Here is a 144,179-nt window from a genome sequence, read left to right as displayed (position 1 = left end):
ATTATACAGAGTGAAAGTCAGAAAGAGAAAGATAAATATTATATTCTAACACACATATATATGGAATCTAGAAAAATGGTACTGAAGAATCTATTTAAAGGGCAGCAATGGAGAAACAGACATAAAGAATAGATTTATGGATATGGGGAGAGGGGAGGAGAGGGTGAGGTGGAATGAAAGAGTAATGTGGAAATTTACATTACCGTATGTAAAATAGATAAACGGGAATTTGCTGTATGGCTCAGAAAACTCCAGCAGGGACTCTGTATCAACCTAGAGGGGTGGCATGGGGAGGGAGATGGGAGGGAGTTTCAAAAGGGAGGGGATGTATGTATACCTATGGCTAACTCATGTTGAAGTCTGACAGAAAACAACAAAATTCTGTAAATCCGTTATTCTTCAATAAAAAAATTAATTAAAAAACCTTTTTCTGGTATTACTTTAAATCAGGATATTATAGAGACTAATCCAAAGTTCGGAGAAGGCAATGGCACCCCACTCCAGTATTCTTGCCTGGAAAATCCCATGGGCCGAGGAGCCTGGTAGGCTGCAGTCCATGGGGTCCCAAAGAGTCGGACACGACTGAGCGACTTGACTTTCACTTTTCACTTTCATGCATTGGAGAAGGAAATGGCAACCCACTCCAGTGTTCTTGCCTGGAGAATCCCAGGGACGGGGGAGCCTGGTGGGCTGCCGTCTATGGGGTCACACAGAGGCGGACACGACTGAAGCGACTTAGCAGCAGCAGCAGCAATCCAAAGTTAAAACACTTAGAAAAACTATTTGTTAATATGGATCACAGGATTAAGGTGATAGATGTTTGGCAGTATAATTAATATCATTTTTCCTTATTATTATATGAAAATTAAATTTAATATAATTTGACTCTGGATTTATTACATGCTATGACAGTTTCTAGTGTGAACGCATGGTTTTGATTATTGCTGCCTCAAAAATAAGAGAAGCCCTCATATTAGATGGGAATCATTTATATCTACTTTTCCATTGAAGACTAAGAACCCTGAAATGTAAAATGTACAATGAAAATCTAAATGGAGATGCTGTTTGTCATTAAAGTAAAACATTCTTCTGTGTCACCATAGGTAAGTGTTCAGGGACAGTCTTGTTCTTGAAGTAAGGCAGGGGGCCATTCTAAATTTTAAACAGCTGTGCTAGTCTTTTAAAATGATAAAAAGATTGTAGTTCATTAAAAATGTCAAGTATTTAATAATAGCAATAGCCAGAAGTCATGAATATTACTCAATATGACTGAAATTAAGACATCTTCATGGATATCCAAGAAAAGTACAGGCAACTTTTCACTAAAGCTTATAAAATTAATTTACATTCTTGTTTACTAAATGATTACATGAATTTTGTAAACTATGGAGATCCCAATTCTCAGCTCCTTATATCAGAAGAACAAGAGTGTTTTTGAAAGTTCATAATCTTTTGATATAGAATCATACTGTGGATTTTGAAAGGCTTGATTTAGAGTATGTGTGTTCTTAATATATGTTAATTAATAAAACTGAGCAGTTTTTAATGTCTTCAGCTTGTGTAATTAGTCAAGCGTTACCGTGCAACCAATATTAACCTGTCCCACCTTATTTAAAGTCGTAGGTAAAAGACAGCCACCTTAAAGCATTTGGGGACATACAGAAATGACATCTCTAGTAATCCCTTTTCTAACTAGCTTTAAATCTCAAATAATTTGAGATCGTGTTCACCATCATTTGTATATTGTGTCATTTTCTCCTTTTTGTAACCACTGGGACATTGTGGTGGTCCTAATAAGGATTATATATAGTATAGTTGAGAGTTTATTTAAACTATTCCATGATATGGCCACACTGGCATCAGTTATGTGGAGCCAGGCAGCCTCCAGGTATTTTGAACGATACCAACTGTTCCTGTATGCACATGCACTTGATAACAGCTTGCAAAATAGCAAGAAAATAGAAATTCCTGACGCTCTTCCCCTGCAGTACTTGTGGTCAGCTGTCCTTCTGCACCCCAGGTTGTTATTCTCAAGCACCCTTTCAACGAGACCTCATAGAGTTCACCCAGATCTCACTCATTTTTGTTCGAATTGAACAATTCACATTTCGTCCAGATCACCCGCAGCACTTCACCTGTGTTTGCTAATAAAGGCGTGTGCCCCAAGTACCACCACTCTCTCTGCCTGCCTCTGGCCTTGCCCTCCACGAGGGGGTCTTCAATGATGAAGATGATCTGAATGTCTTTGAACTTGTTAAAAGTAATTTCTAATGTAATTGGCCCCGAAAACTTTAAAAATTGACATTTGCTGTCTTTTTAGTTTATGCTCCGAAGAAGGGGTATTGTTTCAATAGAACAGAATCATAAAACCCCGCCAGTTAAGTTTTTCTGGGCAGGCTTATGGAAGCCAATGTGGAGGTATTTCAGAGGCAAGGAAATAAGACCCCCAGGGACTTCTGTGCTGGCGCAGTGGCTGAGTCCGCACTCAGAATGCAGGATACCCGAGTTCAATCCCTGGTCAGGCAACTAGGTCCTACATGCTACAGCTAAAGATCTCATGTGCTGCAACTAAGACTCAAAAATATTTCTAAAAATAGAAATATTTTTCTAAATGATAGTGTAAACAAAGGAAAAGAAAAGGTTAGGGCCTAATTTCTACTCTCAAATCTCTGCCATTCCTGAGGCTGCGTCAGGTCTAAGCTCACCTGTGCGCCATACCTCACTGAACAGATGAGAAAATATCGGAGTTTACAGTCCTTTATTGGAATTGCCTTACACCTTCCACAGAACAGAAGCTAAAACAATCAGTTATACAACGAATCACAAACACGGTCCTCGAGTTTTTGCCCATACTCATGGGCATACTCTAAAGCATGTCTTCTTTGCGGGCTCTGCCACCATTGTGTTTGGCTGAATTCACAAACCTGTTGTAATCTGTAGCTTCCCTGTCACTGCTCTGAATCTCCTTTCCTGCTAAGCTTTGTCTCCTGACAGTAATTAAAACCTCCTGCCACTGCTATAGCTACTGCAGCTGCTGGAACTCCCATAACTACCTTGGCTTTGTGGTTTGGCAAAGTATTGGCCTCCACCACCATAAGGGCCTCCAAGATTTCCTCTGTCCATGGGTCTGAAATTTGAAGATCGATTGTTGTCATTACCAAAATCACTGTAGCTTCCGCCGCCTCCAGAATTGCTCCCATCATTACCAAATCCATCATCAGAGCCACCTCCACCGCCACCGCACCCACCACCACCACAGCTGCCACCAAAGCCTCCTCGACCGCCAAAGTTTCTCCACAACCAAAGTTGTCATTCCCACCAAAGCCACCTCCATGGCCACCACCGAAGTTCCCAGAACCACTTCAACCTCTTTGGCCAGATGACATACTAGCCCACTCTTGCTTAAGTAGGGCTCTCCTTAGCGCACAGTTGTGGCCATTCACAATGTGGTATTTCTGAACCTTGTCTACGGAGTCTTATCTTGTCTATGGAGTCATGGTCATCAAAGGCTATGAAAGCAAAGCCTCTTATTTTGCCACTGCCTCAGTCAGTCATGATTTCAATCACTTCAGCTTTCCCATACTGTTCAAAATCATCTCTTAGGTGATGTCCTCAGTGTCTTCTTTAATGTCACCAGCAAAAATCTTTTTCACAGTTAAGTGGGCAGACATCACTTTCCTGACAAAGGTCCATCTAGTCAAAGCTATGATTTTTCCAGTATTCATGTTGAGAGTTGAAGTGTAAAGAAGCCTGAGCACTGAAGAATTGATGCTTTCAAACTGTGGTGCTGGAGAAGACTCTTGAGAGTCACTTGGACTGCAAGGAGATCAAACCAGTCAATCCTAAAGGAAATCAACCCTGAATATTTATTGGAAGAGCTGACTCTTTGGAAAAGATCCTGATGCTGGAAGACTGAAGGCGGGAGGAGAAGGGACGACAGAGGATGACAAGGTTGGATGGCATCACATCATGGACGTGAGTTTGAGCAAAATCCTGGAGATAGTGAAGGACAGGGAAGCCTGGAATGTTGCAGTCCATGGAGTTGCAAAGAGATATGACTGAGAGTCTGAACAACAACAAAAACCCCTCTCTGTAATGCAAAAAGAAAGAACTAGCAGGAGTGTTCTACAAAGAGAATGCCTGAAAGGAGAGCATCAAATACAGGATGTGATTAGCATATCCGGTTAGTCTTGATTATCAACTACAGGTCAGGAACAGAAAAAGTAAAAAAGAGCCCAGAAAAGGGTGAGAGAAACAAGGAAACTTTTCCTTTTTTTTTTTTTTTTTTTTACTGCATCAGCTGCAGGTTGCAGAACTGAGTTTCTGCCTTTGAAGTTATTTTCTCAACATATGGATGGGGAGTTTGCAACATAAAACTGATGCCTAATGGGGCCCTGTAAGACTCCTGGGCCTGGAGGCATTTTTGTTCCCAGTTTCTTATAGGCAAGACTCCAGCCCCCAAAACCTTCTCTCAGTTTGAAAGAGTTGCTAATCAGAGGAGGTAATGAAACCACCTGAGGCAAGATCAAAGGAGCTGAGGCTTGTCAAGATTTGAAGACCAGATCACCCTTCACACACCCTAATCTAGTCAGCAACCCCACCCTTTTGAAACTTTGCCAAGAATGAATACAAGACTGTTACTGCCTTGATCCTCATCACCTACTCCTGCCTGACTATATGACTCTCCTACTCACCAGGGAGGGGGGTTCAGTTCTTAAACCACAAGCCTACTGTGTTCCCCCTTTGCCTGGCAAAGTAACACAGCCACTATATTTCTCCTCCATAACTCTGTCTCTGTATTTCTGTTTGGCATTGGTGCACAGAGAGCCAAGATTTTGGCCAAAACATCCCCAGAGAAGAGGCAGAGCAGGAGGAAGAAGACGAAATGGCAGCTTCACAGGTAAATGTCCCGTTCCTGGGTCTGGGGCTGTGTCTGCTTTTCCTCCAGCAATGCCTGGACTGAGAACCTGCAAACCTTTACTCTCTGCTTCTAATTTTTCTGCTTGGGCAGTTTGTTATCACCTTCTTCTTTTTTCCTTTTCTTACAATAGTGAAGACGGGCTGTTCAGGCTGCTGCTCCCTTAGGGACCAGAGCTTGCTCCCCATTGTTTGTATTTTGGCTTTCTATAGAGCATGATGAATTCTCAACATGAATTAGTGATGTTCAGTGTTGAATATATATTCCCTTTGTGAGAGATCAACTCAGGGAGGCACTGGTATCCGAGATTCCCACCTGGATGTGATTTGGTGTTGGGATCCTAGGGAAGTAGGGAAAATGCTGTGATGAGTTTACATGTGGATGCAGTTCAGCTCTTTAGAACAGGAGTAAGAAAATACCCTTGGAACTCGATGGGCCAGAATTTTTCAGAAAATTTTCAGAAATAAAAACAGTAGGACAGACCATCCTGTATATTGACAAGAAAGACATACTAATTAAATGTACTATTAGGCTACAGATCAGGGGAGGTATATATGAAGTGAAATTTGCTTAAAACTGACATTTTTTCATAATAGATTCAGATCATGGTTTCCATAATTTTGTCAAAATACCAGGCAATTATAATGCATTCTTCATGTACTTCTTACCCCGTGACCTCAGAGGTTCACTGGTTCAGGTTCTGCTATGAGATTCCCATGCTATGAAGTTCATATCTTTTCCTGTCTTGTCCACCAAAAAGACACACAATGTGAGAGTTGCGAGTTAAGTTTTATTTGGGACAAAATGAGGAATGCCGATATCGCTCAGAAATAGCTCTGAGAGACCACTCCAAAGAGGCAGTGGGGGGACGTCAATATAGAAAATTGTGCTGAAGGAGTTCAGTTCAATCAAGCACCCACTTTACATAAGATTTTCTGCTAGGCACCAGGAGCTGCTGTCTGCATGAAGGGATTTAATGTTTTTACTGTTTTTCTAGATAAGAGGAGAAGCAAGGATTGGCATCATGAGATCAGTTCCTGAAAGTATCTAACTCTCTAAAGACTTTTTGCACTAGTTTCCTGGAGCACAGAGTGTCGGGACTGTCAGCTGCAGTAGCACAAAAAGAAAGTAAAAGTGAAGTTGCTCAGTTGTGTCAACTCTTTGAGGTCCTATGGAGTGTAGCCTCCCAGGCTCCTCCTCTGTCCATGGGATTTTCCAGGCAAGAGTACTGGAGTGGGGTGCCATTGCCTTCTCCGTGTTGTTGTTCAGTTGCTGGTAAATGCTCTTGATAAGTGCCAATTTGTACTTGCCAGGCTTTAACCAAGGGCCTTAGAACAAAGAAGTGAGGAATGTGCCATGGAGAAAATCCATATGCTCTGAGTTTCTCTTGGCTTTGAAAAATGAGCACTCTTGTGTTTAGCAGAGATGCAGTGTTTTGGGAACGGGGGTTTTTGTCACTCAAATCCAGGTCTGATCGTTTCCAGTACACTCCACGTTCACATCGCAAACATGGTCTCATCACATTTTTGTACTTTCCAAAATGTTTACAGGAATCATATTAGTGCTAATCTATGTTCAACTGTGTTAAATTTTTAAATAAAACTGTGCAAATGATACAGATTTTCAGTAAATTAAAAAATTCAGAACCAGAGCTCTGTTTTATTTTATATCATTGTGTATATCTGTACTCTCGTGTATTTACAAAAAGAATATCATCCCCATAGATAGGTATATTGTTAACCACTTAAAAATTATCCTGATTTTATTGAAATGAAAAGTTTTCTCTCTTACTCTTAATAAATATATAGTCACATTTTAGAGCATGTCTGTAGGCATGAACATGTTAACATGATTTGATCAATTATTTTTCCTGTTTTTTACATTCTTCACAATTAGAGAAACTTCTATAAATTTTTTATTAGAGTTGTCCTTGTGTTTTTGTCTGTGTTTTATTAGTTAAAGTCTAGAGTACATACACTGAAGTAGATTTAAGCTCTGCCATTTAACAGATGTCTGTTAGATATTGCAGAAAGGTGGAGCAGCAATATTATTGATTTTAAATGACTTTTATTGTACCTTCAAGACTCTATAAAAGATGTTAGAAAGATATATGGTATATAGTAAATTGTTGCTGCTCAGGCTATTAGACCTGTAAAATCTGTAAAACACTTAAAGTTCAAAGTTAAATATGGATTCTTCCCTTACTATTCTACTTCATTGCTGTTCAAAATGGTCATTCGTGGAGCAAAACTTTCAACATAACTGGTGAAAATAAGCTTGTTAAAATCTGGCACATTGCCCCCCAGGCCCCCCTCCAGAATTCTTGGATCAGAATCTGCTTTTTAAAAATATTTCTTGTTTCTTTGATAAACAGTTTATCCTGGGTCACATGAGTACAACACTCAAAAATAAATCTTCCAGTGTTGATCTAATTGTTTTATGATTTCTCTTCCAGATCAGAATAGTTCTGAATGTTTTGTAGATCATATCTCATTCTCTTTTCTTGGGGTTGGAAATACGGTAGAAAATATTACTGTGTAAAAATTACATTATTGTGTTATACCAGCCACTCTCCTCGATCAAAACCAGTGCTCCAAACTTGGTGTTTTCATCTTGGGTCACATTAGGAAGTCTTCCCACAGCCACATGGCATCTGTACTTTGTATTTCAGGGATGGCTGACGTTCCAGGATGTGGCCATAGACTTCACCCAAGAGGAGTGGGAATGCCTGGACCTCGGTCAGCGCGAATTGTACAGGGACGTGATGTTACAGAACTACAGGAACCTGGCCTCCTTGGGTGAGGATAACTGCCTTCCAAAATCCCTTATCTGGGTTTTGGTTCCATCATTTCTAAAATGTCTTCTGAAATCTTCTCCTTCCCACAATAATTTCAGATCCCTGCTTTCTAGGGGAAAATGGGAATTTATGAGTTTAGAAAAAAGGCTTTATGATTCAATATGATTGTAACCTTTTGCTTCCTTGATGTAGTCTGCCTCCTTCAGTCTAGCTTAGTGGTAATTGTATACGTTTCATAGTATTAAATAGCGGTACCCTCCTCTTCAAATCACATGTCCACTACTTACTTTTGCCTTAGTGGTACTTGACCAGAATCTCAGGATCTGTTCTTTATGTATTTGTTAGTATTATAAAGCTGCTTTCAGTAAAGTATTTGGGGAAATCATTCTCTAGGCTGTATTAAGCACACTTTCTCTTCTCACCAATATGTATTATATTGGAAACTGAAGAATCTTCTAGCAAAAAATAATATTTCTTTTTCTGATAAGCAGGTTTTGTGGTCTCTAAGCCAGACCTGGTCACCTTTCTGGAGCAAATGAAGTATCCCAGGAATATAAGGAGAGTTGAGACAACAGCCATATACACAGGTACATGTGAATACACGGGGCCGATGACTCAGGTGAGAGGTCCAAGGATCAGTGAGGAAATCATGCTTTGTCATGTGGTTTGGGAAGATCTGCTTCAGTCGAAATGATCTGGAGAATTCTGGATTTATTTCTGTTGCTGTGATAGACAGATACTGCCTGCCCCATTCTGTCTGTTGAATCATTTCTGAATTCACCTCCAGTGATTAGTTTTCTCATTCACAGTGAGAACTGAACTTCTCTTCTTGGTCTGTGACAAGCTGCATGAATTGACAGCTGTTTGATTTCTTAGGGGTCAGAGGAAAACACATTTCTGAATAACTCTGTGACACTCCTTTGAAAGTTTGCTTCTACTCTTTGAGACAAAAGCGTGTGAGTGGAGTTGCAGACACACTGCCAAAATTCGAGGAATAGTGGGGACACATTTGTTTCTGACTTATAATTTCTAAAACACTGAAAGCTACAAATACGACCTTATAAAATTTAAACTCAAATACTTTCACTGCATGAAGGAAAACCTCCCTAAAATGAAAGAATGCAAATCTCAGGCTTACTTCAAAGTCTCTCTTTTCTTTATATGAACTCATGTTAAATATGTTAAGTGTATTTGCCACAATTCCTCAATGCTAAAATAATTTAATATATTCAATTAGTTGAAAGAATTTTCAAATAAATTGGCATAAGAACTTACACATTTTCCACCATATTTTTAATGGTTGTTGCAAAGAATTATGATTTGTAGATTATATAAAGAAAATTTTGTAAAACGGTCTTATTGGGGTATAGCTGTTCTACAATGTTGTGCTGCTATACAGCAAAGACGCTCTACTCTTTTTTAGATGTCTTTCCCAGTTAGATCTCCACAGACCACTGAATAGAGTTCCAACCATATTTTTAAAGATTCATTTCTTATTTAATTACTATTAAGTTTACCCTGTTTCTTATCAGTGTCTCCAAACTTTGTCTTATATGCCCTCACTTTTTTTTTTCTTCAACTAAGGCAGCAAAGAGATTATTTACTGTACATGTATTACATTTGGTGACAACTGAGAACAGAATTAGTCCAGAATGTCAGAAACCCAGGACAAAGAACCAGAAGTGAAAGTGTTAGTCACTCAGTTCAGTTCAGTCCCTCAGTCACGTCCAACTCTTTGTGACCCCATGAATCGCAGCACGCCAGGCCTCCCTGTCCATCACCAACTCCCAGAGTTCACTCAGACTCACGTACATCGAGTTGGTAATGCCATCCAGCCATCTCATCCTCTGTCCTCCCCTTCTCCTCCTGCCCCCAATCCCTCCCACCATCAGAGTCTTTTCCAATGAGTCAGCTCTTCGCGTGAGGTGGCCAGAGTACTGGAGTTTCAGCTTTAGCATCAGTCCTTCCAAAGAACACCCAGGGCTGATCTCCTTTAGAATGGACTGGTTGGATCTCCTTGCTGTCCAAGGGACTCTCAAGAGTCTTCTCCAACACCACAGTTCAAAAGCATCAATTCTTCAGCGCTCAGCTTTCTTCACAGTCCAACTCTCACATCCATACATGACCACTGGGAAAGACGGACCTTTGTTGGCATGTCTCTGCTTTTGAATATGCTATCTATGTTGGTCATAACTTTCCTTCCAAGGAGTAAGCGTCTTTTAATTTCATGGCTGCAGTCACCATCTGCAGTGATTTTGGAGCCCCAAAAGATAAAGTCTGACACTGTTTCCACTGTTTCCCCATCTATTTTCCATGAAGTGATGGGACCAGATGCCGTGATCTTCATTTTCTGAGTGTTGAGCCTTAAGCTAACTTTTTCACTCTCCTCTTTCACTTTCATCAAGAGGTTTTTTAGTTCCTCTTCACTTTCTGCCGTAAGTGTGGTGTCATCTGCATATCTGAGGTTATTGATACTTCTCCCAGCAATCTTGATTCCAGCTTGTGCTTCTTCCAGCCCAGCGTTTCTCATGATGTACTCTGCATAGAAGTTGAATAAGCAGGGTGACAGTATACAGCCTTGAAGTACTCCTTTTCCTATTTGGAACCAGTCTGTTGTTCCATGTCCAGTTCTAACTATTGCTTCCTGACCTGCATATAGGTTTCTCAAGAGGCAGATCAGGTGTTCTGGTATTCCCATCTCTTTCAGAATTTTCCACAGTTTATTGTGATCCACACAGTCAAAGGCTTTGGCATAGTCAATAAAGCAGAAATAGATTTTTTTATGGAGCTCTCTTGCTTTTTCGATGATCTAGTAGATGTTGGCAATTTGATCTCTGGTTCCTCTGCCTTTCCTAAAACCAGGTTGAACATCTGGAAGTTCACGGTTCACGTATTGCTGAAGCCTGGCTTGGAGAATTTTGAGATTACTTTACTAGCGTGTGAGATGAGTGCAACTGTGTGGTAGTTTGAGCATTCTTTGGCATTGCCTTTCTTTGGGATTGGAATGAAAACTGACCTTTTCCAGTCCTGTGGCCACTGCTGAGTTTTCCAAATGTGCTGGCATATTGAGTGCAGCACTTTCACAGCATCATCTTTCAGGATTTGAAAGAGCTCCACTGGAATTCCATCACCTCCACTAGCTTTGTTCGTAGTGATGCTTTCTAAGGCCCACTTGACTTCACATTCCAGGATGTCTGGCTCTAGGTCAGTGATCACACCATCGTGATTATCTGGGTCGTGAAGATCTTTTTTGTACAGTTCTTCTGTGTATTCTTGGCACCTCTTCTTAATATCTTCTGCTTCTGTTAGGTCCATACTATTTCTATCCTGTATCGAGCCCATCTTTGCATGAAATGTTCCCTTAGTATCTCTAATTTTCTTGAAGAGATCTCTAGTCTTTCCCATTCTGTTGTTTTTCTCTATTTCTTTGCATTGATTGCTGAGGAAGGCTTTCTTATCTCTCCTTGCTATTCTTTGGAACTCAGCATTCAGATGCTTATATCTTTCCTTTTCTCCTTTGCTTTTCGCTTCTCTTCTTTTCACAGCTATTTGTAAGGTCTCCTCAGACAGCTGTTTTGCTCTTTTGCATTTCTTTTCCATGGGGATGGTCTTGATCTCTGTTTCCTGTACAATGTCACGAACCTCCGTCCATACTTCATCAGGCATTCTATCTATCAGATCTAGTCCCTTAAATCTATTTCTCACTTCCACTGTATAATCATAAGGGATTTGATTTAGGTCATACCTGAATGGTGTAGTGGTTTTCCCTACTTTCTTCAATTTCAGTCTGAATTTGGCAATAAGGAGTTCATGATCTGAGCCACAGTCAGCTCCTGGTCTTGTTTTTGCTGACTGTATAGAGCTTCTCCATCTTTGGCTGTAAAGAATATAATCAATCTGATTTCGATGTTGACCATCTGGTGATGTCCATGTGTAGAGTCTTCTCTTGTGTTGTTGGAAGAGGGTGTTTGCTGTGAAGCCTTTGCCCTGCTTCATTCCATATTCCAAGGCCAAATTTGCCTGTTACTCCAGGTGTTTTTTGACTTCCCACTTTTGCATTCTAGTCCCCTATAATGAAAAGAACATCTTTTTGGGGTGTTAGTTCTAAAAAGTCTTGTAGGTCTTCATAGAACCATTTAACTTCAGCTTCTTCAGTGTTACTGGTTGGGGCATAGACTTGGATTACTGTGATATTGAATGGCTTGCCTTTGAAACAAACAGATCATTCTGTCGTTTTTGAGATTACATCCAAGTACTGCATTTTGGACTCTTTTGTTGACCATCATGGCTTCTCCATTTCTTCTGAGGGATTCCTGCCCACCATAGTAGATAAAATGGTCATCTGAGTTAAATTCACCCATTCCAGTCCATTTCAGTTCGCTGATTCCTAAAATGTTGACATTCACTCTTGCCATCTCTTGTTTGACCACTTCCAGTTTGCCTTGATTCATGGACCTAACATTCCAGGTTCCTATGCAATATTGCTGTTTACAGCATCAGACCTTGCTTCTATCACCAGTCACATCCACAGCTGGGTATTGTTTTTGCTTTGGCTCCATCCCTTCATTCTTTCTGGAGTTATTTCTCCACTGATCTCCAGTAGCATATTGGGTGCCTACTGACCTGGGGAGTTCCTCTTTCAGTATCCTATCATTTTGCCTTTTCATACTGTTCATGGGGTTCTCAAGGCAAGAATACTGAAGTGGTTTGCCATTCCTTTCTCCAGTGGACCACTTTCTGTTCAGACCTCTCCACCATGACCCACCCGTCTTGGGTGGCCTCACCTAGCATAGCTTAGTTTCATTGAGTTAGACAAGGCTATGGTCCTAGTGTGATTAGATTGACTAGTTTTCTGTGAGTATGGTTTCAGTGTGTGCCCTCTGATGCCCTCTTGCAACACCTACCTTCTTACTTGGGTTTCTCTTACCTTGGACGTGGGCTATCTCTTCACGGCTGCTCCAGCAAAGCGCAGCCACTGCTCCTTACCTTGGATGAGGGGTATCTCCTCACCGCCGCCCCTCTTGACCTTGAACGTGGAGTAGCTCCTCTCCGCCCTTCTGCACCCATGCAGCCACCGCTCCTTGGACCTCAGTCATGTGCAAGTCTTTGCAACCCCATGGAGTGTAGGTCAAGAGTCTCCTCTGTCCTTGGGATTCTCCAGGCAAGAATACTGGAATAGGTTGCCATTTCCTTCATGTCATCACTTTCTGATTAAATCTGCATCAATATCATTTATTTTTAGATTGAAACATCTAATAAAACATGCTCAAATAAAAACACATGTGGTAAGAAGTGGCCTAAAGAATTAAAGGATTCTAGTATGTCTGAAAATGTTCTGTGTTTCCATTTAATACGACTTAAAGCAAAACTAATCATTAGATTGCCTGTCTCCTCTTCATTTAGTGGTTCTTGTAGCTTTTAATCTTGCTCCTTCCTCTAAACCATACTTCTTTGTCCTCTCTTTTTGTCATATTTTCTGTGCTTGTGGTTTCTCTTCTGCAGGCTGAAGGATCTTAGTTGCTCTTGCTCTGGTGTGTGTCCCCTGGGGGTGAGGTTGGTCCAGAGACTTGTGCCCTTATCCCCTTGAAGGGGATTTTGTTTGATGTTATTGTGACCCAAGCCTGCACTGGATATCGAGGGGAGCTTCCCCTTTGCTCTGTGGCCGTTACTGCCCTGTCTGTGGTGGGGTCTGCTCCCTGGTTGGTGAAACAGAGCCCGCAGATCTGTTTCTGTGATTGTGATCTGTGGTCGAGGCAGGTGGGATTGGAGCACACTCACTGGGAGAGAAGCCACTGAGGATTGCTCCTCTGGGGATGTTCACCTCGGGGTGTGCCCTGTGTGTCATCTTCATGCCTTGTGCGAGCTCTCATGTGACCCTGGTTGGCACTGCCCTTGGCCCCACCTTAACCATGGGCATGATGGGACATGGCCCTGGTGTCTCTCCGATGTTGTTTTCACCAGGTCACCAGCATAGATCCCCTGAACTCAGGTCCCAGAATTGCATTCATCATGGAGCTGGACCCGCTGTGGTGCAGTAGAGGCAGCTCAGACTCCGGCCTGGCCCTGCCCTCTTGTGTATCTGTACAAAGGCTACAGCTGCTAAAGCTACACCTGCCATGACTGGGGGAGCCCTGGTTGTCCATTCAGATGCTCTGTAGGGGTGAAGTTACAAAGCCAGTTGTGGGTATAAAAGCATGGTTTGTGTAGCTGATACAAGAGATTTCAGCTTTTTTCCCTTATTCGGGTTCAGCTGTGCTTTCCCTCCACCTGTACAATTGGCCCACCCACACGTGGCTGTTCCTAAGGCTGTCCCAGAGCACGGGAGTCTATGATATGTGGAGGAAATACATGGTAGAAGATAGTGGATGGAGGCTTAGTAGAGTCCACCTCAGTAGGAGCCCTTCCTAGTGCCTGGTGAGCAGGGGCCAGCACAGAGGGAGAGAGACTGCAATGGGCTTCTTCTTTGGCATCACTCACCAATGGCGCTCTGCGCTATGGTGGTTCAGGCTTCCTCCACATGCATTCCCATGTGTAGAGCTAATCCCTCCCTCCCATCTCCTCAGGATGTCTCCTCACAGCCCACAGCAGTCCTCTGCCTGGGTCTGCTCTTCAAACCCCACATTCCAGCACCCAGCCCTTGTCTGCAGCAGTGGACACCCTCTCAGGCTGGGTGGGCAGGGCTGGGGTCAGTACCCTGTGTAGAGGTCTCACTCTGTCCTGCTATCTCTGACTCTTGCCGTGTTCTTTTCCCATAGAAAATGAGGCTTCCCTTCTGTCCCAGCTGGGCTCTCCCCCTCAGTGAGGAGCTTCCCCAGGTGTGGAGACCTCTCCTCTCTTCTGATCCCCCGAGAGTTGGAGGTCCCATCCCACTTCTTTCCTGTTCCTTTCCCTTGTTTTCTCTTGTCCTACCTGGCAAAGCAGAAATTGTTCTTGTTCCCATTCTTGTTCTTTTAGATTTCCAAGGGCCTCTGCTAGTGTTCAGCTGCGATCTGTGCATTTTGTTCCATTTCTGATGTATTTTTGATGTGATTGTGGAGCCATGTCTGCCTAGTCTTCTGGCACCTTTATCCTTCCATCTCTATTTTATTTTTATTCTATCCTATGTTGTTGGTGGTGTTCTATCTTATTTATTTTTTTATTTTTTTAATTTCTAAACAAGTGAAGGGTTCACCAATTTTCTCTAAATCTTTAAGGATGTTCACTGAGAATAGTAGGTAAAATTACTTATTACTTGGTATCTTTCAGCTATGTCTCCACAAGATACCCAGAATTTGATGCCAAAAAATCCAGGGTTAGAAGATTTATCCTCAAAAGCAAACCTACAAATATATGAAAGATTTCACCTCAGAAACTTAAATTTAATGAAAAACTGGGAATATATGAGGCCATATGAAGGACAGAGAGGATGTTTATATGCACATAAAGAAATTGAGACAGTTACACATAATTCGAACATTACTGCAAAAACATATGAGCAACATGAATCAAACTGGGAAAAACACCAATTTCAGTCTTCAACATCTGCCAAGAAGTATAAGATTTTAAGAAAAGATTTACGTCATTTTTTGAAACATACATGTTCTCTGAAGGGAAACGTGGAAAATTTGGAAGATAATCTAGTCTCTACTGCAAATACTTGTTCAAAAAATTCTCAATATAGGCTTAGATTAAACAAACATTCAAGTGTGTCTGAACACCAGAAATTTAACAATGAGGGGGAAAACCCACAATATAATCAATTTGAGGGATCCGTGAGCAGGGGGTCATTATTCTTCCCCCAAAAGACATTTTTTCTCCATTCCAAGATGTATAATGTTGATAATAATGGAAGAGATATAACCCAACCATCATTGTTCAATACATATCATGATATAGTTAATACGGAACAACTTTCCATGTGTAATAAAATGAGTCAGGCCTTAAGTGAGTGCTCCAGCCCCAATAATTACCAGAGTATTTATGATGGAGTGAGAGGGTATTCAGGCAATGAAACTGGGTGTAAAGTTGAACGAGACTCAAACCTTATGAAACATCAGGGAACTGAATCTTCACAGAAGGATTCTAAAAGTAATAAATGTAGAAATACCTTTTATCAGATATCAGGTCTTCCTCTATGTAAGAGTACTCATACTGGAATGAAGACTTATAACTGTAGTGAATATGGTAAAAATTCTAATCTGTCTTCAGAACTTATTCAAAAGCAGACTATTCAGAACCCACAGAAAGAAAACAAGTGTAGGATATGTGGGAAAGTCTTTAGTAAGTCATCCAATCTAAGTAAACATTGGAAAATCCATACAGGAAGGAAACCTTTCAAATGTACAGATTGTAGCAAAGCGTTTAACTGTCGTTCACGTCTTACTCAACATCAGCGAATTCACACTGGAGAGAAACCTTATAAATGTATAGAATGTGGCAAAGCCTTTATTTACAATTCAAGTCTTATTCAACATCAGCGAATTCATACTGGAGAGAAACCTTATAAATGTACAGAATGTAGCAAAGCGTTTATCCGTCACTCATTTCTTACTCAGCATCAGCGAATGCATACTGCAGAGAAACCTTATAAATGTATGGAATGTGGCAAAGCCTTTAATCGCAACTCAACACTTTCTCAGCATCAGCGAATTCATACTGGAGAAAAACCTTATAAATGTAAAGATTGTGGCAAAGCTTTTATCCGATGTTCATATCTTACTGAACATCAGCGAATTCATAGTGGAGAAAAACCTTATAAATGTAAAGACTGTGACAAAGCCTTTATCCGTTGCTCACGTCTTACTGAACATCAGCGAATTCACACTAGGGAGAGACCTAATCATTTTACAGAATGTGGCCAAACCTTTATTCGGAGTTCAACTTTAACTGAACATCATCGAATCCATGCTGGGGAGAAACGATACAAATGTAAAGAATGTGGCAAAACCTTTATTACAAGTTCATATCTTACTAAACATCAGCAAATCCATACTGGGGAGAGACCGTATAAATGTACAGAATGTGGCAAAGCCTTTAATCGGAACTCAAATCTTACTCAACATCAGCGAATTCATACTGGAGAGAAACCTTATAAATGTACAGAATGTGGCAAAGCCTTTAATCAGAACTCAAGTCTTACTCAACATCAGCGAATGCATACTGGAGAGAAACCTTATAAATGTAAAGAATGTGGCAAAGCCTTTAATCACAACTCAATTCTTACTCAACATCAGCGAATTCATACTGGGGAGAGACCTTATCATTGTACAGAATGTGGCCAAACCTTTATTCGAAGTTCAACTTTAACTGCACATCATCGAATCCATACTGGGGAGAAACCATACAAATGTACAGAATGTGGCAAAGCCTTTTATACGAATTCAGATCTTTCTAAACATCACCGAATTCATATGAAGGACAAACCTTATAAATGTACAGAATGTGACAAGGCCTTTATTAACAGTTCTAGTCTTACTAAACATCAGCAAATCCATCCTGGGGAGAGACCATATAAATGTACAGAATGTGGCAAAGCCTTTAATCAGAACTCAATTCTTACTACACATTTGTAAGTTCATACTGGAGAGAAACCTTATAAATGTACACAATGTGGCAAAGCCTTTAGTCACAATGGTCATCTCACTAAACATCTGAAAACACACACTGGAGAGAAACCCTAGTAATGGAACAAGTGATGCCCCCTAAACATGCATCAGAAAACACAAGAGTTTATACAAGAAACCTATGGAAATGATGTCACAAATATGTAGAAAGGTATTTAATAAAAAATCAAAATTAAATAAATATCAGAGACTACATACTAGAAAGTTTTTCATCAATCCTCTTTTCTGAAGTTTCTATGAAGAAGAATTACGGTAGAGAGCAATCCATAGTTAAAACACATAGAAAATGGATATATTAGCGTGTATCATGAGATGAAGGTTGATGATTCAAAAGTTACAATTATTAGCAATGTATCCTTGTTTATAATCACATGATTTGGATTATTTGAAAACCAAAATGAATGTAATTCAATGCTCAAATAATGCGTAATGTTTTTCATTTCTAGTGTGAATGAAAACATAGGTTTTTGATGGTTTATGCTTCAAAAATTAGCCTTTTTATATTGTGTTGAAACCATTTCTATCTATTCTCCATTAGAAGATGAAGGATACTGTAAAGTAAAATGGACAATGACCATCTAAATGGGGGTGTTTGTCATTGATGTGAAATATCCCTGGAGTTGCCATGATGTAAGTGATCATGGAATCTTTCCATGTATTAAAGTAAGACAGAAGGTGGTTCTAAATTTTCAATAGTTATATCACTTGATTTGTAAGCAGAACACAATGACAGTTCACTGCAATATTGATATATGTTTATAATATCAACACAAGTCATGAATATTACCTGACAATGTTAGGACAGCTTCTGTGATAACCTAGAAATGTATTAGAAACCCTTCCTGGAAAAGGCATGTAACTAGTGTATATCATGTTTACTAAGTGTTTCCTAGGCTTTGTTTTGTAAGCAGTAAAAATCACAATCTTTATATCATTATATGAGAAAATGAATATCTTTCTTTGTACTTCTCATCTGTATGTAATTTGTAAAAGGTTTTATTTCAACTATGTGTGAAATTAATACATGGTTATTAATAAAAGTGAATGGTTTTTAGGGTTTCAGTTGATTGTAATGAATGAAGTGTTTAATCTACCACCACCATTAACCTCTCCCACCTTATTTAAGGTTGTAGTGAAGAGACCATAAAGTATTTGGTAGCACAGAGAGATGGCATATGTGGAAATTAGTTTACTTGCTGGCTTTAAACCTTTCATACCTTCATATAGTTTCCATCATTTCTATGTTGTATCTCCTCTCCCATTTTGTAGCTACTCAGACACTGTGATGATTCTAAAAGGATTATACAGAGTATTGTTGTATACACTACAGAGCTTTGTTGACAGTTTCCCTGAGCTGCTCCTTGATTTTGCTGCCTCAGCATCTGACTGGGGAGCAGGCAGCCTGCAGGTCCTTGAACTCACCCCAGCCAGTCCTGTGAGCACCTGCACTAGAAGGCCACCTTCCTCAAGATCAGCAGTTTTACTAAACCTCAGGTTCTACTTCACAGGCCCCCTTCAGTGACACCCTGACAAAGCTCACCAGAATCCTGCTTGTCTTGGTTTGAAGGGAGAAATCCACACTCAGCCTGGGGAACCCAGAGCACTTCACCCAGGGTCATGTATAAAGGCTGAACCCCAAGTACTTTCTCTGCCTGATTCTAGCTTTGACCTCTCTCAGAAATTCCCCCTTAAATCCTCCCCTACAGAGAGGTCTCCGGTGTGGTGAGTGTGAGGACTTGACCTCAGGGCTCCTGAATGTGGGTTTGGGGGAAGAAACAGAAAAAACAGGGAACTTGCTAAAGACTCATTTCATGGCCCCACTGTAGACCTGCAGAGTCATATCCTCTTAGATTGGGGACCTGAACTCCAGGGATTTCTATTCACTGAAATGGTTCAGAAAGAATCTTTAGCCAAGTGGTGTCCATCAGGATCCTGTGGCCAATGGTAAGCCACCAGTGCCCTCCCCACAGAGTTCTCTCTTGGTCCTGTGGAGCATCAGTGTGCTTTGCAGGAAGTGCTCCAGGGGATTCTAAGGGGAGGCCCGGGTTCAGGGTGTGGCTTCTGGTCAATTTGTGAGAGCTGAGGCCTGGCTTCAGTCCAAGGAGAGGCCGCAGGGTTGATCTAGCTGGATTTGGACCAGGGAAGTCAGTCAGCTCATGTCATCTGTGTGAGCAGAGGTTTAGGAGCTCTCTGATAAAAGAACAATCAAGAAATAAGTTCACAGGCTGGTCTCCAAGTAGGATGTGATTGCTCCTGAATCTCTCCTGAGACAGAGGACAGGAGAGGTCGGTCTTCTCAGCTTTTCAAGGTCCTTCTGTCTGTAGGTGCAATGGTTGCAGGTTAAAGAGCTGTGTTGATGCTCTCAACGGTATTTTCTCAAAACTCAGATGTGCATTTGCAGCATAACATCCCCAGAGATGATGCAGAGCAGGAGGAAGAAGAGGAGGAAATGGCAGCTTCTCAGGTAAATATCCTGTCCCGGGTCTGGGGCTGTGTCTGCTTTTCCTCCTGAAATGCCCAAATGAGAATCTGCAAGCCTTTAGCTCTCTGCTCCTAATTTTTCTGCCTGGGGTGTTTGTTATCATCTTATTTTCTTCCTTTTCTTCTTATAATAGTGAAGACCTGCCCTTTAGACTACTTCTTGTGTCCCAGAGCCTTTGCTCCATTGTCTGTATCCTGACTTTCTGTGGAGCATGATGAATTCTTAACATGAATTAGTGACTTTCAACTGTTGAAAATACTCTGTGACAGCCAACAAGGGGAGTCATTCCTATCCTAACTCCTAATTGGTATATAGTTTTGTGTTGGGATTTTAGGGAAGTTGGGAAATGCAGTGATGACTTAACATTTGGATGCAATTCGAATCCTTAGAACAGAGTTCAGTTCAGTCGCTCAGTCGTGTCTGACTCTTTGCAACCCCATGGACTGCAGCACACCAGGCCTCCCTGTCCATCACCAACTCCCAGAGTTTACTCACGCTCATGTCCATTGAGTGGGTGATGCCATCCAACCATCTCATCCTCTGTTGTCCCCTTCTCCTGCCTTCAATCTTTCCCAGCATCAGGATCTTTTCTGATGAGTTAGTTCTTCGCATCAGGTGGCCAAAATATTGAAGCTTCAGCTTCAGCATCATTACTTCCAATGTATATTCAGGACTGATTTCCTTTAGGATGGACCGGTTGAATCTCCTTGCTGTCCAAGGGACTCTCAAGAGTCTTCTCCAACACCACAGTTCAAAAGCATCAGTTCTTCAGCACTCAGCTTTCTTTATAGTCCAACTCTCACATCCATACATGAGTACTGGAAAACCATAGCTTTGACTAGATGGACTTTTGTTGGCAAAGTAGTGTCTGTGCTTTTTAACAAGCTGTCTAGGTTGGTCATAACTTTTCTTCCAAGGAGCAAGCCTCTTTTAATTTCATGGCTGCAGTCACCATCTGCTGTGATTTCGGAGCCCCCCAAAATTAAGTCTGTCACTGTTTCTGCACCAAGCCCCACAGTGGGCCCTGAGTCCATCTTTAAGGTCCTCTTGGCACAGCAAGAGTCCCTTGGACAGCAAGCCTTACTCCTCTGTCCACTAGGTATACCAAGGAAGAAGATCAAAGGGCTCTCAACGAGGGAGGAATAAGAGAAAAGGAGGGCTGGTGGAAACTCACAGACCAACGACTCTTTGTCTCCAGCAATATAGAAATCCAGCTGGCACAACAACATCAGGAGAAAACTTGTTTAGGAAAAACTGCTGGAGAGCTTACTGAGCTGCTACTATTTTGTTTCTAAGCTCCCAGCCCTGTGTGTTCAGATCAGTCCTAGCTGTGTGACTTGTGCTCAGAACAACGCCAGCCAAGGACCAAGACCCAACCCAGAGGTACTGACAGTTGGGACACTACCCTTTGAAGATCTAGAAGTGGACTTTACTGAAGTCAAGCCCTACAGGGGCTATAAGTATATCCTTGTGGTAGTGTACACCTACTCGGGATGGGCTGAAGCCTACCCCATGTGCACTGAACAGGTACGAGAACTGGCCAAGGCCCTGTGAAGAGACATTATCCAGAGATATGGGCTGCCTCTCTGCATAAGGTCTGACAATGGGTCAGCTTTGTGTCTCAAATAATCCAAACTTTATCCTGGACACTGGGACTAAAATGGAAGCTTCACACTGCTTACAGGCCTCAGAGCTCAGGGAAAGTTGAATGTATGAATTGTACCCTTAGGACTACATTAGCTAAACTCTGTCAGGAGACCAGTTATCTTGGGTCGACATGTTACCCCCAAGGCTTACTCCAAGCCCGATGCACCCTGAGTCCTCAGGCTATTCTCCCTTTTAGATCTTATATGGGAGAAAACCCCCAGTGATAGGAAAACTCAAGGGAAACCCCCAACAATTAGCTGAACTGGAGATGTCCCGACACCTCCAGATCCAGGGAAAAGTCTTCCATCATATCACCTGAGAAACCTTAGAAAGGACATCCATTCCTTTGGGTAATTGGGTTCATCCCAATCAGCCAGCAGATGAGGTATGGGTTAAAGATTGGGGAAAAGAACCATGTTAGCCAGTTGGGACAGGCCCTCACACGGTTGTCCTGGCAACCCCTACTGCTCTTAAAGTTACAGGCGTCATCCCTTGGATTCACCACACTAGAGTCAAGAAGGCAGTGGCTTCCTGTAATGAGGACACCTGAAAAACAGTTAGCGACCCCAGAAATCCCATCAAGGTCTGGTTCCATAAACAATGGCCCTCACCCACAAAAGATGCTGAGCTCTGCTCTAGTCACTCCAGAAACTTGAGGATTCTTCAGCCTTGCTCCAGCCACACTCTGGCAGCTGGCTGGTCAAAGCACGGTGGAAGCTTGATGATCTGGCTATCAAGATATCAATGGATTTTTATTGTCAACCCTGGCCTCTATCCCTGATTGGTATTATTGCTGTGCTCTTCACTACAAGACTAGCATCAGTCGCACCCCAGGACTGGGATTTGGGTCAGAAGCTGCGGTTAGCTGTCTGGTATCTCACTATACTGGGAAGCCTCATTCTAATTAGATGTTTCTTATGATCAATTCTCCCTACTCTCTAAATCGCTCACAGTATACCTGACACCTCCCCACTTCATGAATCTAGGAAGATGGTATGAAAGAATTTATTTGCAGGGCAGCAATGGAGAAACAGACATAGAGAATACACTTATGGACATGGGGAAAGGGGAGGAGAGGGTGAGATGTATACAGAGAGTAACATGGAAACTTACATTACCACATGTAAAATAGGTAGCCAGTGAGAATTTGCTGAATGTCTCAGGAAACTCAAATAGGGGCTCTGTACCAACTTACAGGGATGCAGTGGGGGAGGGAGATGGGAGGAATGTTCAAGAGGGAGGGGATATATGTATACCTATGGCTGATTCATGTTGAGGTTTGACAGAATAAAATTCTGTAACTCAATTACCCTTCAATTAAAAAATAAAAATTTAAAATATTAAAAAAGTTTTTTGACAAATTTTGTTTTTCAAATGCATTCTAAGCTTTTTACTTGCTTGGTGACAGAAATACTAATTGGTTTTTTGACAGGAATTGAATAAACATCTACCAGTCACGGAAGACTATAACCTAAACTATGATACTTAGAAAGAACAATGTGTGGTAAACTGACGTGACATAAAAATAAACACGGCTAATTCCAAATCCTAAACTGATCTGTTAGTTAATGTGACATTAAAAGTATTAAGTGGAAGGCAAGGTTTCTGAAACATTAATATATCACATTTAAAGAAAATGACATATTGAAAAAGTGATTTTTACTTTGTAAAATAGTTATACAACTATAAATTTTGAGAATATTTTCAAATCAGAGAATAGGACACACTATGCTTTTATGCCTGATAGCCTCCATCTGAAACCCATTTCTGAAGTTTCTTTTGGAAAATGGTCTGACCCAAATCAGATGTTTTCAATAGGAAACAATGTCTCTGTTAAGCACTTTATAAATTCCACAGTTAGAGAAGGTATTTCTACCACTTCCTGGTAGCTCAGATGGTAGAGAACCTGCCTACAATACAGGAGACCAGGCTTTGATCCCTTGGTCGGAAAGATCCTCTGGAGAAGGAAATGGCTACCCACTCTACTATTCTTGCCTGGAGACTTTCATGGATAGATGAGCCTGGCTGGCTACAGTCCATGGCGTTGCAAAGAGTCAGACACGACTGATGCACTAAGCACACAATTGTCAACTGTATACACTGTTTCTATAAAAGATCATTCCTATAGATTTATTTTTATTAATCATGGAGGTGCTCTTGGCACACATATAGTAACCCTAGAAATGTATGATTTCTGTAAGGTACTCTATGATTTCACATATATCTCTGCAATTCCTGTCATTAGTTACGCTAAACACCAGGTTTCATATCGCTTGGATTCTACAATAACAACCACTGTCACAAAAGTTATACTGTGATTCCTTGGTGGTCCAGCGACTAAGACAGCTCACTCTCAATGCTAGCTGCAGTGAGGGCGAGGGTGCGGGGGGGGGGGGGGGGCATTGTTGGGATTGGGGGAGGTGCCTAGGTTTGATCCCTGATCAGGGAACTAGATCCCATATGCCACAAGTAAGATCCAGTACAGCCAAATAAATAAATATTTTTCAAAAAGAATTACACTAAGATACACTAGGAAGCATTGGCAGCTGACATCTGGTAGCATCTAATCTCTCTTTAATAGCTCCATTTAATTTTTGAATTATTCCTCCTTCCAGTGCTGCTTTGGCACTAGATTATTTTGACCCAAAAGACTTCCTTTTTCCTGTATGGTCATCAACCCAGACTCCCTGAAGCACCTGTTTTTTGCAGATTCTCGCCCTCAGGCTGGAACAGAAAATACTCACTTGATGTCCTCGCATTGCCCAGACACTAGATTCAGGGTGCTGGTCATGGCAAGCTGCTCCTGTGACAAGGAGGGAGGCAGCCAGACCCCTAGATATGGGTTTGTGATTGTGTACCTCACGTCCCCTCAGAACTGCAATTATCTTTACACCTGTAGCTGCGACGTGAGACAGGCTTGGGGAACTGAGATTGTTTGTGAAAACCTTTATTGCTCAGTTGCTAATGAAAAAACAACAATTAAAAGTTTGTACCCATCATCTCCAAAGGGACTCTTGAAATGCTTGAGGAAGATTCTAGTCCCTTTGGTCCCTAGAGACAGACAGGGACTCACATGGAAGCAGTAGTAAATACTGAGGTCTGACAAAGGAAGGGAATTCATGTGTCTGCTTGTATAGTTTGTATCCATGAGACGTGTTTCTACCAAAAATGAGTTATTTTCATGAGTAGAGAAATGGAGCCAAAGCACCTGCGAGGGATTTTCAAGACTTTCTCCATCTGTCATTTTACAAAGGTGAAATTTTCATACCTCATTGTCTGAAATGTCTTAGGACTTCTCAAAAAGTATCTTGATGCAAATAACCTGTTTATAGTTAGGGTTCAATGATAGATAGAAATTCCCGCATAATTTCCACTGTAGTCTGCAATAGCAGGTACACCTTAGTGCCAACTCCCTAGAGAATATTCTCCTAGTTCTTAGTGACCAAAGTCATATTCAGAACCAGAGGTTCCAGCAGAGAACTGTGAGACTTGACCTACTGATACTTTTATCATGAAAATCAGTATATCCTCTACTTAGACTTTGTCCCCACTCACAGATACTTAAGAAACATATTTTCTTTTCATTTTTGTTCACACCCCAAAGCATGTGGGGCCTTAGTTCCACGGCTAGGGAAGGAACCGCAATTCTGCATCGGAAGGTGGGGTCTTAACCATTGGAATGCCAGGGAAGCTCCTAAACACATTTTCTTTAATAAGTAACTTATTAACTCGAAATATATTTTCCTTTATATTGTAACGATTAATGCTTTCTGTGTACGAAATGATTAAATTGTCAACTCTGAGATCATAGCTCCCCCACCAGGGATTGAACCCACGTAACCTACAGTGGAAGCACAGCGTCTTAACCACTGGACTACCAGGGAAGTTGCTAATACCACATTTAAAGACAAACCTGTACTCTCTTGGGATACAATTGTCTGTGGGCCTCTCACTGTTTTTCCTGTCTTGTGTTAGTTCTTCTCCAGATTATCCTTTCAAGGACTGGGCGAAGAGGAGGAGGTTAGGAAAGAAAGCCAATAGTGGGGGAGGGTGTTTGGGAAGCTAAGTGCAGAGCAGTCGATGTGATCCACGCGTCCCATTTGCCTAGTTTCGTGCCCAGTTTTAGCACAAAAAGTCCTGCTTTTTGGAAACCTGTTCAGTCCTGGAAGAAGCAGGGCAATTGGTTGCTTCAGCAGCAGCAACAACAACAATTAACAGAGACAATCTGTGTATCAACAGATTCTGTTAGGAGTAACGGTATGTCATTTCTGTGGTTACGTTATAAACGACAATGTTGGATTCCGGTCTTCCTCTTCCTTTCCCGAATCAGTTCCTAAGAGAAAAGCCAGCTGCCCTGTTGTAAGCAGGTCTCTGGTTACAATTACTGATGCTTCCTCCCAATGGATCATCTGAGTGATTACATTCTACTTTTCGTCACTGAGGAGACACCCATCTTCACACACTTACACAAAGGGCTTTTTAATTTTCCTCGTTTTTCAACTTGCTGAAAACATCTCGGCTTCCCATAGAGGCAGCTCTCAAAATTCTTCTCTTTTGCCTTAAGTTGTGTGAAACACTAACTTAGAATAGGCAGGAAGCAGCTCTGCTCCAGAGAAAATCGAAGAGATTTAAAGGCATCAAAAGGCAGAGAAAGGAAGCACAGCCGAACGGATGGACCAACAGACCCAAAACTCACAGGGGCGGGGGTGAGGGGAGGCAAGGCTCCGTCCCCACTGGCCCCGCCCCTACGTACCTGCGCTTCCGGCCTCGTCCCAACGTCGCCTCTCGTTGGCCGCGGCGTAGCGCACTCACCTTACTCTGTACTGGATGTTCCGCCCGCGCGTGCGCAGTATCCTGCAGACCCGGAATTGAGTTTAAATGAGCGACAGAGAGGTCTGGTGAGTTTGTTTGTTTAAAATCCGGATTTCCTAGTCCCACAGCCTGCTGTCCTTCACACGTGGGTTTCCGGGGTTTCTGTGGACGTTCAAACTACCGTCCCCATTTTCCCATCTCTCCAGTGTGTCCTCGCATAGCCGTGAGAAGTTCTGAAATCCGTTAGCTTAGCTGCCGGGTCCCTGGGGCTCACGTCCGCTTCCTGTTAATACCGTTCTAGAGTCCATGTCGGTGAAGGCAATGGCACCCCACTCCAGTACTCTTGCCTGGAAAATCCCATGGATGGAGGAGCCTGGTGGGCTGCAGTCCATGGGGTCCCTAAGAGTCAGACATGACTGAGCGACTTTACTTTTACTTTTCACTTTCCTGCATTGGAGAAGGAAATGGCAACCCACTCCAGTGTTCTTGCCTGGAGAATCCCAGGGTCGGGAGAGCCTGGTGGGCTGCCGTCTATGGGGTCACACAGAGTCGGACATGACTGAAGTGACTTAGCAGCAGAGTCCATGTCCTTCTCTGGCAATTCTGCCTTCTAACTTGTAGAGACCGCTGCTTAAAGTCCTGCATTGCCCAACCCCTAGGTCCCTGATCCACTCCATCTCTGTATGGAGTTTGGTCAGGGTCTCGCTTAAGGTTTGAAGGGGAGGGTCAGCCTAGAACGTGTGGTTTTCACAGGAAGGGCCGCGAGTTCTGAAGAAAAGAATAAAACTAAAAACACCTCGTTTGATTCTGTGTTCCAGAATCCCTGCTGTGTCCGTGGCCGTAGAGGATTGTGTTTTGTGCCTGTTGAGATCCTCCCTCTGTGTGGGGCTGTGTTACAGGGAGCTCGGTGCGTTTTTCTAAGTATTGAACAGCCTATTTTCAACATTCAGGGGTTCCCAAGACTGATGTTACCTGAGAAGGAATCCCAGAGGAAGAGGAAAGCAAGGAGTCAGAAATGACTCGTTCCAAGGTAAGAGGCACAGTCCGTGTTTGTTCTGTCTCTCTTTTCTGAAATGCTGCTTCTTTGGACTTGATAAGCTTCTAAGACTTGATAAGCTTCTTAACTTCTGAACGGGTTTGTTTGAACTTACCCATAATGATCATCCCAAGGGACCCATTGCCCTCCTGGCATATCAGTGTGACAGAAAACAGTATTGCCAGCCAAAGAAGCTCACTCAAGCTTTGAAGTCCTGAGTTTTTATTGGGACAAGACAACTTCCGTCCACCATGTCAGGCACATAGTGGTTGAAGCAAAACAGAGACCATTGTCCCTGGACCACCGCCTCCCGTATATATTGTAACGCAGATTCCTCAGCTTTCTTCCTGTCACTTTCATTTCTTTCCCTTTTGATCTGGACTGATTTACAGGAGCCTGGGTGTTGCCTCTGAGCCATCCCAAGAGTGCCTTCCAGGTTTCAGGGAATCACCAAATGGTGAGTCACCTGCTTGCTGCAGGGAATCTCTATCTCTGCCGGTGTCACGTGATGACTTAGCTTCAGGGTTCTCAGCGGTCCCCTCTCACTGTGGGACACGACTGTTGGGTCACTCGGCCATTCTGTGCCATCAGTCGCTCGGAGAGACCACTGGGGAAAAAGGGACGCCTTTCTGTCAGCCAGTGACTCTCAGTACTCCCATTCTGTGGTAGGTAGGCTAAGAGTGGTTTCTGTTATATCCCAGAAGGCTCTCTCACACTCAACCCTTGGCTACATTGTCAGAAACTGGAAAATTTTGACCCTCCAAAAGGCCTGGCTCCAATACAAATGGGGGACCCCCAGAAATGGCCTCTGAGTGGCACACTAGGTTTTGCCAAAAGACGGGAAAGACTCCAAATTTCCTTCCGTTCTATTGACTCCCTGTCTCCTGTCCCTCTCTGTGTCTCTCCATCAGATTTCCTAGATGACCCCTACTCGGCCTTTCATATCCACAGGATCTCTAGGAAAGCATTCTGAGGTTCCCTTTGGTCCAGCTCTTTCTTCTATATTCAAAAGCCTGAAGGATCAAAAACTGCCCTAACATTCTGAAGAATCCCCTTCTAAGGAAGCTGATCTCTCAGTGGAGAGGGAACCAAGCTTCCCCCAGTCCTGAACATCCTAAAAAATTCCCTTCTGACTACTCCTGTTTCTCAGGCCTGGGAAGGACCAAGCTTCTCCCACTCTTGCAAATTCCCTTAACCCTTCAGATTCTTCTGATGGGACAAAGACATCACTTCCCACCAGAGGGGCAGTCCAAAATTTTTATCAGCTGAAAGATCAGAGTCAATTTGAGCATTAGTTGGTCTATATTTTAGCTATAAAACTAGGACTACAGAAAGGAAAGATGACTTTTTGACATAGGATGGCCCTGATATTCTTTAGACTCTGGAGAAAAGTGGTTAAAATGAAATTTTCTTTCCCTTGGAAACTGCAAAACTGGTTCTTTTTGTATATGCATTTAAAAACAACTAGCTTGTTAAAAGGCCTGCCTAGGGCAAAGCTTGAAGTTAGGCCTTTCCGTGTCCTTGAAATACACTGCCCACTTTGCCTTAGACCTGACTCAGCCTTGGACAAATCAGAACTTCAAGCCAAACAAAGAAACAAACAAAAAAAAAGGGTCAAAGATGTTTTAAATCTCAGGCAGGAGACTATGAAATCTCTGTCTATTGTCTGGATTTATGTATGTCTCAGTGTGCGCTCTTTTTTTTCTTTTTTTTTTAATGCTGAAGTGATAAATGAGTTCTAATTTAAAGGAAAATAAACACTTGCAAATCAGACAATTCTAACTACAAGAGAAATTAAACTAAATGAATTTCAGATTCACGTGAACTGGGAAATATTCAATATTAAATATCCAGTATTAATGTTTGTTTGCTAATCTAATGTAGATATGTCTAAGAGTCATTAGGCAGAGTATTTTCATTGTGCCTAGGTTTATTATAAGTTAAATATTTTTATATTTTTGTATCTGTTACAAGTTTGTCAACCAGCAAGGTACCTCTCGGAGAAGGCAATGGCACCCCACTCCAGTATACTTGCCTGGAAAATCCCATGGATGGAGGAACCTGGTAGGCTGCAGTCCATGGGGTCGCTAAGAGTCGGACATGACTGAGCGACTTCACTTTCACTTTTCACTTTCCTGCATTGGAGAAGGAAATGGCAACCCACTCCAGTGTTCTTGCCTGGAGAATCCCAGGGACGGGGGAGCCTGGTGGGCTGCCGTCTATGGGGTCGCACAGAGTCAGACATGACTGAAGTGACTTAGCAGCAAAGTACCTCTAGGAAAGAAAAAAAAAAAAACCTCAAAGAAAATGTAAAAGAGGTAGGAGCTTTCAGAGACACTCTTTTTTTTTTTTTTCTTTTTTTCTAATTTTATTTTATTTTTAAACTTTGCCTAATTGTATTAGTTTTGCCAAATATCAAAATGAATCCACCACAGGTATACATATGTTCCCCATCCTGAACCCTCCTCCCTCCCCATACCATCCCTCTGGGTCGTCCCAGTGCACTAGCCCCAAGCATCCAGTATCGTGCATCGAACCTGGACTGGCAACTCGTTTCTTACATGATATTTTACATGTTTCAATGTCATTCTCCCAAATCTCCCCACCCTCTCCCTCTCCCACAGAGTCCATAAGACTGTTCTATACATCAGTGTCTCTTTTGCTGTCTCGTACACTGGGTTATTGTTACCATCTTTCTAAATTCCATATATATGCGTTAGTATACTGTATTTATGTTTTTCCTTCTGGCTTACTTCACTCTGTATAATAGGCTCCAGTTTCATCCACCACAGAGACACTCTTTTAAGAATAATTATATTTTAGATATGTGTGTCTAAAACATTCTCTAGATTTTGGTAACCTGAATTTCTGGGGCTGTGCTACACTAACTGACGGAAGTTTATTGACTAGCTAGGTCATTTCCAAATAAAATAAGATTCTGAAACATTACTACTGAGGACTAACTTCCTCTTACAGAGAAAGTAGAGATTTTGGACTATTCATGAATAATGCTTGATGCCATCCTGAGATGGTCTCTAGAAATTTTTTTATAAAAATTATCACTGGTATTTATATTCTCCAATCTATAGAATGCTTAAGTTCCTGGTTGCTTAAGGAAAGTAGGATGTGTATTTTCACTAAAGAAGGTATGAGGGATGAAATTACATTTTATGAAGGGAAAAGGAGGTAGGTCTGACAGGTGGCTGTTTCAGGATGGGAGAACAAAGTCATGGGTACAGAAAGTGATAAGAATATTTTATGGAAAGTGGACCCCAAGGGAAGAGTTTTGTGCGTAAATACAAGTTTTCTTGAGATGTTGAGCTGCCTTTGATACTGGATTTTAAGTTTCTTTACCTCTGAAGGGATCTGTTCTGTTTACCTTTGAAATCTTCATTACTTTGGCTAAGTGAATAGTGTTCCTGTGATCTATATGATTGTATCTGACTGAGTGTTATAACCCCTTTTGAAATTTGTCCACAAAACTTCCTAAATGACTTGACTTGTAGCTGACTTTGGAATGCTTCAGAGGGCCCCTGAGACATCCCAGGGAACTACTAAACTACCTGGGTTCATTGGACATGTAAAGTTACATGGGAAGTATGGTTGAAGGGGTGATAAATCTCAGATTATGCTGTATGGTGGATGTTACAAATATAGGTATCTTAAAATTACGTGAGTTCATATAGATCTGTGAAGTGAAGTCACTCAGTCGTGTCCAACTCTTTGCGACCCCATGGGGTGTAGCCTATCAGGCTCCTCGGTCCATGGGATTTTCCAGGCAAGAGTGCTGGAGTGGATTGCCGTTTCCTTCCCCAGGCGGCCTTCCCGACCCAGGAATCGAACCCAGGTCTCCCTCATTGCGGGCAGATGCTTTACCGTCTGAGCCACCAGGGAAGCCCAAATATTTATTTATTTGGCCGCGCCAGATCGTAGTTGCAACATGCAGGATCTAGTTGCCCAACCAGGGTTCGAAACTGGGTCCCCTGCCTTGGGAGTTCAGAGTCTTAGCTGCTGGGCCACCAGGGAAGTCACCATAGATCTGATATGCCCTAATTAAATGTGGTCAACTATAATTCTACTTATCCTGTGAACGTGGTACAAGTCACAGCAATGACCAGGCTACACTGTCAACTGCAGTTTAATCAGATTTAAACATGCCTTCTATGGTTTCACTCTGATGCCTTTGTAAGAATACTGCGACTTCATGATTTATGGAAAAGTGTTTTCTAAGGTTAACCAATAAACAAGTCTTGTTTGCTATCTGGTAAGCTGGTACCAGACTGGAATTTAGTCGAATCTCTATGTTAATGGAACAAAGTTTTCTTAGAATGCAGCTTTCAATAAGAGATTATGAATTTCTTTCCCTTTAAGTGATTTATATTCATTTTTAAAATCTTTTGTTACTTCGGTAAAGTGAATAGGCATTCCTTAAGATTATGGTACATGTAGACAAAGCTCATTTTTCTTCTACAAAAATAACCCCTCATGCTTAGACTTTTGCCATCCTGATGTCCTTAAAACATGGCCATGGTCTGCTTGTCAATCAGGGAATTAAAAATGGGTGAACAATAGCTGTAAATCAAAGAGTCAGGGCTATGGGAAATTCAACATGGCTGCCTGGCTTTTCCCGGCTCCCTGACAAACCTCATTTTTATTTGACGGGTAAAGCCTTCCCTGGCTACAGGGTTAATGCCCTCATAATGAAAAAATTATGTTTAACTGAATATTAACTTTTTTTCACTGCTAAAGTAAGTTTCTAGTTTTGTTAATTAAAGTCTAGTGTTCACTAAGACTCACTTCTGAGATAGTTCCTTATGTTATATTTCTAAAAGATTTAATTCAGTTATTAAAAAGGATACTCTAAGTTTGTTTCTAAAGCTAATCTCAGTAAGCAATCTTCCGATAAAGAATAGACACTCCGTGATATACAACCAGGAGATTACCATCTGGCTAGTCATTTAACAAGGCAAGTCAGATGACCTGGAGTATACTGGGCTCTACCTAATGAAAGTTCTTGACTTTTCACTCTTACTTCAGATCAAATCAGATCAGTCACTCAGTCGTGTCTGACTCTTTGTGACCCCATGAATCGCAGCACGCCAGGCCTCCCTGTCCATCACCAAATCCTGTAGTTCACTCAGACTCATATCCATCGAGTCAGTGATGCCATCCAGCCATCTCATCCTCTGTCTTCACTTCTTCTCCTGCCCCCAATCCCTCCCAGCATCAGAGTCTTTTCCAGTAACTCACCTCTTCGCATGAGGTGGCCAAAGTACTGGAGTTTCAGCTTTAGCATCATTCCTTCCAAAGAAATCCCAGGGCTGATCTCCTTCAGAATGGACTGGTTGGATCTCCTTGCAGTCCAAGGGACTCTCAAGAGTCTTCTCCAACACCATAGTTCAAAACCATCAATTCTTTGGCATTCAGCCTTCTTCACAGTCCAACTCTCACATCTATACATGACCACAGGAAAAACCATAGCCTTGACTAGACGGACCTTTGTGGGCAATGTAATGTCTCTGCTTTTGAATATGCTGTCTAGGTTGATCATAACTTTCTTACTTAGTACTGACTAATAACTGCTAGCTATAGCTATATTATTTTCTATGCAGCTTGTTTCAGAAGATTGATTCTTATGTTACGCAATGTGTGGCTGAGCCTGTGATAAAATGCTGATATGCAGCTCTACATGCTATCAATGATTGTAGTAATGTAACTCTAGATATGGGAAGAAGGAAGAAAAGGGAATATTTTCCTGGACCAAGAGGCTAGTAAGACAGGTATGGTCCAGAGATTTTGCTACTCACAAGGCCTGCTCTAGAAACAGCACATTGAGTGGCCTATCAATGGATCCTTCCCTAGACCTGGGAATCAGCCTTCCCAGTGCCGCAGGACACAATGGCCAAGAAATGCCCCCAGAGTAGGGTCAAATATGTGGCCATGAAGGGACCCTGCTGACTGGACTCTGCCAGCTGTCTCTACGAAGATGACATCATGATTACTGTAAGCTCCTGACTTTCAACACCCTGCAAAAGGAGTTCAGAGTAGAGATCAGAAATAAGCCACTCTGCTCTGGGAAAAACCCAGAACTGGCCTTCCAAGAGTGAGATGTTTTCAGGTAAAGATTTTATCAGCCCCGATTCTGGCTTCTTCTTGTACCTAGAGAAACACTATCGTCACGAACCAATGTCCGGTCCTGGTTTTCCTGGCTAGCCCCTGAGCAGCTTTTGTACTTCTCTTCATCTTTGGGCCATGTACCTTTAACTTTCTTGTACAGTTTGTTTCTTCTAAAATAGCACAAGTTTCCAAGTGGTCCTGCAAGAATATTCCCTGACCAACACCTAGACAATGCTGAAACAAGTCACCTTATCATTCCATGGACTCTCATCTCCCTCCATAAATGCTCCGTGACAGAGTAGGCAAAGGGAACCCAGAGCCCCATGGCGCCTCTGTTCAGCCTGAAGAAGCCAGAGTGGTCTTCGCCCCCTTTTCCTTGAAACTGGATTCCCAAATGTGTGAGAAGGGAAATGGGTAGATAGACGGGAGCAGGGTATCAACAAGGGCCGAAGAATTGGTCCTAAAATAAAGAGGGAGATATGTGGTCACCCAGGGACTAAAGAGCAGATAAAACCAAGGAGGGTCTTGGAATGCAGGAATGAAAAAACAAGACCCTTGGCATCGTTCCCTCCCCCATGTTGTAACTGTTGATGGATTTCTGGTCCTCCTGAGCAGTATAAATGGTCTCCCCTCCTTCCCTATAAGGAGAAAGTATTTTTCTTACTCTTCTCCCACCCAGTATAGGTGCCTCATCCATTCAGCAAATGATCCTTAAGACCCCTATCCCACTCCTTGTACCCTGGCTATGAGTGGACTAAGGACCCCTGTTCAACATCCGTTCTCATTTGGGCTGGCTTGCTCTTCTAACAGCGTCCCCCATTCTAATAAACTGTACTTCACTCTCATTTTGTCTCAAGTCTGGAAATTCTTTTCCAACACGACCCCAGACCACAAGAAAGGTTACTATCCTATTAGACCTGTTGAAGTCTGTAAAACAAAGTTCCAACTTAAGTATTAATTCTTACCTTAGTATTCTGTTACATTGGGGTTCAAAATCATCATTCATCGAGCAGAATTTTCAACATTACTAACTCAAATAACCTTGCTAAAAATGTGGTACTTTGGCCCCAATTCAGAACTCTTGGTTCAGAATACATTAAGAAAAAAAAAAAATTCCGGTTTCTTTGATAAACAATTTATACTGTGTCACACAAGTAGAACACTGAAGAATAAATATGCTCATGCTGCCCTGATTATTTTATAATTGCTCTTTCAGATGAGAATAGTTTCTCTAATGCTTGTGGATCATAACTCATCCTCTTTTGTTCACATTGGAAATTGGGTAGAAAGGAGTACTGTGTAGAACATATATTTTGTAATACAAACCAAGGCACTAAATCTCGACCAGGACTCTGAACTTGCCGTTTTCATCTTGGATCACATTTGGAAGACTTCCCACGGCCTATTGGTATCTATTCTTTGTATTTCAGGGACGGCTGACGTTCCAGGATGTGGCCATAGACTTCACTCAAGAGGAGTGGGAATGCCTGGACCTCGGTCAGCGGGAATTGTACAGGGACGTGATGTTAGAGAACTATGGGAACCTGGCCTCCTTGGGTGAGGATGACTGCCTTCCAGAATCCCTTATCTACCCACTGGGTTTTAGTTCCGTCATGTCAAGAATGTCTTCTGAAATCTTCTGCTTCCCACAGTAGTTTCAGATCTCTGCTTTCTAGGGCAAAAATGGGTATTTGAGTTTAGAAAGAAAGCGGATGATTCATGATGAATCGTTATGCTGGTGAAGTTTTTCTTCCTTGATGTACTCTGCCTCCTTCTAGTTTAGTGGTAATTGTGAAAGTTCTGTGGTATTAAGTAGCTGCACCCTCTCTTAATCTCACATTGACACTACTTACTTTTGCCTTAGTACTACTTGACCAGAATCTCAGGACCTGATTGTTAGGTGTGTGTTAGTATTGTATAGCAGCTTTGAATAAAGTATTTAAGGAAATCATTTTCTAGAACAAAATGCATTCTCATCTCACCTGAATACATACTGGATTCGATACTGATGAATCTCTAACAACACAAATATTCCTTTCTCTGATGAACAGGGCTTGTGTCTAAGCTGGACCTGGTCACCTTTCTGGAGCAATTAGAGGATCCCAGGAATATAAGGAGAATGGGGACAACAGCCATTTACCCAGGTAGGTATGAATGGTTGGAGATGATGACTCAGATGAGAGGTCCAAGGAGCAGGGAGGAACTCATCCTTCATCACATGGTTTCGGAAGATTTGCTTCAATGGAAATGGTTTTCAGAAACCTGAGTTTGTGTCTGCTACTATCATAGAAATGTATCACCTGCCCCATTCTGTCTCTTAAATCATTCATGAATTTATCTTCAGTGATTACTTTTCTCCACCACAGTGTGAACTAAAAGTCTCCTCTTGGCTTGTGACAAACTGCATTCATTCATTGTTCTTCGATTTCTTGGGGGCCCTAGAAAAACTCTGCCCATTTCTGAGTAACTGCATGACAGTCCTTTTAAAGTTTCCTTCTACCTCTAGACAGAAATGTGTGTGGATTGGTAGACAAACTGCCAAACTTCTAGCGATACTGGGGATGGGTTTTTGTTCTCTGGTTTATAATTTCCTATCCACTGGGAGCGACACATCAGATCAGATCAGATCAGATCAGTCACTCAGTCGTGTCCGACCCTTTGCGACCCCATGAATCGCAGCATTCCAGGCCTCCCTGTCCATCACCAATTCCTGGAGTTCACTCAGACTCACGTCCATCGCAGCAGTAATTCCATCCAGCCATCTCATCCTCTGTCGTCCCCTTCCCCTCCTGCCCCCAATCCCTCCCAGCATCAGAGTCTTTTCCAATGAGTCAACTCTACCCATGAGGTGGCCAAACTACTGGAGTTTCAGCTTTAGCATCATTCCTTCCAAAGAAATCCCAGGGCTGATCTCCTCAGAATGGACTGGTTGGATCTCGTTACAGTCCAAGGGACTCTCAACAGTCTTCTCCAACACCGCAGTTCAAAAGCATCAATTCTTCGGCGCTCAGCCTTTTTCACAGTCCAACTCTCATATCCATACATAACCACAGGAGAAATCATAGCCTTAACTAGACGAACCTTTGTTGGCAAAGTAATGTCTCTGCTTTTGAATATGCTATCTAGGTTGGTCATAACTTTCCTTCCAAGGAGTAAGCATCTTTTAATTTCATGGCTGCAGTCACCATCAGCAGTGATGTTGGAGCCCAGAAAAATAAATTTTGGAGCGACACATAGGAACTTCTAAATACATTTCAAATTCAAGTAATTTTTCACTGCAGAAAGCCAAACCTCGTGACAATGAAAGAATGCACATCTCAAGTTGACTTCAAAGTTTCTCTTTTCCTTATATGATCTCATATTAAATATCTTTAGTGGATTTGCCCCAATTCTAACATGCTAAAATAATGTTATTCTGTTACGTCATAGAATTTTAAAATAAATTGGCATAAAATCTTAGCACATTTTCCACTATATTGTTAATGGTTGATTCAAACTATGGCAATTTTTAAATTATATAAAAAGTCTTTTTTTAAAGTTCTAACTGGAATATAGCTGTTTTCCAATTTTGTACTCTTATACAGCAAAGAGAATCAATTATACATACCAGTTCATTTCCGTGGCTTAGTCGATTCTGAGTCTGCGATCATGATCTGCAGCAGGCCAGGCTTCCCTGTCCATCACCAACTCCCAGAGCCTGCTCAAACTCATGTCCATCAAGTCCGAGATACATCCAACCATCTCATCGTCTGTCGTTCCCTTCTCCTGTCATCTTCAATCTTTGCTAGCATCAGGGTCTTTCTCAGTGGGTCAGTTCTTCACGTCAGGTGGCCAGAGTATTGGAGCTTCAGCTTCACCATGTCCTTCCAATGAATATTCAGGACTGATGGAGAGGTGTGGTCTTCTTGCAGTCCAAGGGACTCTCAAGAGTCTTCTCCAACACCACAGTTCAAAAGCATCAATTCTTCGGCGTTCAGCTTTCTTCATGGTCCAGCTCTCACATCCATACATAAGAATTGGAAAAACCATAGCTTTGACTAGATGGACCTTTGTCAGCAAAGTAATGTTTCTGCTTTTTAATATGCTGCCTAGGTTGGTCATAGCTTTTCTTCCAAGGAGGAAGGGTCTTTTACTTTCATGGCTGTAGTCACCATCTACAATGATTTAGGAACCCCAAAAAATAAGATCTCTCACTGTTTCCACTGTTTCTCCTGCCGATTGCGATGAAACGATCTGACCTGTGCCGTGATCTTCGTTTTTTGAAGGTTGAGTTTGAAGCCACCTTTTTCACCCTCTTTCAGTTTCATGAAGAGACTCCTCAATTCCTCTTCGCTTTCTGCTATAAGGGTGGTGTCATCTGTATATCTGAGATTATGGATATTTCTCCCTGAAATCTTGATTCCAATTTGTGCTTCATCCAACCCGGTATGTCACATGACGTACGGTGCATATAAATTAAATAAGCAGGCTGACAATATACAGCCTTGACATACACCTTTCCCCATTTGCAATCAGTCCGTTGTCACATGTCCAGTTCTCACTGTTGCTTCTTGACATGCATACAGGTTTCTCAGGAGGCAGGTAACGTAGTCTGGTGTTCCCATCTCTTTAAGAATTTTCCACAGTTTCTTGTGATCCACACAATCAAAGGCTGTGGTGTAGTCAATACAGCAGATGTAGTTGTTTTTCTAGAACTCTCTTGCTTTTTATACGATCCAAGGGATGCTGGCAATTTGATCTCTGGTTCCTCTGCCATTTCTAAATCCAGCTTGAACATCTGGAAGCTGTCGGTTCACGTACTGTTAAAGCCTCACTTGGAGAATTTTGAGCCTTTGCTATTGTTTGGAACGAGGGAAATTGTGTAGTAGTTTGAGCGTTCTTTGGCATTACCTTTCTTTGTGATTGGAACGAAAACTGACCTTTTCCCGTCCTGAGGCCACTGGTGAGTTTTCCAAATTTGCTGGCTTATCGAGTGCAGAACATTAGCATTATCATCTTTTAGGACTTGAAATAGCTCAGCTGGAGTTCCATCACCCACACTAGCTTTGTTGGTCGTCATGCCTTCTAAGGCCGACTTGACTGTGGACGCCAGGATGTCCGTTACTAGGTGAGTGATTATACCATCGTGCTTATCTTGGTCATTAAAATCTTTTTTTTTTTTTTTTGTATAGTTTTTCCATGTATTGCTGCCACCTTCTCTTAATATCTTTTGCTTCTTTTAGGTCCATCCCGTTTCTGTCCTTTATTCTTCCCATCTTTGCATGAAATATTCCCAGTACCTTTATTTTTCTTAAAGAGATCTCTAGTCTTTACTGTTCTATTGATCTCCTTCTCATTTAGGTCTCCATAGAGTAATAAGTAGACTTCCCTGTTTCAATCATAGTTTTAAAGTCTCTCTTCTTATTTAATTTCTTAAAACTAGTACTGTATTAAGTTTCTCTTATTTGTTTTCAGCTTCCTCGGACATTTTCCTATGTGTCTTCAGTTTCTGATTAGTTCTCTGTCCCTATAATTTATGATTTTTAGATTGAAATATCTAATAGACCATTTTCAGAAACATGTGTGGCAAGAAGTGGAATTAAAAATCACTGGCACCTAGAATTTCTGAAAGTGAGTGTTTGGTGTCTCCACTTAAGATGACTAAAAGCAAGAATTAATCATTAGATTGCCTATCACCGCTTAATTCAGTGGTCCTTGGAGGTTTTTATCTTGTTTCTTCCCCTATAACCTAATTCTTTGCCATCTCATTTTGTCTAGCTTTCTGTTTGTGGTCTCTGTTTTGACGGGTTCAGGAACCTAGTTAGTCTTCCTTCTGGTATCTGTCCCTTGGTGGGTGAGGTTGGTCCAGAGGTTTGTGCCCTTATCCTCTCTTGATCTGTGCTTTGATGCTGGTAACTGTGACCGGAGCCCGCCGGGAATATTCAGGGCTGTTGTTCCCTTGTTCTGTGGGTGTTAATGCCCTCTTTCTGGTGATGCCTGCTCCCTGCGTGGTGCGATAGAGCCCCCAGATCTGATTCTTAGCTGTGATTCTGATCTGTGGTACCAGGCTGCTGGGACTGGAGCACACGCACTGGCAGAGAAGTCACTAAGTATTACTCTTGTGGGGATGTTCACCTCAGGGTGTGCCCTGTTGTGCCCTCTCCTGCATTCTGCAAGCTCTCATGTTATGTAGTGCTGGCACTGCTCTTGGCCCCACCCTAACCGAGGGCATGATGGCCCGTGGCCCTGTGGTCTCTCAGATGTTGTTTTCACAGGGTCACCAGCGTAGATTCAGTGAAGTCAGGTCCTGGGATTGCATTCAACGTGGAGCTGGAGCCACTGTGGTGCTATGGGGCAGCTCAGGCTCTGTCCTGGCCCAGCCCCTTTGTGTGGGAGCCCACAAAGTGTACAGCTGCCAAAGCTACACCTGCCATGAATGAGAGAGCCCTGGTATTTGATTCAGATGCTCTGTAGGGGCTAAGGTTACAAAGCCGGTTGTGAGTGTAAGACCATGGCTTGTGTTGCTGGGAGGAGAGGTTTCAGCTTTTCTTCTTAATCCCTGAGGTTCATCTGTACTTTCAGCTCCATCCGTGTGTGTGACGAACTCAGAGGTTCTGCTCCTGAGGCTGCCCCGGAGCACAGGGGTCTGTTGATTGTGGAGGAGGTCGATGGGGGAGGCCATGGCTGGGGGATCAAATGACCTACATGGGTGGAGTTCTTCGTAGTCCCTGCTGAGCAGGGGCCGGTCTAAGGGACAAGGGATGCAATGGGCTTCCTGTTTGGGTGTCACTCACCAATGGCGCTCTGCTCTCTGGTGGTTCAGGCTCCGACCACAAGCATCCTGTTTGCAGAGCTCCTCCCTCACTCCCATCACTTCAGGCTGTTTCCTCACAGCCAACAGCAGTCGTCTGCCTCAATCTGCTCTCCAAACCCCACCTTTCAGCACCCAGCTCTTGTCTGCATTGGTGGAAAAGCCTCTAAGGCTGGATGGGCAAGGCTGAGGTCAGTACCCTGTGTGCAGGTCTCACTCTGTCCTGCTGCCACACGCTGATGGCTGTGTTCTCTTCCCACAGAGAATGAGGCTCTCCTTCTGTCCAGACTGAGCTCCCCCAGTGAGGGGCTTCCCGGGATATGGAGACCTCTCCTCACTTTCATCTCCCCACAGGGTTGCAGGCCCCAACCCACTTCCTCTCCTCTTCCTTTTCCTTCTTCGTGCTCTCCTCTTCCTTTTGTCCTGCGTAGCTCAGGAGGAATCTTTCTTGTCTTTTCAGATTTCCAAGGGCCTCTGCTAGTGTTCAGCTGGGCTCTGTGAGAATTGTTCCATTTCTCATTCATTTGTGGAGAGAGAGATAAGTTCCACATCTGCCTAAGCCTCTGGCATCTTGATCCTTCGGTCTCTATTTTATTTTTAAACTAGCTATGGCCATCAATTTTCTCTAAATCTTTAAAGATATTCACTGAGAATAGCAGGGAAAATTACTTGTTATTTGGTATCTTTCAGCTGTGTCTCCACAAGATACCCAGGATTTGATGCCGAAGAATCCAGCATTAGAAGGTCTATTCCCCAAAGCCAACCTAAGAATATGTCAAACATTTCACCTCGGAAACTTAAATTTAATAAAAGACAGGCAATATACAAGGGTAAATGAAAGACAGAGAGGATGTTTATATGGACATAAAGAAATGGAGACAGGTATACATAATGCTAATGTTACTGCAAAAAGAAATGAGCAACGTGCGTCAAATTGGGAAAAACACCAAGTTCAGTCCTCAACGTCTGCTGAGAAGTATAAGTGTTTAAGAAAAGATGTCCATCCTTTTTTAAAAGATACATGTTCTCTAAAAGGGAACATGGAAAATCTGAAAGGTAATCTAGTCTCTACTGCAAATACTCATTCAGACAATTCTGAAGGTAGGCTTCGACTAAACATGCATTCAAGCATGTCTGAATACCTACAATTTAACAATGAGAGGTCAAACTCACAATTTAATCAATTTGAGGGATCCGTGAGCAGGGGGTCTTTTTTCTTCCCACAAGAGATATTTTCTCTCCATTCCAAGATGTATAATGTTGATGATAATGGAAGAGACGCCCTCCAGCCATCATTGTTCTGTACATACCGTGATATGGTTAATACACAGGAGCTTTCCATGTATAATAAAATGAGTCAGACCTTAAGTAAGAGCTCCAGCTCCAATAATTACCGGAGTATTTATGGTGGAGTGAGAAGGTATTCAGGCAGTGAATCTGGGTGTACGGTTGAAGGAGACTCAAACCTTATGAAACATCGGGGACCTGAGTCTTCAAACAAGGATTCTAAAAGTAAGACACTTAGAAATACCTTTGATCAAATGGCAGGTTTTTCTCTAGATAAGAGTACTTGTAGTGAAGAGAGGACTTGTCGTGAATATGGTAAGGTTTCTAATCAGTCTTCAGAACTTATTCAACAGCAGACTGTTCAGAATCCACAGAAAGAAAACAAGGGTAATATATGTGGGAATGTCTTCAGTAAAGTATCCAATCTAAGTAAACATAGGAAAATCCATACAGGAAGGAAACCTTTCAAATGTACAGATTGTAGCAAAGCGTTTAACCGTCGTTCACATCTTACTCAACATCAGCGAATTCACACTGGAGAGAAACCTTATAAATGTACAGAGTGTGGCAAAGCCTTTCCTTACAGTTCAAGTCTTACTGAACATCAGCGAATTCACACTGGAGAGAGACCTTATAAATGTACAGAATGTAGTGTAGCCTTTGTCTGTTCCTCACATCTAACCTATCATCAGCGAATTCATACTGGAGAGAAGCCTTATAAATGTAAAGAATGTAACAAAGCCTTTCTTAGTCGCTCACTTCTTACTCAACATCAGCGAGTTCATTCTGGGGAGAGACCTTATAAATGTAAAGAGTGTAACAAAGCCTTTATTCGGCGCTCACATCTTACTAAACATCAGAAAATTCATACTGGAGAGAGACCTTATAAATGTAAAGAGTGTAACAAATCCTTTAGTCAGTACTCAAATCTAGCCTATCATCAGCGAATTCATACTGGAGAGAGGCCTTATAAATGTAAAGAATGTAACAAAACCTTTATCCATCGCTCACATCTTACCCAACATCAGGGAATTCATACTGGAGAGAGACCTTATAAATGTAAAGACTGTAACAAAGCCTTTATTCAAAACTCAGATCTAACCTATCATCAGCGAATTCATACTGGAGAGAGGCCTTATAAATGTAAAGAACGTATCAAAACTTTTATCCTTAGCTCACATCTTACCCAACATCAGCAAATTCATACTGGAGAGAAAACTTATCATTGTACACAGTGTGGCCAAACCTTTATTTGTCATTCAAAGTTAATTGTACATCATCGAATCCATACTAGGGAGAAACCATACAAATATAAAGAATGTGGCAAAGCCTTTTTTACGAGTTCGGACCTTTGTCATCATCAGCGAATTCATAGGGCGGATAGACGTTATCAATGTACAGAATGTGGCAAGGCTTTTATTACGCGTTCTAGGCTTACTAAACATCAGCGAATACATACTGGGGAGAGACCATATTCATGTGTTGAATGTGGCAAAGCCTTTACTTGCAACTCAACACTTACTGAACATTGGCGAATTCATACTGGAGAGAGACCTCATAAATGTAAAGACTGTAACAAAGCCTTTCATCGTCGCTCATTGCTGACTCAACATCAGCGAGTGCACACTGGAGAGAGACCTTATAAATGTACTGAATGTGGCAAAGCCTTTGGTCGCTACTCAACGCTTTCTACACACCAGCGAATTCATACTGGAGAGAGACCTTATAAATGCACAGCATGTGGCAAAGCTTTTAGTCGGAGTGATCATCTCTCTAAACATCTGAGAACACACACTAGACAGAAACGCTAGTAATGGCACAAGTGATGGAAGAGATTTTCCCTAAATGTGCATCAGAAAACAAGAGTTTATACGAGAAGCCTATGGAGATGATGTAGCGAATATGTAGAAAGGCGTTTAATCAAAAGTTAAATCGAAGTAAATATCAGAGATTGCCTAATGGAAGGCATTTCATCAGTCCTCTTTTCTGAAGTTTCTCTGAAGGAGAATGACTGTAGGGAGTACTCCATAGTTAAAACACATAGAAAGTGGATATATTAGCATAAATCGTGAGAAGAAGGTTGATGGTGAGAAAGTTACAATTCTTAGTAATGTATGTATGCTTGTTAATAATGACGTGATTTGAGATTATTTGAAGTGAATGTTATTAAGCCCTCAAATCATCCATACTATGCTTTGTTTCTAGTGTGTTTGCAGACAGATTTTTGATGGTTTATTAAAGATTAGCCTTTTATATTGTGTTGCAACCATTTCTATCTATCCTCCATTAGAAGATGAAGGATACCGTACTGTAAAATGGACAATGACCATCTAAATGGAGGTGTTTGGCATTGATGTGAAATATCTGGAGGTTGCCATGATGTAGTGATCATTGAATCTTTCCATGTTGTAAAGTAAGCAGAAGTCGGTTGTAAGGTTTCAATAGTAATATCCTTGATTTTAAGAAGAACACAATGACAGTTCACTGCAATGTTGGTGTATCTTTATAATATCAACACAGGTCATGATTATTCCTTGACACTGTTGAAATAAACACAGCTTTTGTGATAACCTCGAAATGTATTAGAAACTCTTCCTGCAAAAGGCATGGAATTAGTGTATACCATGCTTGCTAAGTGCTTCCTAGCCTTTGTTTGGTAAGCCATAAAAATCACAAGTCTCACATCATTATAACAGAGAAATGAATATCTTTCTCTGTACTTTTGATCTGTACTTAATCATGGATCATGCCGTGGATTGTAAAAGGTTTTATTTCAACTATGTGTGCAATTAATACATGGTAATTAATAAAAGTGAATGGCTTTTCGTGTTTCGGTTGATTGTAATGATGGAAATGTTAACCCACCACCAACAGTAACCTCTCCCACCTTATTTAAGGCTGTAGTGAGGAGACCACAACGAACTGTTTGGTAGCAGAGAGATGTCATGTGTGGAATTACTTGACTCACTGGCTTTAAACTTCCCATAACTTCATATACATTCCCTCACTTCTTTGTTGTATCTCCTCTCCCATTTTGTAACTACTTGGACACTGACGATTCTAATAAGAAGGATGATACAGAGTATTGTTGACAGTTTCCCTAAACTGCTCCATGCTGTTGCTGCCTCAGCATCTGTCTGGGAGCAGGCAGCCTGCACTTCCCTGAACTCAGACCAGCAGTCCTATGAGCACCTGCATGAGATGACCACCTTACTTGAGACCAGCAGTCTTGCTGAACCCCAGGGTCTATTCACAGACCCCCTTCAATGCCACCGAGAGAGTCAATTTCTAGGTAGGTTTTTAAGTCCGGGGGTCCGCCAGGAGAGAAGGATCTGGAATTCTCAAGGAGGAAAAAAGGAAAAAAGCTTTGTTTTGTTTTTTTCCCCTCTACATTTCCCCTCTACATACATACATTCCCCTCTACATACACCCAACGTGCCAATGCCAAGAGGCACCCAGTGTCTCCTTTGGGCAATGACTAGAAATGGGCAAAGCGTGTGGATCGAACTCTCATTTCTTGGTCAAACTTTCCAGTCTCTGATCATTTCAGGATTTCTTGGGAATTAGAACTATTAACCAATCTGCCAGATCCTAGACTTTGAAGGGGCTTGTGATCTATGCTGTTACTGTGTAGTGTTACTTAGGTCCCCAGCTTGGATTGGTAGTCAGGAAGCGCCTAGCCTCGCTAGGTATGGAAAGTCAGGAAGCTAGATGGAGCTCTAGCTCCATGAGTATCTGAAGTTAAAGGTTACTCAGATTGGAGGTGCAATGGGTTTCTTTCTTTGGCAACACTAGCTGTTAGTGGACCAGAGGCGGCTTTCCAGTAGCTTTTGTCCCGACTCCTTATTCTTTCTGTGGAATCTTGAGGATGAACTGGAAGGACTGGCCCTAATAACTCGAGAACAAAAATCAGTTTTTCCTCACTGGAGAGCCCTTGCCCATCTCTTTTGCTATCGCTCATACTGGTGTGGTGATGCTTGGAAGGGACATCTCAGCTTTATGTTCGTATCGTTTGGTCTTACTGTGGTCAGGAATATACTCAGGGTTGTGCACACGCACTCAGGTGACGAATGTTTCCCAAAGCGGTCTTAGCTTGGGAGGCATTCCTGAAGGTTACTCTGACTGCACCCCAGGTGGCATCAGAGGCAAGCAAGGTTTTAATGGTGAGGAACTGGGCATAAGTCTTGAGATGCCATCAGGCCTACCCCTGGTGCATCTCCAGCCCGTCTCGGTGGTAGAATCGATAGGGACAAGTACGACCCCTGTCGGTAAGGGACAGACTAAGTCCAACCAGGGAAGGAAAGTTTGGTGTAACGTCTGTCTACACCCCTCTCTAGAGCAAGGAGGGATGCCTCCGGTAGAAAGATGGCGCTTGTTACTTTTTTCTCTCTTACAGATGGGAGCTAACAATCGCAGCCTCACTCCTTTGAACTGTATCCTGAAAAACAGATAGATTTGATCCCCAGAGCTTAAAGAAGACACGCCTGATCTTCCTATGTGATACTGCATGGCCACGGTATCCGTGGGAGGATGGCGAACGGTGACCGGTTGGAGGGTCTCTGAATTATAAAAGTGTTTCACAATTAGACCGGTTCTGTAGAAAACAGGGGACATGGGTAGAAGTAGCATATGTGTTGGCCTTTTTCTCTCTGCGAGGTATGCCGGACTTATGTCCTAAGAGTATAGACTTAACTGTGAAACCTTCAGCTCCCTCCTGTCCTCCTCCTTTGGCCCCATACCCGGGACTCCCAACTGAACAAACTGAAAGTCAGGGAACCGCCCCGCACCACCACCCCAGGAAGGGTTGCCTTGGTCTCAGTAAAAACCCAAGCACAAGCTCGAATCAAGATCACTGTGAAAAATATCAATAACCTCAGATATCCAGATGACACCATCCTTATGGCAGAAAGTGAAGAGGAGCTCAAAAGCCTCTTGATGAAGGTGAAAGAGGAGAGTGAAAAAGTTGGCTTAAAGCTCAACATTCAGAAAACGAAGATCATGGCATCTGGTCCCATCACTTCAAGGGAAATAGATGGGGAAACAGTGGGAACAGTGTCAGACTTTATTTTTGGGGCCCCAAAATCACTGCAGATGGTGATTACAGCTATGAAATTAGAAGACGCTTACTCCTTGGAAGGAAAGTTATGACCAACCTAGATAACATATTTTGAAGAAGACAATGGCACCTCACTCCAGTACTCTTGCCTGGAAAATTCCATGGATGGAGGAGCCTGGTAGGCTCTAGTCCACTGGGTCGCTAAGAGTCGGACACGAGTAAGCGACTTCACTTTGACTTTTCACTTTTCATTTTCATGCATTGGAGAAAGAAATGGCAAGGCGCTCCAGTGTTCTTGCCTGGAGAATCCCAGGGACAGCAGAGCCTGGTGGGATGCCATCTATTGGGTCCCACAGAGTCGGACAGGACTGAAGCGACTTAGCAGCAGCAGCAGATAACATATTCAAAAGCAGAGACATTACTTTGCGAACAAAGGTCCGTCCAGTCAAGGCTCTGGTTTTTCCAGTGGTCATGTATGGATGTGAGAGTTGGACTGTGAAGAAGGCTGAGTGCCAAAGAATTGATGCTTTTGAACTGTGGTGTTGGAGAAGACTCTTGAGAGTCCCTTGGACTACAAGGAGATCAGCTCTGGGTTTTCTTTGGAAGGAATGATGCTTAAGCTGAAACGCCAGTACTTTGGGCACCTCATGCGAAGAGTTGACTCACTGGAAAAGATTCTGATGCTGGGAGGGATTGGGGGCAAGAGGAAAAGGGGACGACAGAGGATGAGAATGCTGGATGGCATCACCGACTCAATGGACATGAGTCTGAGTGAACTCTGGGAGTTGGTGATGGACAAGGAGGCCGGGCGTGCTGCGATTCATGGAGTCGCAAAGAGTTGGACATGACTGAGCAACTGAACTGAACTGAACTGAACTGAGGAGCGTTCCATCATTAGGGCTGCCAGATGAGACATGGGACTTGTCCCTCTTTGTACATGAAAAAAATCACACTGTACTGGGGATCCTCACACAATCAGTTGGGCCAATCTGCGCCCAGGCGCATGCCTATGCAAAGCTCTGGATCCAGTGGTACGGGATGGCCGCAATGCCTCCAGGCATTAGCTACCACTGTGATTCTGGCCAGAGAAGCAGGTAAGCTTACACTAGGACCAAACGTAAATGCAGAAGTTCCCCATGCTGTTACTGCCCTGATGAAAAGGGCACACAAGTGTCTGGCCAACTCCAGGATGATTCACTATCAAGAACTGCTTTGCAAAAACCCACGGGTCCAACTCGAGACTGTGCGGACACTGAACCCCACTACTTTTTCCCTACGGAACAGGAACCCCTGTCATAACTGTGAGGAGCACATAGGTGAGATTTACTCGAGCAGGCTGCATCTGATGGGCATTCCCTTCTAGAACCCAGAACTGGACCTGTTCACTGACAGAAGCAGTTTCATCCAAGACGGGCAGCACAAAGCAGGCTCTGGCATAACAGCAACTGACGAGACAGGAAGGCGGAGGCCTGGCCACAAGGGTGGGCAGCACAGCGGGCGGAACTCTGTGCACCCTCCTCGGCACTGAGGCACACCGTAGGGAAACAAGTCAACATCCATGTGGAGGCAAGGATTGCCTTTGCTATTTACATGTACATGGAGCCCTTTATCAAGAAAAGGGACTATTGACAGCGGGAGGAGAGGAGATTAAAAAACAAAAAGGAAATCCTTCAGCTGTTAGAAGCACTCAGGAAGCCTTCCCAAGTGGCAGTCATCCATAGTAAAGGCCATCAGCAAGGAACTGATCCAATCACCAAAGGGAATTAGTTGGCTGACCAGGCTGCCAAGGAGGTGGCAACCCAACGGAGCCCCACAGTGGGCCCCGAGTGCATGTTTACGGTCCTCATGGCCCCAGAATTGCCTCCATCCCTGAGATATACCAAGGAAGAAGATCAATGGGCTGTAAATGAAGGAAGAATAAAAGAAAAGGAGGGCTGCTGGAAGCTCCCAGACCAAAGACTCTTTGTCTCCAGTAATACAGAAATCTAGCTGGTAAAACAACATAATAAGAAAACTTGTTTAGAAAAAAGTGCGCTGGGGAGCTTACTGGACCGCTACTATTTCGTTTCTAAGTTCCCAGCCCTGTGGGTTCAGATCAGTCCTAACTGTGTGACTTGTGCCCAGAACAATGCCAGCCAAGGATGAAGACCCAACCCAGGGGTGCTGACCGTTGGGACACTGCCCTCTGAAGATCTAGAAGTGGACTTTACTGATGTCAAGCCCTATAGGAGCTCTAAGGGTTTCCTGGTGGTAGTGTACACCTACTAGGGATGGGCTGAAGCCTACCCCACGTGCACTGAACAGGTGCGAGAACTGGCAAAGGCCCTGTGAAGAGACATGATCCTGAGTTATGGGCTGCCTCTCTCCATAGGGTCTGACAATGGGCCAGCTTTTGTGTCTCAGATAATCCAAACTTTATCCTGCACACTGGGACTCAAATGGAAGCTTGACACGTCTTACAGGCCTCAGAGCTCAGGAAAAGTTGAAGGCATGAATTGTACCCTCAGCCCTACATTAGCTAAAGTCTGTCAGCAGACCAGTTTTCTTGGGTCGACATGTTACCCCCAAGCTTTACTCCAAGCCCGATGCACCCTAAGTCCTTAGGCTATTCTCCCTTTGAGATCTTATATGGGAGAAACCCCCAGTGACAGGAAAACTCAAGGGAAGCCCCCAACAACTAGCTCACCTGGAGGTGTCCCAACACCTTCAGATCCTGGGACAAATCTTCCACCATATCGCCTGAGAACCCTAGAAAGGGCACCCATTCCTTTGGGCAATTCGGTTCATGCTTACCAGCCAGGAGATGAGGTAAGGGTTGAGTATTGGAAGAAAATGACCAAGTCAGCTAGTTGGGACAGGCCCTCACATGGTTGTCTGGGCAACCATATTGCTGTTAAAGTTACAGGCATCATCTCTTGGATCCACCTCACCAGAGTCAAGAAGGCAGCAACTTCCTGTGATGAGGACAGCTGGAAAACAGTTCAGGACCCCAGATTTCCCGTCAAGGTCTGGTTCCAAAAACAAGAGCCCTCACTCACCAGAGATGCTGAGCCCTGCTCTAGTCGCTCCAGAAGCTGACTAGTCCACGCACGGCAGACGCTTGAGGATTCCTCAGCCGTGCTCCAGCCACACTGCGGCAGCTTGCTGATCAACGCTCAGCAGAAGCTTGAGGATCTGGCTATCCAGATATTAATGGATTTCTATTGTCAACCCTGGCCTCTATCCCTGATTGGTATTACTGCTGTGCTGTTCACTACAGGACTAGCTTCAGTCACAGCGCAAGTGTAGGATTTGGGTCAGAAGCTGCGGTTAGCTGTCTGTTATCTCACTGTAGTGGCAAGCTTCATTCTAATTAGATGTTTCTTATGATCGACTCTCCCTACTATCTAAATTGCTCACAGTATAGCTGACCCCCCTTCACGATAGGCTCAGTTTCTATAGTGGTGACCACCCAAAGATGGGAAGAAAACCTTTTGCTAGTGCTCAGTTACCTGTTATGTGCAGGCTGCTTTGGAGCCTTTTGCTGTCCCTTGCCGTAACAGATGGAGCCGTTCCTTCTCCATCATGCACCTGTCAACATTAAGGTCAACCCTTGGAAAATCGCCTATTCAACCATCAGCTAGAACAATGTATAGATAGCCTTTCCTATAGGCGGATCACTTACTGTCTTTCTGATCAGGTGATGTATATCCAGGGTCCTGGTGCCAAAAATGTTTCCCAGTTATGTCCCCCACTGCCACTACCTTTCCCCAACCAGAGGATCCAAACCCCAGGGGCATCCCGACACCATGGCATTGCCGTCATGCTCCTGGGCCTCTGTCTACCCCCAAATGCCACGTAGATGTTACAATACAGAACAGCTGTCTGTCTGCCAAATAAATGGAAAAACCTACTGGACAGGGACAATAATGCAGACTAATGAAATCACGGACCAACTTTGCCCTTAAAAATCAGCCTCTGCCTGTTGGCAGTATGACTGAGGTTACAGAGTTAACTCCCCCTTAGACCTTCATCTGTACCAGGTTCTCAGCGCAACTCTTCACGTTCTAAAGGACACCATCCCCCAGCTGGCCAGGGATTGCTGGCTTTGCTCATCCTTAGGAACTCCACGGTATTTAGCTTCGCCAGTAACATGAAATATTGCAGCAGCCTTGGGAACTCGTAAAGATCCACCCTTACAAGGGCAAGTCTTAAGGGCAATTGAGTTAACTCAAAAGGCTCCAGATGATTTAAAAATGATGGAAGAACTGAAGCTGTAGTCAATTTAGCCTGGGACAAATATAATCAAACTATAAAAGGTGAGTTGCCCACTCTTCTTCACACAGACATAATATGGTGCCCCTCCATCAAGGCCTTTTCTTGGTTTGTGGGACAGATGCTTACTTATGTCTCCCAATCAGTGGATGGGTATCTGCACCTTAGCTTTCCTCACTCCCCAGATGAATATTGGCCCTAACAACCAGACTCTCACGGTGCCTCTGACAGCACACTTGTGGTCAAAAAGACCCATCCAGTTTATCCCCTACTTTGGTTCCAAAATTTTGGCTGGGATAACTATTGGAACAGGAGGATTGCTTCATCAATCACCTTCTACCATATACTATCCAAGGACTTCACATGAAGGAGGAAACAGAACACGCTCTATCTTGAAAGCAGGATTCCATCTTGGCCTGGACTGTGGACCTTGAGCTATATGCCCAGTATCTATGGAAATGAAATGTCCACTAGAAAACCAGGCCCCCTGGAAGGAAGAGGCCCAGGGCTCTCTGTGGCCTAAAAAAATGTCCTAATTATCTGTGTAATTGAATAGAACCATACGTTCTATTATGCTTACTGGGGTATGACCACAGGCCTATTGATAATTGTCTACTGTTAACTACCTAGGCTTAAGACATATGATTGCGGGTTAATTTTGATTGTATCTTTCTTTTTCCTTTGTTCAGACTAGTTTCAGGGAACCTTATACACGTAGGGTATGTAAGGCTTTCACAAAAACTGGTCGGGGTGCTTGGCTAAGAGGAGACTCTGCCTTGAGCCCGTGGGTGTAGTAAACTGCACTACAGTATCTGCATTGTCTTTCTGAGTGAGTTCGTTTCCCAGAATGCGTGGCTACAACACAGAGATGACATTGAGAGAGTAGCCACATCTTTAGTGGCCTTACAGGACCAGCTGGATTCTTTGGCTGAGGTGGCTTTACAGAATAGGAGAGGGCTAGACCTATTGACAGCTGAAAAGGCAGGCCTCTGCCTCTTCTTGAATGAAAAATGCTGCTTTTATATAAACCAATTAGGAATAGTAAGAGACATGGCCTAACAGCTAAGGGAATGAATCATGAAAAGCAGAAAGGAACTAGAAAATTCCTGAAGTAATTGGAACAATATCTGGAGCTGGGCATCGTGGCTTCTCCCTTTAACCGGTCCTCTGTTCATGTTCTTAGAGGTGCTTTTGTTTGCCCCTTGTGTTCTCAAAGATATTACCCAGTTCATAACCTCTCGAATCCAGAAAGTTGCAAATGTTAATAGCTCAGTATAGTCTCCTAACTGACCTGGAGCTCTGAATATCCTATCGAACATGAGATGATGCTTTCTGCAATGAGTGATAGAAGCATCAAGAGGGGGCAATGAAGAGGAAAATGTCAAATTTTTACATAACTTCCTACACCTTCTGCCTCTGTAACTCAGCTTGCTCTTTGCAAAATCTTAATCACGTAGGTCTCAAACTGGGGACTCAAAATACTAGAAACTGGAATTTATCTCACTCCCCCTTGTTCTGTTCTTTGCAATTGCCCTAGCCCCTGCAAATCTGCAAACTCTCTTAATCATGCCTGCCCAAGTATAAAAACTCTGTAACCCCTTTGTTTGGGGCTCGGAGCTCGTAGTGTTATGTTCTTAGGGCCCGCCAGCATAATAAACCCGAGTTCTCCAACTCTCCCAGTGCTGTGCTTGGTTTCTGCAACAATGGAAACACTTACAGCCTCATCGTCTCTGAAGTTGGAGGTCCCTTGCCTGCAGACAGGTGGTCACAGTGCAAATCATTTTGTGAAAACATGTTTCCTCAGGTTGCAGAGGGCAGTGAAAAAACCCTAAGTACTCAGGGTGTCCTGTGCCTTCCAAAGTGGCATTAGCGGTCAAGAACCGCTTGGCAATGCAGGATAGACCAGAGAGGTGAGTTCCATTCCTGGGTCAGGAAGATCCCCCGGAGGACGGCATGGAACCCATTCCTGTATTCTTTCCTGGAGAGTCTCCACTGGCAAAAGAGCCAGGCGGGCTACAGTTCATGGGGTGGCAAAGAGTCAGACTTAGCACGCTAAAGGCAAGGCATCTTTGGGAAGAGTTCTGAGAACAAAGCTTTGCAGGAACCCAAGGCCCCCAGGTGATTCCCGCCAAGCACGCATTCCCCACCACCCCTCCCCCAAGGGCTCAGGCAGAGGCGGTGGAGGGCCACACCCATCCGAGAAAGAGCCCCTCCCCAGGCAAGCAGCCCAGCAACCTTTCTTTCTCGAAGTTCCCGCCCTAATCCTCAGCTCCAGAGAGGTCTCAGGAGTGCGGAGTGTGAGGCTGCAGCGCAGGGCTCCTAAATGGGGTCTTCACCCGCCATGTTTCAAAACCCTCATAATGTGTGTCAGCTAGCTTAGTAGTCGGGTGCATAGTCTCCCGTGAATTGTACTGTGACCTGCTCTCTGTAGTGCAAAAAGAAAGGAGAGCTCTCAGGGGTGGTCTGCAAAGAGAGTGCACCAAAAGTAAGCACCAAACACCAAATGTGATTAGCATATCAGATTAGTCTTGATTGCCGCCTACAGATCTGGAAGCGAAAAAAAGGCTCAGAAAACGGCGGGGGAAACAGGAAGGTTCTTTCTTCAGTTTCACTTCATCAGTTGCAGGTGAAAGAGCTGTGTGGATGCCTTTGAAGGTATTTTCTCAAGCTGTGGATGTGAGTTTTTGAAATAACATCCCCAGGAAAGACTCACGGCAGCAGGAAGAAGAGGAGGAAATGGCAGCTTCTCAGGTAAGTGTCCTGTCCCAGGTCTGGGAATGTGTCTGCTTTTCCTCCTGAAATGCCTGGACTGAGAACCTGCAAACCTTTAGTTCTCTGAGTCTAAGTTTTCTCCCTGGGGGATTTGGTGTTGCCTTCTTCTTATTTTCCCCTTTTTTTCTTATAATAGTGAAGAACTGCTCTTTAGATTAACTTCTCCGTTAAATCCCAGAGCCTCCTATCCATTGTCTGTATCCCGGCTTTCTCTAGAGCATGATGAATTCTCGAAATGAATTAGTGACGTTGAGTTGTTCACTATATGCCCTTTGTGCGAGATCAACACGGGGAGGCACTGGTACCAGAGATCCCCACTGGGATGTGGTCTGGTGTTAGGATCATCGTGAAGTAGGGGAAATGCTGTATGAATTTACATATGGATGCAGCTTCAGCTCGTTAGAACCGGAGTTACAGATTGTCCTTATAGAGTGAACTCAGTGGTCCACAGTTCTTCAGAAAAGTTTCAGAAATAAAAACGTTGCAGAGACTGCGCTCTATCGATAAGGGAAACTAGCTACTTAAAAGTAGTGCAGTTCACTTGAGTGCAGTTCAGTCGCTCAGTCGTGTCCGACTCTTTGCGACCCCATGAATCGCAGCACGCCAGGCCTCCCCGTCCATCACCAACTCCTGGAATTCACCCAAACTCATGTCCATGTAGCAGGTGATGCCATCCAGCCATCTCATCCTCTGTCGTCCCCTTCTCTTGCCTTCAATCCCTCCTAGCATCAGAGTCTTTTCCAATGAGTCAACTCTTCACATGCGGTGGCCAAATTATTGGAGTTTCAGCTTTAGCATCAGTCTTTCCAAAATTAGACCACAGATCGGGAAAGGCATACATGAAGTGAAATTTGCTTATGACACATTTTAAAAATCTTTATTTATTCGGCTGCACTGGGTCTTCGTTGTGGGAGGTAGGATCTTCAGTCATCCTCGTAATTTTCAGCTTCTTTGATTGTGACATGTAAACTCTTAGCTACAACATGTGGGTTCCTGTTTCCTGATCAGGGAAGAAGCAGAGCGCTGTGCATTGGAATCTCAGAGTCTTAGTCACTGGATCATCACGAAGTGCCCAAACTAATATTTTTTAATGATAGATTGAGATCATAGTTTCCATAATAGTGCCAAAATACCCATGCAATGATAATGCATTCTTCCATGTACTTCTTACTCCATGACATGTTCAATGGTTTAGGTGTTTCTGTGAGTTTCCTATGCTATGAATTTGTTTTCCTCCATTTGACTTAAACAAGTGTCTTGGAAAGAATAAGTGAGGGATGTACCTAAACTATCCCAATTAATGGAGTAACTTCATGCCTTCTTTCTTTCTTTCTGCTTTGGAAAATGAAACTCACCTGTGTTTAGCAGAGATACTGGGTTTGAGGAGTGGCGGTTTTCATCCCAAGCCCAGGCCTGATCTTTTCCACTACACTCCATGCTCACATCACAGAGTCTCATCACAGCTTTGTATTTTCCAAAATGTTCACAAGAATCTTATTAGTCCTAATCTGTGCTCAACTGTATTAAAATTTAAAATACAGCTCATTGCTTTATTTTAAAATGTATTAAAAATACAGCACATTTGTAATCCATTCAAAATTACCTGAGTTTAGTGACAGGAAACTTTTTCTCTCTTCCTCCTAATGAGTATATAGCCCTATTTGAGTGTATATCTGTACTCAGTGGAGATGAGTTTGACTAGGCTCCGGGAGTTGGTGACTGACAGGAAGCCCTGGGATCCATGGGATCCCAAAGAGGTGGACACGATTGAGCGACTGAACTGAACTGGACTGTATGTATGAAAATATTAGTATGACTTGATCAATTTTCTTTTCTTCTTCTTTTTTTTTTGGTTAGGTTTTTTGAAGAACTCTGTGGAAGGCAATGACTACCCAGTCCAGTATTCCTGTTTGGGAATTTCTTGGACAAAGGAACCTGGCAAGTTAGAATCTATGGGGTCACAAGAATTGGATATGACTGAGTGAATGAAACTTTTCTTGTCTTTAGTATTCTTTACAGTTACAAAAACTTCTCTCACCTTTTCTTAGAGCTGTCTCTGTGAATCTGTCATTAGTTAAAATTTCATTAGCTAAAATCTAAAGTACATAAACTGAATTAAAGTTTAAGCTCTGCTATTTAATGGCTGTTTGATAAAATATATGCCAAAGGGTATAAGAACACCATTACTGATTTTGCGTTATTTCAAGGGCATCCACCCCCAGCACGACAACTTCCGTCCACCGTGTCAGGAACATAGTGGTTGAGGCCAAACAGAGACCACTGTCACCTGGCCACCGCCTCCCGGATATATTGTACAGCGGATTCCTCAGCCTTCTTCCCTGTCGCTTTCACTTCTTTCCCTTTTTCCCGGGCTGATTTACAGTAGCCTGGGTGTTGCCTCTGAGCCATCCCAAGAGTGCCTTCCAGGTTTCAGGGAATCACCAAATGGTGAGTCACCAGGTTGCTGCAGGGAATCTCTGTCTTTCTCTGCCCGTGTCACCTGATGACTTAGCTGCAGGGTTCTCAGCGGTCACCTCTCACTGTGGCACACGACTGTTGGGTCACTCGGCCATTTTGTGCCATCAGTCGCTTGGAGAGACCACTGGGGAAAAAGGGACGCCTTTCTGTCAGCCAGTGACTCTCAGTACTCCCATTCTATGGTAGGTAGGCTAAGAGTGGTTTCTGTTATATCCCAGGAGGCTCTCTCATTCTCAACCCTTGGCTACATTGTCAGAAACTGGAAAAGTTTGACCCTCCAAAAGGCCTGGCTCCAATACAAATGGGGGACCCCCAGAAATGGCCTCTGAGTGGCATGCTAGGTTTTGCCAAAAGACGGAAAAGACTCCAAATTTCCTTCCGTTCTGTTGCCTCCCTGTCTCCTGTCCCTCTCTGTGTCTCTCCATCAGATTTCCTAGATGACCCTTACTTGGCCTTTCATATCCACAGGATCTCTAGGAAAGCATTCTGAGGTTCCCTTTGGTCCAGCTCTTTCTTCTATATTCCAAAGCCTGAAGGATCAAAAACTGTCCTAACATTCTGAAGAATCCCCTTCTAAGGAAGCTGATCTCTCAGGTGGAGAGGGAACCAAGCTTCCCCCAGTCCTGAACATCCTAAAAAATTCCCTTCTGACTACTCCTGTTTCTCAGGCCTGGGAAGGACCAAGCTTCTCCCACCCCTGCAAATCCCCTTAACCCTTCAGATTCTTCTGATGGGCCAAAGACATCATTTTCCACCAGAGGGGCAGTCCAAAATTTTTATCAGCTGAAAGATCAGAGTCAATTTGAGCATTAGTTGGTCTATATTTTAGCCATAAACCTAAGACTACAGAAAAGAAAGATGACTTTTTGTTTTTTGTTTGTTTGTTTGTTTTTTGTTTTTTAATTTTATTTTATTTTTAAACTTTACATAATTGTATTAGTTTTGCCAAATATCAAAATGAATCCACCACAGGTATACATGTGTTCCCCATCCTGAACCCTCCTCCCTCCCCATACCATCCCTCTGGGTCATCCCAGTGCACTAGCCCCAAGCATCCAGTATCCTGGACTGGCATCTCATTTCATACATGATATTTTACATGTTTCAATGCCATTCTCCCAGATCTTCCCACCCTCTCCCTCTCCCACAGAGTCCATAAGACTGTTCTATACATCAGTGTCTCTTTTGCTGTCTCGTACACAGGGTTATTGTTACCCTCTTTCTAAATTCCATGTATATGCGTTAGTATACTGTATTGGTGGTTTTCCTTCTGGCTTACTTCACTCTGTATAATAGGCTCCAGTTTCATCCACCTCATTAGAACTGATTCAAATGTATTCTTTTTAATGGCTGAGTAATACTCCATTGTGTATATGTACCACAGCTTTCTTATCCATTCATCTGCTGATGGACATCTAGGTTGCTTCCATGTCCTGGCTATTATAAACAGTGCTGCGATGAACATTGGGGTACACGTGTCTCTTTCCCTTCTGGTTTCCTCAGTGTGTATGCCCAGCAGTGGGATTGCTGGATCATAGGGCAGTTCTATTTCCAGTTTTTTAAGGAATCTCCACACTGTTCTCCATAGTGGCTGTACTAGTTTGCATTCCCACCAACAGTGTAAGAGGGTTCCCTTTTCTCCACACCCTCTCCAGCATTTATTATTTGTAGACTTTTGGATCACAGCCATTCTGACTGCGAAATGACTGATTGTGAAATGACTTTTTGACACAAGGTGGCCCTGATATTCTTTAGACTCTGGAGAAAACTGGTTAAAATAAAATTTTCTTTCCCTTGGAAACTGCAAAACCAGTTCTTTTTGCATATGTATTTAAAAACAACTAGCTTGTTAAAAGGCCTGCCTAGGGCAAAGCTTGAAGTCAGGCCTTTCCGTGTCCTTGAAATACACTGTCCACTTTGCCTTAGACCTGACTCAGCCTTGGGCAAATCGGAACTTCAAGCCAAACAAACAAAAAAGAAGGTCAAAGACGTTTTAAATCTCAGGCAGGAAACAATGAAATCTCTGTCTATTTTCTGGATTTATGTATATCTCAGTGTGTGCTTTTTTTTCTTTTTAATGCTGAAGTGATAAATGTGTTCTAATTTAATTGGCCTAAAGGAAAGGAAACACTTACAAATCAGACAATTCTAACTACAAGAGAAATTAAACTAAATGAATATCATATTCTCGTGAACTGGGAAATATTCAATATTAAATATTCAGTATTAATGTTTGTTTGCTACTCTGATGTAGATATGTCTAAGAGTCATTAGTCAGAGTATTTTCATTGTGCCTAGGTTTATTGTAAGTTAAATATTTTTATATTTTTATATCTGTTACAACTTTGTCAACCAGCAAAGTACCTCTCGGAGAAGGCAATGGCACCCCACTCCAATATACTTGCCTGGAAAATCCCATGGATGGAGGAACCTGGGAGTTCCTCCATGGGGTAGGCTGCAGTCCATGGGGTCGCTAAGAGTTGGACACAACTGAGCGACTTCACTTTCACTTTTCACTTTCCTGCATTGGAGAAGGAAATGGCAACCCACTCCAGTGTTCTTGCCTGGAGAATCCCAGGGACGGGGGAGCCTGGTGGGCTGCCGTCTATGGGGTCGCACAGAGTCGGACACGACTGAAGTGACTTAGCAGCAAAGTACCTCTAGGAAAGAAAAAAAAAAAAAAAACCTCAAGGGAAATGTTAAAGAGATAGGAGCTTTCAGAGAAACTCTTTTAAGAATAATTATATTTTAGAAATGTCCCTCTAAAACATTTTCTAAATTTTGGTAACCTGAATTTCTGGGGCTGTGCTACACTAACTGACGGAAGTTTATTGACTAGCTGGGTCATTTCCAAATAAAATAAGATCCTGAATCATTCATTACTGAGGACTAACTTCCTTTTACAGAGATAGTAGAGATTTTGGACTATTCATGAATAATGCTTGATGCGATCCTGAGATGTTCTCTAGAAATTTTTTTATAAAAATTGTCACCGGTACTTATGTTCACCAATCTATAGAATGCTTAAGTTCTTGATTGCTTTAAGAAAGTAGGATGTGTATTTTCACTAAAGAAGGTATGAGGGATGAAATTACATTATATGAAGGGAAAAGAAAATAGATCTGACTTACAGGTGGCTGTTTCAGGATGGGAGAACAAAGTCATGGGTACAGAAAGTGATAAGAATATTTTATGGAAAGTGGACCCCAAGGGAAGAGTTTTGTGCAGAAATACAAGTTTTCTTGAGATGTTGAGCTGCCTTTGATACTGGATTTTAAGTGTCTTTACCTCTGAAGGGATCAGTTCTGTTTACCTTTGAAATCTTCGTTACTTTGGCTAAGTGAATATAGTCTCCCAGTGATCTATATGATTGTATCTGACTGAGTGTTATAACCCCTTTTGAAATTTGTCCACAAAACTTCCTAAATAACTTGATTTATAGCTGGCTTTGAAATGCTTCAGAGGGCCCCTGAGATATCACAGGGAGCTATTAAACTACCTGGGTTCACTGGACATGTAAAGTTACATGGGAAGTACTATTGAAGGGGTGACAGATCTCCTCAGATTATGCTGTATGGTGGATGTTACTAATATAGATATCTTAAAATTATGTGAGTTCATATAGATCTGTGAAGTGAAGTGAAGTCACTCAGTCGTGTCCGACTCTTTGCGACCCCGTGGGGTGTAGCCTATCAGGCTCCTCCGTGCATGGGAGTTTCCAGGCAAGACTGCTAGAATGCATTGCCATTTCCTTCCCCAGGCGGCCTTCCGACCCAGGAATCGAACTCAGGTATCCCGCATTGCAGGCAGACGCTTTACCGTCTGAGCCACCAGGGAAGCCCAGATATTTGTTTGTTTGGCCGCGCCAGATCTTAGTTGCAGCATGCAGTATCTACTTGCCCAACAAGGGTTCGAACCTGGGTCCCCTGCCTTGGGAGTTCAGAGTCTTAGCTGCTGGGCCACCAGGGAAGTCACCATAGATCTGATATGCCCTAATTAAATGTGATCAACTATAATTCTACTTATCCTGTGAACGTGGTACGAGTCACAGCAATGACCAGGTGCACTGTCAATTGCAGTTTAATCAGATTTAAACATGCCTTCTATGTTTTCACTCCGATGCCTTTGTAAGAATACTGTGACTTCATGATTTATGGAAAAGATTTTTCTAAGGTTAACCAATAAACAATTCAGACTGGAATGTAGTCGAATCTCTATGTTAATAGAACAAAGTTTTCTTAGAATGTAGCTTTCAATAAGAGATTATGAATTTCTTTCCCTTTAAGTGATTTATATGCATTTTTAAAATCTTTTGTTACTTTGGTAAAGTAAATAAGCATTCCTTAAGATTATGGTACATGTAGACAAAGCTCATACTTCTACAAAAATAACCCCTCGTGCTTAGACTTTTGCCATCCTGATGTCCTTAAAACATGGCCATGGTCTGCTTGTCAATCAGGGAATTAAAAATGGGTGAACAATAGCTGTAAATCAAAGAGTCAGGGCTATGGGAAATGCAACATGGCTGCCTGGCTTTTCTGGGCTCCCTGACAAACCTCATTTTTATTTGATGGGTTAAAGCCTTCCCTGGCTACAGGGTTAATGCCCTCATAATGGAAAAATTATGTTTCACTGAATATTAACTTTTTTTCATTGCTAAAGCAAGTTTCTAGTTTTGTTAATTAAAGTCTAGTGTTCACTAAGATTCACTTCTGAGGTAGTTCCTTCTTATCTTATATTTCTAAAAGATTTAATTGTGTTATTAAAAAGGATACGCTAGCTTTTTCGGCTTTCGGCTGGGAGGAGGCAAAGGTGCAACTTGCTTTGGTCGTCCCGAATCCGGGTTCGTCTGACACCAGCCGCCTCCACCATGCCGCCTAAGTTCGACCCCAGCGAGATAACAGTCGTGTACCTGAGGTGCACCGGTGGGGAAGTCGGTGCCACATCTGCCCTGGCCCCCAAGATTGGCCCTCTGGGTCTGTCTACAAAAAAGGTTGGTGATGATATCGCCAAGGCAACTGGTGATTGGAAGGGTCTGAGGATTACAATGAAACTGACCAGAACAGACAAGCCCAGATTGAGGTGGTACCTTCTGCTTCTGCCCTGATCATCAAAGCCCTCAAGGAACCACCAAGGGACAGAAAGAAGCAGAAAAACATTAAGCACAGTGGAAACATTACTTTTGATGAGATTGTCAACATTGCCCAGCAGATGCGGAATCGGTCTCTAGCTAGAGAACTTTCTAGAACCATTAAAGAGATCCTGGGGACCACCCGGTCTGTGGGCTGCACTGTTGATGGCCGCCACCCTCATGACATCATAGATGATATCAACAGTGGCGCAGTGGAGCGCCCCGCTAGTTAAGGACTGCAAAGGAAAAAAAAAATAAAATAAAGGATCATTTGACAACAACAAAAAAATTAAAAATAAAAAGGATACTCTAAGTTTGTTTCTAAAGCTAATCTCAGTAAGCAATCTTCAGATAAAGAATAGATCCTCCGTGATATACAAGCAGGAGATTACCATCTGGCTAGTCATTTAACAAGGCAAGTCAGATGACCTGGAGTATACTGGGCTCTACCTAATGAAAGTTCTTGACCTTTCCTTCTTACTTAGTTCTGACTAATAACTGCTAGCTCTAGCTATATCATTTTCTATGACGCTTGTTTCAGAGCATTGATTCTTATGTTACTCAATGTGTGGCTGAGCCTGTGATAAAATGCTGATATGCAGCTCCACATGCTATCAATGATTGTAATAATGTAACTCTAGATATGGGAAGAAGGAAGAAAAGGGAATATTTTCCTAGTTCAAGAGGCTTGTTAGAGAGGTATGGTCCAGAGATTTTGCTACTCACAAGGCCTGCTCTAGAAACAGCACATTGAGTGGCCTATCAAAGGATCCTTCCCTAGACCTGGGAATCAGCCTTCCCAGTGCCGCAGGACACAATGGCCAAGAAATGCCCCCAGAACATGGTCAAATATGTGGCCATGAAGGGACCCTGCTGACTGGACTCTGCCAGCTGTCTCTACAAAGATGACTTCATGATTACTGTAAGCTCCTGATTTTCAACACCCTGCAAAAGGAGTTCAGAGTAGAGATCAGAAATAAGCCACTCTGCTCTGGGAAAAACCCAGAACTGGCCTTCCAAGAGTGAGATGTTTTCAGGTAAAGATTTTATCAGCCCCGATTCTGGCTTCTTCTCGTACCTAGAGAAACACTAACGTCACGAACCAATGTCCAGTCCTGGTTTTCCTGGCTAGCCCCTGAGCAGCTTTTGTACTTCTCTTCATCTTTGGCCCATGTACCTTTAACTTTCTTGTACAGTTTGTTTCTTCTAAAATAGCACAAGTTTCCAAGTGGTCCTGCAAGAATATTCCCTGACCAACACCTAGACAATGCTGAAACAAGTCACCTTATCATTCCATGGACTCTCATCTCCCTCCATAAATGCTCCGTGACAGAGTAGGCAAAGGGAACCCAGAGCCCCATGGCGCCTCTGTTCAGCCTGAAGAAGTCGGAGTGGTCTTTGCCCTCTTTTCCTTGAAACTGGATTACCAAATGTGTGAGAAGGGAAATGGGTAGATAGACGGGAGCAGGGTATCAACAAGGGCCAAAGAATTGGTCCTAAAATAAAGAGGGAGATATGTGGTGACCCAGGGACTAAAGAGCAGATAAAACCAAGGAGGGTCTCGGAATGCAGGAACCAAAAAACAAGACCCTTAGCATCTTTCTCTCCCCCGTGTTGTAACTGTTGATGGATTTCAGGTCCTCCTGAGCAGTATAAACGGTCTCCCCTCCTACCCCATAAGGAGAAATTGTCTTTCTTACTCTTCTCCCACCCAGTATAGGTGCCTCATCCATTCAGCAAATGATCTTCAAGACCCCTATCCCACTCCTTGTACCCTGGCTATGAGTGGACTAAGGACCCCTGTTCAACATCCGTTCTCATTTGAGCTGTCCTGCTCTTCTAACAGCATCCCCCATTCTAATAAACTTTACTTCCCTCTCATTTTGTCTCAAGTCTGGAAATTCTTTTCCAACATGACCCCAGACCCCAAAAAGGTTACTATCTTATTAGACCTGTTGAAGTCTGTAAAACAAAGTTCCAACTTAAGTATGAATTCTTACCTTAGTATTCTGTTTCATTGGGGTTCAAAATCCTCATTCATCAAGCAGAATTTTCAACATTACTAACTCAAATAACCTTGCTAAAAATGTGGCACTTTGGCCCCACTTCAGAACTCTTGGTTAAGAATACATTAAAAAAAAAAAATCCTATTTCTTTGATAAACAATTTATACTATGTCACATGAGTAGAACACTGAAGAATAAATATGCTCATGCTGCCCTGATTATTTTATAATTGCTCTTTCAGATGACAGTAGTTTCGCTAATGGCTTGTGGATCATCACTCATCCTCTTTTTTCACATTAGAAATTGGGTAGAAAGGAGTACTGTGTCAAAAATATATTTTGCAATACCAGCCAAGCCACTAAAGCACGACCAGGACTCTGAACTTGCTGTTTTCGTCTTGGATCACATAAGGAAGACTTCCCACGGCCTACTGGCATCTGTATTTTGTATTTCAGGGACGGCTGACATTCCAGGATGTGGCCATAGACTTCACTCAAGAGGAGTGGGAATGCCTGGACCTCGGTCAGCGGGAATTGTACAGGGACGTGATGTTAGAGAACTACGGGAACCTGGCCTCCTTGGGTGAGGATAACTGCCTTCCAGAATCCCTTATCTACCCACTGGGTTTTAGTTCCGTCATGTCAAGAATGTCTTCTGAAATGTTCTGCTTCCCACAGTAGTTTCAGATCTCTGCTTTCTAGGGCAAAAATGGGTATTTGTGAGTTTAGAAAAAAAGGCGATGATTCATGATGAATCGTTTTTCTTCCTTGATGTACTCTGCCTCCTTCCTTCTAGGTTCGTGGTAATTGTGTAAGTTCTGTGGTATTAAATAGTTGTACCCTCTCTTAATTTCACATTGACACTACTTACTTTTGCCTTAGTACTACTTGACCAGAAACTCAGGATCTGATTGTTAGGTGTGTGTTAGTATTGTATAGCTGCTTTGAATAAAGTATTTAAGGAAATCGTTTTCTAGAACAAAATGTGTTCTCATCTCACCTGAATACATATTGGATTCGAATCTCTAACAACACAAATATTCCTTTCTCTGATAAATAGGGCTTGTCTCTAAGCTGGACCTGGTCACCTTTCTGGAGCAATTAGAGGATCCCAGGAATATAAGGAGAATGGGGACAACAGCCATTTACCCAGGTAGGTATGAATGGTTGGAAATGATGACTCAAATGAGAGGTCCAAGGAGCAGGGAGGAACTCATCCTTCATCACATGGTTTTGGAAGATATGCTTCAGTGGAAATGGTTTTCAGAAACCTGGGTGTGTATCTGCTACTATCATAGAAATGTATCACCTATCCCATTCTGTATCTTAAATCATTCATGAATTTATCTCCAGTGATTACTTTACTCCATTACAGTGTGACCTAAACCTCTCCTCTTGGGTTGTGACAAACTGCATTCATTCATTGTTCTTCAATTTCTTGGGGCCCTAGGAAAACTCTGCCCATTTCTGAGTAACTGTATGACAGTCCTTTTAAAGTTTCCTTCTACCTCTAGACAGAAATGTGTGTGGATTGGTAGACAAACTGCCAAACTTCTAGCAATACTGGGGATGGGTTTTTGTTCTCTGGTTTATAATTTCCTATCCACTGGGAGTGACACATAGGACCTTCTAAATACATTTCAAATTCAAGTAATTTTTCACTTCAGAAAGCAAAACCTCGTGACAATGAAAGAATACACATCTCAAGTTGACTTCAAAGTTTCTCTTTTCCTTATATGATCTCATATTAAATATCTTTAGTGGATTTCCCCAATTCTAACATTCTAAAATACGTTATTTTGTTACATCATAGAATTTTAAAATAAATTGACATAAAATCTTAGCACATTTTCCACTGTATTATTAATGGTTGATTGAAACTATGATAATTTTTAAATTATATAAAGAAATATTTTTTAAAAGTTCTAATTGGAAAATAGCTGTTTTCCAATTTTGTACTCCTATACAGCAAAGAATCAATTATACATGTCCATTCAGTTCCGCGGCTCAGTCAATTCTGAGTCTGCGATCATGATCTGCAGCAAGCCAGGCTTCCCTGTCCATCACCAACTCCCAGAAACTGCTCAAACTCATGTCCATTGAGTCCACGATGCATCCAACCATCTCATCCTCTGTCGTCCCCTTCTCCTGTCATCTTCAATCTTTGCTAGCATCAGGGTCTTTCTCAGTGGGTCAGTTCTTCACATCAGGTGGCCAGAGTATCGGAGCTTCAGCTTCACCATGTCCTTCCAATGAATATTCAGGACTGATTTCCTTTAGGATGGAGTGGTGTGATCTTCTTGCAGTCCAACGGACTCTCAAGAGTCTTCTCCAACACCACAGTTCAAAAGCATCAATTCTTTGGTGCTCAGCTTTCTTCATCGTCCAGCTCTCACATCCATACATGACTACTGGAAAAACCATGGCTTTGACTAGATGGACCTTTGTCAGCAAAGTAATGTTTCTGCTTTTTAATATGCTGCCTAGGTTGGTCATAGCTTTTCTTCCAAGGAGGAAGGCTCTTTGACTTTATTGCTTTGGTCACCATCTACAATGATTTAGGAACCCCCAAAAATAAAGTCTCTCCCTGTTTCCACTGTTTCTCCCACCGATTGCGATGAAATGACCTGACCGGTGCCGTGATCTTCGTTTTTTGAAGGTTGAGTTTGAAGCCACCTTTTCCACCCACTTTCAGTTTCATGAAGAGACTCCTCAATTCCTCTTCGCTTTCTGCTATAAGGGTGGTGTCATCTGTATATCTGAGATTATGGATATTTCTCCCTGAAATCTTGATTCCAATTTGTGCTTCATCCAACCCGGTATGTCACATGATGTACTGTGCATATAAATTAAATAAGCAGGCTGACAATATACAGCCTTGACGTACTCCTTTCCCCATTTGCAATCAGTCCGTCGTCACATGTCCAGTTCTCACTGTTGCTTCTTGACATGCATACAGGTTTCTCAGGAGGCAGGTAATGTAGTCTGGTGTTCCCATCCCTTAAAGAATTTTCCAGTTTCTTGTGATCGACACAATCAAAGGCTGTGGTGTAGTCAATACAGCAGATGTAGTTGTTTTTCCAGAACTCTCTTGCTTTATATATGATCCAAGGGATGCTGGCAATTTGATCTCTGGTTCCTCTGCCGTTTCTATATCCAGCTTCAAGAGCTGGAAGCTCTGGGTTCATGTACTGTTAAAGCCTGGCTTGGAGAATTTTGAGCCTTTGCTACTGTTTGAAATGAGGGAAATTGTGTAGTAGTTTGAGCGTTCTTTGGCATTGCCTTTCTTTGTGATTGGAATGAAAACTGACCTTTTCCAATTCTGAGGCCACTGCCGAGTTTTCCAAATTTCCTGGCTTGTCAAGTGCAGTACGTTAGCACTATCATCGTTTAACTTCAAATAGCTCAGCTGGAGTTCCATCACGTGCACTAGCGTTGTTGGTCGTCATGCCTTCTAAGGCCGACTTGACTTTGGACGCCAGGATGTCCGTTACTAGGTGAGTGATTATACCATCGTGGTGATCTCAGTCATTAAGATCTTTTTTTTGTATAGTTTTTCAATGTATTCCTGCCACCTTCTCGTAATATCTTTTGCTTCTTTTAGGTCCATCCCATTTCTGTCCTTTATTCCTCCCATATTGGCATGAAATAGTCCCAGTACCTCTATTTTTCTTAAAGAGATCTCTAGTCTTTACTGTTCTATTGATCTCCTTCTCATTTAGGTCTCCATAGGGTAATAAGTAGACTTCCCTGTTTCAGTCATAGTTTTAAAGTCTCTCTTCTTTTTTAATTTCTTAAAACTAGTACTGTATTAAGTTTCTCTTATTTGTTTTCAGCTTCCTCGGACATTTCCCTATGTGTCCTCTGTTTCTCGTTAGTTCTCTGTCACTATCACTTATGATTTGTAGATTGAAACATCTAATAGGCCATTCTCAGAAACATGTGTGGGAAGAAGTGGAATTAAAAATTCATGGCACCTAGGATTTCTGAAAGTGAGTGTTTGGTGTCTCCACTTAAGATGACTAAAAGCAAGAATTAATCATTAGATTGCCTATCACCTCTTAGTTCAGTGGTCCTTGGGGGTTTTCATCTTGTTTCTTCCCCTATAACGTATTTCTGTGCCATATCATTTTGTCCAGCGTTCTGTTTGTGGTCTCTGTTTTGACGGGTTCAGGAACCTAGTTAGTCTTCCTTCTGGTATCTGTCCCTTGGTTGGTGAGGTTGGTCCAGACGTTTGTGCCCTTATCCTCTCTTGATCTGTGCTTTGATGCTGGTAACTGTGACCAGAGCCCGCCAGGCATATTCAGGGCTGTTGTTCCCTTGTTCTGTGGGTGTTACTGCCCTCTTTTTGGTGGTGCCTGCTCCCTGCGTGGTGGTATAGAGCCCCCAGATCTGATTCTTAGCTGTGATTCTGATCTGTGGTACCACGCTGCTGGGACTGGAGCACACGCACTGGGAGAGAAGTCACTAAGTATTACTCTTGTGGGGATGTTCACCTCAGGGTGTGCCCTGTTGTGCCCTCTCCTGCATTCTGCAAGCTCTCATGTTATGTAGTGTTGGCACTGTTCTTGGCCCCACCCTAACCGAGGGCATGATGGCCCGTGGCCCTGTTATCTCTCAGATGTTGTTTTCACAAGTTCACCAGCATAGATTCAGTGAATTCAGGTCCTGGGATTGCATTCAACGTGGAGCTGGAGCCACTGTAGTGCTATGGGGCAGCTCAGGCTCTGTCCTGGCCCAGTCCCTTTGTGTGGGAGCCCACAAAGCTTACAGCTGCCAAAGCTACACCTGCCATGAATGAGAGAGCCCTGGTATTTGATTCAGATGCTCCGTAGGGGCTAAGGTTACAAAGCCGGTTGTGAGTGTAAGACCATGGCTTGTGTTGCTGGGAGGAGAGGTTTCAGCTTTTCTTCTTAATCCCTGAGGTTCATCTGTACTTTCAGCTCCATCTGTGCGTGTGGCCAACTCACAGGTTCTGCTCTTGATGCTGCCCCGGAGCACAGGGGTCTGTTGATTGTGGAGGAGGTCCACGGGGGAGGCCATGGCTGGGGGATCAAATGACCTACATGGGTGGAGTTCTTCGTAGTCCCTGCTGAGCACGGGCCGGTCTAAGGGACAAGGGATGCAATGGGCTTCCTGATTGGGCATCACTCACCAATGGCGCTCTGCTCTCTGGTGGTTCAGGCTTCGACCACAATCATCCCCTTTTCAGAGCTCCTCCCTCACTCCCATCACTTCTTGCTATTTCCTCACAGCCAACAGCAGTTGTCTGCCTCAATCTGCTCTCCAAACCCCATCTTTCAGCACCCAGCTCTTGTCTACATTGGTGGAAAAGCCTCTAAGGCTGGATGGGCAAGGCTGAGGTCAGTACCCTGTGTGCAGGTCTCACTCTGTCCTGCTGCCACACGCTGGTTGCTGTGTTCTTTTCCCACAGAGAATGAGGCTCTCCTTCTGTCCAGACTGAGCTCCCCCAGTGAGGGGCTTCCCGGGATATGGAGATCTCTCCTCACTTTCATCTACCCACAGGGTTGCAGGCCCCAACCCAATTTCTCTCCTCTTCCTTTTCCTTCTTCCTGCTCTCCTCTTTCGTTTGTCCTATGTAGCTCAGCAGGAATCTTTCTTGTCCTTTCAGATTTCCGAGGGCCTCTGCTAGTGTTCAGCTGGGCTCTGTGAGAATTGTTCCAGTTCTCACTCATTTGTGGAGAGAGACATGAGCTCCACATCTGCCTAAGCCTCTGGCATCTTGATCCTTTGGTCTCTATTTTACTTTTAAACTAGCGATGGTCATCAATTTTCTCTAAATCTTTAAAGACATTCACTGAGAAAAGCAGGGAAAATTACTTGTTATTTGGTATCTTTCAGCTATGTCTCCACAAGACACCCAAGATTTGTTGCTGAAGAATCCAGCATTAGAAGATGTATTCCCCAAAGCCAAGCTAAGAATATGTCAAACATTTCACCTCCGAAACCTAAATTTATTGAAAGACTGGGAATATACGAGGGTAAATGAAAGACAGAGAGGATGTTTATATGGACATAAAGAAATGAAGACAGTTATACGTAATGCTAATGTTACTGGAAAAATAAATGATCAACGTGTGTCAAATTGGGAAAAACACCAAGTTCAGTCTTCAACGTCGACTGAGAAATGTAGGTGTTTAAGAAAAGATGTCCCTCCTTTTTTGAAACATACATGTTCTCTAAAAGGGAACATGGAAAATCTGAAAGGTAATCTAGTCTCTACTGCAAATACTCATTCAGACAATTCTGAAGGTAGGCTTCGACTAAACATGCATTCAAGCATGTCTGAATACCTACAATTTAACAATGAGAGGACAAACTCACAATTTAATCAATTTGAGGGATCCATGAGGAGGGGGTCATTTTTCTTCCCACAAAAGATATTTTCTCTCCATTCCAAGATGTATAATGTTGATGATAATGGAAGAGACGCCATCCAGCCATCATTGTTCAGTACATCTCGTGATATGGTTAATACACAGGAGCTTTCCATGTATAATAAAATGAGTCAGACCTTAAGTAAGAGCTCCAGCTCCAATAATTACCGGAGTATTTATGGTGGAGTGAGAAGGTATTCAGACAGTGAATCTGGGTGTACGGTTGAAGGAGACTCAAACCTTATGAAACATCGGGGACCTGAGTTTTCAAACAAGGATTCTAAAAGTAAGACATTTAGAAATACCTTTGATCAAATGGCAGGTTTTTCTCTAGATAAGAGTACTTGTAGTGAAGAGAGGACTTGTCGTGAATATGGTAAGGTTTCTAATCAGTCTTCAGGACTTATTCAACAGCAGACTGTTCAGAATCCACAGAAAGAAAACAAGGGTAATATATGTGGGAATGTCTTCAGTAAAGCATCCAATCTAAGTAAACATAGGAAAATCCATACAGGAAGGAAACCTTTCAAATGTACAGATTGTAGCAAAGCGTTTAACCGTCGTTCACATCTTACTCAACACCAGCGAATTCACACTGGAGAGAAACCTTATAAATGTATAGAATGTGGCAAAGCCTTTCCTTACAGTTCAAGTCTTACTGAACATCAGCGAATTCATACTGGAGAGAGACCTTATAAATGTACAGAATGTAGTGTAGCCTTTGTCTGTTCCTCACATCTAACCTATCATCAGCGAATTCATACTGGAGAGAAGCCTTATAAATGCAAAGAATGTAACAGAGCCTTTCATAGTCGCTCACTTCTTAATCGACATCAGCGAATTCATTCTGGGGAGAGACCTTATAAATGTAAAGAGTGTAACAAAGCCTTTTTTCTGCCCTCACATCTTATGAAACATCAGCGAATTCATACTGGAGAGAGGCCTTATGAATGTAAAGAACGTATCAAAACCTTTATCCTTAGCTCACATCTTACCCAACATCAGCAAATTCATACTGGAGAGAAAACTTATCATTGTACACAGGGTGGCCAAACCTTTATTTGTCATTCAAAGTTAATTGTACATCATCGAATCCATACTAGGGAGAAACCATACAAATATAAAGAATGTGGCAAAGCCTTTTTTACGAGTTCGGACCTTTGTCATCATCAGCGAATTCATAGGGCGGATAGACGTTATCAATGTACAGAATGTGGCAAGGCTTTTATTACGCGTTCTAGGCTTACTAAACATCAGCGAATACATACTGGGGAGAGACCATATTCATGTGTTGAATGTGGCAAAGCCTTTACTTGCAACTCAACACTTACTGAACATTGGCGAATTCATACTGGAGAGGCACCTCATAAATGTAAAGACTGTAACAAAGCCTTTCATCGTCGCTCATTGCTGACTCAACATCAGCGAGTGCACACTGGAGAGAGACCTTATAAATGTACTGAATGTGGCAAAGCCTTTGGTCGCTACTCAACGCTTTCTACACACCAGCGAATTCATACTGGAGAGAGACCTTATAAATGCACAGCATGTGGCAAAGCTTTTAGTCGGAGTGATCATCTCTCTAAACATCTGAGAACACACACTAGACAGAAACGCTAGTAATGGCACAAGTGATGGAAGAGATTTTCCCTAAATGTGCATCAGAAAACAAGAGTTTATACGAGAAGCCTGTGGAGATGATGTAGCGAATATGTAGAGAGGCATTTAATCAAAAGTTAAATCGAAGTAAATATCAGAGATTGCCTAATGGAAGGCATTTCATCAGTCCTCTTTTCTGAAGTTTCTCTGAAGGAGAATGACTGTAGGGAGTACTCCATAGTTAAAACACATAGAAAGTGGATATATTAGCATAAATCGTGAGAAGAAGGTTGATGGTGAGAAAGTTACAATTCTTAGTAATGTATGTATGCTTGTTAATAATGACGTGATTTGAGATTATTTGAAGTGAATGTTATTAAGCCCTCAAATCATCCATACTATGCTTTGTTTCTAGTGTGTTTGCAGACAGATTTTTGATGGTTTATTAAAGATTAGCCTTTTATATTGTGTTGCAACCATTTCTATCTATCCTCCATTAGAAGATGAAGGATACCGTACTGTAAAATGGACAATGACCATCTAAATGGAGGTGTTTGGCATTGATGTGAAATATCTGGAGGTTGCCATGATGTAGTGATCATTGAATCTTTCCATGTTGTAAAGTAAGCAGAAGTCGGTTGTAAGGTTTCAATAGTAATATCCTTGATTTTAAGAAGAACACAATGACAGTTCACTGCAATGTTGGTGTATCTTTATAATATCAACACAGGTCATGATTATTCCTTGACACTGTTGAAATAAACACAGCTTTTGTGATAACCTCGAAATGTATTAGAAACTCTTCCTGCAAAAGGCATGGAATTAGTGTATACCATGCTTGCTAAGTGCTTCCTAGCCTTTGTTTGGTAAGCCATAAAAATCACAAGTCTCACATCATTATAACAGAGAAATGAATATCTTTCTCTGTACTTTTGATCTGTACTTAATCATGGATCATGCCGTGGATTGTAAAAGGTTTTATTTCAACTATGTGTGCAATTAATACATGGTAATTAATAAAAGTGAATGGCTTTTCGTGTTTCGGTTGATTGTAATGATGGAAATGTTAACCCACCACCAACAGTAACCTCTCCCACCTTATTTAAGGTTGTAGTGAAGGGACCACAACGAACTGTTTGGTAGCACAGAGAGATGTCATGTGTGGAATTACTTGACTCACTGGCTTTAAACTTCTCATAACTTCATATACATTCCCTCACTTCTTTGTTGTATCTCCTCTCCCATTTTGTAACTACTTGGACACTGACGATTCTAATAAGAAGGATGATACAGAGTATTGTTGACAGTTTCCCTAAACTGCTCCATGCTGTTGCTGCCTCAGCATCTGTCTGGGAGCAGGCAGCCTGCACTTCCCTGAACTCAGACCAGCAGTCCTATGAGCACCTGCATGAGATGACCACCTTGCTTGAGACCAGCAGTCTTGCTGAACCCCAGGGTCTATTCACAGACCCCCTTCAATGCCACCGAGAGAGTCAATTTCTAGGTAGGTTTTTAAGTCCGGGGGTCCGCCAGGAGAGAAGGATCTGGAATTCTCAAGGAGGAAAAAAGCTTTGTTTTGTTTTTTTCCCCTCTACATTTCTGAGGATTATATAACAATTGTATATCCTGCTTGAGGACAGTCTCTGGGAAAAAAATATTCTGGCCAATCGTGTTATCTTACAATGTAAAATATTGCAGTGGATCTAGTGAGGTTTTTACAACCTTTGGATATTGTTTTGATTCACTGTAATAACTAATTAAAAGTATATAACCCCATTGCTAACACTGGCGAGGGGGCATTCTTTCTGCCACCTTCTGATGTCTATGTCAAAAACTTTCTCTTTTTTATACTTTAATAAAACTATTATGCAAAAACTCTAAAGTATTAAGCCTCATCTCTGGCTCCGAATAGAATTCTTCTCCTCAGGAGGCCAAGAATCCAGCCGTCTTTTGTGGTTCAGCAACAACCTTTCATCTTGGGGGCTCTTCCGGGACTCTTCAGGACAAGGTGAGGATGCGTGGAGCTGTAGTTATTTCTACTGCTAGGGAACATGTCTTTTGCTATACTTCACTAACTCTACAGTGTGCTTGTGTGAATGAATGAGATACCTTGCGTGAATCAACTGAGGAGCCCTGCTCTGCAGTTCCTTGGTGACCTCATATGGCTATGGCAGAAACCTGTACCAACATGCCAATGTCAAGAGGCACCCAGTGTCTCCTTCGGGCAATGACTAGAAATGGGCAAAGTGTGTGGATCGAACTCTCATTTCTTGGTCAAACTTTCCAGTCTCTGATCATTTCATGATTTCTTGGGAACTAGAACTATTAACCAATCTGCCAGATCCTAGACTTTCAAGGGGCTTGTGATCTATGCCATTACTGTGTAGTGTTACTTAGTTCTCCAGCTTGGATTGGTAGTCAGGAAGCGCCTAGCCTCGCTAGGTATGGAAAGTCAGGAAGCTAGATGGAGCTCTAGCTCCATGAGTATCTGAAGTTAAAGGTTACTCAGATTGGAAGTGCAATGGGTTTCTTCCTTTGGCAACAGTAGCTGTTAGTGGACCAGAGGCGGCTTTGAAAAGTTGAAGGCATGAACTGTACCCTCAGCCCTACATTAGCTAAAGTCTGTCAGGAGACCAGTTTTCTTGGGTCGACATGTTACCCCCAAGCTTTACTCCAAGCCCGATGCACCCTAAGTCCTTAGGCTATTCTCCCTTTGAGATCTTATATGGGAGAAACCCCCAGTGACAGGAAAACTCAAGGGAAGCCCCCAACAACTAGCTCACCTGGAGGTGTCCCAACACCTTCAGATCCTGGGACAAATCTTCCACCATATCGCCTGAGAACCCTAGAAAGGGCACCCATTCCTTTGGGCAATTCGGTTCATGCTTACCAACCAGGAGATGAGGTAAGGGTTGAGTATTGGAAGAAAATGACCAGGTCAGCTAGTTGGGACAGGCCCTCACATGGTTGTCTGGGCAATCATATTGCTGTTAAAGTTACAGGCATCATCTCTTGGATCCACCTCACCAGAGTCAAGAAGGCAGCAACTTCCTGTGATGAGGACAGCTGGAAAACAGTTCAGGACCCCAGATTTCCCGTCAAGGTCTGGTTCCAAAAACAAGAGCCCTCACTCACCAGAGACGCTGAGCCCTGCTCTAGTCGCTCCAGAAGCTGACTAGTCCACGCACGGCAGACGCTTGAGGATTCCTCAGCCGTGCTCCAGCCACACTGCGGCAGCTCGCTGGTCAACGCTCAGCAGAAGCTTGAGGATCTGGCTATCCAGATATTAATGGATTTCTATTGTCAACCCTGGCCTCTATCCCTGATTGGTATTACTGCTGTGCTGTTCACTACAGGACTAGCTTCAGTCACAGCGCAAGTGTAGGATTTGGGTCAGAAGCTGCGGTTAGCTGTCTGTTATCTCACTGTAGTGGCAAGCTTCATTCTAATTAGATGTTTCTTATGATCGACTCTCCCTACTATCTAAATTGCTCACAGTATAGCTGACCCCCCTTCACGATAGGCTCAGTTTCTATAGTGGTGACCACCCAAAGATGGGAAGAAAACCTTTTGCTAGTGCTCAGTTACCTGTTATGTGCAGGCTGCTTTGGAGCCTTTTGCTGTCCCTTGCCGTAACAGATGGAGCCGTTCCTTCTCCATCATGCACCTGTCAACATTAAGGTCAACCCTTGGAAAATCGCCTATTCAACCATCAGCTAGAACAATGTATAGATAGCCTTTCCTATAGGCGGATCACTTACTGTCTTTCTGATCAGGTGATGTATATCCAGGGTCCTGGTGCCAAAAATGTTTCCCAGTTATGTCCCCCACTGCCGCTACCTTTCCCCAACCAGAGGAACCAAACCCCAGGGGCATCCCGACACCATGGCATTGCCATCATGCTCCTGGGCCTCCGTCTACCCCCAAATGCCACGTAGATGTTACAATACAGAACAGCTGTCTGTCTGCCAAATAAATGGAAAAACCTACTGGACAGGGACAATAATGCAGACTAATGAAATCACGGACCAACTTTGCCCTTAAAAATCAGCCTCTGCCTGTTGGCAGTACGACCGAGGTTACAGAGTTAACTCCCCCTTAGACCTTCATCTGTACCAGGTTCTCAGCGCAACTCTTCACGTTCTAAAGGACACCATCCCCCAGCTGGCCAGGGATTGCTGGCTTTGCTCATCCTTAGGAACTCCACGGTATTTAGCTTCGCCAGTAACATGAAATATTGCAGCAGCCTTGGGAACTCGTAAAGATCCACCCTTACAAGGGCAAGTCTTAAGGGCAATTGAGTTAACTCAAAAGGCTCCAGATGATTTAAAAATGATGGAAGAACTGAAGCTGTAGTCAATTTAGCCTGGGACAAATATAATCAAACTATAAAAGGTGAGTTGCCCACTCTTCTTCACACAGACATAATATGGTGCCCCTCCATCAAGGCCTTTTCTTGGTTTGTGGGACAGATGCTTACTTATGTCTCCCAATCAGTGGATGGGTATCTGCACCTTAGCTTTCCTCACTCCCCAGATGAATATTGGCCCTAACAACCAGACTCTCACGGTGCCTCTGACAGCACACTTGTGGTCAAAAAGACCCATCCAGTTTATCCCCTACTTTGGTTCCAAAATTTTGGCTGGGATAACTATTGGAACAGGAGGATTGCTTCATCAATCACCTTCTACCATATACTATCCAAGGACTTCACATGAAGGAGGAAACAGAACACGCTCTATCTTGAAAGCAGGACTCCATCTTGGGCTGAACTGTGGACCTTGAGCTATATGCCCAATATCTATGGAAATGAAATATCCACTAGAAAACCAGGCCCTCTGGAAGGAAGAGGCCCAGGGCTCTCTGTGACCTAAAAGAATGTCCTAATTATCTGTGTAACTGAATAGAATCATATTTTCTATTATGATTACTGGGGTATGACCACAGGCCTATTGATAATTGTCGACTGTTAACGACCTAGGCTTAAGGCATATGATTGCGGGTTAACTTTGATTGTATCTTTCTTTTTCCTTTGTTCAGACTAGTTTCAGGGAACCTTATACACATAGGGTATGTAAGTCTTTCACAAAAACTGGTTGGGGTGCTTGGGTAAGAGGAGACTCTGCCTTGAGCCCACCTGTGTAATAAACTGCACTACACTATCTGCATTGTCTTTCTGAGTGAGTTCATTTCCCAGAACACGTGGCTAAAACACAGAGATGACATTGAGAGAGTAGCCACATCTTTAGTGGCCTTACAGGACCAGCTGGATTCTTTGGCTGAGGTGGCTTTACAGAATAGGAGAGGGCTAGACCTATTGACAGCTGAAATGGCAGGTCTCTGCCTCTTCTTGAATGAAGAATGCTGCTTTTATATAAACCAATTAGGAATAGTAAGAGACATGGCCTATCAGCTAAGGGAATGAATCATGAAAAGCAAAGAGGAACTAGAAAATTCCTGAAGTAATTGGAACAATATCTGGAGCTGCGCATTGTGGCTTCTCCCTTTAACCGGTCCTCTCTTCATGTTCTTAGAGGTGCTTTTGTTTGCCCCTTGTGTTCTCAGAGATATTACCCAGTTCATAACCTCTCGAATCCAGAAAGTTGCAAATGTTAATAGCTCAGTATAGTCTCCTAACTGACCTGGAGCTCTGAATATCCTATCGAACATGAGATGATGCTTTCTGCAATGAGTGATAGAAGCATCAAGAGGGGCCAATGAAGAGGAAAATGTCAAATTTTTACATAACTTCCTGCTCCTTCTGCCTCCATAACTCTGTTTGCTCTTTGCAAGCCTTAATCACATAGGTCTCAAAAAGTGGGGACTCAAAATACTAGGAACTGGAATTTATCTCACTCCCCCTTGTTCTGTTCTTTGCAATTGCCCTAGCCCCTGCAAATCTGCAAACTCTCTTAATCATGCCTGCCCAAGTATAAAAACTCTGTAACCCCTTTGTTTGGGGCTCGGAGCTCTGAGTGTTATGTTCTTAGGGCCCGCCGGCATAATAAACCCGAGTAATCCAACTCTCCCAGTGCGGTGCTTCGTTTCTGCAACAATGGAAACACTTTCAGCCTCAGCGTCTCTGAAGTTGGAGGTCCCTTGCCTGCAGACAGGTGGTCACAGTGCAAATCATTTTGTGAAACATGTTTCCTCAGGCTGCAGAGGGCAGTGAAAAAACCCTAAGTACTCAGGGTGTCCTGTGCCTTCCAAAGTGGCATTAGCGGTCAAGAACCGCTTGGCAATGCAGGATAGACCAGAGAGGTGAGTTCCATTCCTGGGTCAGGAAGATCCCCCGGAGGACGGCATGGAACCCATTCCTGTATTCTTTCCTGGAGAGTCTCCACTGGCAAAAGAGCCAGGCGGGCTACAGTTCATGGGGTGGCAAAGAGTCAGACTTAGCACGCTAAAGGCAAGGCATCTTTGGGAAGAGTTCTGAGAACAAAGCTTTGCAGGAACCCAAGGCCCCCAGGTGATTCCCGCCAAGCACGCATTCCCCACCACCCCTCCCCCAAGGGCTCAGGCAGAGGCGGTGGAGGGCCACACCCATCCGAGAAAGAGCCCCTCCCCAGGCAAGCAGCCCAGCAACCTTTCTTTCTCGAAGTTCCCGCCCTAATCCTCAGCTCCAGAGAGGTCTCAGGAGTGCGGAGTGTGAGGCTGCAGCGCAGGGCTCCTAAATGGGGTCTTCACCCGCCGTGTTTCAAAACCCTCATAATGTGTGTCAGCTAGCCCAGTGGTCGGGTGCATAGTCTCCCGGGAATTGTACTGTGACCTGTTCTCAGTAATGCAAAAAGAAAGGAGAGCTCTCAGGGGTGGTCTGCAAAGAGAGTGCACCAAAGGTAAGCACCAAACACCAAATGTGATTAGCATATCAGATTAGTCTTGATTGCCGCCTACAGATCTGGAAGCGAAAAAAAGGCTCAGAAAACGGCGGGGGAAACAGGAAGGTTCTTTCTTCAGTTTCACTTCATCAGTTGCAGGTGAAAGAGCTGTGTGGATGCCTTCGAAGGTATTTTCTCAAGCTGTGGATGTGAGTTTTTGAAATAACATCCCCAGGAAAGACTCACGGCAGCAGGAAGAAGAGGAGGAAATGGCAGCTTCTCAGGTAAGTGTCCTGTCCCAGGTCTGGGAATGTGTCTGCTTTTCTTCCTGAAGTGCCTGGACTGAGAACCTGCAAACCTTTAGTTCTCTGAGTCTAAGTTTTCTCCCTGGGGGATTTGGTGTTGCCTTCTTATTTCCCCCTTTTTTTCTTATAATAGTGAAGAACTGCTCTTTAGATTAACTTCTCCGTTAAATCCCAGAGCCTCCTATCCATTGTTCTGTATCTCGGCTTTCTCTAGAGCATGATGAATTCTCGAAATGAATTAGTGACGTTGAGTTGTTCACTATATGCCCTTTGTGCGAGATCAACACGGGGAGGCACTGGTACCAGAGATCCCCACTGGGATGTGGTCTGGTGTTAGGATCACCGTGAAGTAGGGGAAATGCTGTGATGAATTTACATACGGATGCAGCTTCAGCTCGTTAGAACCGGAGTTACAGATTGTCCTTACAGAGTGAACTCAGTGGTCCACAGTTCTTCAGAAAAGTTTCAGAAATAAAAACGTTGCAGAGACTGCGCTCTATCGATAAGGGAAACTAGCTACTTAAATGTAGTGCAGTTCACTTGAGTGCAGTTCAGTCGCTCCTTCGTGTCCGACTCTTTGCGACGCCATGAATCGCAGCACGCCAGGCCTCCCTGTCCATCACCAGCTCCCGGAATTCACCCAAACTCATGTCCATGGAGCAGGTGATGCCATCCAGGCATCTCATCCTCTGTCGTCCCCTTCTCCTCCTGCCCCCAATCCCTCCCAGCATCAGAGTCTTTTCCAATGAGTCAACTCTTCACATGTGGTGGCCAAAGTATTGGAGTTTCAGCTTTAGCATCAGTCCTTCCAAAATTAGGCCACAGATCAGGAAAGGCATATATGAAGTGAAATCTGCTTATGACACATTCTAAAAGTATTTACTTATTCGGCTGCCCTGGTTCTTCGTTGTGGTAGGTAGGATCTTCAGTCATCCTCGTAATTTTCAGCTTCTTTGATTGTGACATGTAAACTCTTAGCTACAACATGTGGGATCCAGTTTCCTGATCAGGGAAAGAACCAGAGCTCTGTGCATTGGGATCTCAGAGTCTTAGTCACTGGAGCATCACAAACTGCCCAAACTAATATGTTTTAATGATAGATTGAGATCATAGTTTCCATAATAGTGCCAAAATACCCATGCAATGATAATGCATTCCTCCATGTACTTCTTACTCCATGACTCATGTTCACCGGTTTAGGTGTTTCTGTGAGATTCCCATGCTATGAATTTGTTTTTCTCCAGTTGACTTGAACACTCACCTGTGTTTAGCAGAGATACTGGGTTTGAGGAGTGGCGGTTTTCATCCCAAGCCCAGGCCTGATCTTTTCCACTACACTCCATGCTCACATCACAGAGTCTCATCACAGCTTTGTATTTTCCAAAATGTTCACAAGAATCTTATTAGTCCTAATCTATGCTCAACTGTATTAAAATTTAAAATACAGCTCATTGCTGTATTTTAAAATGTATTAAAACTACAGCACATTTTTAATCCATTCATAATTACCTGAGTTTAGTGACAGGAAACTTTTTCTCTCTTCCTCCTAATGAGTATATAGCCCTATTTGAGTGTATGTCTGTACTCAGTGGAGATGAGTTTGACTAGGCTCCGGGAGTTGGTGACTGACAGGAAGCCCTGGGATCCATGGGATCCCAAAGAGGTGGACACGATTGAGCGACTAAACTGAACTGGACTGTATGTATGAAAATATTAGCATGACTTGATCAATTTTCTTTTCTTCTTCTTTTTTTTTTTTTTTTTGGTTAGTTTTTTTTGAAGAACTCTGTGGAAGGCAATGACTACCCAGTCCAGTATTCCTGTTTGGGAATTTCTTGGACAAAGGAACCTGGCAAGTTAGAATCTATGGGGTCACAAGAATTGGACATGACTGAGTGAATGAAACTTTTCTTGTCTTTAGTATTCTTTACAGTTACAAAAACTTCTCTCACCTTTTCTTAGAGCTGTCCCTGTGAATCTGTCATTAGTTAAAATTTCATTAGTTAAAATCTAAAGTAAATAAACTGAAGTAAAGTTTAAGCTCTGCTATTTAATGGCTGTTTGATAAAATATGTGCCAAAAGGTGTAAGAGCACCATTACTGATTTTGTGTTACTTCAAGGGCATCCACCCCCAGCACGACAACTTCCTTCCACCGTGTCAGGAACATAGTGGTTGAGGCCAAACAGAGACCACTGTCACCTGGCCACCGCCTCCCGGATATATTGTACAGCGGATTCCTCAGCCTTCTTCCCTGTCGCTTTCACTTCTTTCCCTTTTTCCCGGGCTGATTTACAGGAGCCTGGGTGTTGCCTCTGAGCCATCCCAAGAGTGCCTTCCAGGTTTCAGGGAATCACCAAATGGTGAGTCACCAGGTTGCTGCAGGGAATCTCTGTCTATCTCTGCCCCTGTCACGTGATGACTTAGCTGCAGGGTTCTCAGCGGTCACCTCACACTGTGGCACACGACTGTTGGGTCAATCGGCCGTTCTGTGCCATTAGTCACTCGGAGAGACCACTGGGGAAAAAGGGATGCCTTTCTGTCAGCCAGTGACTCTCAGTACTCCCATTCTATGGTAGGTAGGCTAAGAGTGGTTTCTGTTATATCCCAGGAGGCTCTCTCATTCTCAACCCTTGGCTACATTGTCAGAAACTGGAAAAGTTTGACCCTCCAAAAGGCCTGGCTCCAATACAAATGGGGGACCCCCAGAAATGGCCTCTGAGTGGCATGCTAGGTTTTGCCAAAAGACGGGAAAGGACTCCGAATTTCCTTCTGTTCTGTTGCCTCCCTGTCTCCTGTCCCTCTCTGTGTCTCTCCATCAGATTTCCTAGATGACCCCTACTCGGCCTTTCATATCCACATGATCTCTAGGAAAGGATTCTGAGGTTCCCTTTGGTCCAGCTCTTTCTTCTATATTCCAAAGCCTGAAGGATCAAAAACTGTCCTAACATTCTGAAGAATCCCCTTCTAAGGAAGCTGATCTCTCAGGTGGAGAGGGAACCAAGCTTCCCCCACTCCTGAACATCCTAAAAAATTCCCTTCTGACTACTCCTGTTTCTCAGGTCTGGGAAGGACCAAGCTTCCCCCACTCCTGCAAATTCCCTTAACCCTTCAGATTCTTCTGATGTTCCAAAGACATCACCTCCCACCAGAGGGGCAGTCCAAAATTTTTATCAGCTGAAAGATCAGAGTCAATTTGAGCATTAGTTGGTCTATATTTTAGCTATAAAACTAAGACTACAGAAAGGAAAGATGACTTTTGACACAGGATGGCCGTGATATTCTTTAGACTCTGGAGAAAACTGGTTAAAATGAAATTTTCTTTCCCTTGGAAACTGCAAAACTGGCTGTTTTTGCATTTGCATTTAAAAACAACTAGCTTGTTAAAAGTCCTGCCTAGAGCAAAGCTTGAAGTTAGGCCTTTCCGTGTCCTTGAAATACACTGTCCACTTTGCCTTAGACCTGACTCAGCCTTGGGCAAATCAGAACTTCAAGCCAAACAAACAAACAAAGAGGGTCAAAGAGATGTTTTAAGTCTCAGGCAGGAAACTATGAGGTCTCTGTCTATTGTCTGGATATATGTATATCTCAGTGTGCACTCTTTTTTTTTTTTTTTTTAATGCTGAAGTTCTAAATGAGTTCTAATTTAATTGGCCTAAAGGAAAGTAAACACTTGCAAATCAGACAATTCTAAGTACAAGTGAAATTAAACTAAATGAATTTCATATTCTCGTGAACTGGGAAATATTCAATATTAAAAATCCAGTATTAATGTTTGTTTGCTAATCTAATGTAGATATGTCGAGGGTCATTAGGCAGAGTATTTTCATTGTGCCTAGGTTTATTATAAGTTAAATATTTTAATATTTTTATATCTGTTACAAGTTTGTCAACCAGCAAAGTACCTCTCGGAGAAGGCAATGGCACCCCACTCCAGTATACTTGCCTGGAAAATCCCATGGATGGAGGAACCTGGATAGGCTGCAGTCCATGGGGTCGCTAAGAGTTAGACACGACTAAGCGCCTTCACTTTCACTTTTCACTTTCCTGCATTGGAGAAGGAAATGGCAACCCACTCCACTGTTCTTGCCTGGAGAATCCCAGGGATGGGGGAGCCTGGTGGACTGCCTTCTATGGGGTCACACAGAGTCGGACAGGACTGAAGTGACTCAGCAGCAAAGTACCTCTAGGAAAGAAAAAAAAAAAAAAAAACCTCAAAGAAAATGTAAAAGAGATAGGAGTTTTCAGAGACACTCTTTTAAGAATAATTATATTTTAGAAATGTCTGTCTAAAACATTCTCTAGATTTTGGTAACCTGAATTTCTGGGGCTGTGCTACACTAACTGATGGAAGTTTATTGACTAGCTAGGTCATTTCCAAATAAAATAAGATTCTGAAACATTCATTACTGAGGACTAACTTCCTCTTACAGAGAAAGTAGAGATTTTGGACTATTCATGAATAATGCTTGATGCCATCCTGAGATGGTCTCTAGAAATTTTTTTATAAAAATTATCACTGGTATTTATGTTCACCAATCTAGAGAACGCTTAAGTTCTTGGTTGCTTAAGGAAAGTAGAATGTGTATTTTCACTAAAGAAGGTATGAGGGATGAAATTACATTTTATGAAGGGAAAAGGAAATAGATCTGACTTACAGCTGGCAGTTTCAGGATGGGAGAACAAAGTCATGGGTACAGAAAGTGGTAAGAATATTTTATGGAAAGTGGACCCCAAGGGAAGAGTTTTGTGCATAAATACAAGTTTTCTTGAGATGTTGAGCTGCCTTTGATACTGGATTTTAAGTTTCTTTACCTCTGAAGGGATCTGTTCTGTTTACCTTTGAAATCTTCATTACTTTGGCTACGTGAATAGTCTCCCTGTGATCTATATGATTGTATCTGACTGAGTGTTATAACCCCTTTTGAAATTTGTCCACAAAACTTCCTAAATAACTTGACTTCTAGCTGACTTTGGAATGCTTCAGAGGGCCCCTGAGACATCCCAGGGAACTATTAAACTACCTGGGTTCACTGGACATGTTACATTACATGGGAAGTGCGGTTGAAGGGGTGACAGATCTCCTCTTATTATGCTGTATGGTGGATGTTACTAATATAGGTATCTTAAAATTACGTGAGTTCATATAGATCTGTGAAGTGAAGTTGCCCACTCCTGTCCGACTCTTTGCGACCCCATGGGGTGTAGCCTATGGGCTCCTCGGTCCATGGGAGTTTCCAGGCAAGAGTGCTAGAGTGGATTGCCGTTTCCTTCCCCAGGGGACCTTCCCGACCCAGGAATCGAACCCAGGTCTCCCTCATTGCAGGCAGACGCTTTACCATCTGAGCCACCAGGGAAGCCCAAATATTTATTTATTTGGCCGCGCCAGATCGTAGTTGCAGCACGCAGGGTCTAGTTGCCCAACCAGGGTTCGAACCTGGGTCCCCTGCCTTGGGAGTTCAGAGTCTTAGCTGCTGGGCCACCAGGGAAGTCACCATAGATCTGATATGCCCTAATTAAATGTGGTCAACTATAATTCTACTTATCCTGTGAACGTGGTACAAGTCACAGCAGTGACCAGGCTACACTGTCAACTGCAGTTTAATCAGATTTAAACATGCCTTCTATGGTTTCACTCTGATGCCTTTGTAAGAATACTGCGACTTCATGATTTATGGAAAAGATTTATCTAAGGTTAACCAATAAACGAGTTTTGTTTGCTATCTGGTAAGCTGGTACCAGACTGGAATTTAGTCGAATCTCTATGTTAATAGAACAAAGTTTTCTTAGAATGCAACTTTCAATAAGAGATTATGAATTTCTTTCCCTTTAAGTGATTTATATTCATTTTTAAAATCTTTTGTTACTTTGGTAAAGTGAATAAGCATTCCTTAAGATTATGGTACATGTAGACAAAGCTCATACTTCTACAAAAATAACCCCTCGTGCTTAGACTTTTGCCATCCTGATGTCCTTAAAACATGGCCATGGTCTGCTTGTCAATCAGGGAATTAAAAATGGGTGAACAATAGCTGTAAATCAAAGAGTCAGGGCTATGGGAAATGCAACATGGCTGCCTGGCTTTTCTGGGCTCCCTGACAAACCTCATTTTTATTTGATGGGTTAAAGCCTTCCCTGGCTACAGGGTTAATACCCTCATAATGCAAAAATTATGTTTCACTGAATATTAACTTTTTTTCATTGCTAAAGTAAGTTTCTAGTTTTGTTAATTAAAGTCTAGTGTTCACTAAGATTCACTTCTGAGATAGTTCCTTCTTATGTTATATTTCTAAAAGATTTAATTGTGTTATTAAAAAGGATACTCTTAAGTTTGTTTCTAAAGCTAATCTCAGTAAGCAATCTTCAGATAAAGAATAGATGCTCCGTGATATACAGCAGGAGATTACCATCTGGCTAGTCATTTAACAAGGCAAGTCAGATGACCTGGAGTATACTGGGCTCTACCTAATGAAAGTTCTTGACCTTTCCTTCTTACTTAGTCCTGACTAATAACTGCTAGCTCTAGCTATATTATTTTCTATGTCGCTTGTTTCAGAAGATTGATTCTTACGTTACTCAATGTGTGGCTGGGCCTGTGATAAAATGCTGATATGCAGCTCCACATGCTATCAATGATTGTAATAATGTAACTCTAGATATGGGAAGAAGGAAGAAAAGGGACTATTTTCCTGGACCAAGAGGCTAGTTAGACAGGGATGGTCCAGAGATTTTGCTACTCACAAGGCCTGCTCTAGAAACAGCACATTGAGTGGCCTATCAATGGATCCTTCCCTAGACCTGGGAATGAGCCTTCCCAGTGCTGCACGATACAATGGCCAAAAAATGCCCCCAGAGCATGGTCAAATATGTGGTATGAAGGGACCTTGCCGACTGGACTCTGCCAAAGATGACATCATGATAACTGTAAGCTCCTGATTTTCAACACCCTGCAAAAGGAGTTCAGAGTAGAGATCAAAAATAAGGCACTCTACTCTGGGAAAAACCCAGAACTCGCCTTCCAAGAGTGAGATGTTTTCAGGTAAAGATTTTATGAGCCCCAATTCTGGCTTCTTCTCGTACCTAGAGAAACACTAACGTCACGAACCAATGTCCAGTCCTGGTTTTCCTGGCTAGCCCCTGAGCAGCTTTTGTACTTCTCTTCATCTTTGGCCCATGTACCTTTAACTTTCTTGTACAGTTTGTTTCTTCTAAAATAGCACAAGTTTCCAAGTGGTCCTGCAAGAATATTCCCTGACCAACACCTAGACAATGCTGAAACAAGTCACCTTATGATTCCATGGACTCTCATCTCCCTCCATAAATGCTCCGTGACAGAGTAGGCAAAGGAAACCCAGAGCCCCATGGCACCTCTGTTAAGCCTGAAGAAGCCAGAGTGGTCTTTGCCCCCTTTTCCTTGAAACTGGATTCCCAAATATGAGAAGGGAAATGGGTAGATAGTAAGACGTGAGCAGGGTATCAACAAGGGCCAAAGAATTGGCCCTAAAATAAAGAGGGAGATATGTGGTCACCCAGGGACTAAAGAGCAGATAAAACCAAGGAGGGTCTTGGAATGCAGGAATGAAAAAAAAAGACGCTTAGCAACTTTCTCTCCCCCATGTTGTAACTGTTGGTGGATTTCAGGTCCTCCTGAGCAGTATAAACGGTCTCCCCTCCTACCCCATAAGCAGAAAATGTCTTTCTTACTCTTCTCCCACCCAGTATATGTGCCTCATCCATTCAGCAAATGATCCGCAAGACCCCTATCACACTCCTTGTACCCTGGCTATGAGTGGACTAAGGACCCCTGTTCAACATCTGTTCTCATTTGTGCTGGCCTGCTCTTCTAACAGCGTCCCCCATTCTAATAAACTTTACTTCCCTCTCATTTTGTCTCAAGTCTGGAAATTCTTTTCCAACACGATCCCAGACCACAAGAAAGGTTACTATCTTATTAGACCTGTTGAAGTCTGTAAAACAAAGTTCCAACTTAAGTATGAATTCTTACCTTAGTATTCTGTTTCATTGGGGTTCAAAATCCTCATTCATCAAGCAGAATTTTCAACATTACTAACTCAAATAACCTTGCTAAAAATGTGGCACTTTGGCCCCACTTCAGAACTCTTGGTTAAGAATACATTAAAAAAAAAAAAAATTCCTGTTTCTTTGATAAACAATTTATACTATGTCACACGAGTAGAACACTGAAGAATAAATATGCTGATGCTGCCCTGATTATTTTATAATTGCTCTTTCAGATGAGAGTAGTTTCTCTAATGGCTTGTGGATCATCACTCATCCTCTTTTGTTCACATTAGAAATTGGGTAGAAAGGAGTACTGTGTCAAAAATATATTTTGCAATACCAGCCAAGCCACTAAATCATGACCAGGACTCTGATCTTTCCCTTTTCATCTTGGATCACATAAGGAAGACTTCTCACGGCCTACTGGCATCTGTACTGTGTATTTCAGGGACCGCTGATGTTCCAGGATGTGGCCATAGACTTCACTCAAGAGGAGTGGGAATGCCTGGACCTCAGTCAGCGGGAATTGTACAGGGATGTGATGTTAGAGAACTATGGGAACCTGGCCTCCTTGGGTGAGGATAACTGCCTTCCAGAATCCCTTATCTACCCACTGAGTTTTAGTTCCGTCATGTCAAGAATGTCTTCTGAAATGTTCTGCTTCCCACAGTAGTTTCAGATCTCTGCTTTCTAGGGCAAAAATGGGTATTTGTGAGTTTAGAAAGAAAGGGGATGATTCATGATGAGTCGTTATGCTGGTGAAGTTTTTCTTCCTTGATGTACTCTGCCTCCTTCCTTCTAGGTTCGTGGTAATTGTGTAAGTTCTGTGGTATTAAATAGTTGTACCCTCTCTTAATCTCACATTGACACTACTTACTTTTGCCTTAGTACTACTTGACCAGAATCTCAGGATCTGATTGTTAGGTGTGTGTTAGTATTGTATAGCTACTGTGAATAAAGTATTTAAGAAAATCGTTTTCTAGAACAAAATGTGTTCTTGTCTCACGGGAATACATATTGGATTCGATACTGATGAATCTCTAACAACACAAATATTCCTTTCTCTGATAAATAGGGCTTGTCTCTAAGCTGGACCTGGTCACCTTTCTGGAGCAATTAGAGGATCCCAGGAATATAAGGAGAATGGGGACAACAGCCATTTACCCAGGTAGGTATGAATGGTTGGAGATGATGACTCAGATGAGAGGTCCAAGGAGCAGGGAGGAACTCATCCTTCATCACATGGTTTTGGAAGATTTACTTCAATTGAAATGGTTTTCAGAAATCTGGGTTTGTGTCTGCTACTATCATAATGATGTATCACCTGTCCCATTCTGTCTCTTAAATCATTCATGAATTTATCTCTAGTGATTACTTTTCTCCATCACAGTGTGACCTAAAAGTCTCCTCGTGCCTTGTGACAAACTGCATTCATTCATTGTTCTTCAATTTCTTGGGGCCCTAGGAAAACTCTGCCCATTTCTGAGTAACTGTATGACAGTCCTTTTAAAGTTTCCTTCTATCTCTAGACAGAAATGTGGGAGTGGAATGGTAGACAAACTGCCAAACTTCTAGGAATACTAGGGACAGGTTTTTGTTCTCTGATTCATAATTTCCTATCCACTGGGAGTGACACATAGGACCTTCTAAATACATTTCAAATTCAAGTAATTTTTCACTTCAGAAAGCAAAACCTCGTGACAATGAAAGAATACACATCTCAAGTTGACTTCAAAGTTTCTCTTTTCCTTATATGATCTCATATTAAATATCTTTAGTGGATTTGCCCCAATTCTAACATGCTAAAATACGTTATTCTGTTATGTCATAGAATTTTAAAATAAATTGACATAAAATCTTAGCACATTTTCCACTATATTGTTAATGGTTGATGCAAACTATGATAATTTTTATATTATATAAAGAAATATTTTTTAAGAGTTCTAATTGGAATATAGCTGTTTTCCAATTTTATACTCCTATACAGCAAAGAGAATCAATTATACATATCCATTCAGTTCCACAGCTCTCTGAGTCTGCGATCATGATCTGCAGCAAGGCAGGCTTCCCTGTCCATCACCAACTCCCAGAGCCTGCTCAAACTCATGTCCATCAAGTCCAGGATGCATCCAACCATCTCATCCTCTATTGTCCCCTTCTCTCATCTTCAATCTTTGCTAGCATCAGGGTCTTTCTCAGTGGGTCAGTTCTTCACATCAGGTGGCCAGAGTATCGGAGCTTCAGCTTCACCATGTCCTTCCAATGAATATTCAGGACTGATTTCCTTTAGGATGGAGTGGTGTGGTCTTCTTGTAGTCCAAGGGACTCTCAAGAGTCTTCTCCAACACCACAGTTCAAAAGCATCAATTCTTTGGTGCTCAGCTTTCTTCATCGTCCAGCTCTCACATCCATACATGACTACTGGAAAAACCATGGCTTTGACTAGATGGACCTTTGTCAGCAAAGTAATGATTCTGCTTTTTAACATGCTGCCTAGGTTGGTCACAGTTTTTCTTCCAAGGAGGAAGAGTCTTCTACTTTCATGGCTGTAGTCACCATCTACAATGATTTAGGAACCCCCAAAAATAAGGTCTATCACTGCTTCCACTGTTTCTCCCACCGATTGTGATGAAATGACCTGACCAGTGCCATGATCTTCGTTTTTTGAAGGTTGAGTTTGAAGCCACCTTTTCACCCTCTCTCAGTTTCACCAAGAGACTCCTCAATTCCTCTTCACTTTCTGCTATAAGGGTGGTGTCATCTGTATGTCTGAGATTATGGACATTTCTCCCTGAAATCTTGATTCCAATTTGTGCTTCATCCAACCCGGTATGTCACATGATGTACTGTGCAGGCTGACACAGTACATAAGCAGGCTGACAATATACAGGCTTGACGTACTCCTTTCCCCATTTGGAATCAGTCCGTTGTCACATGTCCAGTTCTCACTGTTGCTTCTTGACATGCATACAGGTTTCCCAGGAGGCAGGTAATGTAGTCTGGTGTTCCCATCTCTTTCAGAATTTTCCACAGTTTCTTGTGATCCACGCAATCAAAGCTGTGGTGTAGTCAATACAGCAGATGTAGTTGTTTTTCCAGAACTCTCTTGCTTTTTACATGATCCAAGGGATGCTGGCAATTTGATCTCTGGTTCCTCTGCCATTTCTAAATCCAGCTTCAAGAGCTGGAAGCTCTGGGTTCATGTATAGTTAAAGCCTGGCTTGGAGAATTTTGAGCCTTTGCTACTGTTTGAAATGAGGGAAATTGTGTAGTAGTTTGAGCGTTCTTTGGCATTGCCTTTCTTTGTGATTGGAATGAAAACTGACCTTTTCCTGTCCTGAGGCCAATGCTGAGTTTTCCAAATTTGCTGGCTTATCGAGTGCAGAACGTTAGCACTATCATCGTTTAGGACTTCAAACAGCTCAGCTGGAGTTCCATCACGTGCACTAGCTTTTTTGGTCGTCATGCCTTCCAAGGCCGACTTGACTTTGGACGTCAGGATGTCTGTTACTAGGTGAGTGATTATACCATTGTGGTGATCTCAGTCATTAAGATCTTTTTTGTGTATAGTTCTTCCATGTATTCCAGCCACCTTCTCTTAATATCTTTTGCTTCTTTTAGGTCCATCCCGTTTCTGTCCTTTATTCTTCCCATCTTTGCATGAAATAGTCCCAGTACCTCTATTTTTCTTAAAGAGATCTCTAGTCTTTACTGTTCTATTGATCTCCTTCCCATTTAGGTCCCACAGAGCAATGAGTAGACTTCCCTGTTTCAGTCATAGTTTTAAAGTCTCTCTTCTTTTTTAATTTCTTAAAACTAGTACTGTATTAAGTTTATCTTATTTGTTTTCAGCTTCCTCATACATTTTCTATGTGTCCTCTGTTTCTGGTTAGTTCTCTGTCACTATCACTTATGATTTGTAGATTGAAACATCTAATAGGCCATTCTCAGAAACATGTGTGGGAAGAAGTGGAATTAAAAATTCATGGCACCTAGGATTTCTGAAAGTGAGTGTTTGGTGTCTCCACTTAAGATGACTAAAAGCAAGAATTAATCATTAGATTGCCTATCACCTCTTAATTCAGTGGTCCTTGGGGGTTTTCATCTTGTTTCTTCCCCTATAATGTATTTCTGTGCCATCTCATTTTGTCCAGCGTTCTGTTTGTGGTCTCTGTTTTGACGGGTTCAGGAACCTAGTTAGTCTTCCTTCTGGTATCTGTCCCTTGGTGGGTGAGGTTGGTCCAGACGTTTGTGCCCTTATCCTCTCTTGATCATTTCCTTGATTCCTGGTAACTGTGACCAGAGCCCACCGGGAATATTCAGGGCTGTTGTCCCCTTGTTCTGTGGGTGTTACTGCCCTCTTTCTGTTGGTGCCTGCTCCCTGCGTGGTGGAATAGGGCCCCCAGATCTGATTCTTAGCTGTGATTCTCATCTGTGGTACCAGGCTGCTGGGACTGGAGCACACGCACTGGCAGAGAAGTCACTAAGTATTACTCTTGTGGGGATGTTCACCTCAGGGTGTGCCCTGTTGTGCCCTCTCCTGCATTCTGCAAGCTCTCATGTTATGTAGTGCTGGCACTGCTCTTGGCCCCACCCTAACCGAGGGCATGATGGCCCGTGGCCCTGTGGTCTCTCAGATGTTGTTTTTACAGGGTCACCAGCGTAGATTCAGTGAAGTCAGGTCCTGGGATAGCATTCAACGTGGAGCTGGAGCCACTGTGGTGTTATGGGGCAGCTCAGGCTCTGTCCTGGCCCAGCCCCTTTGTGTGGGAGCCCACAAAGTGTACAGCTGCCAAAGCTACACCTGCCATGAATGAGAGAGCCCTGGTATTTGATTCAGATGCTCCGTAGGGGCTAAGGTTACAAAGCCGATTGTGAGTGTAAGACCATGGCTTGTGTTGCTGGGAGGAGAGGTTTCATCTTTTCTTCTTAATCCCTGGGGTTCAGCTGTACTTTCAGCTCCTTCTTTGTGTGTGGCCAACTCACAGGTTCTGCTCTTGAGGCTGCCCCAGAGCACAGGGGTCTGTTGATTGTCGATGGGGGAGGCCATGGCTGGGGGATCAAATGACCTACATGGGTGGAGTTCTTCGAAGTCCCTGCTGAGCAGGGGCCGGTCTAAGGGACAAGGGATGCAATGGTCTTCCTGGTTGGGCATCACTCACCAATGGCGCTCTGTTCTCTGGTGGTTCAGGCTTCGACCACAAGCATCCCGTTTGCAGAGCTCCTCCCTCACTCCCATCACTTCAGGCTGTTTCCTCACAGCCAACAGCAGTCGTCTGCCTCAATCTGCTCTCCAAACCCCACCTTTCAGCACCCAGCTCTTGTCTACATTGGTGGAAAAGCCTCTAAGGCTGGATGGGCAAGGCTGAGGTCAGTACCCTGTGTGCAGGTCTCACTCTGTCCTGCTGCCACACGCTGGTTGCTGTGTTCTTTTCCCACAGAGAATGAGGCTCTCCTTCTGTCCAGACTGAGCTCCCCCAGTGAGGGGCTTCCCGGGATATGGAGACCTCTCCTCACTTTCATCTCCCCACAGGGTTGCAAGCCCCAACGCACTTCCTCTCCTCTTCCTTTTCCTTCTTCCTGCTCTCCTCTTCCTTTTGTCCTACCGAGCTCAGCAGGAATCTTTCTTGTCTTTTCAGATTTCCAAGGGCCTCTGCTAGTGTTTAGCTGGGCTCTGTGAGAATTGTTCCAGTTCTCATTCATTTGTGGAGAGAGAGATGAGCTCCACATCTGCCTAAGCCTCAGGCATCTTGATCCTTGGGTCTCTATTTTACTTTTAAACTAGCGATGGTCATCAATTTTCTCTAAATCTTTAAAGAGATTCACTGAGAATAGCAGGGACAATTACTTGTTATTTGTTATCTTTCAGCTATGTCTCCACAAGATACCCAGGATTTGATGCCGAAGAATCCAGCATTAGAAGGTCTATTCCCCAAAGCCAACGTAAGAATATATCAAACATTTCACCTTGGAAACTTAAATTTAATGAAAGACAGGGTATATACGAGGGTAAATGAAGGACAGAGAGGATGTTTATATGGACATAAAGAAATGGAGACAGTTATACATAATGCTAATGTTACTGGAAAAATAAATGATCAACGTGCGTCAAATTGGGAAAAACACCAAGTTCAGTCTTCAACGTCGACTGAGAAATGTAAGTTTTTAAGAAAAGATGTCCCTCCTTTTTTGAAACATACATGTTCTCTAAAAAGGAACATGGAAAACCTGAAAGGTAATCTAGTCTCTACTGCAAAAACTGATTCAGATAATTCGGAACGTAGGCTTCGACTAAACATGCATTCAAGCATGTCTGAATACCTACAATTTAACAATGAGAGGTCAAATTCACAATTTAATCAATTTGAGGGATCCGTGAGCAGGGGGTCATTTTTCTTCCCACAAGAGATATTTTCTTTCCATTTCAAGGTGTATAATGTTGCTGATAATGGAAGAGACGCCCTCCAGCCATCATTGTTCTGTACATATCGTGATATGGTTAATACACAGGAGCTTTCCATGTATAATAAAATGAGTCAGGCCTTAAGGAAGAGCTCCAGCTCCAATAATTACCGGAGTATTTATGGTGGAGTGAGAAGGTATTCAGACAGTGAAACTGGGTATACGGTTGAAGGAGACTCAAACCTTATGAAACATCAGGAACCTGAATCTTCAAACAAGGACTCTAAAAGTAAGACATTTAGAAATACCTTTGATCAAATGGCACATTTTTCTCTAGATAAGAGTACTTGTAGTAAAGAGAGGACTTGTCATGAATATGGTAAGGTTTCTAATCAGTCTTCAGAAGTTATTCAACAGCAGACTGTTCAGAATCCACAGAAAGAAAACAAGGGTAATGTATGTGGGAATGTCTTCAGTAAAGCATCCAATCTAAGTAAACATAGGAAAATCCATACAGGAAGGAAACCTTTCAAATGTACAGATTGTAGCAAAGCGTTTAACCGTCGTTCACATCTTACTCAACATCAGCGAATTCACACTGGAGAGAAACCTTATAAATGTATAGAATGTGGCAAAGCCTTTCCTTACAGTTCAAGTCTTATTGAACATCAGCGGATTCATACCGGAGAGAGACCTTATAAATGTACAGAATGTAGTGTAGCCTTTGTCTGTTCCTCACATCTAACCTATCATCAGCGAATTCATACTGGAGAGAAGCCTTATAAATGTAAAGAATGTAACAAAGCCTTTCATAGTCGCTTACTTCTTGCTCGACATCAGCGAATTCATTCTGGGGTGAGACCTTATAAATGTAAAGAGTGTAACAAAGCCTTTTTTCACCCCTCAAATCGTACTCAACATGAGCGAATTCATACTGGAGAGAGACCTTATAAATGTAAAGAGTGTAACAAAGCCTTTATTCGGCGCTCACATCTTACTAAACATCAGCAAATTCATACTGGAGAGAGGCCTTATAAATGTGAAGAATGCAACAAAACCTTTATCCTTCACTCACATGTTACCCAACATCAAAGAATTCATACTGGAGAGAGGCCTTATAAATGTAAAGAATGTAACAAAGCCTTTTTTCACTGCTCAAATCTTACTCGACACCAGCGAATTCATTCTGGGGAGAAACCTTATAAATGTAAAGAGTGTAACAAAGCCTTTAATCTAAAGTCATATCTAACCTATCATCAGCGAATTCATACTGGAGAGAGACCTTATAAATGTACAGCATGTGGCAAAGCCTTTTGTCAGAGTGGTCATCTCAGTAAACATCTGAGAACACACACTGGAGAGATACCCTAGTAATGGAACAAGTGATGGAAGAGAATTGTCCTAAACATGCATCAGAAAACACAAGAGTTTATACGAGAAACCTATGGAGATGATGTAACAAGTATGTAGAAAGGTATTTAATCAAAAGTTAAATCAAAATAAATATCAGAGATTGCATACTAGAAGGCATTTCATCAGTCCTCTTTTCTGAAGTTTCTCTGAAGGAGAATGACTGTAGGGAGTACTCCATAGTTAAAACACATAGAAAACGGATATATTAGCATAAATCGTGAGATGAAGGTTGATGGTTAGAAAGTTACAATTCTTAGTAATGTATGTATGCTTGTTAATAATGACATGATTTGAGATTATTTGAAGTGAATGTTATTAAGCCCTCAAATCATCCATACTATGCTTTCTTTCTAGTGTGTTTGCAGACACAGATTTTTGATGGTTTATTAAAGATTAGCCTTTTATATTGTGTTGCAACCATTTCTATCTATCCTCCATTAGAAGATGAAGGATACCGTACTGTAAAATGGACAATGACCATCTAAATGGAGGTGTTTGGCATTGATGTGAAATATCTGGAGGTTGCCATGATACAGTGATCATTGAATCTTTCCATGTTGTAAAGTAAGCAGAAGTCGATTGTAAGGTTTCAAGAATAATATCCTTGATTTTAAGGAGAACACAATGACAGTTCACTGCAATATTGATGTATCTTTATAATATCAACACAGGTCATGATTACTACTTGACACTGTTGAAATAAACACAGCTTTTGTGATAACCTCGAAATGTATTAGAAACTCTTCCTTGAAAAGGCATGGAATTAGTGTATACCATGCTTGCTAAGTGCTTCCTAGCCTTTGTTTGGTAAGCCATAAAAATCACAAGTCTCACATCATTATAACAGAGAAATGAATATCTTTCTCTGTACTTTTGATCTGTGCTTAATCATGGATCATGCCGTGGATTCTAAAAGGTTTTATTTCAACTATGTGTACAATTAATACATGGTAATTAATAAAAGTGAATGGCTTTTCATGTTTCGGTTGATTGTAATGATGAAATGTTAACCCACCACCAACAATAACCTCTTCCACCTTATTTAAGGCTGTAGTGAGGAGACCACAATGAAATGTTTGGTAGCACAGAGAGATGTCATATGTGGAAATTATTTGATTCACTGGCTTTAAACTTCTCATAACTTCATATACATTCCCTCACTTCTTTGTTGTATCTGCTCTCCAATTTTGTAACTACGTGGACACTGTGACGATTCTAATAAGAAGGATGATACAGAGTATTGTTGACAGGTTCCCTAAACTGCTCCATGCTGTTGCTGCCTCAGCATCTGTCTGGGAACAGGCAGCCTGCAGTTCCCTGGGCTCAGACCAGCAGTCCTATGAGCACCTGCACGAGATGACCACCTTACTTGAGACCAGCAGTCTTGCTGAACCCCAGGGTCTATTCACAGGCCCCCTTCAATGCCACTGAGAGAGTCAATTTCTAGGTAGGTTTTTAAGTCCGGGGGTCCGCCAGGAGAGAAGGATCTGGAATTCTCAAGGAGGAAGACAGGAAAAAGTTTTTTTTTTTTTCCCTCTATATTTTTGAGGATTATATAACAATCATATATCCTGCTTGAGGACAGTCTCTGGGAAAAAAAAAAATTCTGGCCAATCGTGTTATCTTACAATGTAAATTATTGGAGTGGATCTAGTGAAGTCTTTACAACCTTGGGACATTGTTTTGATTCACTGCAATAACTAATTAAAAGTATATAACTCCATTGCTAACACTGGCGAGGGAGCACTTTTTCTGCCACCTTCTGATGTCTTGTCAAAAGCTTTCTCTTTTTTATACTTTAATACAACTATTACACCAAGCTCTGAACTATTAAGCCTCATCTCTGGCTCCGAATAGAGTTCTTCCTCTCAGGAGGCCAAGAATCCAGGCTTGTTTCTTGGTTCAGCAACAACCTTTCAACTTGGGGGCTCGTCCGGGACCCTTCAGGACAAGATGAGGATGCGTGGAGCTGTAGTTCTTTGTACTGCTAGGGAACATGTCTTTTGCTATACTTCACTAACTCTACAGTGTGCTTGTGTGAATGAATGAGATACCTTGCGTGAATCAACTGAGGAGCCCTGCTCTGCAGTTCCTCGGTGACCTCATATGGCTATGGCAGAAACCTGTACCAACGTGCCAATGCCAAGAGGCACCCAGTGTCTCTTTCGGGCACTGACTAGAAATGGGCAAAGTGTGTGGATCGAACTCTCATTTCTCAGTCAAACTTTCCAGTCTCTGACCACTTCATGACTTCTTGGGAATTAGAACTATTAACCAATCTGCCAGATCCTAGACTTTGAAGGGGCTTGTGATCTATGCCGTTACTGTGTAGTGTTACTTAGGTCCCCAGCTTGGATTGGTAGTCAGGAAGCGCCTAGCCTCGCTAGGTATGGAAAGTCAGGAAGCTAGATGGAGCTCTAGCTCCATGAGTATCTGAAGTTAAAGGTAACTCAGATTGGAGGTGCAATGGGTTTCTTCCTTTGGCAACACTAGCTGTTAGTGGACCAGAGGCGGCTTTTCAGTAGCTTTTGTCCCAACTCCTTATTCTTTCTGTGGAATCTGTGAGAATGAACTGGAAGGACTGGCCCTAATAACTCGAGAACAAAAATCAGTTTTTCCTCACTGGTGAGCCGTTGCCCATCTCTTTTGCTATCGCTCATACTGGTGTGGTGATGCTTGGAAGGGACATCTCAGCTTTATGTTCGTATCGTTTGGTCTTACTGTGGTCAGGAATATACTCAGGGTTGTGCACACGCACTCAGGTGATGAATGTTTCCCAAAGCGGTCTTAGCTTGGGAGGCATTCCTGAAGGTTACTCTGACTGCACCCCAGGTGGCATCAGAGGCAAGCAAGGTTTTAATGGTGAGGAACTGGGCATAAGTCTGAGATGCCATCAGATCTACCCCTGGTGCACCTCCAGCCCGACTCGGTGGTAGAATCGATAGGCACAAGTACGACCCCTGTCGGTAAGGGACAGACTAAGTCCAACCAGGAAAGGAAAGCTATCGTGTAACGTCTGTCTACACCCCTATCTAGAGCAAGGAGGGACGCCTACGGTAGAAAGATGGCGCTTGTTACTTTTTTCTCTCCTACAGATGGGAGCTAACAATCGCAGCCTCACTCCTTTGAACTGTACCCTGAGAAGCTGGGATAGATTTGATCCCCAGAGCTTAAAGAAGACACGCCTGATCTTCCTATGTGATACTGCATGGCCACAGTATCTGTGTGAGGATGGAGAAGGGTGACCGGTTGGAGCGTCTCTGAATTATAAAAGTGTTTCACAATTAGATCGGTTCTGTAGAAAACAGGGGACATGGGTAGAAGTAGCATATGTGTTGGCCTTTTTCCTTCAGCGAGGTATGCTGGACTTATGTCCTAAGAGTATAGATTTGACTGTGAAACCTTCAGCTCCCTCCTGTCCTCCTCCTTTGGCCCCATACCCAGGACTCCCAACTGAACAAACTGAAAGTCAGGGAACCGCCCCCCACCACCACCCCAGGAAGGATTGCCTTGGTCTCAGTAAAAACCCAAGCACAAGCTGGAATCAAGGTTGCTGGGAGAAATATCAATAACCTCACATATCCAGATGACACCATCCTTATGGCAGAAGGTGAAGAGGAACTCAAAAACCTCTTGATGAAGGTGAAAGAGGAGAGTGAAAAAGTTGGCTTAAAGCTCAACATTCAGAAAATGAAGATCATGGCATCTGGTCCCATCACTTAATGGGAAATAGATGGGGAAACAGTGGAAACAGAGTTAGACTTTATTTTTTGGGCTCCAAAATCACTGCAGATGGTGATTACAGCTATGAAATTAAAAGATGCTTACTCCTTGGAAGGAAAGTTCTAACCAAACTAGATAGCTTATTGAAAAACAGAGACATTACTTTGCCAACAAATATCCATCTAGTCAAGGCTCTGGTTTCTGACTTCGGCTGAGCGCCAAAGAAATGATGCTTTTGAACTGTGGTGTTGGAGAAGACTCTTGAGACTGACTTAGACTGCAAGGAGATCAGCGCTGGGTTTTCTTTGAAAGGAATGGTGCTTAAGCTGAAACGCTAGTACTTTGGGCACCTCATGCGAAGTGTTCACTCATTGGAAAACACTCTCATGCTGGGAGTGATTGGGGGCAAGAGGAGAAGAGGACGACAGAGGATGAGGTGGCTGGATGGCATCACCAAATCGATGGACCTGAGTCTGAGTGAACTCCAGGATATGGTGATGGACAGGGAGGCCTGGCATGCTGCGATTCATGGGGTCGCAAAGGGTCGGACACGACTGAGCAACTGAACTGAACTGAACTGAGGAGCGTTCCATCATTAGGGCTGCCAGATGAGACATGGGACTTGACCCTCTTTGTACATGAAAAAAATCACACTCTACTGGGGATCCTCACACAAGCAGTTGGGCCATGCTGCGCCCAGTCTCATGCCTATGCAAAGCACTGGACCCAGTGGTCACGGGATGGCCGCAATACCTCCGGGCATTAGCTGCCACTGTGATTCTGGCCAGAGAAGCAGGTAAGCTTACACTAGGACCAAATGTAAATGTAAAGGTTCCCCATGCTGTTACTGCCCTGATGAAAAGGGCACACAAGTGGCTGGCCAACTCCAGGATGATTGACTATGGAGAACTGCTTTGCAAAAACCCACGGGTCCAACTCGAGACTGTGCGGACACTGAACCCCACCACTTTTTTCCTACGGAACAGGAACCCCTATCATAACTGTGAGGAGCTCATAGGTGAGATTTACTCGAGCAGGCTGCACCTGATGGACATTCCTTTCTAGAACCCAGAACTGGACCTGTTCACTGACAGAAGCAGTTTCATCCAAGACGGGCAGCACAAAGCAGGCTCTGGCATAACAGCAACTGACGAGACAGGAAGGCGGAGGCCTGGCCACAAGGGTGGGCAGCACAGCGGGCGGAACTCTGTGCACCCTCCTCGGCACTGAGCAAACGAAGGGAAAGAAGTCAACATCTACACCCAGGCAAGGTATGCCTTTGCTACTTACATGTACATGGAGCCCTTTATCAAGAAAAGGGACTATTGACAGCGGGAGGAGAGGAGATTAAAAAACAAAAAAGAAATCCTTCAGCTGTTAGAAGCACTCAGGAAGCCTTCCCAAGTGGCAGTCATCCATAGTAAAGGCCATCAGCAAGGAATTGATCCAATCACCAAAGGGAATTAGTTGGCTGACCAGGCTGCCAAGGAGGTGGCGACCCAACGGAGCCCCACAATGGGCCCCGAGTGCATGTTTACGGTCCTCATGGCCCCAGAATTGCCTCTATCCCCGAGATATACCAAGGATGAAGATCAATGGGCTGTAAATGATGGAAGAATAAAAGAAAAGGAGGGCTGCTGGAGGCTCACAGACCAAAGACTCTTTGTCTCCAGTAATACAGAAATCTAGTTGGTAAAACAACATAATAAGAAAACTTGTTTAGAAAAAAGTGCGCTGGGGAGCTTACTGGGCCGCTACTATTTCGTTTCTAAGCTCCCAGTCCTGTGTGTTCAGATCAGTCCTAGCTGTGTGACTTGTGCCCAGAACAATGCCAGCCAAGGATGAAGACCCAACCCAGGCATGCTGACCGTTGGGACACTGCCCTTTGAAGATCTAGAAGTGGACTTTACTGATGTCAAGCCTTTTAGGGGCTATAAGTATTTCCTTGTGGTAGTGTACACCTACTCAGTATGGGCTGAAGCCTACCCCACGTGCACTGAACAGGTACGAGAACTGGCCAAGGCCCTGTGAAGAGACATGATCCTGAGTTATAGGCTGCCTCTCTCCATAGGGTCTGACAATGGGCCAGCTTTTGTGTCTCAGATAATCCAAACTTTATCCTGCACACTGGGACTCAAATGGAAGTTTGACACGTCTTACAGGCCTCAGAGCTCAGGAAAAGTTGAAGGCATGAATTGTACCCTCAGCCCTACATTAGCTAAAGTCTGTCAGCAGACCAGTTTTCTTGGGTCGACATGTTACCCCCAAGCTTTACTCCAAGCCCGATGCACCCTAAGTCCTTAGGCTATTCTCTCTTTGAGATCTTATATGGGAGAAACCCCCAGTGACAGGAAAACTCAAGGGAAGCCCCCAACAACTAGCTCACCTGGAGATGTCCCAACACCTTCAGATCCTGGGACAAGTCTTCCACCATATCGCCTGAGAACCCTAGAAAGGGCACCCATTCCTTTGGGCAATTGGGTTCATGTCTACCAGCCAGGAGATGAGATAAGAGTTGAGTATTGGGGAAAAGGACCAAGTCAGCCGGTTGGGACAGGCCCTCACATGGTTGTCTGGGCATCCTTACTGCTGTTAAAGTTACAGGCATCATCCCTTGGATCCACCACAGCAGAGTCAAGAAGGCAGCAACTTCCTCTGATGGGCACAGCTGGAAAACAGTTCAGGACCCCGGAAATCCCGTCAAGGTCTTGTTCCAAAAACAAAGTGCTCACTCACCAAAGACGCTGAGTCCTGCTCTAGTCGCTCCAGAAGCTGACTGGAGTCCACGCACGGCAGACGCTTGAGGATTCCTCAGCCGTGCTCTAGCCACACTGTGGCAGCTCGCTGGTCAATGCTCAGCAGAAGCTTGAGGATCTGGCTATCCAGATATTAATGGATTTCTATTGTCAACCCTGGCCTCTATCCCTGATTGGTATTACTGCTGTGCTGTTCACTACAGGACTAGCTTCAGTCACAGCGCAAGTGTAGAATTTGGGTCAGAAACTGCGGTTAGCTGTCTGTTATCTCACTGTAGAGGCGAGCTTCATTCTAATTAGTTGTTTCTTATCATCGATTCTCCCTACTATCTAAATTGCTCACAGTATAGCTGATCCCCCTTCACGATAGGCTCAGTTGCTATAGTGGTGACCACCCAAAGATGGGGAGAAAACCTTTTGCTTGTGCTCAGTTACCTGTTATGTGCAGGCTGCTTTGGAGCCTTTTGCTGTCCCTTGCCATAACAGATGGAGCCCTTCCTTCTCCATCATGCACCTGTCAACATTACAGTCAACCCTTGGAAAATCGCCTATTCAACCATCAGCTAGAACAATGTATAGATAGCCTATCCTATAGGCGGATCACTTACTGTCTTTCTGATCAGGTGATGTATATCCAGGGTCCTGGTGCCAAAAATGTTTCCCAGTTATGACCCCACTGCCGCTACCTTTCCTCACCAGAGGATCCAAACCCCAGGTGGCATCCCGACACCATGGCATTGCCATCATGCTCCTGGGCCTCTGTCTACCCCCAAATGCCACGTAGATGTTACAACACAGGACAGCTGTCTGTCTGCCAAATAAATGGAAAAACCTACTGGACAGGGACAATAAAGCAGACAAATGAAATCACAGACCACTTAGCCCTTAAAAATCAGCCTCTGCCTGTTGGCAGTATGACCGAGGTTACAGAGTTAACTCCCCCTTAGACCTTCATCTGTACCAAGTTCTCAATGTAACTCATCACCTTCTAAATGACACCAACCCCCTGCTGGCCAGGGATTGCTGGCTTTCCTCATCCTTAGGAGCTCCATGGTATTTAGCTACACCAGTACCATGAAATACTGCAACAGCCATGGGAACTCTCATAGATCCATCCTTACAGGGGCTAATCTTAAAGGCAATTGAGTTAACTCAAAAGGCTCCAGATGATTTACAAATCATGGAAGACCTCAAGTTGTAGGCAATGTAGCCAGGGACGAATGTAATCAAACTGTAGAAGGTGAGTAGCCCACTCATTTTCCCACAGACACAATATGGTGCCCCCCATCAAGGCCTTTTCTTGGTTTGTGGGATAGATGCTTACTTATGTCTACAATCAATGGATGGGTATCTGCACCTTAGCTTTCCTCACTCCCCAGGTGAATATTGGCCATAACAACCAGACTCTCATGGTGCCTCTGACAGCACCTGTGCGGTCAAAAAGACCCATCCAGTTTATCCCCTACTTTGGTTCCGAAATCTTGGCTGGGATAAGTATTGGAACAGGAGGATTGCTTCATCAATCACCTTCTACCATATACTATCCAAGGACTTCACATGAAGGAGGAAACAGAACACGCTCTATCTTGAAAGCAGGATTCCATCTTGGCCTGGACTGTGGACCTTGAGCTATATGCCCAATATCTATGGAAATGAAATATCCACTAGAAAACCAGGCCCCCTGGAAGGAAGAGGCCCAGGGCTCTCTGTGGCCTAAAAGAATGTCCTAATTATCTGTGTAACTGAATAGAATCATACATTCTATTATGCTTAATGGGGTATGACCACAGGCCTATTGATAATTGTTGACTGTTAACTACCTAGGCTTAAGGCATATGATTGCGGGTTAACTTTGATTGTATCTTTCTTTTTCCTTTGTTCAGACTAGTTTCAGGGAACCTTATACACGTAGGGTATGTAAGGCTTTCACAAAAACTGGTCGGGGTGCTTGGCTAAGAGAAGACTCTGCCTTTAGCCCGTCGGTGTAATAAACTGCACTACAGTATCTGCATTGTCTTTCTGAGTGAGTTCGTTTCCCAGAATGCGTGGCTACAACACAGAGACGACACTGAGAGAGCAGCCAGATCTTCAGTGGCATTATAGGACCAGCTAGATTCTTTGGCTAAGGTGGCTTTACAGAATAGGAGAGGGTTAGACCTATTGACAGCTGAAAAGGCAGGCCTCTGCCTCTTCTTGAATGAAGAATGCTGCTTTTATATAAACCAATTAGGAATAGTAAGAGACATGGCCTAACAGCTAAGGGAATGAATCATGAAAAGCAGAGAGGAACTAGAAAATTCCTGAAGTAATTGGAACAATATCTGGAGCTGGGCATCGTGGCTTCTCCCTTTAACCGGTCCTCTCTTCATGTTCTTAGAGGTGCTTTTGTTTGCCCCTTGTGTTCTCAGAGATATTACCCAGTTCATAACCTCTCGAATCCAGAAAGTTGCAAATGTTAATAGCTCAATATAGTCTCCTAACTGACCTGGAGCTCTGAATAGCATATAGAACATGAGATGATGCTTTCTGCAATGAGTGATAGAAGCATCAAGAGGGGGCAATGAAGAGGAAAATGTCAAATTTTTACATAACTTCCTGCTCCTTCTGCCTCTGTAACTCAGCTTGCTCTTTGCAAAATCTTAATCACATAGGTCTCAAACTGGGGACTTAAAATACTAGGAACTGGAATTTATCTCACTCACCCTTGTCCTGTTCTTTCCAATTGCCCTAGCCCCTGCAAATCTGCAAACTCTCTTAATCATGCCTGTCCAAGTATAAAAACTCTGTAACCCCTTTGTTTGGGGCTCAGAGCTTGGAGTGTTAAGTTCTTGGGGCCGCCCTCATAATAAACCCGAGTTCTCCAACTCTCCCAGTGCGGTGCTTTGTTTTTGCAACAATGGAAACACTTTCAGCCTCCTGGTCTCTGAAGTTGGAGGTCCCTTGCCTGCAGACAGGTGGCCAAAGTGCAAATCATTTTGTGAAAACATGTTTCCTCAGGCTGCAGAGGGTAGTGAAAAAACCCTAAGTACTCAGGGTGTCCTGTGCCTTCCAAAGTGGCACTAGCGGTCAAGAACTGCTTGGCAATGCAGGATACACCAGAGAGGTGAGTTCCATTCCTGGGTCAGGAAGATCCCCCGGAGGACGGCATGGAACCCATTCCTGTATTCTTTCCTGGAGAGTCTCCACTGGCAAAAGAGCCAGGCGGGCTACAGTTCATGGGGTGGCAAAGAGTCAGACTTAGCACGCTAAAGGCAAGGCATCTTTGGGAAGAGTTCTGAGAACAAAGCTTTGCAGGAACCCAAGGCCCCCAGGTGATTCCCGCCAAGCACGCATTCCCCACCACCCCTCCCCCAAGGGCTCAGGCAGAGGCGGTGGAGGGCCACACCCATCCGAGAAAGAGCCCCTCCCCAGGCAAGCAGCCCAGCAACCTTTCTTTCTCGAAGTTCCCGCCCTAATCCTCAGCTCCAGAGAGGTCTCAGGAGTGCGGAGTGTGAGGCTGCAGCTCAGGGCTCCTAAATGGGGTCTTCACCCGCCATGTTTCAAAACCCTCATAATGTGTGTCAGCTAGCTTAGTAGTCGGGTGCATAGTCTCCCGTGAATTGTACTGTGACCTGTTCTCAGTAATGCAAAAAGAAAGGAGAGCTCTCAGGGGTGGTCTGCAAAGAGAGTGCACCAAAAGTAAGCACCAAACACCAAATGTGATTAGCATATCAGACTAGTCTTGATTGCCGCCTACAGATCTGGAACGGAGGAAGCGAAAAAAAGGCTCAGAAAACGGCGGGGGAAACAGGAAGGTTCTTTCTTCAGTTTCACTTCATCAGTTGCAGGTGAAAGAGCTGTGTGGATGCCTTTGAAGGTATTTTCTCAAGCTGTGGATGTGAGTTTTTGAAATAACATCCCCAGGAAAGACTCACGGCAGCAGGAAGAAGAGGAGGAAATGGCAGCTTCTCAGGTAAGTGTCCTGTCCCAGGTCTGGGAATGTGTCTGCTTTTCCTCCGGAAATGCCTGGACTGAGAACCTGCAAACCTTTAGTTCTCTGAGTCTAAGTTTTCTCCCTGGGGGATTTGGTGTTGCCTTCTTATTTTCCCCTTTTTTTCTTATAATAGTGAAGAACTGCTCTTTAGATTAACTTCTCCGTTAAATCCCAGAGCCTCCTATCCATTGTCTGTATCCCGGCTTTCTCTAGAGCATGATGAATTCTCGAAATGAATTAGTGACGTTGAGTTGTTCACTATATGCCCTTTGTGCGAGATCAACACGGGGAGGCACTGGTACCAGAGATCCCCACTGGGATGTGGTCTGGTGTTAGGATCATCGTGAAGTAGGGGAAATGCTGTATGAATTTACATATGGATGCAGCTTCAGCTCGATAGAACCGGAGTTACAGATTGTCCTTATAGAGTGAACTCAGTGGTCCACAGTTCTTCAGAAAAGTTTCAGAAATAAAAACGTTGCAGAGACTGCACTCTATCGATAAGGGAAACTAGCTACTTAAATGTAGTGCAGTTCACTTGAGTGCAGTTCAGTCGCTCAGTCGTGTCCGACTCTTTGCGACCCCATGAATCGCAGCACGCCAGGCCTCCTTGTCCATCACCAACTCCCAGAATTCACCCAAACTCATGTCCATGGAGCAGGTGATGCCATCCAGCCATCTCATCCTCTGTCGTCCCTTTCTCCTCCTGCCCCCAGCATCAGAGTCTTTTCCAATGAGTCAACTCTTCACATGCGGTGGCCAGAGTATTGGAGTTTCAGCTTTAGCATCAGTCCTTCCAAAATTAAGCCACAGATCGGGAAAGGCATATATGAAGTGAAATCTGCTTATGACACATTTTAAATGTATTTATTTATATGGCTGCACTGGGTCTTCGTTGTGGGAGGTAGGATCTTCAGTATCGTAATTTTCAGCTTCTTTGATTCTGACATGTAAACTCAGCTACAATATGTGGGTTCCAGTTTCCTGATCAGGAAAGAACCAGAGCGCTGTGCATTGGGATCTCAGAGTCTTAGTCACTGGAGCATCACAAACTGCCCAAACTAATATGTTTTAATGATAGATTGAGATCATAGTTTCCATAATAGTGCCAAAATACCCATGCAATGATAATGCATTCTTCCATGTACTTCTTACTCCATGACATGTTCAATGGTTTAGGTGTTTCTGTGAGATTCCCATGCTATGAATTTGTTTTTCTCCTGTTGACTTGAACACTCACCTGTGTTTAGCAGAGATACTGGGTTTGAGGAGTGGCGGTTTTCATCCCAAGCCCAGGCCTGATCTTTTCCAGTACACTCCATGCTAACATCACAGAGTCTCATCACAGCTTTGTATTTTCCAAAATGTTCACAAGAATCTTATTAGTCCTAATCTATGCTCAACTGTATTAAAATTTAAAATACAGCTCATTGCTGCATTTTAAAATGTATTAAAACTACAGCACATTTTTAATCCATTCATAATTACCTGAGTTTAGTGACAGGAAACTTTTTCTCTCTTCCTCCTAATGAGTATATAGCCCTATTTGAGTGTATGTCTGTACTCAGTGGAGATGAGTTTGACTAGGCTCCGGGAGTTGGTGACTGACAGGAAGCCCTGGGATCCATGGGATCCCAAAGAGGTGGACACGATTGAGCGACTGAACTGAACTGGACTGTATGTATGAAAATATTAGCATGACTTGATCAATTTTCTTTTCTTCTTCTTTTTTTTTTGGTTAGTTTTTTTTGAAGAACTCTGTGGAAGGCAATGACTACCCAGTCCAGTATTCCTGTTTGGGAATTTCTTGGACAAAGGAACCTGGCAAGTTAGAATCTATGGGGTCACAAGAATTGGACATGACTGAGTGAATGAAACTTTTCTTGTCTTTAGTATTCTTTACAGTTACAAAAACTTCTCTCACCTTTTCTTAGAGCTGTCCCTGTGAATCTGTCATTAGTTAAAATTTCATTAGTTAAAATCTAAAGTAAATAAATTGAAGTAAAGTTTAAGCTCTGCTATTCAATGGCTGTTTGATAAAATATGTGCCAAAAGGTGTAAGAGCACCATTACTGATTTTGTGTTACTTCAAGGGCATCCACCCCCAGCACGACAACTTCCTTCCACCGTGTCAGGAACATAGTGGTTGAGGCCAAACAGAGACCACTGTCACCTGGCCACCGCCTCCCCGATATATTGTACAGCGGATTCCTCAGCCTTCTTCCCTGTCGCTTTCACTTCTTTCCCTTTTTCCCGGGCTGATTTACAGGAGCCTGGGTGTTGCCTCTGAGCCATCCCAAGAGTGCCTTCTCTTTTGAGGGAATCACCAAATGGTGAGTCACCAGGTTGCTGCAGGGAATCTCTGTCTATCTCTGCCCGTGTCACGTGATGACTTAGCTGCAGGGTTCTCAGCGGTCACTTCACACTGTGGGACACGACTGTTGGGTCAATCGGCCGTTCTGTGCCATTAGTCACTCGGAGAGACCACTGGGGAAAAAGGGACGCCTTTCTGGCAGCCAGTGACTCTCAGTACTCCCATTCTATGGTAGGTAGGCTAAGAGTGGTTTCTGTTATATCCCAGGAGGCTCTCTCATTCTCAACCCTTGGCTACATTGTCAGAAACTGGAAAAGTTTGACCCTCCAAAAGGCCTGGCTCCAATACAAATGGGGGACCCCCAGAAATGGCCTCTGAGTGGCATGCTAGGTTTTGCCAAAACACGGGAAAGGGCTCCGAATTTCCTTCTGTTCTGTTGCCTCCCTGTCTCCTGTCCCTCTCTGTGTCTCTCCATCAGATTTCCTAGATGACCCCTACTCGGCCTTTCATATCCACATGATCTCTAGGAAAGGATTCTGAGGTTCCCTTTGGTCCAGCTCTTTCTTCTATATTCCAAAGCCTGAAGGATCAAAAACTATCCTAACATTCTGAAGAGTCCCCTTCTAAGGAAGCTGATCTCTCAGGTGGAGAGGGAACCAAGCTTCCCCCACTCCTGAACATCCTAAAAAATTCCCTTCTGACTACTCCTGTTTCTCAGGCCTGGAAAGAACCAAGCTTCCCCCACTCCTGCAAATTCCCTTAACCCTTCAGATTCTTCTGATGTTCCAAAGACATCACCTCCCACCAGAGGGGCAGTCCAAAATTTTTATCAGCTGAAAGATCCAAGTCAATTTGAGCATTAGTTGGTCTATATTTTAGCTATAAAACTAAGACTACAGAAAGGAAAGATGACTTTTTGACACAGGATGGCTGTGATATTCTTTAGACTCTGGAGAAAACTGGTTAAAATGAAATTTCCTTTCCCTTGGAAACTGAAAAGCTGGCTCTTTTTGCATTTGCATTTAAAAACAACTAGCTTGTTAAAAGGCCTGCCTAGGGCAAAGCTTGAAGTTAGGCCTTTCCGTGTCCTTGAAATACACTGTCCACTTTGCCTTAGACCTGACTCAGCCTTGGGCAAATCAGAACTTCAACCCAAAGAAACAAACAAAGAGGGTCAAAATGACCTTTTAAATCTCAAGCAGGAAACTCTGAGATCTCTGTCTATTGTCTGGATTTATGTATATCTCAGTATGCACTTTTTTTTTTTTTTTTTTAATGCTGAAGTTGTAAATGAGTTCTAATTTAATTGGCCATTGGCCAAAAGAAAGTAAACATTTACAAATCAGACAATTCTAACTACAAGGGAAATTAAACTAAATGAATTTCATATTCTCGTGAACTGGGAAATAATCAATATTAAATATCCAGTATTAATGTTTGTTTGCTAATCTAATGTAGATATGTCGAGTCATTAGAGTATTTTCATTGTGCCTAGGTTTATTATAAGTTAAATATTGTTATATTTTTATATATGTTACAAGTTTGTCAACCAGCAAAGTACCTCTTGGAGAAGGCAATGTCACCGCACTCCAGTATACTTGCCTGGAAAATCCCATGGATGGAGGAGCCTGGTAGGCTGCAGTCCATGGGGTCGCTAAGAGTTGGAGAGGACTGAGTGACTTCACTTTCACTTTTCACTTTCCTGCATTGGAGAAGGAAATGGCAACCCACTCGAGTGTTCTTGCCTGGAGAATCCCAGAGATGGGGGAGCCTGATGGGCTGCCGTCTATGGGGTCGCACAGAGTTAGACAGGACTGAAGTGACTCAGCAACAAAGTACCTTTAGGAAAGAAAAAAAAAAAAAAAACCTCAAAGAAAATATAAAAGAGATAGGAGCTTTCAGAGAAACTCTTTTAAGAATAATTATATTTTAGAAATGTCCGTCTAAAACATTCTCTAGATTTTGGTAACCTGAATTTCTGGGGCTGTGCTAAACTAAGTGATGGAAGTTTATTGACTAGCAAGGTCATTTCCAAATAAAATAAGATCCTGAAACATTCATTACTGAGGACTAACTTCCTCTTACAGAGAAAGTAGAGATTTTGGACTATTCATGAATAATGCTTGATGCCATCCTGAGATGGTCTCTAGAAATTTTTTTATAAAAATTATCACTGGTATTTATGTTCACCAATCTATAGAATGCTTAAGTTCTTGGTTGCTTAAGGAAAGTAGGATGTGTATTTTCACTAAAGAAGGTATGAGGGATGAAATTACATTTTATGAAGGGAAAAGGAAATTGGTCTGACTTACAGGTGGCAGTTTCAGGATGGGAGAACAAAGTCATGGGTACAGAAAATGGTAAGAATATTTTATGGAAAGTGGACCCCAAGGGAAGAGTTTTGTGCAGAAATACAAGTTTTCTTGAGTTGTTGAGCTGCCTTTGATACTGGATTTTAAGTTTCTTTACCTCTGAAGGGATCTGTTGTGTTTACCTATGCAATCTTCGTTACTTTGGCTAAGTGAATAGTTTCCCCGTGATCTATATGATTGTATCTGACTGAGTGTTATAACCCCTTTTGAAATTTGTCCACACAACTTCCTAAATAACTTGACTTCTAGCTGACTTTGGAATGCTTCAGAGGGCCCCTGAGACATCCCAGGGAACTATTAAAGTACCTGGGTTCACTGGACATGTTACATTACATGGGAAGTGCGGTTGAAGGGGTGACAGATCTCCTCTTATTATGCTGTATGGTGGATGTTACAAATATAGATATCTTAAAATTACGTGAGTTCATATAGATCTGTGAAGTGAAGTCGCCCACTCCTGTCCGACTCTTTGCGACCCCATGGGGTGTAGCCTATGGGCTCCTCGGTCCATGGGAGTTTCCAGGCAAGAGTGCTAGAGTGGATTGCCGTTTCCTTCCCCAAGCGGCCTTCCCGACCCAGGAATCGAACCCAGGTCTCCCTCATTGCAGGCAGACGCTTTACCATCTGAGCCACCATGGAAGCCCAAATATTTATTTATTTGGCCGCGCCAGATCGTAGTTGCAGCACGCAGGGTCTAGTTGCCCAACCAGGGTTCGAACCTGGGTCCCCTGCCTTGGGAGTTCAGAGTCTTAGCTGCTGGGCCACCAGGGAAGTCACCATAGATCTGATATGCCCTAATTAAATGTGGTCAACTATAATTCTACTTATCCTGTGAACGTGGTACAAGTCACAGCAATGACCAGGTACACTGTCAACTGCAGTTTAATCAGATTTAAACATGGCTTTTGTGGTTTCACTCTGATGCCTTTGTAAGAATACTGCAACTTCATGATTTATAGAAAAGATTTTTCTAAGGTTAACCAATAAACAAGTCTTGTTTGCTATCTGGTAAGCTGGTACGAGACTGGAATTTAGTTGAATCTCTATGTTAATAGAACAAAGTTTTCTTAGAATGCAGCTTTCAATAAGAGATTATGAATTTCTTTCCCTTTAAGTGATTTATATTCATTTTAAAAATCTTTTGTTACTTTGGTAAAGTGAATAAGCATTCCTTAAGATTATGGTACATGTAGGCAAAGCTCATTCTTCTGCAAAAATAACCCCTCATGCTTAGATTTTGCCATCCTGATGTCCTTAAAACATGGCCATGGTCTGCTTGTCAATCATGGAATTAAAAATGGGTGAACAATAGCTGTAAATCAAAGAGTCAGGGCTATGGGAAATCCAACATGGCTGCCTGGCTTTTCCCGGCTCCCTGACACACCTCATTTTTATTTGACGGGTAAAGCCTTCCCTGGCTACAGGGTTAATGCCCTCATAATGCAAAAATTATGTTGCACTGAATATTAACTTTTTTTCACTGCTAAAGTAAGTTTCTAGTTTTGTTAATTAAAGTCTAGTGTTCACTAAGACTCACTTCTGAGATAGTTCCTTCTTAGGTTATATTTCTAAAAGATTTAATTAAGTTATTAAAAAGGATACTCTAAGTTTGTTTATAAAGCTAATCTCAGTAAGCAGTCTTCAGATAAAGAATAGATGCCCCATGATATACAAGCAGGAGATTACCATCTGGCTAGTCATTTAACAAGTGAAGTCAGATGACTTGGAGTATACTGGGCTCTACCTAATGAAAGTTCTTGACCTTTCCTTCTTACTTAGTCCTGACTAATAACTGCTAGCTCTAGCTATATTATTTTCTATGTGGCTTGTTTCAGAAGATTGATTCTTATGTTACTCAATGTGTGCCCGAGCCTGTGATAAAACGCTGATATGCAGCTCCACATGCTATCAATGATTGTAATAATGTAACTCTAGATATGGGAAGAAGGAAGAAGGAAGAAAAGGGATTATTTTCCTGGACCAAGTGACTAGTAAGACAGGTATGGTCCAGAGATTTTGCTACTCACAAGGCCCGCTCTAGAAACAGCACATTGAGTGGCCTATCAATGGATCCTTCCCTAGACCTGGGAATGAGCCTTCCCAGGGCCACAGGACAGAATGGCCAAGAAATGCCCCCAAAGCATGGCCAAATATGTGGCTATGAAGGGACTCTGCTGACTGGACTCTGCCAGCTGTCTCTACAAAGATGACATCATGATTACTGTAAGCTCCTGATTTTCAACACCCTGCAAAAGGAGTTCAGAGTAGAGATCAGAAATAAGGCACTCTGCTCTGGGAAAAACCCAGAACTGGCCTTCCAAGAGTGAGACGTTTTCAGGTAAAGATTTTATGAGCCCCAATTCAGGCTTCTTCTCATACCTAGAGAAACACTAACATCACGAACCAATGTCCAGTCCTGGTTTTCCTGGCTAGCCCCTGAGCAGCTTTTCTACTTGTCTTCATCTTTGGGCCATGTACCTTTAACTTTCTTGTACAGTTTGTTTCTTCTAAAATAGCACAAGTTTCCAAGTGGTCCTAAAGGATATTCCCTGACCAACACCTAGACAATGCTGAAACAAGTCACCTTATGATTCCATGGACTCTCATCTCCCTCCATAATGCTCCGTGACAGAGTAGGCAAAGGGAACCCAGAGCCCCATGGCGCCTCTGTTCAGCCTGAAGAAGCCGGAGTGGTCTTTGCCCTCTTTTCCTTGAAACTGGATTCCCAAATGTGTGAGAAGGGAAATGGGTAGATAGTAAGCCGTGAACAGGGTATCAACAAGGGCCAAAGAATTGGCCATAAAAAGAAAGAGGGAGATATATGGTGACCCAGGGACTAAAGATCAGATAAAACTAAGAAGGGTCTTGGAATGCACGAATGAAAAAGACACTTAGCATCGTTCCCTCCCCCATGTTGTAACTGTTGATGGATTTCAGGTCCTCCTGAGCAGTATAAACAGTCTCTCCTCCTACCCCATAAGCAGAAATTGTTTTTCTTACTCTTCTCCCACTCAGTATAGGTGCCTCATCCATTCAGCAAATGATCTGCAAGACCCCTATCCCACTCCTTGTACCCTGGCTATGAGTGGACTAAGGACCCCTGTTCAACATCCGTTCTCATTTGAGCTGGCCTGATCTTCTAACAGTGTCCCCCATTCTAATAAACTTTACTTCCCTCTCATTATGTCTCAAGTCTGGAAATTCTTTTCCAACACTACCCCAGACCACAAGAAAGGTTACTATCTTATTAGACCTGTTGAAGTCTGTAAAACAAAGTTCCAACTTAAGTATGAATTCTTACCTTAGTATTCTGTTACATTGGGGTTCAAAATCCTCATTCATCAAGCAGAATTTTCAACATTACTAACTCAAATAACCTTGCTAAAAATGTGGCACTTTGGCCCCACTTCAGAACTCTTGGTTCAGAATACATTAAGAAAAGAAAAAAAATCCTGTTTCTTTGATAAACAATTTATACTGTGTTACACGAGGAGAACACTGAAGAATAAATATGCTCATACTGCCCTGATTATTTTATAATTGCTCTTTCAGATGAGAGTAGTTTCTCTAATGGATTGTGGGTCATCACTCATCCTCTTTTGTTCACTTTAGAAATTGGGTAGGAGTACTGTGTAAAAAATGTATTTTGTAATACCAGCGAAGCCACTAAATCTCGACCAGGACTCTGAACTTGCCATTTTCATCTTGGATCACATTAGGAAGAATTTCCACGGCCTATTGGTATCTGTATTTTGTATTTCAGGGATGGATGACGTTCCAGGATGTGGCCATAGACTTCACTCAAGAGGAGTGGGAATGCCTGGACCTCAGTCAGCGGGAATTGTACAGGGACGTGATGTTAGAGAACTATGGGAACTTGGCCTCCTTGGGTGAGGATAACTGCCTTCCAGAATCCCTTATCTACCCACTGGGTTTTAGTTCCGTCATGTCAAGAATGTCTTCTGAAATGTTCTGCTTCCCACAGAAGTTTCAGATCTCTGCTTTCTAGGGCAAAAATGGGTATTTGTGAGTTTAGAAAGAAAGGGGATGATTCATGATGAGTCGTTATGCTGGTGAAGTTTTTCTTCCTTGATGTACTCTGCCTCCTTCCGTCTAGGTTTGTCGTAATTGTGTAAGTTCTGTGGTATTAAATAGTAGCACCCTCTCTTAATCTCACATTGACACTACTTACTTTGTCTTAGTACTACTTGACCAGAATCTCAGGATCTGATTGTTAGGTGTCAGTTAGTATTGTATAGCTGCTTTGAATAAAGTATTTAAGGAAATCGTTTTCTAGAACAAAATGCATTCTCGTCTCACCTGAATACATACTGGATTCGATACTGATGAATCTCTAACAACACAAATATTCCTTTCTCTGATGAACAGGGCTTGTGTCTAACCTTGACCTGGTCACTTTTCTGGAACCATTGAAGGATCCCAGGAATATAAGGAGAATGGGGACAACAGCCATTTACCCAGGTAGGTATGAATGGTTGGAGAGGTCCAAGGAGCATCAAGGAACTCATCCTTCATCACATGGTTTTGGAAGATTTGCTTCAGTGAAAATGGTTTTCAAAAACCTGAGTTTGTGTCTGCTACTATCATAGAAATGTATCACCTGCCCCATTCTGTCTCTTAAATCATTCATGGAATTATCTCCAGTGATTGCTTTTTCCATCACAGTGTGAACTAAAAGTCTCCTCTTGGCTTGTGACAAACTGCATTCATTCATTGTTCTTCGATTTCTTGGGGGCCCTAGAAAAACTCTGCCCATTTCTGAGTAACTATATGAGAATCCTTTTAAAGTTTCCTTCTACCTCTAGACAGAAATGTGTGTGGATTGGTAGACAAACTGCCAAACTTCTAGCAATACTGGGGATGGGTTTTTGTTCTCTGGTTTATAATTTCCTTTCCACTGGGAGCGACACATCAAATCAGATCAGATCAGTCACTCAGTCCTGTCCGACCCTTTGTGACCCCATGAATCGCAGCATGCCAGGCCTCCCTGTCCATCACCAACTCCCAGATTTCACTCTGACTCATGTCCATTGACTCAGTGATGACATCCAGCCATCTCATCCTCTGTAGTCCCCTTTTCCTCTGGCCCCCAATCCTTCCCAGCATCAGAGTCTTTTCCAATGAGTCAACTCTTCCAATGAGGTGGCCAAAGTACTGGAGTTTCAGCTTTAGCATCATTCCTTCCAAAGAAATCCCAGGGCTGATCTCCTTCAGAATGGACTGGTTGGATCTCCTTGCAGTCCAAGGGATTCTCAAGAGTCTTCTCCAACACCACAGTTCAAAAGCATCAATTCTTCAGTGCTCAGCCTTCTTCACAGTCGAACTCTCACATCCATACATGACCACAGGAGAAACCATAGCCTTAACTAGATGAACCTTTGTTGGCAAAGTAATGTCTCTGCTTTTGAGTATCCTATCTAGGTTGGAGATGGCAATGGCAACCCACTCCAGTACTCTTGCCTGGAAAATCTCATGGACGCAGGAGTCTGATAGGCTGCAGTCCATGGAGTCGCTAGAGTCGAACACGACTGAGCGACTTCACTTTCACTTTTCACTTTCATACATTGGAGAAGGAAATGGCAACCCACTCCAGGGTTCTTGCCTGGAGAATCCCAGGGATGGGGAAGTCTAGTGGCCTGCCGTCTATGGGGTCGCACAGAGTCAGACACGACTGAAGAGACTTAGCAGCAGCAGCAGCATCTAGGTTGGTCATAACTTTCCTTCCAAGGAGTAAGCGTCTTTTAATTTCATGGCTGCAATCACCATCTGCAATGATTTTGGAGCCCAGAAAAATAAATTTTGGAGTGACACATAGGACCTTCTAAATACATTTCAAATTCAAGTAATTTTTCACTGCTGAAAGCAAAACCTCAGGACAATGAAAGAATGCACATCTCAAGTTGACTTCAAAGTTTCTCTTTTCCTTGTATAATCTCATATTAAATATCTTTAGTGGATTTGCCCCAATTCTAACATGCTAAAATACGTTATTCTTTTTTTTTTAATTTTTAAAAAATGTTTTAATTTAATTTTATTTTAAACTTTCAAATATTGTATTAGTTTTGCCAAATATTGAAATGAATCAGCCACAGGTATACACGTGTTCCTCAACCTGAATCCTCCTCCCTCCTCCCTCCGCCTACCATGCCTCTGCGTCATCCCAGTGCACCAGCCCCAAGCATCCAGTATCACGCATCAAACCTGGACTGGCGACTCGTTTCATATATGATATTATACATATTTCAATGCCATTCTCCCAAATCATCCCACCCTCTCCCTCTCCCACAGAGTCCAAAACACTGTTCTATACATCAGTGTCTCTTTTGCTGTCTGGTATACAGGGTTATTGTTACCATCTTTCTAAATTCCACATATATGCGTTAGTATACTGTATTGGTGTTTTTCTTTCTGGCTTACTTCACTCTGTATAATAGGCTCCTGTTTGATCCACCTCATTAGAACTGATTCAAATGTATTAAATATGTTATTTTGTTAAGTCAAGAATTTTAAAGTAAATTAACATAAAATCTTAGCACACTTTCCACTATATTGTTTTTGGTTGATTCAAACTATGACAATTTTTAAATTATATAAAGAAATATTTTTAAAAAGTTCTAATTGGAATATAGCTGTTTTCCAATTTTGTACTCCTATACAGCAAAGAGAATCAATTATACATATCCATTGAGTTGCGTCGCTCAGTCGATTCTGAGTCTGCAATGATGATCTGCAGCAAGTCAGGCTTCCCTGTCCATCACCAACTCCCAGACCCTGCTCAAACTCATGTCCATCGAGTCCACGATGCATCGAATCATCTCATCCTCTGTGGTCCCCTTTGACTCTCATCTTCAATCTTTGCTAGGATCAGGGTCTTTCTCAGTGGGTCAGTTCTTCACATCAGGTGGCCAGAGTATCGGAGCTTCAGCTTCACCGTGTCCTTCCAATGAATATTCAGGACTGATTTCCTTTAGGATGGAGTAGTGTGGTCTTCTTGCAGTCCAAGGGACTCTCAAGAGTCTTCTCCAACACCACAGTTGAAAAGCATCAATTCTTCGGTGCTCAGCTTTCTTCATGGTCTAACTCTCACATCCATACATGACTACTGGAAAAACCATGGCTTTGACTAGATGGACCTTTGTCAGCAAAGTAATGTTTCTGCTTTTTAATATGCTGCCTAGGTTGGTCATAGCTTTTCTTCCAAGGAGGAAGGCTCTTTGACTTTCATGGCTGTAGTCTCCATCTACAATGATTTAGGAGACCCCAAAAATAAGGTCTATCACTGTTTCCACTGTTTCTCCCGCCGATTGCGATGAAACGATCTGACCGGTGCCATGATCTTCGTTTTTTGAAGGTTGAGTTTCAAGCCACCTTTTTCACTCTCTCTCAGTTTCATCCAGAGACTCCTCAACTCCTCTTCACTTTCAGCTATAAGGGTGGTGTCATCTGTATATCTGAGATTATGGACATTTCTCCCTGAAATCTTGATTCCAATTTGTGCTTCATCCAACCCGGTATGTCACATGACGTACGGTGCATATAAATTAAATAAGCAGGCTGACAATATACAGGCTTGATGTACACCTTTCCCCATTTGCAATCAGTCCGTTGCCCCATGTCCAGTTCTCACTGTTGCTTCTTGACATGCATACAGGTTTCTCAGGAGGCAGGTAATGTAGTCTGGTGTTCCCATCTCTTTCAGAATTTTCCACAGTTTCTTGTGATCCACGCAATCAAAGGCTGTGGTGTAGTCAATACAGCAGATGTAGTTGTTTTTCCAGAATTGTCTTGCTTTTTATACGATCCAAGGGATGCTGGCAATTTGATCTCTGGTTCCTCTGCCATTTCTAAATCCAGCTTCAAGTGCTGGAAGCTCTGGGTTCATGTACTGTTAAAGCCTGGCTTGGAGAATTTTGAGCCTTTGCTATTGTTTGGAACGAGGGAAATTGTGTAGTAGTTTGAGCGTTCTTTGGCATTGCCTTTCTTTGTGATTGGAAGGAAAACTGACCTTTTCCTGTCCTGAGGCCACTGCTGAGTTTTCCAAATTTGCTGGCTTATCAAGTGCAGACTGTTAGCACTATCATCGTTTAACTTCAAATAGCTCAGCTGGAGTTCCATCACCCACACTAGCTTTGTTGGTCGTCATGCCTTCTAAGGCCGACTTGACTTTGGATGCCAGGATGTCTGTTACTAGGTGAGTGATTGTACCATTGTGGTTATCTCAGTCATTAAGACATTTTGTTTTTTGTATAGTTCTTCCATGTATTGCTGCCACCTTCTCTTAATATCTTTTGCTTCTTTTAGGTCCATCCCATTTCTGTCCTTTATTGTTCCCTTCTTTGCATGAAATATTCCAAGTACCTCTATTTTTCTTAAAGAGATCTCTAGTCTTTACTGTTCTATTGATCTCCTTCGCATTTAGGTCCCACAGAGCAATGAGTAGACTTCCCTGTTTCAATCATAGTTTTAAAGTCCCTCTTCTGTTTTAATTTCTTAAAACTAGTACTGTATTAAGTTTCTCTTATTTGTTTTCAGCTTCCTCGGACATTTCCCTATGTGTCCTCTGTTTCTGGTTAGTTCTCTGTCACTATCATTTATGATTTTTAGATTGAAACATCTAATAGGCCATTCTCAGAAACATGTGTGGCAAGAAGTGGAATTAAAAATTACTGGCACCTAGGATTTCTGAAAGTGAGTGTTTGGTGTCTCTACTTAAAATGACTAAAAGCAAGAATTAATCATTAGATTGCCTATCACCTCTTAATTCAGTGGTCCTTGGGGGTTTTCATCTTGTTTCTTCCCCTATAACGTATTTCTGTGCCATATCATTTTGTCCAGCATTCTGTTTGTGGTCTCTGTTTTGACGGGTTCAGGAACCTAGTTAGTCTTCCTTCTGGTATCTGTCCCTTGGTGGGTGAGGTTGGTCCAGACGTTTGTGCCCTTATCCTCTCTTGATCTGTGCTTTGATTCCTGGTCACTGTGACCAGAGCCCACCGGGGATATTCAGGGCTGTTGTCCTCTTGTTCTGTGGGTGTTACTGCCCTCTTTCTGTTGGTGCCTACTCCCTGCGTGGTGTGATAGAGCCCCCAGATCTGATTCTTAGCTGTGATTCTGATCTGTGGTACCAGGCTGCTGGGACTGGAGCACACGCACTGGGAGAGAAGTCACTACGTATTACTCTTCTGGGGATGTTCACCTCAGGCTGTGCCCTGTTGTGCCCTCTCCTGCATTCTGCAAGCTCTCACGTTATGTAGTGTTGGCACTGCTCTTGACCCCACCCTAACCGAGGGCATGATGGCCCGTGGCCCTGTGGTCTCTCAGATGTTGTTTTCACAAGGTCACCAGCGTAGATTCAGTGAAGTCAGGTCCTGGGATAGCATTCAACGTGGAGCTGGAGCCACTGTGGTGTTATGGGGCAGCTCAGGCTCTGTCCTGGCCCAGCCCCTTTGTGTGGGAGCCCACAAAGTGTACAGCTGCCAAAGCTACACCTGCCATGAATGAGAGAGCCCTGGTATTTAAGGGGCTAAGGTTAGAAAGCCGGTTGTGAGTGTAAGACCATGGCTTGTGTTGCTGGGAGGAGAGGTTTCATCTTTTCTTCTTAATCCCTGGGGTTCAGCTGTACTTTCAGCTCCCTCTGTGTGTGTGGCCAACTCACAGGTTCTGCTCCTGAGGCTGCCCCAGAGCACAGGGGCCTGTTGATTGTGGAGGAGGTCGATGGGGGAGCCCATGGCTGGGGGATCAAATGACCTACATGGGTGGAGTTCTTCATAGTCCCTGCTGAGCAGGGGCCGGTCTAAGGGACAAGGGATGCAATGGGCTTCCTGGTTGGGCATCACTCACCAATGGCGCTCTGCTCTCTGGTGGTTCAGGCTTCGACCACAAGCATCCCGTTTGCAGAGCTCCTCCCTCACTCCCATCACTTCATGCTATTTCCTCACAGCCAACAGCAGTCGTCTGCCTCAATCTGCTCTCCAAACCCCACCTTTCAGCACCCAGCACTTGTCTGCATTGGTGGACATGCCTCTAAGGCTGGATGGGCAAGGCTGGGGTCAGTACCCTGTGTGCAGGTCTCACTCTGTCCTGCTGCCACACGCTGGTTGCTGTGTTCTCTTCCCACAGAGAATGAGGCTCTCCTTCTGTCCAGACTGAGCTCCCCCAGTGAGGGGCTTCCCGGGATATGGAGACCTCTCCTCACTTTCATTTCCCCACAGGATTGTAGGCCCCAATGCACTTCCTCTCCTCTTCCTTTTCCTTCTTCCTGCTCTCCTCTTCCTTTTGTCCTTCTGAGCTCAGCAGGAATCTTTCTTGTCTTTTCAGATTTCCAAAGGCCTCTGCTAGTGTTCAGCTGGGCTCTGTGAGAATTGTTCCATTTCTCATTCATTTGTGGAGAGAGAGATGAGCTCCACATCTGCCTAAGCCTCTGGCATCTTGATCCTTTGATCTCTATTTTACTTTTAAACTAGCGATGGTCATCAATTTTCTCTAATCTTTAAAGATATTCACTGAGAAGAGCAGGGAAAATTACTTGTTATTTGGTATCTTTCAGCTGTGTCTCCACAAGATACCCAGGATTTGATTCCGAAGAATCCAGCATTAGAAGGTGTATTCCCCAAAGGAAACCTAGGAATATGTCAGACATTTCACCTCGGAAACTTAAATTTATTGAAAGACAGGGAATACACAAGGGTAAATGAAAGACAGAGAGGATATTTATATGGACATAAACAAATGGAAATAGTTATACATAATGCTAATGTTACTGCAAAAAGAAATGAGCAACGTGAGTCAAATTTGGAAAAACACCAAGTTCAGTCTTCAACGTCTGCTGAGAAATGTAAGTGTTTAAGAAAAAATGCCCATCGTTTTTTGAAAAATAAAAGTTCTCTAAAAGGGAACATGGAAAATCTGAAAGGTAATCTAGTCTTTACTGCAAATACTGTTTCAGACAATTCTGAAGGTAGGCTTCGACTAAATATGCATTCAAGCATGTCTGAATACCTACAATTTAACAATGAGAGGACAAACTCACAATTTAATCAATTTGAGGGATCTGTGAGCAGGGGGTCATTTTTGTTCCCACAAGAGATATTTTCTCTCCATTCCAAGATGTATAATGTTGATGATAATGAAAGAGATGCCATCCAGCCATCATTGTTCTGTACATATCGTGATACGGTTAATACACAGGAGCTTTGCATGTATAATAAAATGAGTCAGGCCTTAAGGAAGAGCTCCAGCTCCAATAATTACAGGAGTATTTATGGTGGAGTGAGAAGGTATTCAGGCAGTGAAACTGGGTGTACGGTTGAAGGAGACTCAAACCTTATGAAACATCAGGAACCTGAATCTTCAAACAAGGATTCTAAAAGTAAGACATTTAGAAATATCTTTGATCAAATGGCACGTTTTTCTCTAGATAAGAGTACTTGTAGTGAAGAGCGGACTTTTCGTGAATATGGTAAGGTTTCTAATCAGTCTTCAGAACTTATTCAACAGCAGACGGTTCAGAATCCACAGAAAGAAAATAAGTGTAATATATGTGGAAATGTCTTTAGTAAAGCATCCAATCTAAGTAAACATAGGAAAATCCATACAGGAAGGAAACCTTTCAAATGTACAGATTGTAGCAAAGCGTTTAACCGTCGTTCACATCTTACTCAACATCAGCGAATTCACACTGGAGAGAAACCTTATAAATGTACAGAATGTGGCAAAGCCTTTCCTTACAGTTCAAGTCTTACTGAACATCAGCGAATTCATACCGGAGAGAGACCTTATAAATGTACAGAATGTAGTGTAGCCTTTGTCTCTTCCTCACATCTAACCTATCATCAGCGAATTCATACTGGAGAGAAGCCTTATAAATGTGAAGAATGTAACAAAGCCTTTCATAGTCGCTCACTTCTTACTAAACATCAGCGAGTTCATTCTAGGGAGAGACCTTATAAATGTAAAGAGTGTAACAAAGCCTTTATTCAGCGCTCACATCTTACTAAACATCAGAAAATTCATACTGGAGAGAGACCTTATAAATGTAAAGAGTGTAACAAAGCCTTTATTCAGCGCGCAAATCTTACTAAACATCAGCGAATTCATACGGGAGAGAGACCTTATAAATGTAAAGAGTGTAACAAAGCCTTTAATCAACGCTCAAGTCTAACCTATCATCAGCGAATTCATACTGGAGAGAGGCCTTATAAATGTAAAGAATGTAACAAAACATTTATCAGTCACTCACAACTTACCCAACATCAGGGAATTCATACTGGAGAGAGACCTTATAAATGTAAAGACTGTAACAAAGCCTTTATTCAAAATTCAGATCTAACCTATCATCAGCGAATTCATACTGGAGAGAGGCCTTATAAATGTAAAGAACGTATCAAAACCTTTATCCTTAGCTCACATCTTACCTAACATCAGCAAATTCATACTGGAGAGAAAACTTATCATTGTACACAGTGTGGCCAAACCTTTATTTGTCATTCAAAGTTAATTGTACATCATCAAATCCATACTAGGGAGAAACCATACAAGTATAAAGAATGTGGCAAAAGCCTTTATTACGAGATCAAACCTCTGTCAACATCACCGAATTCATACCGCGGATAGACGTTATCAATGTACAGAATGTGGCAAGGCTTTTATTATGTGTTCTAGGCTTACTAAACATCAGCAAATACATACTGGGGAGAGACCATATTCATATGTTGAATGTGGCAAAGCCTTTGCTTGCAACTCAACACTTACTCAACATTGGCGAATTCATACTGGAGAGAGACCTCATAAATGTAAAGAATGTAACAAAGCCTTTCATCGTCACTGATTGCTGATTCAACATCAGCGAGTGCACACTGGAGAGAGACCTTATAAATGTACTGAATGTGGCAAAGCCTTTGGTCGCTACTCAACGCTTTCTACACACCAGCGAATTCATACTGGAGAGAGACCTTATAAATGCACAGCATGTGGCAAAGCCTTTAGTCGGAGTGATCATCTCTCTAAACATCTGAGAACACACACTAGACAGAAACCCTAGTAATGGCACAAGTGATGGAAGAGATTTTCCCTAAATGTGCATCAGAAAACAAGAGTTTATATGAGAAACCTATGGAGATGATGTAACGAATATGTAGAGAGGTATTTAATCAAAATTTAAATCGAAATAAATATCAGAGATTGCATACTAGAAGGCATTTCATCAGTCCTCTTTTCTGAAGTTTCTCTGAAGGAGAATGACTGTAGGGAGTACTCCATAGTTAAAACACATATAGACAGTGGATATATTAGCATAAATCGTGAGATGAAGGTTGATGGTTAGAAAGTTACAATTCTTAGTAATGTATGTATGCTTGTTAATAATGACGTGATTTGAGATTATTTGAAGTGAATGTTATTAAGCCCTCAAATCATCCATACTATGCTTTGTTTCTAGTGTGTTTGCAGACATAGATTTTTGATGGTTTATTACAGATTAGCCTTTTTGTATTGTGTTGCAACCATTTCTATCTATCCTCCATTAGAAGATGAAGGATACCGTACTGTAAAATGGACAATGACCATCTAAATGGACGTGTTTTTCATTGATGTGAAATATCTGGAGGTTGCCATAATGTAGTGATCATTTAACCTTTCCATGTTGTAAAGTAAGTAGAAGTTGGTTGTAAGGTTTCAATAGTAATATCCTTGATTTTAAGAAGAACACAATGACAGTTCACTGCAATATTGATGTATCTTTATAATATCAACACAGGTCATGATTATTCCTTGACACTGTTGAAATAAACACAGCTTTTGTGATAACCTCGAAATGTATTGGAAACTCTTCCTGGAAAAGGCATGGAATTAGTGTATACCATGCTTGCTAAGTGCTTCCTAGCCTTTGTTTGGTAAGCCATAAAAATCACAAGTCTCACATCATTATAACAGAGAAATGAATATCTTTCTCTGTACTTTTGATCTGTACTTAATCATGGATCACGCCGTGGATTGTAAAAGGTTTTATTTCAACTATGTTTGCAATTAATACATCAGATCAGATCAGATCAGATCAGTCGCTCAGTCATGTCTGACTCTTTGCGACCGCATGAATCACAGCACGCCAGGCCTCCCTGTCCATCAGCAACTCCCGGAGTTCACTCAGACTCACGTCCATCGAGTCAGTGATGCCATCCAGCCATCTCATCCTCTGTTGTCACTTCTCCTCCTGCCCCTAATCCCTCCCAGCATCAGAGTCTTTTCCAATGAGTCAACTCTTCCAATGAGGTGGCCAAAGTACTGGAGTTTCAGCTTTAGCATCATTCCTTCCAAAGAAATCCCAGGGCTGATCTTCAGAATGGACTGGTTGGATCTCCTTGCAGTCCAAGGGCCTCTCAAGAGTCTTCTCCAACACCACAGCTCAAAAGCATCAATTCTTCGGCGCTCAGCCTTCTTCACAGTCCAACTCTCACATCCATACATGACCACAGGAAAATCCATAGCCTTGACTAGATAAATATTTGTTGGTAAAGTAATGTCTCTGCTTTGCATATGTTATCTCCGTTGCTCATAACATTCCTTCCAAGGAGCAAGCGTGTTTTAAATTCATGGCTGCAGTCACCATCTGTAGTGATTTTGGAGCCCATAAAATAAAGTCTGACACTCTTTCCACTGTTTCCCCATCCATTTCCCATGAAGCGGTGGGACCAGATGCCATGATCTTCGTTTTCTGAATGTTGAGCTTTAAGCCAACTTTTTGACTCTCCACTTTCACTTCCATCAAGAGGCTTTTGAATTCCTCTTCATTTTCTGCCATAAGGATGGTGTCATCTGCATATCTAAGGTTATTGAAATTTCTCCCAGCAATCTTGATTCCAGTTTGTGGGTTATTAATAAAACTGAATGGCTTTTCGTGTTTCGGTTGATTGTAATGAATGAAGTGTTAACCCACCACCAACAGTAACCTCTCCAACGTTATTTAAGGCTGTAGTGAAGAGACCACAATGAACTGTTTGGTAGCACAGAGAGATGTCATATGTGAAAATTACTTGACTCACTGGCTTTAAACTTCTCATAACTTCATATACATTCCCTCACTTCTATGTTGTATTTCTTCTCCCATTTTTAAACTACTTGGACACTGTGACAATTCTAATAAGAAGGATGATACAGAGTATTGTTGACAGGTTCCCTAAACTGCTCCATGCTGTTGCTGCTTCAGCATCTGTCTGGGAGCAGGCAGCCTGCAGTTCCTTGAGCTCAGACCAGCAGTCCTATGAGCACCTGCACGAGATGACCACCTTACTTGAGACCAGCAGTCTTCCTGAACCCCAGGGTCTATTCACAGACCCCCTTCAATCCCACCGAGAGTCAATTTCTAGGTAGGTTTTTAAGTCCGGGGGTCTCCCAGGAGAGAAGGATCTGGAATTCTCAAGGAGGAAGAAAGGAAAAAGGTTTTGTTTTTTTTTTTTCCTCTACATTTCTGAGGATTATACAACAATCGTATATCCTGCTTGAGGACAGTCTCTGGGGAAAAAATATTCTGGCCAATCGTGTTATCTTACAATGTAAATTATTGGAGTGGATCTAGTGAGGCTTTTACAACCTTTGGACATTGTTTTGATTCACTGTAATAATTAAAAGTATATAACTCCATTGCTAACACTGGCGAGGGGGCAAATGATTTACAAATGATGGAAGAACTGAAGCTGTAGGTAATTTAGCCAGGGACGAATGTAATCAAACTGTAGAAGGTGAGTGGCCCACTCTTCTTCCCACAGACACAATATGGTGCCGCCCCTATCAAGGCCTTTTCTTGGTTTGTTGGCCAGATGCTTACTTATGTCTCCCAATCAGTGGATGGGTATCTGCACCTTAGCTTTCCTCACTCCCCAGATGAATATTGGCCCTAACAACCAGACTCTCACGGTGCCTCTGACAGCACACGTGCGGTCAAAAAGACCCATCCAGTTTATCCCCTACTTTGGTTCCGAAATCTTGGCTGGGATAAGCATTGGAACAGGAGGATTGCTTCATCAATCACTTTCTACCATATACTATCCAAGGACTTCACATGAAGGAGGAAACAGAACATGCTCTATCTTGAAAGCAGGACTCCATCTTGGGCTGGACTGTGGACCTTGAGCTATATGCCCAATATCTATGGAAATGAAATATCCACTAGAAAACCAGGCCCCCTGGAAGGAAGAGGCCCAGGGCTCTCTGTGGCCTAAAAGAATGTCCTAATTATCTGTGTAACTGAATAGAATCATACGTTCTATTATGCTTACTGGTGTATGACCACAGGCCTATTGATAACTGTCGACTGTTAACTACCTAGGCTTAAGGCATATGATTGCGGGTTAACTTTGATTGTATCTTTCTTTTTCCTTTGTTCAGACTAGTTTCAGGGAACCTTATACACGTAGGGTATGCAAGGCTTTCAAAAAAACTGGTCGGGGTGCTTGGCTAAGAGGAGACTCTGCCTTGAGCCCGCCGGTGTAATAAACTGCACTACACTATCTGCATTGTCTTTCTGAGTGAGTTCGTTTCCCAGAACACGTAGCTACAACACAGAGACGACATTGAGAGAGTAGCCACATCTTTAGTGGCCTTACAGGACCAGCTGGATTCTTTGGCTGAGGTGGCTTTACAGAATAGGAGAGGGCTAGACCTATTGACAGCTGAAAAGGCAGGCCTCTGCCTCTTCTTGAATGAAGAATGCTGCTTTTATAAAAACCAGTTAGAAATAGTAAGAGACATGGCCTAACAACTAAGGGAATGAATCATGAAAAGCAGAGAGGAACTAGAAAATTCCTGAAGTAATTGGAACAATATCTGGAGCTGGGCATCGTGGCTTCTCCCTTTAACCGGTCCTCTCTTCATGTTCTTAGAGGTGCTTTTGTTTGCCCCTTGTGTTCTCAGAGATATTACCCAGTTCATAACCTCTCGAATTGATCGAGAAAGTTACAGATGTTAATAGCTCAGTATAGTCTCCTAACTGATCTGGATCTCTGGATATCCTATCGAACATAAGATGATGCTTTCTACAATGAGTGATAGAAACATCAAGCGGGACAATGAAGAGGAAAATGTCAAATTTTTGCATAACTTCCTGCTCCTTTTTCCTCTGTAACTCGGCTTGCTCTTTGCAAAGTCTTAATCACATAGGTCTCAAAAAGTGGGGACTTCAAAATACTAGGAACTGAAATTTATCTCACTCACCCTTGTCCTGTTCTTTCCAATTGCCCTAGCCCCTGCAAATCTGCAAACTCTCTTAATCATGCCTGCCCAAGTATAAAAACTCTGTAACCCCTTTGTTTGGGGCTCAGAGCTTGGAGTGTTAAGTTCTTGGGGCCCGCCGGCATAATAAACCCGAGTTCTCCAACTCTCCCAGTGCGGTGCTTCGTTTCTGCAACAATGGAAACACTTTCAGCCTCCTGGTCTCTGAAGTTGGAGGTCCCTTGCCTGCAGACAGGTGGTCACAGTGCAAATCATTTTGTGAAAACATGTTTGCTCAGGCTGCAGAGGGTAGTGAAAAAACCCTAAGTACTCAGGGTATCCTGTGCCTTCCAAAGTGGCACTAGCGGTCAAGAACCGCTTGGCAATGCAGGATAGACCAGAGAGGTGAGTTCCATTCCTGGGTCAGGAAGATCCTCCGGAGGAGGGCATGGAACCCATTCCTGTATTCTTTCCTGGAGAGTCCCCATTGGCAAAAGAGCCAGGCGGGCTACAGTTCATGGGGTGCCAAAGAGTCAGACTTAGCACGCTAAAGGCAAGGCATCTTTGGGAAGAGTTCTGAGAACAAAGCTTTGCAGGAACCCAAGGCCCCCAGGTGATTCCCGCCAAGCACGCATTCCCCACCACCCCTCCCCCAAGGGCTCAGGCAGAGGCGGTGGAGGGCCACACCCATCCGAGAAAGAGCCCCTCCCCAGGCAAGCAGCCCAGCAACCTTTCTTTCTCGAAGTTCCCGCCCTAATCCTCAGCTCCAGAGAGGTCTCAGGAGTGCGGAGTGTGAGGCTGCAGCGCAGGGCTCCTAAATGGGGTCTTCACCCGCCATGTTTCAAAACCCTCATAATGTGTGTCAGCTAGCCCAGTAATTGGGTCGATCCTGTTCAGTCGCTCAGTCATTTCCGACTCTTTGCGACCCCATGAAACGCAGCACCCCAGGCCTCCCTGTCCATCACCAACTCCCGGAGTTCACTCAGACTCACGTCCATCGAGTCAGTGATGCCATCCAGCCATCTCATCCTCTGGCGTCCCCTTCTCCACTTGCCCTCAATCCCTCCCAGCATCAGAGTCTGTTCCAGTGAGTCAGCTCTTCACATGTGGTGGCCAAAGTATTGGAGTTTCATCTTTAGCATCAGTCCTTCCAAAATTAGGCCACAGATCAGGAAAGGCATATATGAAGTGAAATTCACATATAACACTTTTAAAAATTATTTATTTATTTGTCTGCACTGGGTCTTCGTTGTGGCAAGTAGGATCTTCAGTCATCCTTGTTGTTTTCAGGTTCTTTAGTTGTGACATGTAAATTCTTAGCTACAGCATGTGGGATCTAGTTTGCTGATCAGGGAAAGAACCAGAGCTCCCTGCATTGGGAGCTCAGGGTCTTAGTCACCGGATCGTCACGAAGTCCCCAAACTAACATTTTTAATGATAGATTCAGATTATAGTTTCCATAATAGTGCCAAAATGCAGTGATTATGCATTCTTCCATGTACTTCTTACCCCATGACTCATGTTGACTGGTTTAAGTGTTTCTGTGAGATTCCCATGCTATGAATTTTTTTTTTCCATTTGACTCAAACAAGTGTCTTGGAAAGAAAAAGTGAGGGATGTCTCTAAACTATCACAATTAACGGAGTAGTTTCATGTCTTCTTTCTTTCTTTTGCTTTGTAAAATGAACACTCACGTGTGTTCAGCCAAGATCCTGGGTTTTGGGAGTGGGGGTTTTCATTCCAAGCCCAGGTCTGATCTTTTCCTGTACAGTCCATGCTCACATCACAGAGTCTCATCACAGCTTTGTATTTTCCAAAATGTTTCCAAGAATCTTATTAGTTCTAATCCATGCTCAACTGTATTAAAATTTAAAATATAGTCAGTGCAAATAAAGAATATCATCCTTAAACATTATATACATTTTTAATCCATTCAAAGTTTCCTGAGTTTAGTGACATGAAACTTACTCTTAATGAGCATATAGCCCCATTTGAGTGTATGCCTGTACTCAGTGGAGATTAGTTTGCATAGTCTCTGGAAGTTGGTGATGGACACGGAGGTCTGGCATGCTGTGGTCCATGGGGTCATGAAGAATCAGACCTGACTGAGTGACTGAACTGAACTGGACTGTATGTGTGAAAATATTAACATGACCTGATCAATTTCTTCTTCTTCTTCTTTTTCTTTTCCTTATTCATTTTTTGGAAGAACTTCTGTGGAAGAGAATGACTACCCGCCCTGGTATTCCTGCTTGGGAATTTCAAGGATAGAGGAACCTGGCAAGTTAGAGTCCATGGGGGTCACAAAAATTGGACATGACTGAGTGACTAAAAGTTTTTGTCTTCAGTATTCGTTACAGTTACAGAAGCTTCTATAACCTTTTCGTAGTGTTGTCTCTGTGAATCTGTCTGTGTTTTATTAGTTAAAATCTGAACTACATAAACTGAAGTAAAGTTTCAGTTCAGTTCAGTCGCTCAGTCGTGTCCGACTCTTTGCGACCCCATGAATAGCAGCACGCCAGGCCTCCCTGTCCATCACCATCTCCCAGAGTCCACTCAGACTCACATCCATCGAGTCAGTGATGCCATCCAGCCATCTCATCCTCTGTCGTCCCCTTCTCCTCCTGCCCCCAATCCCTCCCAGCATTGGAGTCTTTTCCAATGAGTCAACTCTTCGCATGAGGTGGCCAAAGTACTGGAGTTTCAGCTTTAGCATCAGTCTTTCCAAAGAAATCCCAGGGCTGATCTCCTTGAGAATGGACTGGTTGGATCTCCTTGCAGTCCAAGAGTCTCTCAAGAGTCTTCTCCAACACCACAGTTCAAAAGCATCAATTCTTCAGCGCTCAGCCTTCTTCACAGTCCAAATCTCACATCCACACATGACCACTGGAAAAACCATAACCTTGACTAGACGGACCTTTGTTGGCAAAGTAATGTCTCTGCTTTTCAATGTGCTATCTAGGTTGGTAATAACTTTCCTTCCAAGGAGTAAGCGTCTTTTCATTTCATGGCTGCAGTCACCATCTGTAGTGATTTTGGAGCCCCCAAAAATAAAGTCTGACACTGTTTCCACTGTTTCCCCATCTATTTCCCATGAAGTGATGGGATCAGATGCCATGATCTTCGTTTTCTGAATGTTGAGCTTTAAGCCAACTTTTTCACTCTCCACTTTCACTTTCATCGAGAGGCTTTTGAGTTCCTCTTCACTTTCTGCCATAAGGGTGATGTCATCTGCATATCTGAGGTTATTGATATTTCTCCCGGCAATCTTGATTCCAGCTTGTGTTTCTTCCAGTCCAGCGTTTCTCATGATGTACTCTGCATATAAGTTAAATAAACAGGGTGACAATATACAGCCTTAATGTACTCCTTTTCCTATTTGGAGCCAGTCTGTTGTTCCATGTCCAGTTATAACTGTTGCTTCTTGACCTGCATACAGATTTCTCAAGAGGCAGATCAGGTGTTCTGTTATTCCCATCTCTTTCAGAATTTTCCACAGTTTATTGTGATCCACACAGTCAAAGGTTTTGGCATAGTCGATAAAGCAGAAATAGATGTTTTTCTTGAACTCTCTTGCGTTTTCCATGATCCAGCAGATGTTGGAAATTTGATTTCTGCTTCCTCTGCCTTTTCTAAAACCAGCTTCAACATCAAGAAGTTCACGGTTCATGTATTGCTGAAGCCTGGCTTCAGCATTCTTTGGCATTGCCTTTCTTTAGGATTGGAATGAAAACTGACCTTTTCCAGTCCTGTGGCCACTGCTGAGTTTTCCAAATTTGCTGGCATATTGAGTGCAGCACTTTCACAGCATCATCTTTCAGGATTTGAAAGAGCTCAACTGGAATTCCATCACCTCCACTAGCTTTGTTTGTAGTGATGCTTTCTAAGGCCCACTTGACTTCACATTCCAGGATGTCTGGCTCTAGGTCAGTGATCACATCATCGTGATTATCTGGGTCGTGAAGATCTTTTTTTGTACGGTTCTTCTGTGTATTCTTGCCACCTCTTCTTAATATCTTCTGCTTCTGTAAGGTCCATACCATTCCGTCCTTTATCGAGCCCATCTTTGCATGAAATGTTCCCCTGGTATCTCTAATTATCTTGAAGAGATCTCTAGTCTTTCCCATTCTGTTGTTTTCCTCTATTTCTTTGCATTGATCGCTGAGGAAGGCTTTCTTATCTCTTCTTGCTCTTCTTTGGAACTCTGCATTCAGTTGCTTATATCTTTCCTTTTCTCCTTTGCTTTTCACTTCTCTTCTTTTCACAGCTATTTGTAAGGCCTCCCCAGACAGCCATTTTGCTTTTTTGTATTTCTTTTCCATGGGAATGGTCTTGATCCCTGTCTTCTGTACAATGTCACGAACCTCCATTCATAATTCCTCAGGCACTCTATCTATCAGATCTAGGCCCTTAAATCTTTCTCACTTCCACTGTATAATCATAATGGATTTGATTTAGGTCATACCAGAATGGTCTAGTGGTTTTCCCTGCTTTCTTCAATTTAAGTCTGAATTTGGCAGTAAGGAGTTCTTGATCTGAGCCACAGTCAGCTCCCAGTCTTGTTTTTGCTGACTCTATAGAGCTTCTCCATCTTTGGCTGTAAAAAATATAATCAATCTGATTTCGGTGTTGACCATCTGGTGATGTCCATGTGTAGAGTCTTCTCTTGTGTTGCTGGAAAAGGGTATTTGCTATGACCAGTGTGTTCTCTTGGAAAAACTCTATTACCCTTTGCCCTGCTTCATTCCGTATTCCAAGGCCAAATTTGCCTGTTACTCCAGGTGTTTCTTGACTTCATACTTTTGTATTCCAGTCCCCTATAATGAAAAGGACATGTTTTTTTGGGTGTTAGTTCTAAAAGGTCTTGTAGGTCTTCATAGAACAGTTCAACTTCAGCTTCTTCAGTGTTACTGGTTGGGACATAGGCTTGGATTACTGTGAAATTGAATGATTTGCCTCGGAAACAAACAGAGATCATTCTGTCATTTTTGAGATTACATCCAAGTACTGCATTTTGGACTCTTGTTGACCATGATGGCCACTCCATTTCTTCTGAGGGATTCGTGCCCGCAGTAGTAGATATAATGGTCATCTGAGTTAAATTCACCCATTCCAGTCCATTTCAGTTCGCTGATTCCTAGAATGTCGACATTCACTCTTGCCATCTCTTGTTTGACCACTTCCAATTTGCCTTGATTCATGGACCCGACATTCCAGGTTCCTATGCAATATTGCTCTTTACAACATCGGACCTTGCTTCTATCACCAGTCACATCCACAACTGGATATTGTTTTTGCTTTGGCTCCATCCCTTCATTCTTTCTGGAGTTATTTCTCCACTGATCTCCTGTAGCATATTGGGCACCTACTGACCTGGGGAGTTCCTCTTTCATTATCCTGTCATTTTGCCTTTTCATACTGTTCATGGGGTTCTCAAGGCCAGAATACTGACGTGGTTTGCCATTCCCTTCTCCAGTGGACCACTTTCTGTTAGACCTCTCCACCATGACCCGTCTGTCTTGGGTGGCCCCACCTAGCATGGCTTAGTTTCACTGAATTAGACAAGGCTGTGGTCCGTGTGATCAGATTGACTAGTTTTCTGTGATTATGGTTTCAGTGTGTCTGCCCTCTGATGCCCTCTCGCAACACCTACCGTCTTACTTGGGTTTCTTTTACCTTGGACGTGGGTTATCTCTTCATTGCCGCTCCAGCAGAGCGCAGCCACTGCTCCTTACCTTGGACGAGGGGTATCTCCTCACCGCCACCCCTACTGACCTTGAACTTGGAGAAGCTCCACTTGCCGCCACTCCTTGGATGTGAGGTTGCTCCTCTAGGCCGCCATCCCTGACCTCGGATGTGTGAAAGCTCTTCTTGGCCACTGCCCCTGACCTCGAACGTGGGGTAGCTCCTCATGAAAAGTAAGCACTTACAAATCAGACAGTTCTAACTACAAGAGAAATTAACCTAAATGAATTTCAGATTCATGTTAACTGGGAATTATTCAATATTCAATATCTAGTATTAATGTTTGTTTGCTAATCTAATATAGATATGTCTAAGAGTCATTAAGAATAGTATTTTCATTGTGCCTAGGTTTATTATAAGTTAAATATTGTTATATTGTTTTATCTGTTGCAAGTGTGTCAGCCAGCAAAGTACGTCTAGTGGGGGGGGGGGGGGGGAACTTCAAAGAAAATGCAAAAGAGATATGAGCTTTTAGATACACTCTATTAAGAATAATTATACTTTAGAAATGCCTGTCTAAAACAGTCTTTAGATTGTGGTAACCTGAATTCCTAGAGCTGTGTTAAACTAAGTGATGGAAATTTATTAAACAGCTAGATGATTTCAAAATTAAATAAGATTCTGAAACATTCCTTACTGAGGACTAACTTCCTCTTACAGAGAAACTAGAGATTTTTGACTATTCATGAATAATATTTGATGACATCCTGAGATGTTCTCCAGAATTATTTTCAGAAATTATCACTGGTATTTATGTTCACCAATTTATAGAACGCTTAAGTTCTTGATTGCTTAAGGAAAGTAGCAAGTATATTTTCAGTAAAGAAGGTATGAGGAATGAAATTACACTTTATGAAGGAAAAAGGAAGTAAATCTCACTTATAGGTGGCTGTTTCAGGATGGGAGAAAAAAGTAATGGGTACAGAAAGTGATAAGAAGGTTTTATGGCCAGTGGACCCCAAGGGAAGAGTTTTGTGCATAAATACAAATTTTCTTGATATGTTGAACTGCCTTTCATGATGGACTTTAAGTTTCTTTACCTCTAAAGTGATCTGTTCTATGCTTACCTTTGAAATCTTCTTTGGCCTTTTACCTCGTTGCAGCCGAGAAAGCAACATGGGTCACCAGCAGCTGTACTGGAGCCATCCGAGAAAATTCCGCCAGGGTTCTCGCTGTAGCCGGGTCTGCTCAAACCTGCACGGTCTGATCCGGAAATGCGGCCTCAATATGTGCCGCCAGTGTTTCCGCCAGTATGCGAAGGACATTGGCTTCATTAAGTTGGACTAACCGAACTTGCTTAGATGGCTCATCCAGCACATCAACCTTAGGCGGAAATAATACTAGCTCTTTGTATATAAAACAAAAGTTTTCAAAACTTCAAAAAAAAAAAAAAAAGAAAGAAAGAAAGAAAAAAGAAAAAGAAATCTTCTTTCTTACTTTGGTTAAGTGAATATATTGTTTCCCAGTGATCAATATGATTTATCTGACTGAGTGTTATAATCCCTTTTGATATTTGTTGATAAAACTTCCTAAATAACTTGACGTCTAGCTGACTTTGGAATGCTTCAGAGGGCCCCTGAGACATCCCAGGGAGCTATTAAACTACCTGGGTTCATTGGACATGTTAAATTACATGGGAAGTCCTGTTGAAGGGGTGATAAATCTTCTCAGATTGTGCTGTATGGTGGATGTTACTAATATAGATATCTTAAAATTATGTGAGTTCATATAGATCTGATACGCCCTAATAAAATGTGGTCAACTATGATTCTCCTTATCCTGTGAAAGTGTTACAAGTCACAGCAATGACCAGGCTACATTGTCAATTGCAGTTTAATCAGAATTAAACATGGAAAAAGCAAGAGAGTTTCAGAAAAACATCTATTTCTGCTTTATTGACTATGCCAAAACCTTTGACTGTGTGGATCACAATAAACTGTGGAAAATTCTGAAAGAGATGGGAATACCAGACCACCTGACCTGCTCTTGAGAAATTTGATTGCAGGTCAAGAAGCAACAGTTAGAACTGGACATGGAACAACAGACTGGTTCCAAATAGGAAAACGAGTATGTCAAGGCTGTATATTGTCACTCTGTTTATTTAACTTATATGCAGAGTACATCATGAGAAACGCTGGACTGGAAGAAACACAAGCTGGAATCAAGATTGCCGGGAGAAATATCAATAACCTCAGATATGCAGATGACATCACCCTTATGGCAGAAAGTGAAGAGGAACTCAAAAGCCTCTCGATGAAAGTGAAAATGGAGAGTGAAAAAGTTGGCTTAAAGCTCAACATTCAGAAAACTAAGATCATGGCATCCGGTCCCATCACTTCATGGGAAATAGATGGGGAAACAGTGGAAACAGTGTCAGACTTTATTTTTGGGGGCTCCAAAATCACTGCAGATGGTGACTGTAGCCATGAAATTAAAAGATGCTTACTGCTTGGAAGGAAAGTTATGACCAACCTAGATAGCATATTGAAAAGCAGAGACATTACTTTGCCATCAAAGGTCTGTCTAGTCAAGGCTATGGTTTTTCCTGTGGTCATGTATGAATGTGAGAGTTGGACTGTGAAGAAGGCCGACCGCAGAAGAATTGATGCTTTTGAACTGTGGTGTTGGAGAAGACTCTTGAGAGACTCTTGGACTGCAAGGAGATCCAACCAGTCCATTCTGAAGGAGATCAGCCCTGGGATTTCTTTGGAAGGAATGATGCTAAAGCTGAAACTCCAGTACTTTGGCCACGTCATGTGAAGTGTTGACTCGTTGGAAAGGACTCTGATGCTGGGAGGGATTGGGGGCAGGAGGAGAAGGGGACGCCAGAGGATGAGGTGGCTGGATGGCATCACTGACTCGATGGACATGAGTCTGAGTGGACTCCTGGAGTTGGTGATGGACAGGGAGGCCTGGCGTGCTGCTATTCATGGGGTCGCAAAGAGTCGGACTTGACTGAGCGACTGAACTGAACTGAACTGAACTGTAGGGTTTCACTCTGATGCCTTTGCAAGAATACTGCTATTTCAAGATTTATGGAAAAGATTTTTCTAAGGTTACCTGATAAACAATTTTGTCTGTTTCTTATCTGGTCGGCTGGCACCGGACTGAAATTTAGTCTAATCTCTATGTTAATAGAACACATTTTTAGTATAATGCAGCTTTCAAGAAGACATTATGAATTTCTTTGCCTTTAAGTTATTTATGTTCATTTAAAAAATCTTTTTTTTTACTTTGGTAAAGTAAATAAGCATTACTTAAGACTATGGTACATGTAGACAAAGCTCATTCTTCTTCTACAAAAATAACCCCTCACGGTTAGATTTTGCTGTCCTGATGTCATTAAAACATGGCCATGCTGCTGCTGCTGCTGCTGCTAAGTCGCTTCAGTTGTGTCTGACTCTGTGTGACCCCATAGATGGCAGCCCACCACGCTCCCCCATCCCTGGGATTCTCCAGGGAAGAACACTGGAGTGGGTGCCATTTCCTTCTCCAATGCATGAAAGTGAAAAGTGAAAGTGAAGTCGCTCCGTCGTATCTGACTCTTTGGGACCCCATGGACTGCAGCCTACCAGGCTCCTCCATCCATGTGATTTTCCAGGCAGGAGTACTGGAGTGGGGTGCCATTGACTTGTCCTAAATTGCGGATTTAAAAATGGGTAAACAATAGCTGTAAATCAAAGAGTCAGTGCTATGGGAAATCCAAGATGGCTGCCTGGTTTTTCCCGGCTCCCTGACAAACTTCATTTCTATTTGATGGGTTACAGCCTTCCCTGGCTACAGGGTTAATGCCCTCATAATGAAAAAAATATGTCTCATTGAATATTAACGTTTTTTCATTGTTGAACTAAGTTTCTGGTTTTGTTAATTAAGGTCTAGTGTTTACCAAGACTCACTTCTGAGATAGTTCCTTGTTATGTTATATTTCTAAAACATTCAATAAGTTATTTAAAAGGACACTGTTTCTAAAGCTAATCTCAGGAAGCAATCTTCAGATAAAGATGAGATGCTCCATGATGTACAAACAGGAGTGTAACACCAGGCTTTAGCCATTTAACAAATGAAGTCAGATGACCTGGGGTATACTGCTCTACCTAATGAAAGTTCTTGACTTATCATTCTTACTTATGACCTTCTAATAACTTAATAATAACTGCTAGCTATAGCTATATTATTTTCTATGCTGCTTCTTTCAGAAGATTGATTCTTATGTTACTCAATGTGTGACTGAGCCTGTGATAAAATGCTGATATGCAGTTCCAAATGCTATCAGTGATTGTAATAATGTAACTCTAGATACAGGAAGAAGCAAGAAAAGGGAATATTTTCCTGGACCAAGAGGCTAGTAAGACAGGTATGGTCCAGAGATTTTGCTCCTCAACCTTCCCTAGACCTGGGAATGAGCCTTCCCAGTGCCGCAGGACACAATGGACAAGAAATGCCCCCAAAGCATGGTCAAATTTGTGGCTCTGAAAGGACCCTGCTAACTGGACTCTGCCAGCTGTGTCTACAAAGATGACATCATGACCACTGCAAGCTGCTGACCTTCAACAGCCCCCGAAAGGAGTTCAGAGTAGAGATCAGAAATAAGGCACTCTGTGACCTGGGAAAAACCCAGAACTGGCCTTCTGAGAGTGAGATGTTTTCAGGTAAAGATTTTATGAGCCCCAATTCTGGCTTCTTCTCGTACCTAGAGAAACACTAATGTCACAAACGAATGTCTGGTCCTGGTTCTCCTGGCTAGCTGCCGGGCAGCTAGCCCCTGAAAAGCTTTTCTACTTCTCTTCATCTTTGGGCCATGTACCTTTAACTTTCTTGTACAGTTTGTTTCTTCTAAAATACCACAAGTTTCCAAGTGGTACTGCAAGAATATTCCCTGACCAACACCTAGACAATGCTGAAACAAGTCACCTTATCATTCCATGGACTCTCATCTCTCTCCATAAATGCTCCCTGTCAGAGTAGGCAAAGGGAACCCAGAGCCCCATGTGCCCCTGCTCAGCCTGAAGAAGCCAGAGTGGTCATCACCCCCTTTTCCTTGAAACTGGATTACCAACTGTGTGAGAAGCGAAATGTGTAGTTAGACATGACCAGGGCATCAACAAGGACCAAAGAATTGGCCCTAAAAATAAAGAGAAGGAGGTATGTGGTGACCCAGGGACTATAGAGCAGATAAAACCAAGGAGGGTCTTGGAGTGCAAGAACAGAAAAACAAGACTCTTAACATCTTTCCTTCCCCCATGTTGTAACTACTGATGGATTTCAGGTCCTCCTAAGCAGTATAAACTCTCTCCCCTCCTACCCCACAATGAGAAAGTATCTTTCTTACTCTTCCTCCACCTATTATATGTGCCTCATCCATTCAGCAAATGATCTGCAAGACCCCTATCCCACTCCTCATACCTTGGCTAGAAAGTGGACTAAGGACCCCTGTTCAACATCTGTTCTCCCTTGAGCTGGCCTGCTGTTCTAACAGCATCCCCCATTCTAAAAAACTTTATTTCTCTCTCATTTCCAACACAAGCCCAGACCATATGAAAGGTTACTATCCTATTAGACCTGTTAAAATATGTAAAACAATTAAAGTTCCAACTTAAGTATGAATTCTTACCTTACTATTCTATTTCATTGCAGTTCAAAATTGTCATTCATAGAGCAGAATTTTCAACATTAGTAACTCAAATAAGAGTTGGACTGTGAAGACAGCTGAGCACTGAAGAATTGATGCTTTTGAACTGTGGTGTTGGAGAAGACTCTTGAGAGTCCCTCGGACTGCAAGGAGGTCCAACCAGTCCATCCTAAAGGAGATCAGTCATGGGTGTTCATTGGAAGGACTGATGCTAAAGTCTGATGCTAAAGTACTGACTGCAAGGAGGTCCAACCAGTCCATCCTAAAGGAGATCAGTCATGGGTGTTCATTGGAAGGACTGATGCTAAAGTACTGAAACTCCAGTACTTTGGCCACCTCATGGGAAAAGTTGACCCATTGGAAAAGACCCTGATGCTGGGAGGGATTGGGGCCAGGAGGAGAAGAGGACAACAGAGGATGAGATGGGTGGATGACATCACCAACTCAATGGACATGAGTTTGAGTGAACTCCAGAAGTTGGTGATGGACAGGGAGGCCTGGAGTGCTGCAATTCATGGGGTCGCAAAGAGTCGGACACGACTGAGTGACTGAACTGAACTGAACTCAGGTAGGTATGAATGGATGGAGATGATGATTCAGAGAGGTCTAAGGAGCAGCGAGGAATTCATCCTTCATCACATGGTGTTGGAAGATTTGCTTCAATGGAAATAGTTTTCGAAAACCTGGATTTGTGTCTGCTACTGTCACAGAAATGTATCACCTGCCCTATTCTGTCTCTTAAATCATTCATGAATTTATCTCCAGTGATTAATTTTCTCCATCACAGTGTGAACTAAAAGTCTCCTCTTGCCTTGTTACAAACTGCATTTTTTTCATTGCTCTTGGATTTCTTGGGGACCCTAGGAAAACTCTGCCCATTTCTAAGTAACTGTATGACAGTCCTTTTAAAGCTTCCCTCTACCTCTAGACAGAAATTTGTGAGTGGAGTGGTAGACAAACTGCCAGACTTCTAGGAATACTGGGGACAGATTTTTGTTCTCTGGTTTATAGTTTCCTATCCACTGGGAGCAACCCATAGGACCTTTTAAACAAATTTCAAATTCAAGTTATTTTTCACTACAGAAAGTAAAACCTGGTGAAAATGAAAGAATGGACATCTCAGCTTGAGTTCAAGCTTTCTCTTTTCCTTATAAGATCTCATATTAAATATCTTTAGTGTATTTGCCCCAATTCTAACATGCTAAAATACTTTATTTTATTGTTACCTCAGAGAATTTTAAAATAAATTGACATAAAGTCTTAGCACATTTTCCACTATATTATTAAACGTTGATTCAAACTATAACAATTTTTAGATTATATAAATAAATCTTTTTAAAAAGTTCTAATTGGAATATAGCTGTTTTCCAATTTTGTACTCCTATACAGCAAAGAGAATTAATTATAAATATCAGTCAGTTCAGTTCTGTCGCTCAGTTGATTCTGAGTCTGCGATCCGTGGTCTGCAGCAAGCCAGGCTTCCCTGTCCATCACCAACTCCCAGAGCCTGTTCAAACTCATGTCCATCAAGTCAGTGATGCCATCCAACCATCTCATCCTCTGTCATTCCCTTCTCCTCCCATCTTCAATCTTTCCCAGCATCAGGGTCTTTCTCATTACATCAGTTCTTCGCATCAGGTGGACAAAGAATCGGAGCTTCCACTTTAGCATCAGTCCTTCCAGTGAATATTCAGGACTGATTTCCTTTAGGATGGAGTGGTGTGATCTCCTTGCAGTCCAAGGGACTCTCAAGAGTCTTCTCCAACACCACAGTTCAAAGGCATCAATTCTTCAGCACTCAGCTTTCTTCATGGTCCAACTCTCACATCCATACATGACTACTGGAAAAACCTTAGCTTTGACTAGATGGACCTTTATCAGCCAAATAATGTTTCTGCTTTTTAATATGCTGCCTAGTTTGGTCATACCTTTTCTTCCAAGGAGGAAGCATCTTTTACTTTCATGGCTGTAATAACCATCTGCAGTGATTTTGGACCCAAAAAATCAAAGCCTCTCACTGTTTCCACTGTTTCTACCACTGTTTGTCATGAAATGATCTGACCGGTGCCATGATCTTCATTTTTTGAAGGTTGAGTTTGAAGCCAGCTTTTTCTCCCTCTTCTTTCAGTTTCATCAAGAGACTCCTCAGTTTCTCTTCACTTTCTACTATAAGGGTGGTGTGCTTTCTGCTATAAGGGTGGTGTCATATGTATATCTGAGATTATGGATACTTCTCCCTGAAATCTTGATTCCAATTTGTGCTTCATCCAACCCGTTATGTCTCATGATGTACTGTGCATATAAGTTAAATAAGCAGGGTGACAATATACAGCCTTTTCCCCACCTTAACCATGGGCATGATGGCATATGGCCCTGGTGTCTCTCAGATGTTGTTTTCACAAGGTCACCAGCATAGATTCAGTGAAGTGAAGTCCTGGGATTGCATTGAGCGTGGAGCTGGACCCACTGTGGTGCTACGATTCAGCTCATGCTCTGTCTGGCCCAGTTGCCATTTGTAGGAGCCCACAGAGTCTATAGCTGCTAAAGCTATACATGCCATGACTGGGAGAGCCCTGTTTGTTGATTCAGATGCTCTGTAGGGGCTGAGGTTACAAAGCTGGTTGTGGGTGTAAGACCATGTCTTGTGTTGCTACAAGGAGAGGTTTCAGCTTTTCTTTAACCCTGCGGTTCAGCTGTCCTTTCAGCTCCATCTGTGCATGCAGTCAACTCACAGGTGTCTTCTCCTGACGCTGCACCAGAGCACAGGAGTCTGCTGATTGTGGAGGAGGTGCATGGGGGGAGGCCGTGGCTGGGGGCTCAAAAGACCTATGTGGGTGGAGTTCTTCGTAGTCCCTGCTGAGCAGGGGCTGGTACAAGGGACAAGAGATGAAATGGGCTTCTTCTTTGGGCATCACTCACCAATGACACTCTGCTCTATAGTGGTTCAGGCTTCCTCCTCAAGCATTGCCATTTGGAGAGCTCCTCCCTCACTCCCATTCCTTCAGGATGTTTCCTTATAGCCAACCGCAGTCCTCTGCCTCAGTCTGCTTTCCAAACCCCATGTTTCAGCACCCAGCCCTTGTATTCATTGGTGGACATGCCTCTAAGGCTCTATGGGCAGGGCAGCGCTCAGCAGCCTGTGTAAAGGTCTCAATCTGTCCTGCTGCCACAGGCTGGTTGTGCTTTTCTCTTCCCACAGAGAATGAGGCTCTCCTTCTGTCCAAACTGAGCTCACCTAGTGAGGGGCTCCCGCAGATATGGAGACCTCTCCTCAGTTTCATCTCCCTGCAGGGTTGCAGGCCCCAACCCACTTCCTCTGCTCTTCCTTTTCCTTTTTCTTTCTCTTGCCCTACCTAGCTCAGCAGGAATCTTTCTTGTCCTTTCAGATTTCCAAGGGCCTCTACTAGTGTTCAGCTGGGCTCCGAGAGAATTGTTCCATTTCTCATTCATTTGTGGAGAGAGAGAGGATCTCCACATCTGCCTAATCCCCTGCATCTAGATCCTTCCGTCTCTATTTTATTTTTAAACTAGCTGTGGTCATCAATTTTCTCTAAATCTTTAAAGATATTCACTGGAAATAGCAGGGAAAGTTACTTATTATTTGGTATCTTTCTGCTATGTCTCTACAAGACACCCAAGATTTGATGCTGAAGAATCCAGCGTTAGAAGATGTATTCCCAAAAGCAAAACTAGGAATATATCAAACATTTCACCTCAGAAACTTAAATTTAATGAAAGACAGGGAATATACAGGGGTATATGAAAGACAGAGAGGATGTTTATATGGACATAAAGAAATGGAGACAGTTACACAAAAAGAAATGTGCAACATGAGTCAAACTGGGAAAAACACCAATTTCAGCCTTCAACATCTGCCAAGAAGTGTTAAGAGTTTAAGAAAAGATTTCCATCTTTTTTGAAACATACATGTTCTCTGAAAGGAAACATTGAAAATCTGAAAGATAATCTAGTCCCTACTGTAAATACTCATTTAGAAAATACTGAACGTACGCTTCGACCAAACATACATTCAAGCAAGTCTGAACACCTAAATTTTAATAATGAGGGGGAAAACACACAATATAATCAATTTGAGGGATCCATGAGCAGGGGATCATTATTCTTCCCCCAACAGATATTTTATGTCCATTCCAAGATGTGTATTGTTGATAATAATGGAAGAGGCGTAATCCAACCATCATTGTTCAAAACATATTGTGATATCCTCAATACACAACAACTTTCCATGTGCAATAAAATGAGTCAGACCTTAAGTAAGAGCTCCAGCTCCAATAATTACAAGAGTATTTATGGTGGAGTGAGAAGGTATTCAGGCAATGAAACTGGGTATACGGTTGAAGGAGACTCAAACCTTAAGAAACATCAGGGACCTGAATCTTCAAACAAGGATTCTGAAAGTAATAAATGTAGAAATATCTTTCATCAAATGTCAGGTTTTTCTCTAGATAAGAGTACATGTACTGGAGACAGGACTTATAGTGAATATGGTAAGGTTTCTAGTCAGTTTTCAGAACTTATTCAACAGCACACTATTCAGAATTCACAGAAAGAAAACAAGTGTAAGATATGTGGGAAAGTCTTTAGTAAGTCATCCAATCTAAGTAGACATAGGAAAATTCATACAGGAAGGAAACCTTTCAAATGTACAGAATGTAGCAAAGCATTTAACCATCGCTCACATCTTACTCAACATCACCGAATTCATACTGGAGAGAAACCTTATAAATGTACAGAATGTGGCAAAGCCTTTATTGGTTACTCATTTCTAACCTATCATCAGTGAATTCATACTGGGTAGAAGCCTTATAAATGTAAAGAATGTAACAAAGCCTTTAGCTTTTGCTCAGTTCTTACTCGACCTCAGCGAATTCATTCTGGGCAGAGACCTTCTCATTGTACAGAGTGTGGCCTAAGCTTTATTTGTCGTTCAAAGTTAATTGTATATCAGCGAGTCCATACTGGGGAGAAACCGTACAAATGTAAAGAATGTGGCAAAGCCTTTATTTCGAGTTTGACCCTTACTCACCATCACCGAATTCATACCAGGGATAGACGTTATAAATGTACAGAATGTGGCAAGGCCTTTATTAAGGGTTCTAGTCTTACTCAACATCAGTGAGTGTGTACTGGAGAGAGGCCTTATAAACGTACTGAATGTGGCAAAGCCTTTAGTTATAGTGGTCATCTCACTAAACATCTGATAACACAGTGGAGAGAAACCCTAGTAATGGAACAAGTGATGGAAGAGGTTTGCCCTAAACATGCATCAGAAAACACAAGAGTTTATACAAAAACCTTTGGAGATGATGTCACATATATGTAGAAAAGCATTTAATCAAAAGTTAAATCCAAACAAATATCAGAGGTTGCATACTAGAAGACATTTCATCAATCTTGTTTTCAGAAGTTTCTCTGAAGCAGAATGACTGTAGGGAGTACTCCATAGTTAAAACACATAGAAAATGGATATATTAGCATGAATTGTGAGATGAAGGTTGATAGTTACAAAGTGACAATTCTTAGCAATGTATTTATGCTTGTTAATAATGACATGATTTGAGATTCATTGAAGTGAATGTAATTCAGCACTCAAATAATCCATACTAAGCTTTCTTTCTAGTGTGTTTACAAACATTGGTTTTTGATGGTTTATTAAAGATTAGCCTCTTTATAATGTTTTGCAACCGTTTCTATCTATTCTCCATTAGAAGATGAAGGATACCATAGTGTAAAATGTACAATGACAATCTAAGTGGAAGTGTTTGTCATTGATGTGAAATATCTGGAGGTTACCATGATGTAAGTGATCATTTAATCTTTCCATGTATTAAAGTAAGAGAGAAATTGGTTGTAAGGTTTCAATAGAAATATCCTTGATTTGCAAGAAGAACACAATGACAGTTCACTGCAATATTAATGTATCTTTATAATATCAACACAAGTCATGATTATTACTTGACAATGTTGAAATAAAGACAGTGATAACCTATAAAGGTATTAGAAACCCTTCCTGGAAAAGGCATGGAATTGGTGGATATCATGCTTGCTAAGTGCTTCCTAGGCTTTGTTTGGTAAGCTGTAAAAGTCACAAATCTCACATCATTAATCAAAAAATGAATACAGTTCTCTGTACTTTTGATCTGTATTTAATCATGGATCATACCGTGGATTGTAAAAGGTTTTATTTCAACTATGTGTGAAATTAATACATGGTTATTAATAAAAGTGAATGGCTTTTAGTGTTTCAGTTGATTGTAATGAATGAAATGTTAACCTACCATCAACATCA

The 144,179-nt window shown here is 42.7% G+C and overlaps 5 protein-coding genes and 1 pseudogene across 7 annotated transcripts; all 6 read left to right on the top strand.

Annotated features, from left to right (window-relative positions):
* The first annotated feature begins 14,836 nt into the window (after positions 1 to 14,836).
* On the top strand, positions 14,837 to 17,631 carry LOC133230994 (zinc finger protein 345-like). Its single transcript, XM_061389144.1, is given in 1 exon segment — positions 14,837 to 17,631. A coding segment is annotated over 1 exon segment (2,412 nt). The 5' UTR covers positions 14,837 to 14,962; the 3' UTR covers positions 17,375 to 17,631.
* A 7,582-nt stretch (positions 17,632 to 25,213) lies between these two features.
* On the top strand, positions 25,214 to 73,063 carry LOC133230993 (zinc finger protein ZFP2-like). 3 transcript variants are annotated; one of them, XM_061389141.1, is made up of 6 exons: positions 25,214 to 26,344; positions 27,209 to 27,288; positions 29,269 to 29,358; positions 63,641 to 63,767; positions 64,245 to 64,337; positions 69,047 to 73,063. In XM_061389141.1, the coding sequence occupies exons 2-6, from the start codon at positions 27,274 to 27,276 to the stop codon at positions 71,200 to 71,202; spliced, it is 2,481 nt and encodes an 826-aa protein (XP_061245125.1). In that variant the 5' UTR covers positions 25,214 to 26,344; positions 27,209 to 27,273; the 3' UTR covers positions 71,203 to 73,063. The 3 variants fall into 3 exon arrangements, with proteins under 3 accessions (XP_061245125.1, XP_061245126.1, XP_061245127.1); XM_061389142.1 differs by lacking the exon at positions 29,269 to 29,358; XM_061389143.1 differs by lacking the exons at positions 25,214 to 26,344; positions 27,209 to 27,288; positions 29,269 to 29,358 and adding an exon at positions 55,933 to 56,018.
* Positions 60,904 to 61,438, top strand: LOC133231005 (large ribosomal subunit protein uL11-like; annotated as a pseudogene).
* Positions 73,064 to 85,135: 12,072 nt separating the features above from the next.
* LOC133229467 (zinc finger protein 383-like) lies at positions 85,136 to 94,231 on the top strand. The gene is made up of 4 exons (XM_061385834.1): positions 85,136 to 85,174; positions 86,774 to 86,900; positions 87,401 to 87,493; positions 92,195 to 94,231. Exons 1-4 carry the CDS (start codon positions 85,136 to 85,138, stop codon positions 94,096 to 94,098), a joined length of 2,163 nt encoding a protein of 720 aa, XP_061241818.1. The 3' UTR covers positions 94,099 to 94,231.
* Positions 94,232 to 113,476: 19,245 nt separating this feature from the next.
* On the top strand, positions 113,477 to 124,193 carry LOC133230996 (zinc finger protein 345-like). Its single transcript, XM_061389145.1, has 2 exons — positions 113,477 to 113,760; positions 119,843 to 124,193. The coding sequence occupies exons 1-2, from the start codon at positions 113,736 to 113,738 to the stop codon at positions 121,711 to 121,713; spliced, it is 1,896 nt and encodes a 631-aa protein (XP_061245129.1). The 5' UTR covers positions 113,477 to 113,735; the 3' UTR covers positions 121,714 to 124,193.
* Positions 124,194 to 133,311: 9,118 nt separating this feature from the next.
* LOC133231007 (small ribosomal subunit protein uS14-like) lies at positions 133,312 to 133,658 on the top strand. The gene has a single exon (XM_061389163.1). The coding sequence runs from the start codon at positions 133,357 to 133,359 to the stop codon at positions 133,525 to 133,527; it is 171 nt and encodes a 56-aa protein (XP_061245147.1). The 5' UTR covers positions 133,312 to 133,356; the 3' UTR covers positions 133,528 to 133,658.
* Positions 133,659 to 144,179: the final 10,521 nt, after the last annotated feature.

This window comes from Bos javanicus, chromosome 18 (assembly GCF_032452875.1).
Source record: "Bos javanicus breed banteng chromosome 18, ARS-OSU_banteng_1.0, whole genome shotgun sequence".
NCBI classification, from domain to species: domain Eukaryota; kingdom Metazoa; phylum Chordata; class Mammalia; order Artiodactyla; family Bovidae; genus Bos; species Bos javanicus.
The sequence above is the reverse complement of the archived record's forward strand: the minus strand, read 5'-3'. Positions and strand labels throughout refer to the sequence as shown.

What these genes read in the sequence shown, in the direction of transcription:
- LOC133231007 (XM_061389163.1), top strand. Translation starts at nt 133,357, where the DNA reads ATGGGTCACCAGCAGCTGTACTGGAGCCATCCGAGAAAATTCCGCCAG.
- LOC133229467 (XM_061385834.1), top strand. Translation starts at nt 85,136, where the DNA reads ATGGCCAAAAAATGCCCCCAGAGCATGGTCAAATATGTG. An exon ending in TGGGAACCTGGCCTCCTTGG is followed by an intron (nt 86,901 to 87,400) that starts GTGAGGATAACT and finishes TCTGATAAATAG; the next exon opens with GGCTTGTCTCTAAGCTGGAC. An exon ending in GACAACAGCCATTTACCCAG is followed by an intron (nt 87,494 to 92,194) that starts GTAGGTATGAAT and finishes GTTATCTTTCAG; the next exon opens with CTATGTCTCCACAAGATACC.
- LOC133230993 (XM_061389141.1), top strand. An exon ending in CGGGAACCTGGCCTCCTTGG is followed by an intron (nt 63,768 to 64,244) that starts GTGAGGATAACT and finishes TCTGATAAATAG; the next exon opens with GGCTTGTCTCTAAGCTGGAC. An exon ending in GACAACAGCCATTTACCCAG is followed by an intron (nt 64,338 to 69,046) that starts GTAGGTATGAAT and finishes GGTATCTTTCAG; the next exon opens with CTATGTCTCCACAAGACACC.
- LOC133230996 (XM_061389145.1), top strand. Translation starts at nt 113,736, where the DNA reads ATGGGGACAACAGCCATTTACCCAG. An exon ending in GACAACAGCCATTTACCCAG is followed by an intron (nt 113,761 to 119,842) that starts GTAGGTATGAAT and finishes GGTATCTTTCAG; the next exon opens with CTGTGTCTCCACAAGATACC.